General features: G+C 34.3%; 1 pseudogene; it reads left to right on the top strand.

The window, feature by feature from the left end:
* Positions 1-65,752: 65,752 nt before the first annotated feature.
* On the top strand, positions 65,753-142,650 carry LOC129085257 (tigger transposable element-derived protein 1-like; annotated as a pseudogene).
* The last annotated feature ends 1,529 nt before the right edge of the window (positions 142,651-144,179 follow it).

Here is a 144,179-nt window from a genome sequence, read left to right as displayed (position 1 = left end):
AGGCAACTGATCTTTGACAAAGGAGCAAAAACAATACAATGGAGAAAAGACAGCCAGCTTCAACAAATAGTGCTGGAACAATGGGACATTTACAGGTAAAAAAAGTTAATCTAGACACAGAACATACATCTTTCCTAAAAATCAACTCAAAATGAATTGTAGATTTAAATATAAAACTCAAAATTATAAAACTCCTAAGACATAACATAGGAGAAAACCTAGATGACCTTGGGTATACATTTTTGATATAACACCAAAGATTCATCCATGAAAGACAGAAATGATCAGCTGGAATTCACTAAAATTAAAGCAAACAACTGCTTTGTGAAAGACAATGTCAAGAGAATTCAAAGACAAGCCACAAACTGGGAGATGTTTTCAAAAGACAGATCTGATAAAGGACTGTATCTAAAATATATAAATCACTCTTAAAATTCAACAATAAGAATATAAAAAACTCAGTTAAAAAAATGGGCCAAATACCTTAATGGACACCTCATTAAAGGAGATATACAGATGACAAATATACACAAGGAAAAGCTGCTTCACATCATTTGTCATCAGGGAATTGCAAATTCAAATAACAATAAGATGCCACTGCATACCTATTGGAATGATCGAAAACTGAAAACAGCAAAATATGGTAAAGATATAGGGCCACAAGATCTCTTTTTCATTGCTGGTTGGAATGCAAAATGGTACAGCCACTTTGAAAGACGGTTTGGTAGTTCCTTACAAAATTAAACATATTTTACCATATGATCCAGCTATCACACTTCTTGATATTTACCCAAAAGAGTTGAAAACTTGTCCACACATTTAAAAAAAAAAACATATAGATGTTTATAGCAGCTTTATTCATTATTGCCAAAGCTTTAAAGAAACCAAGATGCGCTTTAGTAGATGAATAAATAAATAAATTATGGTACATCCTGACATTGGAATAGTATTCAGCACTAAAAGGAAATGAGCTCTAAAGCCATGAAAACATATAGAGGAACTGTAAATTCATATTGCTAAGTGAAAGAAGCCAATCTGGAAAGGCCACATGCTGTATGATTCCCACTACATGAAATTCTAGAAAAGACAAGACTGTGGAGAAAATAAAAAGATCAGTAGTCTCCAGGTGTTTCAAGAGAGGAATGGATGAATAGGCAGAGCACAAAGGATTGTTAGAACAGTAAAAATACTCTATATTATATTTTAATGCTGGATACATGCCACTCACTATTTATTTGACCAAACTCATGGAATGTACACCAACAGTGAACGCTAAGGTGAACTGTGGGCTGTTGGTGATTATGTAGACTCTTTTTGGTAACTTATGTAGCACACTGGTGGGGTATTTGATAATGTGAGAAGGTATTCATTTGCAGGGGCATGGGATATATGGGAAATCTCTGTATTTTCTGCTTAATATTGCTGTGAGCTTAAAACAGCTCTAAAATAATGTTTTTGAAGCAAAAGCAACATGTGAAATGAGAGAAAATATTTACACTCATATATCTGATAAGAGATTAATATTTGAGCCCTGACTACTGTGACTCAGTTGGGCGTTGCCCTGCAAAGCAAAAGGTTGCCAGTTGACTTCCTGTCAGGGCATGTACCTAGATTGTGACCAGGTCCCCAGTTGGGGCGCATGCGAGAGGCAGCAGATTGATGCTTCTCTCACACATCGATGTTTCTCTTCCTTCATTCCTCCCTCCCTGTCCCTGTCTCAATGAATAAATAAATAAATACGATCTTTTAAAAAGGGGATTAATATTTGGAACATAAAAATTACTCCTATGGCTTAACAACAACAAATCCAATTAAAAATGGGTAAAGAATTTGAATAGACGTTTACACACACACACACACACACAAAAGATATACAAATGACAAGCACATTAAAAGGTGCTCAACATCACTAATCATTAGGGAAACACACATCAAAACTCATGAGATACTACCTCACGCCCAAGAGGATGGCTATTATTAAAATTCAGAGACTAACTGGTGTTGGGAAGGATGTGGAGCAACTGGAATACCATAGTTGGTAGAAATGTAAGATGGCGTAATTGCTATGGAGAAGAGTATAGCAGTCCCTAAAAAAGTAAAAAATAGAATTACCATATAATCCACCAATTCAACTCTGGGTATACACCCAAAATAACTGAAAGCAGAGCCTTGAAGAGGCCCATGTTCATAGCACTATTTACAACAGACAAAAGGTGAAAGCAAGCCAAGCATCTACTGATGAGTGAACGGATTAAAAAAATCTGTTATATATTCATATACACATAATATTATATTATTCAGTCTTAAAATGGAAGGAAATTGTGATGCACGCTACAATATGAGTGCGTGTTGAGTAGAAATGGAAAGTAGAATGGGGATTTCCAGAGGCTGAGGGGAGGGGAATTTATGAGTTGTTATTAAATGGGTACATAGTTTCAGTTTTTACTAGACAAAAAGAATTCTGGCGATTGCTTGCACAACAATGAGAATGTACTTAACACTATATAATTATACACTTAGAATAGTTAAATTTCATGTTATTTATATATTACCACATTTAAAATTAATCTTAAAAGATACTATTTACTTTTAAATAATTTATATGGGAAAATATTTGTCATAGTAAAAAAGATCCAGTCCTGAAGCTAGGAACCTGGGTATATTCTTATATTGATCTTTGGACCCAGATTTACACTAGGGCAATCCCATATTCTAAACATTAATCTAGTAATCGGAATTCTTAAAGAATAACCCAATATCTCCAAAATTCTTTGAGTTTGTGGGAGAAATTTGGTCAAAGGGAAATAACATATCAAAATTTCTTTTATAGAATATCCACATTGGCCTGAAAGAGGACTCCTAACAATCAATATCTAAAAGAGAATGTATGTCTAAATATACATTTAAATGCGCTACTTGAAAGACAAGAAGAAAAAAAGATGAAGCAGCACTGAAACTTGGTTTTCTAGTTTCCAATCCTTAGTTTCAAGTCATAGTCTGAGCATTCTCTCAGAAACAAGTGTGTTGAATGATACAATGTTCCTCTTTAGCCATTGCTTGACTGAGAGTCAAAATATGAGCTTAATCTTCTTAGAGTTCTTCCCTTCTCATCTGCTGTTCACAAGAAAAGAGACTGACTTACAATAGTTCCTTCCAAAAGCAGATGTTCGTGTTCAATCCACTCATTTTTTTCCCCAAGCCCCATTCAAATGAATAAGGCTTTTGCATGCCAAGGGAGACAAATTTATTAATATTTGACGACTGAAGTATTTTAATAGCCCGGTTGGCTACCAAATAAAAGTTACTTCTGGTTTATCTTACATTTTAACTTCATACTAAATGTCATAATTAATATACCTTTCTGCTCTCCATTTCAAGGGCAAGATAATCTCTATAGTATTCTTCAAAAACTACTCAAGACAGAAAATATCTTCTCTTTTTCCTTTCTCTTCTTAAGAAGAGATTAACAAAATAAAATTTTAGAATATATTTCTACTTTACAAAAAGTAAACCAAAAGTGCCTCTGTTCCCCTAAGACCCTATAGTAACCTTTTAACTGACTAGAGTAATAGAAATAAACCAACCGAAGATCTAAATCTTCACAACTATTCTGAATTCTATGATGTACACATTTGTAATTTACTTAAACAGTTATAATCCATTTGTTTCCTATCTTTCATGATATACACAAGCCTAAATAATCTAGCTCACATCTGTAATATTGCTTTACCTTTTTATATTTTACTATAGATGGAGGCATAGGGTTGTGAACTTCTCTATCAGATACACTTGTGAAATAATTTCTATTAGTTTATTTTCCTCATTAGATTCCTCTTATCTGTGAGATCATAAGGTATTTGTCTTTCACCTACCGGCTTATTTCACTCAGCATGATAGTCTCCCATTCCATCCACATTGCTGCAAAAGGTAAAAGAAGCAAAGTAGAACCAGAGGCCTAGAATCATAGAATAGACCGACAATGATAAGAGGAGAGGAGGAATGGGGGCTATTTGAAAGAAAGTGAAGGGATTAGTCAAGGAACATGTATGAAGGGCCCAAGGACAATGGGATGTGGATTGAACATGCAAGTGAGGGGCGGGCTGGGTGGAGGGGAGCAAGGAGGAAATAAGTGGAACAAATATAAAACATAAAAATAAAAAAAATAAAAAATGAGAATACTTTCCTAAAACATAAAATTTTCAACCCAGTGAAAAATCTGTATATAATACTTTAATATACAATATACCTGATAGTGCTGAAAGTGTTTAGACTAGAATTTAGATTATGCTTACTTGCATGTGATACACACACTATCTCATTCAATTTAAATATCTCAATAAAACATTTGAAGAATTATCTATCAGAGCTTGTGTTATGCTCATTGCCCAAAGTTGTAAGAAAACCTGGAACTAAAACCAAGTTTATTATTCCAAGGTCTGCACTTTTTGAATTGAATTAAATGTTGCCACTTAGAGTTAACAATTAAATTAATATTTCAGAAATGCATTATGATTTGGAAGTAATGGGTAAGGTTTTGCTTTTCTCACAGTAAATTACTAATGAAAATATGAAAATTCAACCGAATTAAATATTATGTTTAAATATAAAAGAATCATCATGATTGCTACACTGTAATCAGTTACTGTATTTATAAACTTAGCTCCAATGCCTATTAGCTAATTCATACATTTATCAGAAGAAAATTAGCTCTTTTAATTTGATTTGCATTATTACAAAAAAAAGAAAACTGAATTCCGGGTTGAAAGAAAAAAATATGGATGAAGAAAGAAGTGAAGGAAGGAACAAAGGAAGGGAGGGAGAGAGGGAAAGAAAAGAAAAAGAAAAGAAAAGAAAGAAAAGAAACCTCCCAGACTGGTATCTCAATATTATCTCAAAACATTCCACAAAGAATAATGTGAAAAACTAGTTCAATGTCATGGCAATTTTATTGCCACGAGTTTTTATATGTCATAAAACCTTCTGCTGTAGAATTTTTAGATATAATTTTCATTCTTAGCTAAGAACTGAAACATGAATTTCTTTCAAACAACAGCTCAGCTCTGTTCTTCTTGGGAATGATTTGAAATGGCCTAGGACCTTCCATAATACAGATGTTAATGATTGCCTATTTTTAAATGATTGCTCTTCCTATCATATGAGACATTATAGTATTCTTAGTTTGTGATTTTAGTGTATGACCTTTGACTGCACCATGGTGTATGCTCTTAAGAGAAGCAATGTTCTTTTATATTCTAAATAAAGACTGTTAAGTATCCCTATTTTAAAGTAATTCTTGTTTTATTTTAGCTCTTAAGTGATACCGTTACTGAATATAAATATAGCCAGTGAGCACTTAGGAACCCTGCTCTCTAGAGGCTGCACATTTTCTGCAAATCCTGTAAGCGAAACTCTCTATTAAGGAGCTTCACTGCGCCAAAGATAAAGAAACTATAAAAATATTTTATAAGGAAAAGTAAAAAAAGAAAAAAATATATAGGTCAAGTTCAGAGATACATGCAAACTCTGGTTATTTTCTCTTATACGTGTATTTCAACAAAAGGATAGATTAAATATAATACATATTTTGATCACCCACCTCCTGGTTTTATTTCTAGCATAGCAATTTTTTTGAAATTTATTCATTAAATCACAATTTACCATTGCATTGTTTATAATAAAGTACTGAGTCCAAATAAATAATTAAAAGACTATGACAATTTATGAATTTTAAAAGTTTTTATATTATTTTATTTTTCACCTTTAAAAATATGTGTTTTATGACTTCCATCCTTTCTGTTATTTGTATAATTCTAGAAGTGTAGTTTACAAAGACTGCTCTAAGAGAAATTCTTATTGCTGTGCAACATTTAAAATTAAATTTCCAAAGTACCAGCACTTATGGAGCAAAAATTAGGATCACAAATGACACAGAACTGCAGTTATCTCCTTTCTACATGATAAAATAACAAAAAAAGAAGTATTTACAGCATAGACAAAATTAGGGATATATTTATAGTTTTGCTTCCAGCAGAAAAAATCATCTTCACTGAATAACTTCAATGAGATTTTTAAGGTATTGATTTTGCCCAGTTTGAAACACATATTTTTAAAATGTGTAGCAGATACTGTAATAGGAGTAACAGCAGTAACAGCAGCAATGGTTAAGATCAGGTGCTTCTGCAGAATTTTGTCTTCTTCTTTGCCACTGTGCTATGAATCCCCCACCCCACCCATTTTTGGAGGAAAGATAGAGAGCATCCTTTTAACAAGTCTAGAAAGACAGCATTAAAAAAACACTCAATTTTTTTTATTCATTCTCTGAACTAATTAGACTTATGCCTATGATATTTGGATTGGCCTATAACACCAGACTTTGAAGGAGTTAAAAAATGCCTGAGTTTTTTTTCATACTGTTAAAAGAGAGAAAAAAGCAGACTGAAGTTGAGTTGAGTCTTGTCTAATAGAACTACTTAGCATGGTAAGAGAACATCGGTAGAAAGGGTCTACAGGTTATCCAGTGACTGCAAAAGAAGACTAAGTGGACCATCCAGAATAGAAATGTATCTGCCTGGATCAAGAAAATAAAGAGATGTGGGTCCAGGAGAGAACTCCTAGATCCCATGAAAGCGTACATGATTCACCTTTATGTACCTGTTACCCCACAGGGCTTAAAGTCAACTTATTATCCAGTTCAGGTAAGAATTGTGAAGTCCATCCTCATGAAGTCCAAAATCACAGCTAGAAGGTAGGTGCGAAAGGGAGAGAGAGAGAAAAATCCCCTCAAATTAAAAAAAAAAAAAGAGAGAGAGAGAGAGAGATCAACCACATTGTGTCCCCTTTCACACTGTAGGTGTAAACTGGAGGAAGGAAGGAAAACAAATGCAACAGAGTGACTTTTGCAGTTTGAGGGTTATAATTGGGACTGGGATATTTAAATTTCTTTCTTGAGACTTCTTTTAGGATCAAGTGATGATAGCATAGGATTGTGTCCATTTTTTAAAGTTGGGCGGAAAAGTCATGAGCCTGCTTGAGTTTTTAAACCAAGAGCAAGGATATATTGCACCTGATAAACTTTTACAAGGATGGTAAACATAAAACTCATACATGTGCTTAGTCGCCACATTAGTCAAATGGACATCTTAGTTTATCTATTATCCAGTAAAAATAGGCATTACTCCATAGAGACATGGGTTTATTTCTGGGCTCTCTAGTGTGTTCCATTGACCTATGTGGCTGTTCTTATGCTAGTACTAGGCTGTCTTGATTAAAGTGGCCTTGCAGTATAGTTTAATATCAAGTAGTGTGATCTCTCCAACTTTGTTCTTCTTTTTCAGGATTGTAAGGCTATTTGGGGCTTTTCTTGGTTCCATATATATATTTTTGGGATATGTGTTATAGGTCTGTGAAATATGTCATTGATATTTTGATACAGATTGCATTGAATCTGTAGATTGCTTTGGGTAGTACAGACATTCTAATGATATTAATTATCCCAATCCATGAACATGACATATGTCTCCATTTATTTGCACCTTGCTCAGTTTCTTTTTTCAGTGTTCTATAGTTTTCCAAGTACAGGTCTTTTACATCCTTGGTTAAATTTATTCCTAGGTACTTTATTTTTCTTGTTACCATAATAAAAGAAATTTTATCTCAGATATCTTTGTGATAATTCATTGTTGGTGTATAAGATTGCCATCAATTTCTGAATATTGACTTTGTATCTTCTTTTTTGCCAAATTCGCTTGTTAGGTCAAGTAGCTTTTTGCTGGAGGCTGTAGGGTTTTCTGTGTACACTATCATGTTATCTGCAAATAAAGAGAGTTTTACTTCCTCCTTTCCAATTTGGATGCCTTTTATTTCTTTTTCTGTCTACTTCTTGTGGGTCGAACTTCCAGTACTATGTTGAATAAGACTGGTGTTGGCAGTAGGTTTCTTGTAGAAGACCTTTACTATGTTGAATTATGCTCTCTCTACCCCCACTTTGTTGAGTTTTTATCATAAATGGGTGCTAGATTTTATCAAATGCTTTTTCAGTATCTATTGATACAATCATGTGATTTTTGTCTTTAATTTTGTTTATGTGATGTATTATGTTTTTTGATTTGTGAATGTTATACCATCCTTGCATCCCTGGGATGAATGCCACTTGACTGTGGTGTAAATATGATCCATTTAATGTATTGCTGGACCTGGAGTGCCAATGTTTTGTTGAGGATTTTAACATCTATGTTCATCAGAGATACTGGCCTGTAGTTTTCTTTCTTTGTTGTGTCTTTACCTGGTTTTGGAATAGGATAATACTGACCTTGTGAAAAGAATTTGAGAGTCTTTCCTCTTCTTAAATTTTTTGGAATAGTTTGAGAAGGATAGGTGTTCTTTCTTTGAATATTTGGCAAAATTTGCCTGTGAAGCCATCTGGTCCAGGGTTTTTGGATTTTTTTTTAAATTACTGCTTCAGTATCACTAGCTGTTATTGGTCTGTTCAAGCTTTCTGCTTCTTTTTAATTAAGTGTTGGAAGATTGTATGTTTCCAGAAATTTCTCCATTTCAGCTAGGTTGTCCAATTTCTTGGCATATAGATGTTCATAGTAATTTCTTACAATCCTTTGACTTTCTGTGGTATTGTTTTTTACTTCTCCTCTTTCATTTCTGATATTATTTATTTGGGTCCTCTCTCTTTTTTTTCTTGATGAGTTTGGTTACAAATTTGTCAATTTTGTTTTTCTTTTCAAAGAATCAGCTCTTGGATTCATTGATTCTTTGGATTGATTCTATACCATTTAACTCTGCCCTTACTTGCTGCACAGCTATTTGCCAATGATACATTGGACAAGGGTGTAATCTCCAAAATATATAAAGAACTCATACAACTCAACACCAGGAAGACAAACGATCTAATTAAAAAATGAGCAAAGGTCCTGAATAGACACTTCTCCAAGGAAGACATACGGAGGGCCTACACACATATGAAAAAATGCTCAACATCACTAGCCATCAGAGAGATGCAAATTAAAACCACAATGAGATATCACCTCACACCTGTCAAGAATAGGTAACATTAATAAATCAACAAGCAATAAATGCTGGTGAGCATGTAGAGAGGTAACCCTCGTATACTGTTTGTGGGAATGCAAACTGGTGTAGCCAATGTGGAAAACAGTATGGCATTTCTTCAGAAAAATTAAAAATGGAACTGCCTTATGACCCAGTGATTCCACTTCTGGGAATATATCCTAAGAATCCTGAAACACCAATTCAAAAGAATTTATGCACCCCTATGTTCATGCCAGCTCTATATACAATAGACAAGTGTAGCAAACAGCCCAAGTGCCTAACAGTAGATCTAGTGGCTTAAAAAACTGTGGTACCCATGCGAGCCCAGGCAGGCGGGGGACCCTGCCGCGCTGGGAACGCGCTCAAGGAGCTCTCGTGAGAGCGCAGAGAGATCCCAAAAAATAGCCCAGCCCTGACCGAAGGGGTCACAGAGCTGCTCCAAGCAGGAGTCAGACACAGACATTAGACTCCTGAAAGGCTCAAACAAACAACCCAAGGCCCTATAGGGTCAACAACTGACATCATTAGAGGCAAGCCCAGAAAGAAAAGTAAAGGACAAAAATACTTAACAGACTCTCACAAAAATGGGAAGAAAAAGAAGTTCCCCCCAAATGAGTGGAAAAGGGGACTCCCCACAGAGAGAGCTCAATGAAATAGAGGCAAGGGAATTATCAGATATGGAATTTAAAACAATGGTTCTAAGGAAGCTCAATGAGCTCAGCCAGCTCAAAGAGAACTATGAGAAACTGCAGAGAAACTATCAGGATCTTACAGCAAACTATATCAGCCTGGAAAAGGACATAGAAACTATCAAGAAGACACAAGAGGATATGAAGAATACCATTTCTGAATTGAAGAACACAGTAGAAGGAATCCAAAGCAGGCTGGATGAAACTGAGGATCGAATCAGTGAGATGGAAGACAAGGTAGAAAAAAGCTCCCAGAAAGAACAAGAAATGGAAAAACGATGCAAAAAGAATGAAGAAGCATTTAGGGAAATGCAGGACAACCTGAAACGCAATAATATCCGTATAATAGGGATCCCAGAAGGAGAAGAAGAGGAGCAAGGAATAGAGAACCTCCTCAAAAAAGTAATGATGGAAAATTTCCCTAATTTGAGGAGAGAAAGGCTCTCATGGATCCAGGAGGCACAGAGGACCCCACTCAAGAAGGACCCAAGGAGGTCCACTCCAAGACACACCATCATTAAAATGGCAAATGTCAAAGACAAAGAGAGAATCCTCAAGGCAGCAAGGGAGAAGGAGAAAGTAACATACAAGGGGGCCCCGATACGCCTAGGAGCTGACTTCTCAACAGAAACACTACAAGCCAGAAGAGAATGGCAACAAATATTCCAAGCCATGAAAAGCAAGGGCCTATAGCCAAGGCTGCTCTACCCAGCTAGGCTCTCCATTAAAATGGAAGGAGAAATACGGAGTTTCCCAGACAAAAGAAAGCTAAAAGAATACATCTCTACCAAACCAGCACTCCAAGATATGCTAAGGGGACTGGTTTAAGCAGATGAAGGAAAAGAATGAGACAGAGAGGAACACAAGTACAAAGAGAAAAGATGAGTAAGTTTCTATCAGTAATATCTCTCAATGTGAATGGACTAAATGCCCCAATCAAAAGACACAGGGTAGCTGAATGGATAAGAAAACATGACCCACACATATGCTGCCTACAAGAGACCCACCTCAGAGCAAAAGACCTACACAGATTGAAAGTAAAGGGATGGAAAACAATATTACAAGCAAATGGACATGAGAAAAAGGCTGGCGTTGCCATACTTGTATCAGACAAAGTAGATTTCAAAGCAAAGGCCATAAAGAGAGAACCTGAGGGGCACTTTATCATACTGAAAGGAAGAATCTATCAAGAAGACATCAACATTATAAACATATATGCTCCCAATATAGGAACCCCCAAGTTTATAAGGAAATTGTTGGATGACTTCAAAAAAGATATAGACAGCAACACACTGATAGTAGGGGATTTCAACACCCCACTGTCAAAAATGGACAGATCTTCCAAACAAAACATTAATAAACATATCATGGCGCTGAATGACACACTGAATCAAAGAGACTTAACTGACATATATAGAACCTTACATCCCAAAGAAGAAAAATACACATTCTTTTCAAATGCTCATGGCAGTTTTTCAAAGATAGACCACATGATAGGACACAAAGCAAGCCTTGGTAAATTCAGGAAAATTTAAATAATACCAAACTTTTTCTCAGACCACAAGGCCTTAAAACTCGAAATCAACCTCAAAGAGAAACTTCAAAAACTTGCAAACTCATGGAGACTGAACAGTACACTATTAAACAATGAATGGGTCAATAATGAGATAAGAGAAGAAATCAAAAAATTTCTGGAAACAAATGAAAATGAACAGACAACTGTCCAAAATCTATGGGACACAGCAAAGGCGGTCCTGAGAGGGAAGTTCATAGCAATACAGGCTTACCTTAAAAAGATAGAAACATTTCAAATAAAAGACCTAACACTACAACTTGAAGAACTGGAGAAACAACAACAAATAAATCCCAGAGCAAGTAGAAGGAAGGAAATAGTCAAGATTAGAGCAGAACTGAATGACATAGAGACAAAAAGAACAATTCAGAGGATCAACCAATCCAGAAGCTGGTTCTTTGAAAAGATTCATAAAGTTGACAAGCCTTTAAGCAGACTCATCAAGAAAAAAGGGAGAGGACCCAAATTAATAATATCAGAAATGAAAGAGGAGAAATAACAACTGATACCACAGAAATACAAATGATTATCAGAAACTATTATGAACAATTATATGCACAGAAATTTGAAAACCTTGATGAAATGGACAAATTTTTAGAAAAGTATAATCTTCCAACACTGAAGGAGGAAGAAACAGAAAGCTTGAACAGACCGATGACAGCTGGGGAAATTGAAGCAGTAATCAAGAAACTCCCAGCACACAAAAGCCCAGGGCCGGACAGTTTCCCAGGAGAATTTTACAAAACATTTAAGGAAGAGCTAACCCCTGTCCTTCTCAGACTATTCCAAAAAATCCAAGAGGAGGGAAGACTCCCAGACTCCTTCTATGAGGCCAGCATCACCCTGATCCCAAAACCAGATAAAGACCCTACAAAGAAAGAAAACTACAGGCCAATTTCGCTGATGAACATAGATGCTAAAATCCTCAACAAAATATTGGCAAACCGCATCCAGCAATACATTCAAAAGATTATCCACCACGATCAAGTGGGATTCATCCCAGGGATGCAGGGATGGTTCAATATACGCAAATCAGTAAACGTGATACACCACATAAATCAAAGAAAAGACAAAAACCACATGATCATCTCAATAGATGCAGAAAAAGCATTTGACAAGGTACAGCACCCATTTATGTCAAAACACTCAGCAAAATGGGAATAAATGGGGCATTCCTCAACGTAATAAAGGCCATATATGAAAAACCTACAGCCAATATCATACACAACGGGCAAAAACTGAAAGCTTTCCCACTAAGATCGGGAACACGACAAGGATGTCCGCTCTCACCGCTTCTTTTCAACATCGTATTGGAAGTCCTAGCCACAGCGGTCAGACAAGAGAAAGATATAAAAGGCATCCAAATAGGAAAGGAGGAAGTAAAACTATCATTGTTTGCAGATGACATGATAGTGTACATAGAGAACCCTGTAGACTCTACCAAAAAACTCCTCAACCTAATAAGTGAATTTGGCAAAACAGCAGGATACAAAGTCAACACTCAGAAATCAAAGGCGTTTCTGTACACCAGCAATGCAATAGAAGAAGAAGAAATCAGGAAAAATATACCATTCAATATAGCACGAAAAAAGATAAAGTACCTAGGGATAAATTTAACCAAAGACACAAAAGACCTGTATGCAGAAAACTATACAACATTGAAAAAAGAAATTAAGGAAGACACAAATAAATGGAAGCATATACCGTGCACATGGATTGGAAGAATTAATATCCTTAAAATGTCCATACTACCAAAAGCAATTTATAGATTCAACGCAATCCCTATTAAGATACCAATGACGTATTTCACAGAAATAGAACAGACATTTCAAAAATTTATATGGAACCATAAACGACCTCGAATAGCCGCAGCAATTTTGAGAAAGAAACACAAAGTAGGAGGGATCACAATACCGGACATCAAACTCTACTACAAAGCCACTATACTCAAAACAATCTGGTACTGGCACAAGAACAGACCCATAGACCAGTGGAACAGAATAGAAAGCCCAGAAATAAGCCCAGGTCTCTATGGACATCTAATATTTGACAAAGGGGGCAGAAGCATAAAATGGAGCAATATAAGCCTCTTCAACAAATGGTGTTGGGAGAGCTGGATGGCTACATGCAAAAAATTGAAATTGGATCATCAGCTGACAGCATACACAAAAATAAACTCAAGATGGATAAAAGACTTAAATATAAGTCGCAACACCATCAAAGTCCTAGAGGAGAACATTGGCAGGAAACTCTCAGATATCCCACGCAGCAATTTTTTCACTGATATGTCTCCTAAAGCAAGGGACATAAAGGAAAGAATAAACAAGTGGGACCTTATCAAAATAAGAAGCTTCTGCATGGCTAAATAAAACATCAGCAAAATGAAAAGGGAGCCAACCATTTGGGAAAATATATTTGCTAATGATACATCAGATAGAGGTTTGATCTCCAAGATATACAAAGAACTCACTCAACTTTATTCCAAGAAGACAAACGATCCAATCAAAAAATGGGCAAAGGACCTGGGCAGATGCTTTTCTAAGGAGGAGATACAGAGGGCCCAGAGGCATTTGAAAGGATGCTCTGCATCACTAGCTATCAGAGAAATGGAGATCAAAACCACCATGAGGTACCACCTCACACCGGTCAGAATGGCCATCATAAGTAGATCCACAAACAACAGGTGCTGGCGAGGTTGTGGAGAAAAGGGAATGCTAGTTCACTGTTGGTGGGAATGCAGACTGGTGCAGCCACTATGGAAAGCAGTGTGGAATTTCCTCAGAAAGCTGAAAATGGAACTGCCTTTTGATCCAGCGATTCCCCTGCTGGGACTATACCTTGAGAACACCAAAACGCCAATACAAAAGAACCTATGCACCTCAATGTTCATAGCAGCACAATTTACAATAGCCAAGTGTTGGAAGCAACCTAAATGCCCATCAGTAGATGACTGGATCAAAAAATTATGGTACATATACACAATGGAATACTACGCAGCAGAAAGAAAAAAAGAAGTACTAAACTTTGCGACAGCATGGAAGGAACTGGAGAGCATCATGCTAAGCGAAATAAGCCAGGGGGCGAAAGACAGATAACATATGATCTCACCTATAAGCGGAACCTAACCAACAATGCAAAGAAGCAAGGAAAATATGACCAGCAACACTGAAAGGAAAAGAAATCAACAGAGACAAGAGGGAAGGGGGGGGGCAGGGAAAGGGAAGGGAAGGGGAAAGTCAAGGAACATATAGCAAGGACTCATGGACAAAACCAAAGGGGAAGAGCTGAGGGAGGGAAGGTGGGAGGGGGCAAGGGAAAGAGGTGGGGGGAAGGCAGAGACAAATGTATTTAAAAAGTAAATAAATTAATTAAAAAAAAACAAAACTGTGGTACCTTTACACAATGGAATACTACTCATCAGAAGGGAAAAAGGAACTCCTACCTTTTCTGACAGCATGTATAGAACTGGGAACTATTATGCTAAGTGAAATAAACTAGGGGGTGAAACATAAATACTACTTGACCTCATTTATAACTGGATCCGATGAACAAAATAAACTAAGGAGAAAAATAGGACCAGATACATGGAAACATGGAACAGACTGATAGTTGTAGGAGGGAAGGAGATGGGGGACATGGTGGAAAGAAGGGGAAGGGATTAGCCAAAGAACATGTTTGAGTGACTCATGGACACAGACAAAGGAAAGGGGATTAATTGACTGTGGGTGAGAGAGGTGGTCTGGGTAGAGGGGGGCAAAAGAGAAAAAAATTGGGACAACTGTAAGAATAAACAATAAAAAATAAAGTAGAAAAAACTAAAAAATAGGCATTATTCTTTAATATCTTAGAAAATTTTGGGGATTATGTCTGATAGGCCCTTCTGAGTCATTTGGTCATTTCCAAATCAATCGATATGGGCAAGAGATTATGGTACTCAGACAATACATAAATTATTTCCTCATTTACAGAAAAGAAAGCTCTGTTGTCATAAGAAAATATGGAGGAAGTGAAATATAGACCAAAATTTCAAATGTCCTCTAGAATATATATCATCATAATATCCTCAGTGTTTTGGTGACTAGATGCTCAGAAGTTCTACAGTTAGCATTTGAAAGAAGGATGTTATTACACCTTGCTTCTATGGCATTTCTTCTACACAGCAAAGGCCTAAGGAAATGTTTGCAGTAATTTATAAAGAGTGCATTTAATAAAAGTGCTTATAATGTCCATGTTTTTATATATTATAATTAAAGGTTTCTTTACTATCAATGGGTCTCTAAAAATATAGGTGATCATAAGTATAATTCAGATTATATCATGTTAGAATTTATATTTAAACTAATCTCATGTATACCTGAAATTAATTTCACAACCAAATATTTTCCTCTGTCTCTAAGTGGGTTTATATTAAAGATCATAAATAATTTATTCCCATCTTGATTTATCATCACTGAAAAATGTACATGCAAAACATTTATATGTATTGTTGATATAATCATCCAGAACATTTCCTTCAATTAAAAATAATAATATCCTTATGAGATTCATGTTAAAATGTTAGCTAGCAAGGAGGTCTTAATTTTTCTTCTCCAATTTTTTCACAGAAAGATATTAAAAGCTAAAAAGGAAAACAAAGCCACTAAAGCAGTGAAAATCAGGATAAATAGTCAAGCATCTGCTTGACTCCAGAGGGATTTTCTAATAACTAAAGATTAGATGCAGTCATTAAGCAGAATCATTTAGAGTAAGGTAATAAATTATGTCCATCAAATCTTACTACATATTCTTACCTCACAGACATGGTACCATCACTGAGTAAAGCAAATAAGTCATGGTTTTAATGAGAAGGAATAGTTTTTTATGCAACTCAAAGCCATTTTCCATTGCCTTTCATTCTCCAACTGGGGCTGCAAATCCAATAATCAACAGATCCCATGACAAAATAGGACTAGAAATAACAAATCACATTTCAGAAAGAAGTCAGAAATAGAGGGATATGAACACAAGGATAACCATAGGAAGAGTGCACACTCTGGTCTACAGTTTTCATGACTGCTTCAAATTATCTCCAAATCAATTCCTATCTGCACCATGACATATTTAACCAGACAATGAAAGCAGGAGTCCAACATGGTTCATTAGATTGATAATTGAACAGCAAAGAACATTTTAATTTTAGATTCTGCAGTAAGATTTTAACAGCAACCAGTAGTAGTGAGGTAGACGAAGAAGGAAGAATGTATTTGATGATTGGCGAGTATGACTCTTTTCATTAAATGGTGAACACAAAAACAATAACATGCCAATCAAGATATAAAAGAAGAGAGTCCTGGTTGATGTGGCTCAATGGATTGTGTACCAGATTGTGAACCAAAGGGTCGCTGGTTTGATTCCCAGTCAGGGCACATGCCTGGGTTGTGAGCCAGGTCTTCAGCATGGGGTGCTCGAGAAGCAACCACACATTGATGCCTCTCTCCCTCTCTTTCTGCCTGCCTTCCCCTCTCTCTAAAAATAAATAAATAAAATCATTTTTTAAAAGATGCAGAAGAGGGAATAAATGTACCTGAGTTGCAAGAATAAAAATATTTTCTCTGAACAACATGAACTATAGTAAATAAAAGTAAATTTTAGAAACAGATCAGTAAAATATTTTTACATTTCTAAGATAATATTATCTATAAATTTATACTAATGCATTTTAAAACTTAAATTAAATAAAATATTTTCTGGGGAAAATCAATTGTTAGAAAAAATTTTTAAAATCATAAAGGATTTTTAAAAAATTATTATAGAATTTCTGCCTTTAAAAAGCTCTTAGCTCAGAAGAATCTTAACCATATATGTTTTGAATCTTTCAAATTACAGATAAAGTACAAACTTGGTAAAAAGCTTATTCATCTAGTGTTATCTATTACATGCTGATAAGTTGTTATGCACTAAATAAAACGACTGGCAAGAAAACCATGGTCCCTGTCTTCATGGAGCTTATAATCTCGTGTATAGAGAGACCACATATCCGGAGCACAGAAAAAGATAGGAAACTTCAAATACTTTCAGTGGTATAACCATGACATACATGGACTTTATTATGTTGAGGTATGTAACATAATAAAAATGTTATTTTTGACATTTACTGAGAGTTTTGATCATAAATTTGTGCTCAATTTTATCAAAAGGTTTTTCTGTATCTATTGATATGACTATGTGAAGTGCCAGAGGAATATATCAGCAGCCAGTGGTTCCCTCTGAGAAGTGTCGGGTCTAAACCCCAAGCTTGACACCCCAGCATACAATACCAGAGCGAAAAAGGAATCCAGGTAACATCCAGCTGTGAAAAGCAGCATGGTCTCTGTCTGACAGGTAGATATGCCTGGAGATGCAGAGAGTCTCTTAAAAGGCTAAAGCACAAACTTTCATTTGCAGTCACTTACCCTGGGCACTAGCAAATGGAGGGCAGAGTGGACTAGAGGTGCTGGAGGAGTAGTCTAGGGTTGGTGGCGCTGGGAAGAAAACTGAAGGAAGAGCCACCAGGATCCCTGTGCTGAGTCATTCCCCATACTGCAGGAGCCATTACTCTCAGGCAGAGCACTCCTCTCCGAATGGCATCAGACTGAGATTAAGCAATAGCCTCATTTCGAAGAAGTACCTTGCCCCATTACATGGTGCTTAAGCCAGGCTGCTGATTACCGCATGATTAGATTAACAACTGATCAATTTAAAGTCAGATTAGTTTAACAACTAAGGCAGAAAATACACAGAAGCTGCCAAAAGGGGAAGACAAAGAAACGTCCCAGATGAAGAACAAGTGAATTTTCCAGAAGAACTAGATGAAATATAGGCAAGCAATTTATCAGATAGAGTTTAGAGTAATGATTATAAGGATATTCAACAGTATGTAAAAATACATAGAAACCATAAAAGAGGACCAGTCAGAAATAAAGAACGCAATATTTGAAATAAATAATACACTGGAAAGAATGAACAGTACGTTAGCTGAAGCGGAGTATAGAATCAGTGGTTTGGAAGACAAGGTAGAAAAATACACTCAGGAAGAGCAGCAAGAGAAAAAGAATTTTAAAAAAATGAAGAGAGCTTAAGAAATATTTAGGACAACACGAAGCATAACGATACCCACATTGTGGGAATAACAGAAGGAGAAGAGAGAGAGCAAGGAATCAAGAACCTATGTGAAGAAATAATGAATGAAAATTTCCCTAATCTGGTGAAGGAAAAAGTCATACAAATGCAGGAAGCTCAGAGAGTCCCTAACAAGTTGGACCCAAAGAGGCCTACACTGAGACACATCATATTTAAAATGACAAGGCTTAAAGATAAGAAGAGAATACTAAAAGCAACAAGAAAAAAGCAGGTAGTTACCTACAAGGGAGCACCAATTAGACTGGCATCTGATTACTCAACAAAAATATTTCAGGCCAAAAGGGAGTGGTGTGAAATATTCAAGGTGATGAAAAGCAAGGACCTACAAACAAGGCTACTTTACCCAGCAAAGCTATTATTTAAAATCAAATAATAAATAAAGAGCTTCCCAGACAAGAAAAATCTAAAGGCGTTTGTTAACACCCAACCAGCACTGCAACAAACGTTAAAGGGCTTGCTTTAAGAAAAAGAAGAAAAAGAGGGGGGAAAAAGCAGAGTAAAATAGTTTAACGACAAAATGAAACTACATATATATCTATCAATAATCACCTTAAATGTAAATGGCTTAAATGCTCCCACCAAAAGACATAGGGTAGCTGAATGGATAAGAAAACAAGAGCTATGTATATGCTGCCTTCCAGAGACTCATTTCCAATTCAAAGATAAGCACAGACTAAAATAAAGCACTGGAAAGAGATATTTCATACAAGTGGAAAAGAAGAAAATGCTGAGGTAGGCCGTACTTATATCTACCAAAATAGACTTTAAAACCAAGTCTATTGTAAGAGACAAAGAAGGACAATATGTAATGATAAAGGGAACAACCCAACAAGAGCATATAACCCTAGTAAACATATACACACCCAACATAGGGGTACCTAAGTATGTAAAGCAAATCTTGATGGACATAAAGGGAGGGATAGACAGAAATATAGTCATAGTTGGAACACCCCATTGACTTCAATGGGTAGCTCTTCCAGAGAGAAAATCAACAAACAGTGACTTTAAACGACACACTAGATCAAATGGATTTAATTGGTATGAGTATTTTATCCCAAAGCAGCAGAAAGTACGTACTTTCCAAGTGTGCATGAAACATTTTCTAGGATAGACCACATGTTAGGACACAAAACAAGTCTCAATATATTTAAGAACACTGAAATTATATCAAGTATCTTCTCTGACCACAGTATTATGAAACTACAAATCAATCTTAAGAATACTAACAAAAACACAAAGACATGGAAGCTAAATAACCTATTATTATAGAATGAATGGATCAACAACCATATCAAAGAAGAAATGAAAAGAAACTATGAAACAAATGAAAATGAGCACACAACAATCTAAAAATCTGTGAGACACAGGGAAAACAATCCTATGGGGGAAATTCATAGCATTAAAGAACTATCTCAAAAATAAGAAATTGTTCAAATAAATAATTAAATTTCACACTTAAAGGCACTTGAAAAAGGATAGCAAACAAAGCCCAAAGTGAGTAGAAGGAAGGAAATAATAAAAATCAGAACAGAAATAGAGCCTAAATGAAATAGAGCCTAAAAATATGATGCAAAGGATCACTGAATCCAAGAGCTAATTCTCTGAAAAGGTAAACAAGATGAACAAACCTTTAACCAGACTCATCAAGAAAAAAACAGAGAGGACCAAAAAAAAAAAAATCCAAAATGAAAGAGGAGACATAACAACTGACATCAAAGAAATACAAAGGATTGTAAGAAAATATTATGAATAACTTTATGCCAACAAAATGGACAACCTGGATGAAATGAATAAATTCCTAAAAATATACAATCTTCCAAAAATAAATCAGGAAGAATCAGAGAATCTGAATGGACAGATTATACCTAATGAAACTGAAATAGTAACCCAAACACTCCCAAGAAACAAAAGCCCTGGACAAGATGACTTCACAGGTAAATTTTACAAACATTCTGAAAAGAAATAACTCTCCTCAAACTATTTCATAAAATTTAAGAGGGAAGGCTCCCAAATTAATTTTATCAATCTGGCACTATCCTGATTCCAAAACCAGATAAAGACATTACAAAGAAAGAAAATATAGGCCAATATCCCTGATGAACATAAATGCTAAAATCCTCAACAAAATATTAGCAAACCAAATAGAGCAATGCATCAAAAAGATCATACACCAAGACCGAGAGGGAATTATTCCAGGAATGCAAGGCTGGTATAATATTCGCAAGTCAATAAATGTGATTTACCACATAAACAAAGTTATGGGTATTTTTAACAGAAGATGACATTAAAATGAGACCTTTTGGAAACCATTGAGAAATATGAAGGTACCTTAAAAAGTCATAGTGATTAAAATACCCATTCAATGTTTTCTTTTTGGAAAAATTCCCTGTTATTATCTATATTCTTTTAGTGATATGAAAAAGAAAAATCTTATGTAATGTCACCTCAAATAGCAAGGAATGAGACCAATACTTTGTTTTTTATTTTCTCTTCTTACTAAGGTTATGAATTTAATAACTCTATATTCACAGGCAAAATAGCAATAGAACCATGGTTAATTTTGAGAAATAACATGATTTTCCACTGTTTAGCAGAAGAAGGCTTTGGAGTCATACTTTTAAGTTTCCTTTTCATTGTTTGTAACATACTCTTGGAGACTAGGAAATAATTTTTATTTTAGTATAGCCTTTGTCTCTTTTTGTTTGACATTATTGATTTGTTCATACTCCATTTATTTCTGAGCATAGACTGCATGAGAACTGATCACTTAATTTGTTGTTTCTCAAAAACATCACAAGTGGTGATATATGTATGGTTCAGGGAATAGCATTTGCTAATTAAGGTTCAACTATGTGTCACCACTAAATTTTCTTTTAAAAAAAGACTTTAGATTTGTTCAACAACACAGGTTAATTATCAGGGAATTATTGTTCGGTAAAAGCTTGACAAGTTTGTGTCAATTCGTGTTTGCCCTGTGAAGACATTAGTATGAAATAACTGAAAGGTAAAAATGATTTTGTTTGCAGGAAAAGAAGCATACCACTGTAAATGTATGAAGCTTCAAAACATTATAAATACCATTAATCCTATCAAATTTCCTCAGATTAAAAAAGTTTAAGTACTCTTATTTTAATACATTCGCTTATTAAATGAATTATTTCATGTTCACATTGTAACTGAAAGTGAGGGATAGAAATATTATTTAGATAAAATGTGCACGCATTTTAACTTAAATATATTTACATTTAACTTAACTAAAATATGTTTGTAAATTAAAATATATATATCTATATATAAACAATATTACTCCTTTTAGAATGTAAGTTTCATGAAGGCAAGGATTTTGCCCAGTTTGCTTAAAGCAATATCCCCATTACCTTGCACTAAATAAGTGCACAAGTGAACAGGTATTATTATCTTCATTTCATGAATAAGAAAATTAAAGTACATATTCATTCATTGTTTAATGATTATAATTTAATTTTCTGTTTTGTGATTTCATAAGGAAAACTCTAGGTCTCAGATTGGAAATGATTTAATCTGGTGGCCAATTTCAAGTTTAGGAATTAGAACCACTGACATCTCCGTAACGCGTAAAGAAGACTAGCATTTCGCAGGAATTGAAAGGGTACTTTTCTGGAAGATTTATTTGCAGTGCAAACTTTTTTTTTAACCTTATTTATATGTTAAAGTTATATGGCTTTAGCAGGTTTGATGGAGACAATGAAGCTATGCCATATTGGTAGTAATAACAAGATACACAAAATGTTTCTTTCCTTTCTCTGAGCCACGTAAACCCCTTTAAGTGTTGGAGAAAGTTATACACTAGTAAGTCAGCCTAGGAAAAGAGAAATGTGACTTATATACCAGGTAGTATTAAGAAAGAGTGCCATAAATTGTGAAAATCTCTGTTAGATCATGATGATGCCACATCATAGTTTATAAGAATGGTGATTAGATAGGTCACTGTTATTGTTCAGCTTCATCTAATTAAAATTGCTAGCATGTAATCTTTAGTATAAAAATCCAGACATGCCTCAAAGCCCAGATATATAACCCTAAGGAACTGTAGCAGAATATATTTTCCAAAGACCATCCAATATGCTCTTCAACAATGTGACTTTGTTGTTCCTCCATCAAGGTTTAGAGTCTAGTTCCCTTGCCCTTGAACCTGGGCTGGTTTTGTGACTTGCCTTACTGACAGAGTGTGGCTGAGAGATATTTTGGGACTTCCAAAGCTAGGTCATAAGAAGCCTAAAGCTTTTGGGTCTCTCAGAATGCTTCTTTGTGTGATGTTCCCTCTGGGAACCCATTTGGTAAACTTTGAGAAGCCAGCATCAACTTCTGTGCATGAGAGTGGTCCTTCGTAGATATCCATATCCATCATGCTTTCAGGTAATGCAACTCCAGCTCACATTTTATTACAACTCAGTGGGAAACCCCAATTGAGAACTACCCAAATGAACCCAGTCAACCCACCGAATCATAAGACAAAAAATTTGTTTTAAGCCATAACATTGGGTATTTTGATAAAAAGCAATAAATAAAACATGTAGGAACAAAGTACTTTTAACCATTAGGAATGTAAAATACTCCAGGGTATGAGAAACCTTTGAATAAATGGGTTCTTTCAGGGTACCAGTTCATTTAGAGAACAGCTCATCCAAAAATTTTAATATCATCCAAATCGTGACCTGAGTATAAATATATGATTACAGGATGCCCTGTGTTTCTCAATATAATCCTGTTTTCGTGTTAATCATATGGTTTGTATTCATGATAAAGAGATTTTTTTGCTAGAATCATGTTGGGGACTCATGCTGTGGTGGTTGTTTTACTATGTATTTTATATTCTCATTTGTTGTTAGGTAAGTGGAACAGCAGCAATGGCAATACTAGGAAGCCTTTTGTTATTACGAGTTGTCACTTGACATATATCAACAGAGTGATGTTAGATATAAGGGGGTTTCCATGCATACAAGACACACAGACCATAGCTTAGTGATTTATTACTAAGTTACTTACAAAAATCAATTCAAAAGTGACATGTATATTGACATAGGACCTAACTAGGAAACTATCTGTTCTTACTTTATTTCTTCCCCTGATCACAGATGCTCCTCACCTGCCCTAAAAATACACATATCCCTTCCATTGAGTATGAAAGAAGAAGTACTGAAGAATGCCTAAAAAGCTGTTTTTGCACAAAGGACAGCATCATTTCACTCCTATCTCTGTTCACATAGTGGTCAATGGATGGGATAAGGGAAAAAACGAAAGTGTGTGTGAATGCATGCACGCACAGAAACTTACATGTGTATTTGATGCCCATAGCATTTGATGATCTCAAAATTCAAATGGAAAACCCTCTCACTTTGCCCAAGAGGAAATATAGAGAAACAATATCCAGGCACAACTTCAAAATTCTATCTAGAAGCTTTGACATTATGATAACATGCCAAATTTTACAAAGTTATCCAATCTTAAATATGAGCAGGCTTACTCATTTGCAATACATATGAAAGGATAACACAGGGAGATAGTAGTAGGTAATTAGGAACATAAAAAGGCAAGAGAAATTTCATATTTATTATAGGGCATAGATCAGGACAACTTGCTCCTGGCTAAAAAAGAAAACAAAATAAAATCCAACAAAAACAAAACTACTATGCAGCAGAAAGAAAGAAAGAGCTACTACCCTTTGTGCAGCATGGATGGAACTGGAGAGCATTATGCTGAGTGAAATAAGCCAGAGGGTGAAAGATAAATATCATATGATCTTGCCTATAAGTGGAACCTAATCAACAAAATGGACAAGCAAGGAAAATATAACTTGCAACACTGAAAGAAAAAAGAAACTGACAAAGGTGTGAAGGAAGGAGGGAGGAGGGTAACGGGGAAAGGAAAGGAAAGGGTCAAATCAAAGGACATGTATAAAGGACCCACGGACAAAGCCACAGTGGGAAAGGATTGAGGGAGAGAGGTGGGGGTGTGTGGGGCAGGGGAAAGTGGTGGGGGGAAAATGGCAACAAATGCATTTGAACAATAAAAAAATAAAATAAAATAAAAAATAAAATGTAAAAACAAACAAAAAATAAAATAAAAAACAAACACATACATTAAACAAAACAAAAACCCCCTACTTAACAATTAGGTTCAGATAAATATTTTTTTAAAGAATTTATTCTTTGTTTACTATTATCCTCATTAATGTACAAGCTAAAAACTATTCACCCTAAAGCCATCAATTAATTAAAAATCTTTGTTAGGTAACATCTATGCATACACATTATAAAAGATGCTGTAAAAGATTTAAAATAATAAAAGTAGGACATATTTTCTGATCTAAGATTGTAGAGCAAATTAAAAGACATAGCTAAGTTAAACTAAATAAATATTAAAGACACACATATCCAAAGTTATAGTGTCTGCCCAAACACTATCCTTTAGATAGAACTTAAGGGAGGTCTAAGCCGTAGGCTTCAGAATGCTGGGGGAGACGATCCATCATGGGCCCTTAGGACTCCTCATAGAGAAAGAATACAAGGCCCTGGTCACTCTTTACCTGGTCCATTTTATAGGATTTTTATTGTCTTCAGTGAGCAACTGAGAAATAAAATAACATATCTTCACTTCTTTCCACAATATAGACTTGCTTCTACTCACTGTAAACAAACAGTGAATCTCTGAGGTTCCAGTTCTCTCTCCTGTCACATAGGCGACTGTATGTACAGGCATCAAGCACTGGCTCTGCACAGACTCCATGAATAAATAGTTCAGGATGTCCAGCCTTGGCCAGTGTGACTCAGTTCATTGGAGCATCGTCTTGTAGATTGAGGGGTCGCAGGTTCGATTCCCAGTCAGGGTACATACCCAGATTGTGGGTTCAGTATGCATTTTGGGCACCTATGAGAGATCGATGTTTCTCTCTCCCTCTCTCAAAGCAATGAAAAAATGTCCTTGGATGAGGATAAAAAAAAAAGTCCAGTTAAATTTGAACTTTGGATAAACAAAGGACATTTTTCATATGTGCCTCAAATATTGCATGCGATATATGTACAAGGAAAAAATATTTAACTAAAATTCAAACTTAACTGCAAATCCTGTGTTTTTCATTTGATAATTTTGGCAAGCCTGTTTTTATGATATATAGGGATCATGGGAACCAACAAAAACAAACGTGAAGCTCTGGCTATTGGTTTTGCTTTTGCTGTGAGTAATAAAGCCCTTTGTCACTGACCCAGGAGCCTCATATCTTTTCCTGGCATCCATGATGTGGTAACAAGTTAACATGTTACCCTGGAAATATGGAAAAATCTGATATTCTGCACAGTTCCTGACACACAAAAAAGGAGCTTTGTTTGGATCATTTCAGTAATTTGTAGATAAGCAGAGGGAAGTCAGGGGTTTTTCTAGAAAGGCGAACTGAGCCAAGTGGAACATTTTTTAAAGAATAAAAAGAAAATAAATTTGCATATTCAGAACAAATAAGGTTACGCAAAGTCTTAAAATTGTTGAGACACAATTTTCTGTGAATTCTTATGTTTCCTGCAAGCAGAGACACTGATTGTTTTTGTTTAACTTTACAAGGATGTTTATAAAGTAACCAGCCTTGAAAGATATAGTATAGCCTTCCAGAGAGAAAGACAAGTTGTTTACCTTACGGTATAATAAAGATAATTTCTCTTTCTTATGCAAAGTTCAAGCAGGCTTACTACACCTTATAAAATATTCAAATTTCCTAAGTTGGATATTCCTCTCCTGTAATGCAGCACTGCATTAGCAGGCATCACCTGGCTTCCTTTATGCCGCCTAAAGGAATTGGGTCTTGGGGAAAAGATGCAAATGCTGCTACTCTTGCTACTGCTATTGCTGCAAATAGTAAAAGGTCTATGTCCCAGAGCCAGGTGTCTCCTGTCTTCTGCCAGCATCCACGTGTGGCAGGCTAACTTCTTAGCTTTCAAGTAGAATAAAATAACAAACTCTCCACAGTTCTTAAGATTATGAAGGGTTTCAAAATTTTGAAGAATTCACACATAAGGTGATAGTCACTAGAGGACTACTGCAAGTTTTGTCTTGAGAGCTGATAGGAAGATGATGTTTAGACATGATTCCCATGCTCTTTCCTACTTCCAGAACTTTCCCATATACAATTTCTCTGGCTGGAACAATGGTACCCCATCCTCTTCTTAATATACAAAATGCACCCCCCCTCCTCCAATACAGATGCATAACTTCCTGGCTACATACTTTTCCTTCAGGAGCTATGAGCCAATCAAAGAAGTCCTTATGACCCCTTCAAGTTCTGTTCTTTTGTCCTTTCTAAGTACTCATAAAGTACTTTTTACATTATTGTAAGTACTCATAAAGTACTTTTTACATTATTGTAATTTCCTGTTCAGATGCCATTCCACTCACTATATTTTAAGTTCCTTAAAGTCAGGTTTTGAAGTTGTACGTTCAATGCTTAGGATGATAATCATTGTATTAAAAAGTCTTAATGAGTATTTGTTGAAAAAAAAAGTTTTAGAAGTTATAGGAATATTCCCTTCTTTGTGGTGTGTTTGGTTGAATTTTTCAAAAACATATTTTTGAGTACTACTTTATAATTATGCAATGCTAGGAAAATTTAATAAGTGAGAATGGAAAAGGCCCCAATATTTACGTTTCTCACTTTATTTCCAAAAAGATTCTCTCTGTTTAGTTGGCTCATTGTAGGACTTGAAAGATATCCTTTCTATTTGCAGGAATTACAGTGGCTAACTTAAGTATAGATCATTTTTTCATTGAAGGTAGAATTTAAAATATGGTTATTAGAGTAATTATGGGGAAGTGGGGGGAGAAATCCATTCTAGATGGGTAAAGATGATGAAATATACCTCTTGTGGACTGAGTTGTTTCCTCCTTAATATCATATTTTGAAGCCATTTGGAGATAGGGTCTTTAGGGGGCAATCAAGGTTATAGGAAGTCATCAGGGTGGAGCCCTAACTTGGTAAGACTTGTGTCTTCCTAAGGGAAAGAGAAGGAGATGACTACATTTACCGCCATGTGCAGGCATGAAGGAAAGGCAGTGTAAGGACATAGGGATAAGGTGGCCATCTGCAAATCCTGAATAAAGCTCTCACCAGAATCTGAATTGTGTGAAACCTTGATCTTATACTTCTAGCCTCTAAAAGTATGAGAAAATAGATTTCTGTTCTTTAAGTCATGCAGTCTGTGATATTTTGTTATCAAAGCTCAAGCAAACTAATACAACAGCACCTTAGAAAAAGCAGCTTGACATCTTTTCATACTGAACTTGGCTACAATAAACAGCGAATAAGGCTATAATAACCAGTGTCTTTTCGAATTTAAGTAACATGATTCCAACCAAGAATTTATGTAATTGCAGTATTTAGAGGTGAATGAATGTAAGCTATTCCCCAAAATCTGTTCTCCCTTTCTTCTTGGGCACAAGGCTGTGCCTGCATTTTGCAGTGACTCTTGTGGATAAATATATTCTACACGTGTATATGTTCTCTCTGTGATAAAATATAAATGGCACAATGTGCACAAGAAGGAATCTCTGGCTCTGATTTCTGCTCCCCTTCCATCAGACTGGAACAAAAATGACCGCGCCTGTGACCCTTTGTGACTTCATGGAGCAAGCCTGCCAGTAGCCTGGAACATTAACTTTTAAGCTTCTTGCAGACATTTTCTAGATACCATTTTCCAAAACCTGTCCCACAGACATTACTGATCTTGGGTGAAATGGTGATTTTATAATACTTTGAATGTGGTTTCTTATTATCTACATTTATATTCTTAAAGTTTCCTGACAACATAGCCATAACAGCTGAGGAACATGCATCTTTCTTTACTCATGGGAGCTGAGGTTAAACATATGAGCAAAGTGTCAATTCCAAATGGAAAATTTATTTAAAATCTCATGTATGTTCTTCTCCACTCTATAATACATTTACCTTTGGCTTAATTAAAATAAATGTTTTTATTTACTACCAGAAAAATTAGTATAAACTTTCATTTTCCTTGAGTAATATTGACCTAGATATGCCATAATGATCCTGGACCAATATAGCTTCATTATTAAATTACTTGTAGTTCCCAACAACATGACACACTCTCTCACACCTTATACTTTCTTTTTCTATCTGAAACACACTCTCTTAATCAGTATCACAAACTCCTATTTATTCTTCAAGACTCAGAAACTATCATTTCCTTTGTGGAGTATTCCAAACTCTCCTGTTCTCACCTAAACAGAATTGGTGCCTTCCAAACCTGGGCACACATCACCCCTTTGTATATACTATGTCAAAATGCATGCCAGCGAATAGTCTAGACATGACTGTCTCCATTTCAACTCTGACTTTCTCCAGGGCCAGATCTGTCTTATTCATTTGGGATTTGAAATTTCCCCTAAAATGCTAATGTATATGGAGAATCTCAACATTTCCAAATATATTTAGTTTTAATTAAAAGATATTGGCTTCCTTCTCCACTTCTTTTTTCTCTTCCACATTCTCTTCTTACTTTTCTCCTTTATCCTCCTCTTTCTTCTTTTCCTTTTTCATTTTATTTTACCTCATATATTTAAATTCATCAGACTTATAAAGTTTAAAAAGATACAGGTATCTGTAAAATTGAAGAGCCCATATTCGGGAAATTTAGGAACATATAAAGGCATCCACTACTCAGTCAAAACATACAAGGGATGAAGTCAATATTCTAAAGGTTAAAGTTTCATCGTCTTGAAATTCATTGCATAACCTTGTTCCAACATGAAATTCTAAACATATAGAAAATATTTATTTTAGTAAGACATCTGGTGTATTAAAATGTTTTAAAAATGAAATTAGAAAGTTATTTTTCTATGCTAACCCATTTATTTAAACTATGATATTTAGCCAACTTAAGCTAAATTAAAAAGATATTGATCTGAGATGTGCATTTCTGAAACTTTAAGAAAGAATACAGAACATACTCTAAAATACCTTGAAGGATTTTCTTCTACACACATACTGACACATTTTGTATTTATCCAAATACTTAAAAGATAGCTTACCTCTCTCTTTTTATGTGCCATAATAAAATATTTAAAAACAGACTTATTTATATGTACAGCAATTTTGTTTTCTACATAGTATGTGGTAAAGCAGAGAAACACTGTGCTTTGAGAACTTTGTATTAACAGATATTGCTTTGATTTTAGCAAGATTATCAGTAAGAACATGATGAGGTTCAATTAGACATTTTAAAATCCTTTAAAGCTGGAAGACAAATTGCATGCACGAGTTATTTTCCACCAACCATTTTAACAACTCAGAAATAAAGCTGTGACAGAGTGAGTAACATAAACTACATATCTAGGCTTTTGCATACATTATTAGGAAATATTACCAGAACTAAATCTAACATTTACAGAAAGAAATCAAATATAGATTCAATTTGTGTTTCATGTTTTTCAATGACAATACTTTAATATTTTACTAAACCTTTTGTGTCAGGCACTGTGCGTAGCACTTCACATGCATTACTATAGTTCACCAATTCTAAGTTTATTTTTTACATTTCAATATTTCTGAGATATGTACTTGTCACTGTTAGACAAACATATATCAGAATTTAGTTATTACTGTCTGTGCATAGATGAACTTGGCTGTTGTGTCTTAGTGTTGTGACTAGATAATTGAAATCCCTCAGTCAACAAATCGTCTAATGGCCATAGTTAGACTGGTAGTATATTTTTGTTCTTAGTACATAGAATAATAGTGCATTTTACAAACTCTAATTCATGGCCAAATTTTTCTCTAGATTAATTTTGTGTTGAAAAATAGAAACTGTAGCCCTGAGTAGTGTGGCTCAGTTTGTTGGTGTCTTTCTGCAAGGCTAAAGTTTACCGGTTTCATTCCCAGCTGGGGCACACGCCAGCGTTGTAGGTTTGGTTCTCAGTTGGGGTGCTTATTAGAGGTGGCTGATTGATGTTTCTCTCCCAGATGGATGATACTATCCTTTTCCCTTCCTTCCTCCTCGCTACAAAATAAATACTTAAGATATGTTTTTAAAAAGAAAGAAAAACAGAAACTGGATTGCACCATGATAGGCAGCGATCTTAATTGCTCATCATTTCTTAAAGGAAAAGTTTCATATCAAGCTTTCTAAAGCAAAATCCTTGGAAATATTTTGTCTCTGACTAGATATTTATATCACTTAATATCTCTTTTGTTGTTATGTTATCTGATTTTTATTTCCCACATTTATGTATACATTTGAATTTGGTATGTTAACCATTTTAAATGCAGTTGTTAACGTGGAAAATAATAATACTATAATTAATAAATAATAATAGTGAAATAAGCCAGGCAGTGAAAGACAAACACCATATGATCTCACCTATAAGTGAAACCTAATCAACAAACCAAACAAGTGAGCAAAACTGAACCAGAGACATGGAAATAAAGAACAAGCTGACTGATTAGAGGAGAGAGGAGATAACGGGGGAAAGAAAGGGAAGGGTCAAGTCAAGGAACAGGTATAAAAGTCACATGGACAAAAACAACAGGGCAGGAGAGGATTGAATGTGGGGGGAGGGGTGGGCAAGGCAAGGGATAGTAATGGGGGGGATGGGGACAACTGTAATTAAACAACAGTAAAAATAATTTAAAAGAATAAACTCTGTGTTTTGTGTACTCATAACTGGAGACCTACTTTTGCTCTACCCTGTATGTATAGCTCAGAGTGCAAAGAGTTAAAAATGAGTTTAGAATAGTAATAATAACAAGAAGAAGCCTTGAAAAGCCACAAATAATCTGTGCTATAAAAAAGCCAAATAATGGTTTTAGATTATGAATTTTATACAAGAAAGCAAACTACTTTATGAAGGCAGCATTAGTAATAATTCTGAGAAAAGGGCACATAAATCACTCACAATAATGCAAAAAAAAGTGTTTCTGCTTGTTTATTTACCATTTTTGTTACTTGAATATATTCGTAATACTGGTAAATGTTGAGAAAATAATGGGTAGGGAAAAACTCTACATGCTATAGAAAGTTCAACAGAGTGGTGCGAAGTCCTTGAGAAGCAAAACAAGATAAAGAGTAAAAAAGAGTGATTTTGTTCCAAAATTTACCTGGTTGTGAATGTTGTACATACACTTTGAGAATATCAATGCCAGAAAAAAATAATCCAAGAATGATTTAAGCTGACACAATGAATTCACGAGCACAGTAATTTGTACCAAGTCGGTATTCCATAAATATTGGTTGAATGAATGTCTGAAACAGTGGGAGGATTGCAAGGAAAGGTAATCTTGAAAATTATACAGATACGTTTGGCTAAAAAATAAAAAAAAATCATCTGTAAGATCTGAGAACAGCAACAACATTTTGAAATGTGACATGAATAATGGAATAAAAGGAATTAGGACAGTCAAATAAGCAAGATAGGAATAATCAGTAACATGGTCAAATCAAAAGAAAACTTCTTAATTAGAATTTGTGAAGGTATAGCAACTTTGGAAAGCTCTATATAAAACTGATATGCCTATCATCCATAGATAATATCAAACTGTTAATCAGACAATGAATCAATCTTCCCTGACATTAATTAAGTTGTGAAATAAATTAATAATCATCTACATATTAAGCACCAGCTGTTAGTCTATAATCCATATAAATATGCGAACATTTTCCAGACAAAACTAATTCAATCTATCAATGCAAAATAATGATGGAGTTGAATTAATTGAATGATTTCAAAAACACAAAATGATGCAGTATGATATGCCAATTTTGCTGCGGAACTACAGAATAATTCTTAGAATCACCAAAAATAGAAAAGGCCGAGGACTCTATTTGAATAGCGTTCCTTATCTCTTAGAATTATTATTAATGCTGAAAAAAATAATTGTGGCTATTTTACTAAACAGCAGTCTGTCTCAAGAGAATATCTGAAGCAACTTCAGCTATTGTCTTACAACTTCCATTATGATCAAGAGCTATTAGCTACAATTCAGTAAGGACAAAGGCAGTTTAATATTTTTTAAACCTCATAAATTACCATAAGATATGTTGAAAACTTACACAACATTTTTTTCTCCAAAGTTATATTCATCTAATTTTTATTATTAATTGTAGAAAATGGCTTACCTAATGTCTCATTATTTATGTATACATTTAAATCACAATTACATCTTGTTCATGCATTTTATCAGAATATCAATCTGAAATTCAGATTGGATGTAAATACAAGGCAATTGTCCTTCAGCAAAAATAAATACTAGTTTTCCCCATAAAATGAATGAATAAAAGCAATAATGTCAAAATAATTGAGTATATTGTCAAAATATTACAGTTATGAGAGAATGTGCTACTAAAGGAGGTTTTATCCAAAGATAGTTAATCATTTTGTCTTATTAATCTTAAAAGCTGTTACAAAATAAAATAAAACATAACATTATAAAATTGATACAAAATAACTCATTGTCTCTAGAGATAATAGACTGCATTATCAGTATGAAAACTAAATGTGAAACATTTATAAAATTGACTATACAAAAAAAATAAATGCAGAATGTGATTAAATGTTTACTGGTTTTATCAGGCAAGAGGCAAAGATTCTTTGAACTACATTTTAAATACATTTTAAAAATATAAAAACTATGCTGAAAATGGCAACATAGTATAGCCGCATGTATTTATGTATCTATCATTCCTAAAGATGAAACAATACTTTCCCTTTTTTAATTGATTTTCTATTACAGTGGAAAAAATATCTTATTAAATCTGACCAGTCAAAAATAGAGAAAAATATTACAGAGTCACTATTTTAATATGATTATCTCCTTGACAGAGAAGGCAAGATATTATTCAATATCAGATTTAGAACAAAGAAATGGGCTTAGAAATATTCAAGTGTCATAACTTGTTTAAATTTCCATCAACACAGTGAGGAATATTCCACAAAGATATTCAGACTCATTTACAAAATGACCTGGGCAATATTTCTGAGACCTAATAACAAACCTAATGTTAAGTTTAACTTTCAGCATTAAAAAAAAACTGTTTATGAAATCAAAAAGTTAGATAATTATAAAATATTTTCTAATTTTTACATCTCTAAAATGATAAATATTTTAAAGATATCTACAGTTTTTAGATAATATTAGGTTGGTTCAAAGTAAAATACTTATATTTGAGACATAATTTTAAATTCTAAAAACTCTTTCCCTTGATTGAATATTGAAGAAACCTAAAGCAAAAAGTTTCTGTAGAAAGTTAAGGCTCGCAGAACCACCATATAAAATGAACAAAGGCCGAGAATGTCACCTGGTCTAGGAGAATGTTTTTGCTAGATTGTGCTAGCTTGGTTGAGTTGTCAGAATAAGATAAATGGAGCTGAGCTGTACCATTAACCTGTGACATTTCTGACAGTGCAAGGCTATGTGCTATGAGAAAAGTAGACTATTTTTTTCTCTTCGCTATTCCTCAATTTATAATAGAAATAAGAAAAGATCGATGAAATGTTTTAATGTAAGACAGAAACATATCAGAAGAAGCCTACCTTGAATAATAAATGCTTTCCATTATATGTAAAAGCACAACCCAAATCAGACTATATTAGTAAATATAAAGCATTTTTGTCTGTATTTAAAGAAGATAAACATTAAAATAGTGCATACTTTCATCTAGTGATTTAAGTGATTTAAAAACAATAAAATCCATCTTTCCTATTGACACCTTGACCTTTATTCCTATCCAAAAAGATTAATTAAAAACTGTGACCACTTTTACGACAATAAACCCCATTTCATTGTTAAAAATCACTATTAAACTTATAATATGCAAGTGGTAATAGCATTTCTTTTAGATTTACTAAAATTTCACAGAAACTAATATACTTATATATATTTTTTTAATTTCTGAGTTTCCCATTGTTTTGGGAAAAATAAAATGGATGATGGCTATATTTTGGAAAGTTGAATTAGCAAGACACAATAATGACTAAATAAAAGTTAATGTTCATATAAAGTAAAAAGTTAATAAAATCATAAATTCATATTGATATTTGCTTGTAATTTGTGGATGAAATCTAATTACCTTGTATACCTTATTTACATGTGTCAAAATGACATTTTTATGATCCTGAGTCCTTGCTCTGAAATGCAAGGTACACATAAACAGTTCAGTTTTCTTTTTCTAAAGTATATTTTATTGATTATGCTGTTACAGTTGTCCTAATTTTTTTTCCCTTTGCCCCTCTCCACCCTGTATACTGCTTCCCTCCAGCAATTTCCCCCCTTAGTTCATGTCTGTGGGTCATGTATGTAAATTCTTTGACTTCTCCATTTCCTATATTATTCTTAACAACCCCCTGTCTATTTTGTTCCTACCAATTATGCCTCTAGATCCCTACACTATTTCTCCCTTCCTCCCCCTTCCCTTTCCCAGTTGATAACCCTCCAAATGATCCTTATACCTATGAGTCTGTTTCTGTTCTAGTTGTTTGCTTAGTTTTTGTTTTTTTAGGTTCAGTTGTTGATAGTTGTGAGTTTGTTGTCATTTTAATGTTCATAGTTTTGATCTTCTTTTTCTTAAAAAGTCCATTTAACATTTCATTGATAATGGCTTGGTGATGATGAATTCCTTTACCTTGAATAGCTTTACCTTGCCTAGGAAGCACTTTATTTGTCCTTCCATTCTAAATTATAGCTTTGCTGGGTAAAGTATCTGGTTGTAGGTCCTGGCTTTTCATCACTTTGAATATTTCATGTCAGCCCTTTCTTGCCTTCAAAGTTTTTCTTCAGAAATCATCTGATAGTCTTATGGGAACTCCTTTTTAGGTAATTCTCTGCTTTTCTCTTGCTGTTTGTAAGATTCTCTCTTTATCTTTAACCCTTAGCATTTTAATCATGATGATGTATCTTGATGTGGTCGTCTTTGGGTCCAACTTGATTGGGACTCTCTGTGCTTGCAAGACTTGCATGTCTATTTCCTTCTCCAAATTAAAGAAGTTATCTTCCACTATTTTTTCAAATAGATTTCTAATTTCTTGCTCTTTCTCTTCTCCTTCTGGCACTCCTATGAGGAGAATGCTGGATCACTTGAAGCTGTCCCAGAGGCCGCTTATACTAGCCTCATTTTTTTTCTTCTTGTTGTTCTGTTTGGTGGTTATTTGGTTTGTTATGTTCCAAATCATTGATTTGATTCTCAGCTTCATCTACTCTACTGTTGTTTCCCTGTAAATTGTTCTTTATTTTAATTAATGAATCCTTTGTTTCTGACCGGATGTTTTTTATGCTTCTGCGGTCCTCACTAAACTCCTTAAGCATCCTTATAAACAGTATTTTGAACTCTGCATCTGAGAGATTGTTTATCTCCATTTCATTTAGCTCTTTTTTTCTGGAGTTTTAATTTGGGTCATGTTCTTTCATTTGGGCCATGTTTCTTTGTCTCCTCATTTTGGGAGCCTCCCTGTGTTTATTTCTTTATACTAGGTAGAGGTGCTTTGACTCCCTGTCTTGGTTGTGTGGCCTAGCATAGCAGGTGTCCTATAGGGTCCAATGGCACAGGCTCCCGTATCACCCAAACTGGGTATTCAAGGTGTGCCCTTTTTATGGGCTGACTATACCCTCCTTTTGTAGTTGTGTCTTAATTGCTCAACTTGGTTGCTTGGTTGGCAGATCACTGGAAGTGATTTACATAGGCCGATCAGTTGCAAGGATTGGCTGTGACCACTTACCATGAACCTCCGCTTTCTGTGAAGGATCAACTATGCAGAGGCAGGGTGCCAGTGTTCTGAAGTGGTGTGTAGCTGCCCACTGGGTCTGCTCATCCTAGGGTTTCCCAGGTGATGTAGGCCAAGGTCAGTCCCCACCTGTGTTTTGCCCAGGGCTGCCCTTCCTCAGCAGGGATCTCCAGGGTGGGGCAAACAGTGTTTGCCAGGTTAATAGAGTCTCAGATATGGCACCTGTCTGCTGGCTCCATGGTTCTGTCAGAGGAAGACTCAGAAAAGGGACAACTGCCTATGCTCTCCCAGATGTCACACACTATAGCCTCTCCCAGTATGCCACTGGTGCCCTTCAAGCTGCTATCCCAGCCCTGGAGCTCAGAGGGAATGAATCTGAATAGGTGAGTCTGTGTGTGGGTTTTTTAAGAGGAACTGCTTGGAGCTCCAGGAGTTTCTTTCATTGACTCAATCCCCGCTGGTTTTTGCAGCCAGGAGTTTTGGGGACTTATCTTTCTGGCACTAGAACCCTGGGCTGGGGGACCTGGTATGGAGCTGGGACTCCTTACATCTGAGATATCCCTCCTGAATTTTTATCTACCACACATGGGTGAGAGATCAGCCCTTTCCGCATATGCGCCCCTCCTACCAATCTGGATGGATGTGATTTCTTTAATTGCATAGTTGTCAGACTTCTATTCAACTCTATTTCTGACAATTCTGAGTGATGGTTGTTCCATATTTTAGTTTTAATTTTGATGTGGTTGTGCGAAGAGGTGAGCCATGTTTGTCTATGCCGCCATCTTGACCAAAAATTCAGTTTTCAAGTACAAAAATATTTTATATTTATTGACTCATAACAACCAATATCTTTCATAAAGTCATATCATAATTAATATGAGCCAACAATAAATGCTGTACTAGTCATTTTACTAAAGATGCAGAGCATGTACTCAATGTGTCCAAATCTAGGAAGAAACGTGGAAATAGAAAACATGCCTGTTGCAGTAATATTGTGTTAAAATGCTGGAATGCTCAGAAGGAACTATCAATATGCATTAAACAACAATTTAATTGGATGTGTATTATATGCCAGACACTCTTCTAATCATACTTAAAAAGGAATTGATAGATAGTTGGCTAGATAAGTAGATAGAAGTATTTCTTTCACATATTTATGGAAATATTAACAACATTACAATTATGTGTGTGCACACGCACACACACAATGTCCAGAAAATATCAAACCATGTCATAAGAAAAACAGAGACATTTACTGATGAAGATACAAGACACAAGAAACATTGTACATAGGACAATGATGCCTCAGTCCCCTTCAAAGTAGGCATCTTGGGACCTCACACAGTTCTCCCAATCACTGTTAGCTGCCCCGGCGCTTTTTCTTGAATCCCATTGACCGTCTAAAATCTCTTCCCTTTCAAAAGTGATTTTAGTTTGGGGAAAAGCTAGAAGTTGCAGGGCACCAAATCTGGGTTGTAGAGGGGCTGAGTCACCTGGGTGATTTGATGTTTCCCCAAAAACCCTGGCACAAGGCATGATGCAGGAGCGGGTGCATAGTCATGATGAAGCTGGCAATCACCAGTCTTCCATAGCGGCAGCCTTCTGAATCATCCCAATAGTTTCTGTGGAGGAATGTTCAAGCTTGATGCAAAATTTGATGTAGATTCATTGCTTTACTCACTCAGTCATTTTGAATGTGACAGCCACATAGTATACATACTCTACTAGTACACTGACTAGTTGTCACTGTTCACATATACGATTTCCAGTCCACTCTCCTTGGCTGCCAGGTTACATTGATGTTGCACAAACCATTCTTGTTATATTAACAGTGGCTGGGCTTTTTCTGGGCAGACTGTGTACATATAATTATATACAAACAATTTTTAAATCACGTTGCATATATATGGATTTGTTAAGTGAAGTGAGGATTTTTTTTAACAAGTACAGCTTTTATTGTATACCTCTCTATTACTAAGTAATCTTTGTGAACTCCCAGTTCTAGAACCAAATGCTATATGTTTTTTACCGTAACCTTGAAATTTCATTTAGAATGTGAAGTGGCAAATTCACTTCCTTAAAATCCTTATGTTATGAATTATTCAATGATCTCATCCTTTTGTCTTTCAAGGTTTGTGTTACTATCACTTTTTTATGTTTACCTGGTCAACCCATCAAGAATTATAATTGAAATTTCAATGCATGATTTTAAGAATAATCATTAGTGTTTAAAAATAAAGATTGCTTATACTCCAACATAGCTATTTAACTTTTCATTTTGTATCTCAGAAAAGTCATTCAGCTTTTTCTCTATAGGTTCTTAACAACACAAAATTATGTTTGTTTCTTAAAATGTTCTCATTTTTTTCTTCATCACTTCTCGGCTTTATTGAGTTATAATTAAGAAATAAAAATTGTACATATTTAATGTGTATAATGTAATGATTTGATAAACATGTCCATTGTGGAATGATTAACACAATGTGTTAATCCATCACCTCACATTTTAACTTTGTGTATGTTTATTACATTTTCATTATCCATTCTTTTATTGAAAGAGATTTAGGTTATTTTTTTTGCCATATCTCAAATATCATAAATGATGCTGCAATGAACATAGGTATGCAGATATCTTTTCCAGATCCTAATTTCATTTCCTTTGGATAAACACCCAGAATAGAGATTGTTGAATCATGTGGTGGTTCTATTTTTATTGTTACATAGTGACTATACCATTTTGCATTCCCACCAATAGTGTACAAGCGATCACTTTTCTCCACACTCTTGCCAGCACTAGTTACCTCTTATTTTTTAATAGAAGCCAATTTACAGGTATCAGGTGATATCTCATTATGGTTTTGATTTTCATTTCCCTGATGATTAGTGATGTTGAGGATCTTTTCATATGTCTATTGGCAATTTGTATGTCTTTGGGAAAATGTCTATTTGTTGTGTAGGAGATTTTAGTGTGATGTGGTCCTACTTAATTATTTTTGCTTGTGTTGCCTGTGATTTTGGGGTCATATCCAAAAGTTCATTGCTAAGACCAATGTCAAGGAGTTTTTTTTCCCCCCTTATGCTTTCTTTTAGGAGTTTTATGCGTTCAGGCCTTACATTTAAGTCTTTAGTTCATCTTGAGTTAATTATTGTTTATGGTATAACATAAAGGTCCAACTTCATTGTTTTGTATTTAAATACTGAGTTTTTCTAGCACTGTGTATTGGAAGAGACTGCCATTTCCTTATTTTGTATTCTTGGCCTCCTTGTTAGAGATTAATTGACCTATGTTGGGGTTTATTTATGGGCTGTCAATACTGTTCCATTGGTCTGCATATTTATTTTTATGCCAGTACTACACTTTTAAAATAAATATAGCTTTGTAGTTTATTTTGAATTCTAGTAGTGTGATACCTGTGGCTTTGCTTTTCTTTCTCAAGGTCACTTTGGCTCCTTGCGGTCTCTGTGGTCCCAGATGAATTTTAGGATAATTTTCTATATTTCTTGGAAAAATGGCATTGGGATTTGGATAGGGATTGCATTGAATGTGTAGATCACTTTGGGTAGTATGGCCATTTTAGCATTATTGATTCTTCTGATTCATGAATATGGGATATCTTTCCATTTACTTGTGTTTTCTTTTGTTTATTTTATCAAATGTCTAACAGTTTCCAGTGTACAGATATTTCACCTCCTTAGTTAAAGGTGTTACAAAGTGTTGTAGTCTCTTGATGCTAGTGCAAATGGGATAGTTTTCCCAATTTCTTTTTTCAGAGAGTTTGTTATCAGTATATAAAAACATAACTGATTTTTACATGTTGATATTGTATACCGCAACTTTACTGAATTCATTGATTAATTCTAACTGTGTACTTGTCATTATGGCCTTTTTTGTTTTGAGGAACATTCCTTCAATCTCTGATTTGTTACATTTTTATCATGAAAGTGTGTTGCATTTTTTCAACTGCTTTTTATGCATCTATCAAGATGATCATATGTAAATTAAATAACAGAGAGGGTAAAAGTTGGGCAGAAACATAACCAAAAAACTAGTTTAAAAAAAAAATTAAGGGTAAATATCAGATTAAGTAGCATGCAATGCAGCAAACACTGAGAGACAAAGGACCTCAGTTTGTAAAAGAGGTGCTTTAAAATTAAGATATCACATACATGTTAAACCTACATCTATATAAACCTACATCTTAAATACAGTAAATACTGGTATCTTTCCCTCTAAAATTGGGGAAAAGACAAAAATGTTACCCCTTGCCATTTTTGTTTAATATTGTATTGGAGGTGATAGCTATGGCAATAACAGAAGAAAAAGGAAACAAAAGGAATAATGTAGTTGAAGCAAGAAGTAATAATTCTCTTTTAGCAAACTTCATTATTATAATGTATAAAAATCTAAGAAATATACAAGGTGACTGCTAGAACTTATAAGTTAATTTAGCAAGATTGCAAGATTCAAAATTGACATACACAGGCAATACTTCTGTATATATCTGAAAAGAAATAAAAATAAAATAATTACACTTATAATTGGTATTAATCATATAAATCAATCTTTTAGAATTCATGATACATCACAGCACAAGTGTTTGTACACACACACTTATATGAGTAGGCATATATGTCATTATCAGTTCTATTTTTATGTTCCTAATGCATATTTGGAACAGAACATCTTGGAACTTATATAAAGGGAAGACACAGGAACACAATTTTAACGAATTTTCTAAATCATTATAACTTTTACTATTATTAATTTAACCATATCATAGGCAATGACAGCAGAGCAATTATATTAAAAAAATTTTAATTAAAACTTACTTCTTTCTACTTTCATATCCAAATAAAGAAAATAAAAAGTTTTAAACATACACGCAAATATCATATAGTACTATAATAACAAAGGAAATTCAATGAAATCTCCTAAACAATTCTTATTTTCTTCCTAATAAGCAATGTTTATTAAAGGAAGAAATAATGTTTATCAAAATGTTTCCCTTTAAATCTTTACTTATAATCCACTTTCATAAGTATGTAAGACTAATATGATGTAGGATGTAGTTATAGGCACAGTCTTTATGAACAAAGCATTGTTATATTCATAAATCAATACCTGTTCTTCCTTTTCCTTGATTTTATGTGATATTTAACTTATTTATACTCTGATCAATAAGCCATAACCCTATTTTCTCTCCAAATTATTTTTTTGGCTATAATGTTAACTGACAGTGACTTGCCTGTGACTTTTACTGCTCAACATAGATTCATAGATATTATTACTGCTTACTGGCAGAATAGTTTTACAGAAATGTAACTCAGTATAAAAATATATTAATTCCTGATCATTTATATATTTAATATCTAGGATTTACTATAAAAATGCTTATGAAAAATATATTAATATCTTTAAATCACATATTTATGATAAAAACAATATATTCAATATTTAGGAAATATAGTATTTTTGAAACATAGCATTTGGCAAAAAATGTAACATTAATATACTTTTGATATTTTAATATTTTGACATATGATAATATTTATCTGTAAATAGCATTTATAGCAAAATGCATAGAAATATGTTATATACATTTCTCAGTTTCAAAGAAGTAGAAAATATTTTATGGCCACATTAATATTAAAACATTTTCTAGAAAATTAAAGCAATATATAACTGGTTTTCATGAAGATCACTGTAAAATTTGAAGTGGTTTACAAAAATTATTTTACTTGGGATCAGTTATGAACAAGAAATGTGGATAACCTGAATTGTCTATTTCTGAATTGCTGAACTTAAAAACAAAAATATCACACAATAGATAAAATATAAGAAAATTCATGTTATATATGTATCTTTCTCTTTTTTTAAGATTTTATTTATTTATTTTTTAGAAAGAAAGGAAAGGAGGGAGAAAAAAGAGGGAGAGAAACATCATGTGCGAGAGATACATTGATCAGTTGCCTCTCACACGCCTGGAACCAGGGACCTGAATTGCAACCCAGGCATGTGCCCTGACTGTGAATCGAGCCAGTGACCTCTCAGTTCACAGGGTGGTGCTCAATCCACTGAGCCACACCAGCCAGGGCTGTACCTTTCTTATTATGATATACAATAAATTTTAGGTCACACTGGAATATATTAATTGAAATTTTAGATAACATAAAATGACCAAAAGAAGGACAAAGAAAATTAAACCTCAGAGATTAATTACAAAATAAATTTAAAAGGGTTAAAGAACATCATAACTTTTCAGAACCAAGGCAATACTTATCCACTTTGAAAAAATTCCTGGACCAGTGTACTTAAGAATATTAGATGAATGATTGAATCAATCAAATCACGTATTACATCTTTTTCATTGGAATTGATAAAAATCACTCTTAATTCATCCATTATCCAACAGGTACTTACTGAAGCCTGTTTTTTTAAGTTTTCTTCAGAAAAATGCAACCTTATGGGGCTTATAGTCTGGTTGAAATTTTTATGATACAATTTTAAAAAGAGAATGTTGGTTAATTTGAATATATAACCCAAATTTAGATAAAACTAAAATTGTCATAATTCCCTACTCAGTTTATTTAAATTATTAATAAAGAATTTCTGTGCTTCTGCTCTCATATTTCATGGAATAGTTTCATTAAAACTCTTTACATGTATTTTAGACATTAACAGCTTTCTCATTGTATAGCCATAGTTTCAGTTGCATAGTTTCCTGGAGCATATTATCTTCACTTCCATCTAAATAATTAAAAATACAGCAATTTTTTTATAACAATTTTGATACTTTTATGGCAAATTTTATCCTAACCCATATGCAGTTATCTGTACATTACAGTACAGTAGTAGTGTTTTCTTCATCTACTCTGTACTTATGTATGAGTAATCTCTACAATATAACCATTTAACTGTTTATTTCTTTAAACCACTTTAAATGGCTTGTTTGCAACAACATTAAATATACAGTTGTAAGGTCATATATCCAAATATATTTATTAAGTTAATATAGAACTTATTCACCTCCTTTTTGTGAAACTCTTTTAGTTGACTTCCATAGCATACATATCTAGCTGTGATTAAAGTTGTATTAAATTAATGCATTTTTTTACAAATGGGGATATCTTGCAAGAGTGTTTTGTATTGCAAGAGAACTTGAGATAATTCCCTCTATTCCAAAGATAATTTTGGTAAAATTTACCTTATTTTCAGCTGTATTTACTTTTCTAGCAATACTTGTAGGCTGAAAACTGGGCCTCACAAATTGTGAATCTCTACAAAATGAGAGATATTGAATTTACCTCAAAACATTGTAAGGAATATCTTTTAAAAAGTGTTTTTCAATCTTTCCAATCTCAAGGATTTTAAAATCTGAATATCTAGACTTAAACTTGTATACCAAAGTTTATGTCCTGCCCTCTTGCAATTTAAGAGAATGAAATTGAAGAGGATGTGATGTTTATTTGATGGGAACTTTGATCTTTTGATTTTCAAAAATCTTTGAAATAAAAATAATTTTAGTGAAATCTTTCATTTCAATACAGAATGTATATACATTATTTAAGAAAAGTACCCAACTCATATTTCTTTTGACAGTAAAATGAGAAAATGTTTTTAAAGTATCTAGAATGCACAAGGCATCAGAATACATTAGTTCCTTTTCCTTCCAAAAAAATAAAAACAAAACACAAATTGTCACAAGAACACAGGGAGAAAATAAGCATTCTATCTGTCCTGCATCACTGCTTTTAACAAAAGAATTACCTTTCGTTAGTCCCCAGCCAAGCAAATAAGCACCGTAAAAGGAACAAATAAACATTCTACAAATGGATTATTTTCTCTGACAAACTGTCTGGACGTTGTGCCAGGAAGAAAGTGTATTATTTGATCCATAACTTGTTGATACGTCCTTATCTTTTAATACCAAAAAAAAAAGAATAAGAAAGAAAGCAAACATCACATAACTCTCTAACCACTTTTGAAAACTTCTGGATTAAATGTGACGCTTAGGAGGTTGGGAACCCTGGACATAATATGATTTATTTTTCATTTAAGCACATTTCACTTGGAAGGAGTGCAATGATGTTCCATACTCTCTTATTGGAAGAGCCACCAAAGTGATTTACCAGAGCACAATTAATAAAATCGGTAATATTTACATGTATTTTATTTTTTTAAGTATTATAGCTCCTAAATTCTCCTTATTTTTGAACCTTTAGTCAAGATATATCAATTTACTTTGCTTTTCTTCTCTCAAGCACAGATTTAGAAGTATTTTAGCTTTTTGTCAATGACAACACTAGATTTTGGATGAACTGCTGTCATTTCTTACTCCCTACAATGTCATGTTCAAAATGGAATAAAGTATACAAGCAAATTGCATGCCTCAACGGGGCTGGGAAAGTTACAGAGAATGGCAATGTGCTTTTTTCCATACCCTAAAGGTAGAATTATGTGATTTCTCTGATAACTTAAAAAACTAGCCTTCATCAAATATTATTTAGAGTATAATGAGAATTATAAATAAACTGTTGCCTCTTTGAGCTATCCAGAGGGGCATAAAAGACAGATGGAAAGCTGAATGTGGCCTATTGTTTTATGTAGCTATGGTTTAAAAAAATTCCCACTCACAAAAAAAAAGCCTCTGTTGCATGGCAGCTGTTGAATTGAGTGGGCTGAAATCATCTTGCTAAGAAAACAAAGAAACCAGCAGCACAACAATGTGAACTCAGCTCTATAGTCTTCTCCGCATGAAGGACTTGAAACTTGGGTTTTAAAGATAGAGTTTGTAAAATAACATCAAAAATCCTTTGTATTCTGCTATTGATTTCCAACTATGCCACAGCTATCAAGTTCCAAACACTCTAGCTGTTTAAACTTCATGAGCTGCATCCTAACCTCTGCCATGAGGCATGTGGGCGTGTGAATGTGGCTAGTTGAGTTAGTTTTATGACATAATTAATAGGCATTGTCAGAGACTCTCATTTCTGATCATGGGGGGTTGGCAACCTTTAGTTGCTTCTATTCCAGGCTTTAAGAAATTGGCCAGATGGTCCTACCCACAAACTGCAATGTGGAAGCCATCCTTTTTAGGACACTTTCAAAACCTGTTCTGGCCAACTTCATGACTCCAGCAGAAGTTCAATTAGTTACAGTTTTACTTAATTTTCTGTAGCTACTCAGATTGTTTCTGGACTCCCTCTAAAATTTCATTGAGGTAAAAATGATTACTGTAAATAATTGAATTTTTTTTCATAGTGAGGCTTAATAGAGAAGGCAACATAATATATTGGAAAACAGTGTTTCTGCTGTACATAAATCCCATTCCAGCACTGCCATAAGTAGACTTCTCGAGCTCAGGGATCTAGGTCTCAGATGTTTCATCTTTGTAATGAGGCACTGGGCTGAAGCATCTGATTCTGTCTCACTGGAAACGTCCATGGTTCTGTGGGTCTTTCCACATGTAATCAATCACAAACTTGATGCTACTTCAAGTAGACCCTTGCTTGGCTTTCACAAGTTAGAATGTGTGGTTCTGTAGATTTGTGAGAGTCCTTGAAGTCTATGACAAGTAACAATTTTTAATTTTGCTGAGGAACAAATTTTATTTGCACACACTGCAAGGCTATATGCAGGAAGGAGTGAGATTTATTATAACAAAATCTAGCCCTCCACCTATCATTTGTATCTCAATGAAGTCTCATGTTACCTTCTTGTTATCATTCTCAGTAAAAACCTGAAGGGATGACTTAATAATTTTTTTACATATCTTGTTTCATTTTATGAAGACATTTCATATTCTAATATGTTCTATTAATTTGAAAAATAAATCTTTTATATAAAACTTGAATTATACATCAAAATTAACTAAACATAGCTCTATAATGAAAACTAGAAGCATAAGAACTTATGAGAAAGTGGCAGATGCCTCTATACTTTCAATTCATATCAGTGTTTCCTAATTTATCTGGCTTAAATACTCATAGATTTGAACAGCTTTGATGGTTTAGGTAATTCAATGTATGCATATGCTATCTAAAATTTTATCTAAAATAGAGAATTTTTATTCTCTAAATTGACAAAATTTTCTATTATAAAATTGCTTAAGTGACAAATTATAGTGCAAATTACCCTAATAATTTCAAAATCATTTGTTGATTGTTAAAAATCTTGATTGAGTCTTGTATTTGATATGACTATCATTAAGCAATGCCTCTACCTAATCCATAATTTGACAGAGAACTACATCCCATTTTTAAACAATTTCTTGTATTTAATTAATAATCATTAGGTGTATCAATAAGTAGAGAATTTCTCATTATATCAACACTGATCATAGTGCTGACTCCTCCCTTAGTTTCCATTAAATTAACAGCAAATGCATTTAAATATTTTCCAGCCCATTTCTGAGATTCCCTATAGATTCAATTTTCTATTATCAATTGAAATATGACAACAATAAATCTGAATCTCATTTTAATAGAATTAAACTAATCTTTCAGGTCAGGTGAGAGACCGTATAAAATGGTGATTGAGAACATGGGCCTACTGCCAGGCCACGCTAGTCAAAATCCAGGCTCTGCCTGTCATTTACATTTTAAATAAGCTTTCAATGCCTCAATTTCCTTGCCTACTGAGTGAGGAACACTCAAGTGTGTTGGAATGGTGTCTGGCCTTTGATTTATTATTATTGATGTTATTAATGCCTATGACTAGCAGTCATACAGTGAATTAGAGGTGATATTTAACTGAGAAGATTGAAAACAAGAATTTGCACTACTGGCATCTCCTGGCCCCATATCACACCCACAGGCTTCTTTCACCTTCTGCTTCTTCCTCCTTTGCAAAAATCCCCACTCTGCCAGAAGAGTTAGCAGCCTTTGCCTGAGGCTGTCAAAATTACTCAGTATCTATCAGCTGCTTTCACAGAGTCCTGGTGAGGCTACAATCTACAAAAGGCCTACATAATAATGACTGAGATTGGAACAGTGATATGTGGCCACAACCTCATGTGGGCAGATGGACACCTTTCCTTCTCAGAGATGTGAGCCTTTCCTCTGGGTATTGCTCTGAGTAGAGGGTAACAGGAGTAGGTAGGCCTGTTCAAAAGCTGCAGTGAATGCAGTGAGCCATGTGGAGGTCCAGCAGATTGATTGGGACCAGTGGGGCTCTTGTACCTCCCATGAGGTCCCTGAAGCATGGGACATAGGATGGAGCAATAGACATTTACTGGATAAATGACTGGATAGGACACGAGATATTATAGGTGATGTTATAACTTTTAATGGGGATTTATGGGATTTAATGGGATTAAAAAATGGGATTTTTAATTTACATATTGTAATGAGGAAAGTAAAGCATAAAAAAAGGCTTAAAATTGCTAGAATGCTCTCTATCATGTCGTACAAATACGTTGCTTTGTCAGTCTTTTACTGATACAATTATAGGTTAATAGTTTTAAAAAACAACAGATATTTCTTATCATTCCATTTTAACACTACTCTCTAACTTATGAAAAAAATTAAAATTTGATGAGACTATAAACAAAATCAAGCACGTCATTTTCTATATAGAGTGCATCTTTGGCATCAGCCTTCATTGTCTCTGATCGCTGAATGTTCTACTTGGGATATGAAAAAATTAAGAGGAAAATATACTGCAACTTGATAGTACATATTCTTGCATAAAAACTGCTACAGTTTCACACTGACCCACAAGATATTTATATTAGAATGTTTGATATTTTGCAATATGAAACACAAGCTTTTAAACCTTTTAAATTTATATCTTTTAACCAAAAATTATAGAATAATTTCCCTATCTCATTCTCAGCTCTGTGCATTGGAAAGACAATCAGAAATAAAATTAAATCTATACCTTAAAGTATAGTAAAAGACTTATGGAGAGATAATGTATATAGACGTAAAATAATAAAATATAACAGTAGAAATTATTCCATCATTGAAACTTAAATGAATGATATAGACAATAAATGAAATTTCATAAGAACATGAGCATATTAAAAACCAAGAAAATTATCAAGGATGAGGTCAGCCATAACTAATTAGATTATTCAACAACTCATTTTACTGATGTTACTAAGGTTTTCCTTAAACCAAGATGGAGTAAAATGATCACTACTTTCTATGACTGGGTGCTAAGAGAAAACTTTCTGTCTAAAGGTAATACTATGATACCTAACACATATTTAGTAGAAGACCAAACTTTTTCACAGTATGTAAATATGTAAATATGTAAACTGGTGGCTATAAATATACATATATATAACCACATTCAGATTCACTCCTAAGTGCAGGTTTTGCCTGAGGTACTAGGGGACCACACAGCCCCACAAAATGGGAAACGAAAGGACAGTTGGTTTGATGATCTAATTTAGTTACTTAACATAGCCAAATGCAAGTTGTGATTTCAAATAACATAATGTCTGAATAATATTGGGAAAAATAATTACTGATATAGAAATAAAAGTAAATTTGAATCTCCTCCTTTCTAATCTGGTACTAAAATTCTAAATGAAAAGTTAAAAACAAAACACAAAAGAAAATAAAAAATATTAAGAGTACTAAAAGGGTTTTTTTTGGTGTTTGTTTTTTGTATTTTCTTTTTTTTTTTACATTTTAGAATAAAGTTAGAAAAAAAAGTAAATGTGGCTCTAAAACTAAAAATTATAAACAATTTTGGATACATTTTACCTGACAAAAATGCAAAATCTCTCTCTGAAAAAAACTATATAAACCCCCCAAACTAAAAAACTGTCTGTAAACCATGTAGCTGATAAATGATTATATTATTGATAATTTAAATCTTGTAGTAATTAAGGAGAAATGGAACAACTCTCGCTTGAGAATGGTGTTCAATGTCCCCAAGGTGATCCTAAGAAAAGAATTCACATATGAAAGTTTATAGGGAAAGTGCTGGAATCAGTGGCAGGAGAGAGGATAAGATGAAGAAGGGAAACAGTTAATAAAGGGAGCATTATTATAGTTTAATCCTACATGAAACTCGGGGAAATGGTGTAGAACACAGTCCTCAGTTACAGTTGCAAGGGTCGGGGAGGTGGGTTGTTTACCATCAATTCCTGCCAGCCATTGATGCAAAGTTGCCTAAAAGAGCATTAATTTTCTGACACCTCTGGTCCACTATGTGACCTCTGTGACTTTGGCGAACACCCTCAAAGAAACAGATGCAGATACTGGCCAGTGGAAGTTGGCTGGCACTTGTTAGAATAGTCTTCAGAGAAATGGCAGAGTTTCTATAGGCTCTGCTACAAGAAGCATATGGTACTAATTCTAATGGCAAAATGAACTGGTAATTTACATTAACAATACACAAATGTTTGGTAGTCATGAAAAACAGAAGTCAATTTCATTAGTAATCAAGTAATACAAATTTTGGGATATTGGGTTTTGCATATTTAAAATTATGTTTATATAAGTCAAGTCATCATACTGTACATCTTAAAATTATAACATGCTGTATGTCAGTTATGTCTCTAAAAACTGGAAAATATTTTAAAAATAAAATAATATTTTAAAAGATTTTTTAATGTGAGAAAAATACTGTCATATGTTGGTGAAAATGTAATTATGTTTCACAGTGTCTGATGTACATTGGCCCAAAAGTTCCACTTTCATATCATCCTATTCACAATTGCAAATCTCTTTTTGACATTTCAGTGAGAGTACATATCAACATTTTTTAATGTTATTTATTTTTATTGTTTTTACCTTCATTAGACTATGTGTCACATGAAGGTAGAGACTTTTGTCTACTTTATTCATTGTCACCTAGACTCAATTAGAGTGGCTAGATCTCTTTAGTAGAATAGTCAATAAAATTTGTTGAATAAATTATTTTCCATGAAGATATAATTAGACAACAATAGAAAGATTGATCACAGATCTATTTAAATAAAGCTTACTTAGATGATATTTATAATGAAAGAACATAAATAACAATTATCAAAAAAGGTGCTGTTTATATAATATACACAAATATTACAAAGATTAAAAAATAATATGGATGTATGTTTTTGACAAGGGAAACTGGAAATAATATATAATTAAGTCAATAAGGGTGTTTACCAAAAAGCATATTCAGTATGACAATTATGGATAAAATAAGTTTAGTACAACTCTAAATTTGGAAAACTATGCAGAGAAATATTAACTGGTTATCTCAGAATTCAAAAGTTGATTCGCTATTCACAGGTGATTTTCAGTATTTTCTACTCTAAATTTCATATAGTATATGCTTTATTGTTGTAATGAATTATAAAGTTTTTCTATTGTGAAAATATGTTGAATCTAATATAGAAAGACTATTATGGTTAAAAAATTGCATCTTTAATTTTAACAATGTGGTTAATTGACCAAGCATCAAAGAAACATTTGAAAATAATGAAAACATTTGTATACATTATGATACTAACTTATAAATTCTTCATGTAATCTAGATTTGTACATTATAGTTGCAGGACTGTTGCTATGAGAAGTAAACTAGTTTTAATAGCTCTCTAACAGGATATATTTATGTGTGTTTTGTGGAAAAAAATCACTAAAATTAAGGTTGTTCTCTTTTACCTTTATAGGGATCTGATGAAACAGTTAAACCAAAACAACTCTTTACATAGGTTAATGTATTGATTCATATTAATGTCAACTTCTTATATTAACATTTTGGATGCAATAGAGAAAATGAAATCCCAAGAGAGGGATACATATAAATTTTTGGTTTATTTATTAAGATAAAAAATGCATAAAACCAACAATATTTTAATAATTCCTAGACTACCAAAAAAGAGATTTTAGGTATTCACTTGCAATATCTGGCAGAATTATTTGTTTTATTTTTACTGCAGTTTTAATAGCATATCCATCACTGATGTTGATGCAGTATTGCAAACTAGTTTTTTAAAAGAGCAGAAATTATCCTCTTCATGTCAATGTAGTCTCCTAATCCCCTGTCAGATTTTAGCAGAAAAAGTTTAAAAAACAACATTTTTAAGACCAAGTAATGGTGTGAAGCTAGAACTTAATTTAGGGTACACCTTTTTCTTTAGTTATTAAGTAATATTGTGATTTCATATATAACGTGAATCATTTGGTGGCAATCACAGCAGCTATATAGATGTATATCTTAAAATATATTATTACAAGGTCACCTGTCTTTAGGTGGTGGTTGCATTAACCATGTGTTACAAATCCTCAGGATTTACCACAAAACCAGCAAGAAGGGCCTCTGCATGCTGCCCAGGCTTAGAGGACCTGCAAAGCACAAACCCATAAAAATAAATGGGTTAAAGAATCATGGGGTCCTGGTCATTGATGGAATGCTCAGCACTGGTACTAATTACCTATAACATTACAAATCCTCTTTTAAGACTAACACCGCTTACCCCAAGGGAACATTTTACATCTGTTTCCCTTTGTCCTCTAAAATAAAGAAAGACTCCGTCCAAAGGCTATGAGGTTTATAGCATGTGGTCCTATTACCATTGAACACAAATGTATTTAAGAGAGGAGACAATGAGTAGTGAGAGTACTTAAGTAAGAGAGGAGACAAATTAGCTGTTGGATACTTTCTCTCAGAACAAATGCAGTAGTCTTTTTTTTTCAGTTTTATTGAGGTATAATTGACACATTTTTTATATTTATGATATAAAACTGATGTTTTGATCTGCATATACATTGTGAGATGATCACAATCACGCTAATTAACATATCTATCACTTCACATAGTTACCATTTTGTTTTTGTGTATGTGGTGAGAATGTTTAGGATTTACCCTCTTAGCAGGTTTCAAGTTTACAATGCAGTTATTTTTAGCAATAGTCACCATGGTGTACGTTAGATCTACAGACCTACTTATCTTGTGTATCTGAAACTTTGCATCCTTTGACCAACATCTCTCCACTTGCCTTACTTCCTAACCCATGTAAATCACTATTTTATTCTATGCTTCTATGGGTTTGACTATTTTACTTTCCACATATAAATAAGATCATGCAGTATTTGTCTTTCTGTGCCCAGTTTATTTCACTTAGCATAACGACCTCCAGATTGATCCATGTTGTCACAAATGGCAGGAATTTCTTCATTAAGGCTGAATTACACACACACACACACACACTGCATTTTCCTTATTCATTCATCCCTTGATTGCTATTTAAGTAGTTTCCATATCTTAGCTATTGTAAATAATGCTGCAACAAATCTAGAAGTTCACATATCTCTTTGAGATACTGACTTCATTTCTTTTGGATACATGAGTATGACCAGAAGTGAAATTGCTAGATCATATAGTAGTTATATTTTTAATTTTTTGAGGAATTTCCATACTATTTTCCAAAATTGCAGTGCCAGTTTACATTCAACAGTGTAGAAGAGTTCCCTTTTCCCATCTATGCTTGTTATCTGTTGTCTTTTAGATACTAGCCATTCTAACAGGCATGAGATACTCCTATCGTGGTTTTTATTTGTATTTCCTGATGATTAGTGATAATGAGCATTTTTTCATATATCCGTTAACTCTATTTATGTCTTCTTTTGAGAAATGTATAGTTAGGTCTTTCGCCCATTTTTTAATTGGGTTGTTTGAGTTGTAGAAGGTGAGACGAATAAATCTGGAAGCATCACATTTCCTTATTTCAAAATATATTAGTGTCACAGTAATGAAAACACAATAGTATTCACATAAAAGCAGACACATAAACCAATGCAACAGATTGGAGAACCCACAAGTAAACCCATGCATTTACAGTCCACTTTTACCAAGGTGCAAAGACTACAAATATAATTGAGTTTTACATAACAAGATATTTCCAGTAGCACAGAGCATCCCTTTTTTTCTTTTCTCTATATGTACCACAAACTGGCATGGTCTTTGCAATAGCTGAGGATTACATGGTAGTCCAGGAACATTTAGAGTATTAACAACTCATATATAAGTTCATAGGTGATATAACATGTACATAGGTGATATCACATGCACACAGCATGAAATTATTTCTTTATATTGGCCACTAGGCAGACATTGAATGCTAAAATTGTATACAGTTTCATTTTTATGAAAATATTTAATAATATGTAATTAGATCTTCAGATTATTAAATAAAAATTCTAGTTCTATATACAGAGTGGGCAAAAGTAGGTTTACAGTTGTATGGAAAATAATATAATAATTAATAAATAATAGTATAAGAATAAACTCCGTGTACTCACAAACTATTTTTGTCCCACTCTGTTTTATATTTAAGTTTTTTGATATTTACTAGTTATGTTGTATATGTCTTTTAATTGTAATAATTAAAATTTTAAAAGGAAAACAACTAATTTTTAATTATTTTAATAATTTAAAATCTTCATAAAAATATGTTTAAAAACAAGAAAAATAATTTCAATCACCAGGCACTTACTCTTTTTATTTTTTTAAAAATTTTAATTATACTTTATTGATCATGCTATAACAGTTGTCTTTACTTTCCCCCTTTGCCCACTCCACACCATTGAGAGACAATCCCCCCACCATCACTCATGTCCAAGGGTCATGCGAATAAGTTCCTTGGCTACTCCATTCCCTATAATGTACTTTACATCCCCATGGCTGTTCTATAACTACCTATTTGTACATCTTAAATCCCTCACCTCTTCACCCGGCCCCCACTCTACCCTCCCATCTGGCAACCATCATAATGCTCTCCATATCCACAATTTTGTCTCTGTTCTTCTTGTTTGCTTAGTTTGATTTTCAGATTCAATTGTTGATAATTATGAATTTATTGCCATTTTATTGTTCATAGTTTTGATCTTTTTCTTGAATAAGTCCTTTTAACATGTCTTAGAACAATGGTTTGGTGATGATGAACTCCTTTAGTTTTCTCTTGTCTGGGAAGCTCTTTATTTGCTCTTTGATTCTAAATCATATCTTTATGATTTAGAAGAGCAAGTCTTGGCTGTAGGTCCCTGATTTCCATGACTTTGAATATTTCTTGCCAATCTTCCTCTAGCCTGCAAAGTTCCTTTTGAGGGATCAACTGACAGTCTAATGGGAACTCCCCTGTAGGTAACTAACTTCTTTTCTCTTGCTGGATTGAAGAGTCTCTCTTTATCTTTAACATTTGGCATGTTAATTATGATGTATCTTGGAAGTGGGCTTCTTTGCATCCATCTTGTTTGGGATTCTTTGTGCTTCCTGGATTTGCATGTTTACTTCATTTGCCAAATTAAGCAAGTTCTCTTTCAGTACTCTTTCAAATAGATTTCCAATTTTTTTGCTCTTTCTCTCTTCCTCCTGGCACCCCGATGAGGAGGATGTTGGATCGCTTGAAGTTGTCCCCGAGGCTGCTTATACTAGCCTTATTTTTTTTTATTCTTTTTTCTTCTTGTTCTGATTGATTGTTTTTTGCCTCCTTATGTTTCAAGTCATTGATTTGGTTCTCAGCTTCGTGTACTCTCCTGTGATTTCCCTGTAAATTGTTCTTTATTCCAATTAGTGCATTTTTCATTTTTGACTGAATTTTTTTTTACTCTGCTGAGGTCCTCACTAAGTTCCTTGAACACTCTTATAACCAGTGTTTTGAACTCTGCATCTGAGAGATTGTTTATCTCCATTTCCTTTAGCTCTTTTTCTGGAGTTTTAATCTGTTCTTTCATTTGGGCCATGTTTCCTTGTCTCCTTGTTTTGGCGGCCTCCCTGTGTTTGTTTCTATGTATTAGGCAGAGCTGCTTTGGCTCCATGTCTTGGTAGCGTAGCCTAGTGTAGTAGGTGTCATGTAGGATCTAGTGGCACAGCCTCCCCTACCACCAAACTGGGTACTCAAAGTGTACCCTTCGTGTGGGCCAAGTACACCCTCCCCTTGTAGTTGAGCCTTGATTGCTGTTGTCAGATCAATGGGAGGGATTTACCCAGGCCAGTCAGCTGCAAGGACTGGCTGTGACCACTGACCACTACCCTCTGCCCACTGTGGAAGATTAACTCTACAAGGGCAGGGTGGTGGTGAACTGACGTGGTCTGTAGCTGCCCAGTGGGTGCCCAGGCTCTGAGTTTTCCTGGGTGGTGCAAGGCAAAGTCAGCCCCTACCTGTAATTTGCCCTGGACCACCCTGCCTGAGCTATAAGCAATCTGAGATGGCTGCTCCTTGCGCTGGGCTTGGAGATTCCCAGGTGAAACCAAGCTGTGAATCTAGACTGGCTGCTACTAGTGCCAGACCTGGGGCTCACTAAGGCCAGCTGTTGCTTGAGAGGATTTAGTAAGTTGTGAAGCATGAACCAAAAGCAGCCAGCAATATAGAAAAGCAGATTGGGCGGTCCTATAAGTTGGGTGAGATGGAGTCTCAGAGGATCTCCAGGGTGGGGCAAACAGTGTTAGCCAGGTTGATGGAGTCTCAGATATGGCACCAGCTTGCCAGCTCTGTGGGGGGAGGGTTTAGAAAAGGGACAATGGCCTCTGCTCACCTTGATGCCAGACACTGCAACCTCTACTAGTATGCCACTGGTGCCCTTCAAGCTGCCATCCCAGCGCTGGAGCTCAGAGAGAATGAGTCTGTGTAGGTGCCTTCATGCCTGGGTTCTTTAAAAGGAACTGCTTGGTGTTCCAGCAGTCTCCTCCACCAACTCAGTACCTGCTGTTTTTTGCAGCCAATAGCTATGGGGACTTATCTTCCTGGTGCTTGAACCCTGGGCAGGGGGCTTGGAGTGGGGTTAGGACACCTCGCTCCTGAGATATCCCTCCTGAATTTTTATCCACCAAACATGGATGTGAGACTAGCCCATTCCATGTTTTTGGACCTCCTACCAGGCTGGATGGATGTGGTTTCTTTAATTCTGCAGTTGTCAGACTTCCATTCAGCTTGATTTCTTACAGTTCTGAATGTGATGATTTTTCTATATTTTTGCTGTAATTTTGATGTGGTTGTGGGAGGAGATGAGCCATGTCTGCCTATGTTACCATCTTAACCAAGAGTCCTCACTTGACACATAATTTAAAATTTTGGTGATACATAATGATATTTGATATATATTTTCATGCAATATTCATTTATTTTATTGTTCTAATTTAAATCAATATTGTCAATAACAACACAGTGGTTTTACTGAAGTAAAAACAAAAAAATTAAATTTACTTAACAATGTAATAATTTTGAATTATGCATGTCTTTATTCTTCATGTAAACTCTGGTGGCCAATCATCAGTTTACTCAGATAGGCATAGTAATTAAATTCAGTCATCTTTGATATTGGCAAACACCAAAATATAAAAACCTTTACTCATACTTTCCTTAATTTTGCAGTTAGAGCATCTTAAATTTAAGATCCAAAACTTGGGATGGGCCTGCAGAAATGAAAACAAATCCTAAAATTCATATGGAACCACAAAAGATTCTGAATAGACAAAGCAATCTTGAACAAAAAGAATAAATCTAGAAGCATCACATTTCCTGATTTTAAAATATATTACAAAGCCACAGTAAACAAAACAGTGCAGTTCCACCCAGTAAACTACTGCAATTCTCATTCTGCATTAGCTCAAGATTCAACCTATTTCTAATCCCCAACAAACAGGTCACTATATTGGTTTAGTTGCAGATTTTAGCTTTACCACATTGTTTAGTATAAACTCACTCAAGTATTATCTCAGCCAATCTATATTACAGTCACACATTTTCATAATATATCATGAAAGCTGTTATATCTAAAAATTGTCAACTAGGTCAACTTATAAGACGAGTGTTATTTAAAGACACAACAATAAAAGTGAACTAACTAAAATAATGAAAACCCCACCTATGAACATCAATTAGTTTTCAGTTTGTGTTTGTGTAGCATACCAAGGAGGCATAATGTAAACTGCTACATATTGTGGGAGAAATGTGGCCAAAACTGTTTTTTTCTTCAGAAGCTGGAACTTGCACGAAATGATGAGATTCTACAGTAAGGACATACATGATTTTTTTCCTTTCCAAGATGAGTAATTCCATGCTGCTGGGTTATTGTAATATTCACATCTTATCACATTTTATAGACATCCTTTTCAACAATTAGAATGCCCAATATTTTGAGATGATGAGCAACAGAAACTATTGACTATAATGTTCTTTAATTGTTTTTTCAGTACTGAATATAATATATACCTGCTATATTTAAACTTGGGATTTTATTTCTAGGGAAAGGTGGACAATAAATTTCACCCATTATCTTCAAATATATGAATTATTAATAACTTTACAACACTAGTGCCCATAATTGTGTTGAAAACTACTGTGAAAGCACGATTGGGCAGAATCATTCATGATTGTGCCAATATGCAGGAAAAAAATAATGTCATCTGTTAGTAAGAAACATCATGGCCAGGTAAGCTGCAGGGAAATGGTGCAAGTACCTGGAAATAGACCCCTGAACCACCAGTGGGAGTACTAAGGAAATACAGGGAGGGGCAGAAGTAGGTTTATGCTTGTGAGTACCTGAAACACAGAGTTATTCTTGTATTATTATTCATTAATTATTGTATTATTTTCCATATGAATAACTGTAAACTGAATTTTGCCTCACACTGTATATTCAAACATCCACAAATAAATATGTAATACCACAGGAATAACATTTTTAAAACATAAACACTAGAGCTTCTCTCCTAATTATTTTCCTTGCCCTATATGCTCCTCTCCAACTAATTTGACCAGTCATTCTGTGTTCCTTGAGGGAGGAATGACCCAGCAGAAAAACAATGAATTAATAAGTACTGAAATAAATTATCTGTTTTAATTTCTGCAGTAAAGTTTGGTAGGTATAACCCACACGAAGAAATCCTCGTTGACTTTTAAGAATGTAAAGTGGTTATGCGATCAAAATGTTTGAGAATCACCAGCTAGGAACCAAGCTGTTTTCAAATCTCCAGGTAGGTGGAACTGAAGAAGGCCTGTTAGAGAACTCCCTTCAATAAATATAAATTCATTAATCACTCATATGTGTATAACAAACAAAGTAATTTCAGCACACGTGACATTTAAATTGTTATTTAGTTTGGATTGAACATATTCAGACTCAGGAGTAACTAGAGTAAATCATTTAAAGATAAACTTACAGCTTTATCAGGGTCTTACTATTTCATTTGCAAAAGTAGACTTTAGATCCCTATAGACATGGAGAAGGATCTACTCATAAAAGAAGTAAAGTTGTCTTTTATGAAATGACTCTCACATGCCATGCCAGTTACTCCTTTACACTCTCAAGCTTTATGTCAGTTCATCAAACTTGCTAGAAAGTGTGGGAGTGGATGACCTTTTTATTTTTGAAATAGCTACTATTTGATGTAAAGTTTTAGCAGCACAATGAGGAGAGAAAAAATAAAGTACTTTAGCATACTACATATACCTTACAGATTTTAATGCCAGTTCAGTGATATAATAATGACTATTTTTGACTTCTGAACAATATTTCTAGGGTACTGGAAATGACCCCATTTTGTTACTTAATATATAGTAAGTAGGAGGGAAAAGTTGTCAAAGCTTAGCTGACCTAGTGAACATACATTTGAAAGAATTGGAAAAGTAAATTCTTGTACATGAGTACATGTTCTGTCAACTTGAGATGGAAGACATCTGTCATATCCCAACAATAATTCATCATAATATGGTTCCTTTCAGCCTTTGAACGGTAATTTGGACATGATCTTCCTAAGGGAGCAGAGCATTTGTACATGAGATTTCATATTATATTGATGGATCTGTTAAATTAAGCTTTACCTTGTAGCTATTGAGCAACTGAGCTGCTGAGATTCCCAGCTCCATCACAACAGGAGCCAAGAGCTTCAGTGAACCTCATCACATTACAACTACCAGGCTTAGAACACTGCAACAATCCTATCACAAAGAAAGAAGAATGTGACACATGCTACCAGGGACTTTTTAAATACCTCCAAGCATGGAGGAAAAAGGGTGTTATTTATTCATACTTCCTTTTATGAAATATACCTACTGTTTAAGGGCGACATCCCCAGATCTGGGAATATTGCTCTACCTGTTAAATCTGCAGACAGGAGAAATAAGGGCTAGTTAAAAGATTTACCAAGCACTTGCTCTGGGTCAGAGATGGTGCCAAGTGTTTTACACATATTTTGTCTTGTGTTCCCAAAATAACCTTAAGGGAGAGGAACTGTTATCATCCCAATTCTATCTGTTAGGAAATTGAGATTCTAAAAGGTTAAATAATTTCCCTAAGTCACAAGTTAGTAGATGGAAGAAGCTAGGTTGTTCATTTTTTTCAATCTCATAAATTAGGCAATGTACATATTAATTAATTATCTATATTTTGACTACTGAGATTTGTTTTGATTAGATGTTCACATTTCTGATAAGAACCAAGAAATATACTTGGTCAACCTACTTAGAATAAAGCCATACACATTTGGATGGAAAGATTATTCTATGAAACTGATATTTATAAAATATTTCTATAAAAGCAAAAATGACAAATGACAATCTATTGTTAAAATGGTGAGAGAAATCTTATATGAAGTCATATAGTGAGCACAAATATAGCAATGACTCCGTGGTTAATATGGATTTATTCATGATAGTTTAGGAAAACAATTTATAATAATAGAGGAAATTTAGTGTCATGAAAACAAAACAAAATGAGCACATATTCTTTCAACTAGATACACCTGGCTTTGCTGATAATGAGCTGTGTAAATCTGGGCAAATTATTGTACTTAGCCTCCCTGAGTAAGTTTCCTCATTAATAAAATGAGGATCTTAGGAACTGGATGGCGTGGCCATTGTTAGAATTAGTAATTGTATACTAAGGCCACTGTGACATGGTGAGTCTTCCACAATCCATACCTATCATAAAATTCCCTAGAATAAGTTATATTAAAATAATGTGTTTGTGTCTGGGGTTGAGAATTTGCATACAAAGGAAAAAAGTGCCGGGATTTCACTACATTTGGAAACACTGAAGTAGAAGGCACAGAGTATCTGCTACCAGTGTTCTTTAAAATAGAAGTGAAAGGGCTGAAGTCTAAGTTTTTTGTACTTCTTAGAATATTAATACCTAAAATAAAAATGTTATCCACAACATGTACTTTTCATGAAAAATTATATTAATGAGGGGGAAAAGACCATAAATAATAAAGGAGAAAAAAGGAACCTCAAGGAACTTCTCAGTTCTGGGCTTATGCTCCAGGTGTTACTTTTTCCAATTCTGTACTACTTTTTCTAGGCCTCATTTAGGTGTTGGAAGCATTGATCTTGAGTAGTGGATTAAGAAACCTTGAATTCAAGGTTGGACAAGGAGGTTCCAGAGCTATATAGCGCTGAAATCCTAGATAAATCAATGGGTTCTGAAGTAATTCTTCTGTAAAATGAGTGTTTGGAGTATTTGCACTAGTGCTCTAGTCTCTACCAGCTATGAAACTCATTAATTACACACTATTAATGTTAATAACTGTCACCAAATAGGTATCAGTAGGAGATAAGTGAAAGGTGACCACGAAAGCATTTGAAGGCAATTCCAAAATACTATGCCCCAAAGATAGTACATTATTTGGTGTATAGAAATTAAACCCAATTTTCTTCATAACAATTTTAGGTAGTTTTAAAATAAAATAAACTATACTAAATTAAAAATAAAATATGACAAAATTATGTAGTATTACAGTGCCTATGCAAGTATAAACCAATGAAATTGGAATTTGAATTTATATTATAGCTTGTAGAATGAGCATTGTCAATTTATTAATTATATAAATTATGATAAGTACTACAAAGAAAAATTAAAGCTGCAATATGAAAATTACCGTAAAGTATGATATAGATTGTGGATTTAGAAAGATCTTTTCTATGAAGAGAACTTTATATTTAGGCTGAGAACTACGAATGAGAAGTCACCAAAAACCAAACAGATAACCAAAAATAAAAGAAGGAATGTGAAAAGGCTACTTACAGTATGATTCCAACCATTTGACATTCTGGAAAAATCAAAATTCTAGAGACAATAAAAGATAAGTGGTTGATAGGAGTTGGGGAGGAGAGTGAAAGGGAGGGATAAATAGGGAGAGAATCGAAGATTTTTAGGGCAGTGAAAATACTCCATATGACACCATCCTGATAAATACACGTCATTATACATTTGTCCAAAGCCATAGAATATACAACACCAAGAGTGAACTCTAATGTGAACTATGGACTCAGGATGTTAGCGGTATGTCAATGTGAGCTCACCAATTATACAAATGCACCACACTGGTGGTAGATGTTGATAATAAGGAGGGTTATGTATGTGTAGAGGCAAAAAAATCTATGGAAAATATCTGAACTTTCTGATGAATTTTGCTGTGAACCAAAAACTGTTCCAAAAAATAAAGTCTATTAAAAAGTATAAGAAAGAAGATTTAAGATTTAAGATGTGCAGTATTGATCATCATGTTTCTTCCAATTTCTACTACATTTTCACCTTTGATCATTATCCTATCATCTTAGTTGTTACTTCTCTCTTCAGCCTTCCACTAATACATAGTAATATAATATTTAATAATATTTTAGTTATAATAAATATATTTTACAAATACTTTAATAATTTTATAAATTCTTAAATTTCCCAGGTGACCTTATAGCTTCTCCTCATTCTTATTCCAATGGACTTGATGAGACTTGCATTCTAAGGCTGAACTCTCATCTCTCTTTTCTTTATCTTATTTTCATTCATTCTTAGAACACCAACTACTGCCTTTGTGCCACAATTCTCTCTGTTTCTCTGCAAAATGATTTATAGCAATTAATGCTCTTAATTTGTGTTTGTGTGTGTGTGTGTATATATATATATATATACATACACACACACACATGCACGTACACATATATACACACACACACACATAAAGGACAGGGCAAAAGGAGGTTTATAGTTGGGAGTATATAGAACAATTTATTCTTATAATATCATTTATTAATTTTTGCATTATTTTCCAGAACAACTGTAAACCTAATTTTACCTCATCCTGTATGTATATTCTAATATATGTAATATGTAATAATATAAGAAAAAGAAAAGAGAATATTTTCCCCATCTAAAACTGGTAATTTAACAGTATTCTAAATTTGCTCAGCAAAGCACTGCAACAGTATAAAACACATGTATGGGGGGAAATATAAAACATCATCCCCAGTTCCGTGAAGTTCTGAACTTATAATTCTGGAAGAAAATTATGATTTTCCTTTTATCCTTCTGTTAGTTGCTAATAACAGGACAAATGAAGCTGCAGACCAAGAAGCCTACATCCCTGTTTCTCAAGCTATCTGTGGTTAAAGAGCCATGTTTTAAAGTTTCCAGTCCATACTGCAGACCAAGTCTTACAAAGTAACAGTAAAATGAATTAATAGGAAAATGATCATGCCCTTGGATTTCAAGGCAATGTCAAATTTTAATGATTCTAAGTAATCGCTCTCAACTTCTGTTCCCATCTAGTAATGGACTGGTAACCAAAGGGTTTGCACTCCAGCATGGGTCCTCACACCACTCTTTGAAGAACAGTGTTCTGTACAGTCTTTTTTATAAGTAATTCTCTAACTTTTGAACATTTCCTAGAAAACAGACCTTAATACTTGGTTTCCATAATTCCACAGCCTAGTTTTATTAGAAAATACCCAGTTAAAAAATGAAGGAAATAATTAGCCAAGAATAAAGAATGTATACTATATTCAAATTTCTAAATATAAGTTGTGAAGGTAATAAATCAGAGGAGGAAGTAAATTAAGTAATGAAGAATAAAAAAGTAGATTTTAAAATATCAAAACAGAGAAAGTGAGTGAAAATCAACTTATAAAACAAACAATAATTAGAACAAACTGATTAAATGATGATATTGTATGTAATAGATTTTCTTCATTTTCATTTTATAAAATATTTGCTCTGAGGAAAATAATTTCTCTGACCTACTTTAATGGCAATTAATAACTTTGAGTTCATACATTTATTTTAGAGCACTATGAAAAATAAATACAAACAAATATATAACATTTCACATTTAATTTCACAGATTCCTAAACATTTACATTTTATTAAGAATCTCTGATAAAGTAACAAATAAAAATATTCTTGTACAAGTTCAAATATGATTTAACTTTCGATTAGTAAATTATTACATTGTTTTTAGTGGAATTGTTTTAGATTTTAAAATACTGGAAGAACTAATATGCAGATCTTCAAGAAAGTGACCTTATTATAGCTTACCAGCATTTCATGTGGTCACTGTTCAGAGTACATTCATATAAATTAGGTCATTGTATATCACCAAATAAGATCATAAATGGGTCTATCTTGTAGTAATATTGAGAGGATAAACTAATATAAAGTAGGTGAAGTTCTTAGCCTAATGCCTACGAATATTTAATACTTAGTATATGTTATTCATTATTATCATCACCTTTATTGTTACTATGTGCTTGTGATAGAAACAAAATAAATTCAGGTTTTAAAATCTGAGATAGTATGCCAAAAAAGATTTGAAAGTTAACAGAAGTACAGCAAACTTTAAAAACCCAATAATTACAAATATCAATGAACTAATTTAAAATACTATAGCTTAACTTATTCAATCAATATATGTATCTTAAAATTTTATGATGGTATAGAAAACAATGGTATCACAATTTTAAATATTCTGTTTTTCTAATAGAAAAAGTAAAATTTGCATAGAACAACTTCCTTCTCCAACCAATATAAAACATTTTATACCTAAATCAAAAATTCCAGAAATAAGTATATATTGAAAATCTTAAAATGTTTTAATGTTAATATTGAAAGTAATCACCATTGAAAAATACACATCCCTGTCAATGCCAAAGACCCTATTGTTGGCTCTTTTCTGGAAGCTATTCATTATATGAGAGGAATTAGTCTCCTTATCCACAGACATGCTGATTCCTGCACTGCATCACTTGATCAATTCCAAAAAGCATGTAAAAGAGACAAAACTGAAACAGTAAAAAAAAAACACCTTGAAATAGTGAATTTGTACTTTTAAAATTTACCACTAGTTCCATAGTTAAACAGTCAAAATAACCATACTATTACTTAGTTTAAAATACCGATAACATAATGACTCCTTCAAACAAAGTGTCCTGATATCATCATTAAAACAATATACCATAAATTAAATAAACTTATTTATACGTGTGAGTATATTTGATGTTAAAACAAGTAAATATACAAATGGTGTAGCATATTCAGATGGAAAAAGGGGAAATCATAGTAATTTTTATTACTATATATATAATTTGTTAAACACAACTTTCTAGCAATCATTTTCCAACTCTTTTTATCCTTTATCACACTTAATCTTCCTATAAATTCTAAAATGTAGCTACATCTACAGTTATTATTCCTATATCATAAGTGAGAAACCTGCATGCAGAAAACTTTATTGTTTAAAGTACTTAGCTAAGCAGTGAAGAAATAGAATTTAAGCTTAAAGTCTGTCTAATTCTAAAGCTTATGCTTTTAACCACTAATTATCCTGCTTTACACAATTAATTAATTACAATTTTATTAATGACAATATGTATCTGGCACTTCATATATTTTCTCTTTTTGCTGATGAAGAAATTCACAGAAGTTAAGTTACTTATAAGTGTTAAAGTTCCAGAATTCTTTCTCTATTTCATAGTGTTTCTCAAAGCACTATCTGTGGACCACTTATACCAAAGTCACCATATACTATCTTAACAGTTAGATTCTTGAGCTTTAATTTCATTCCAGAAATGTAAATTTGATATATCTGGGGCAAGGCACCTTTAACATGTTGCTCTCTGAGGGGTTCCAGAGAGGGAGCAAGGGACAGAGAGAGAGAGTGTGTGTCTGCTGAAAAGCTCTCTAGTTTTTCATTTCAGTATCTCCTATGGGAGAAAACAACACTCATAGACTGGTAAAAAAGTGAAATTTAGTCTCCACAACATACAATGTTAACATGTAACCCTTTTATTGATTTATGTTCAGCACAAAGAATAGATAATTAAATAATACTTTCTAGAGAAACGCCTTCTAAGTTTTCTGATGTTAAAGTGTCACGAAGCAATATTTATAGAAATGAGAAAAATAAAATACCTAAATATTCCTTGGTTTTTGGTTTATGAAACTCAGAGATCTAGAGTTTTAGATATAAACCTGTTCCATAGAAAATCCACCCTCAATATGTTGTTTACAAAATCAGAAAAGAAATAAAGGCACTTTAGGAATATATAATAGTTGGCATTTTCCATGTACTTTCTACAGGCCAGGCATTATGAATGCCTTAGGAATTAGGTAAATTATTATCTCTGTTTTATAAAAAGAGAAAATTCAGGTGTAGAAAAGTTAACCAACCTGACCAAGATGATAAAGATAATATGAAAACTGGGATTCAAACTTGGATTATTTGGTCCCAAAGCCTGAATTATGCCAGTTCTATTCCATTCCCACCATCACAACTACCAGCTCCAACGTCATCATATCCCTCACCGTTGCCGCCATGGTTATCGCCACGGCCTTCATTGCCGCCGCCACCACCCCCAGCACCATGACCACCACCACCGCATCCTTTGCCTTAACCTGTGTTTCTGGAGAAGTCAGTTTCCAGAGCACCACTGGAGTGGTGATAGTGGTGGTAAGGAGAGAGGTAAAGTGCAAATATATACCCCAAAGCTACTCCATCAGAATATTACATAATGAAAACTAGAAATACATATTTTAATACACTCCCAGGCAATTCTTACACAGAATAAAATGAAAGGACCTCTATAATATGCAGTAGTGATTCAATTTATATGAGGGTATTTCAATTATCAAAATATTTTAACAAATATTTTAAGGCTAGAGAAGTAAAATAGAAGGGTAAATGTAATAGTATTTTTTAGGTATAGATGTAGTTGTTTATCCTTTTGTATTTTGTTGCATTTGGAATAGTATGACCTATTGTAATTCAAACAAGTATATTATAAGACTTCAGTGAAAAAACATTAGGTCTGTAAGCAATAAATGAATGACAAAATACAGATTTAGTTACATAATTTTGGACAAAGAAAACAATGTAATATAAATTAACTTTCAAATTCTGTATTTGTTCCCACAAATAGGTAAAATGGAAGCACATTTTGACATGGCATAGAAAAAACTTAGGTTAATAATTTTTTTTAAACCTTCCATTCTTTACATTTATTTGCATCTTATAACTACATGCCAAACCAAGCATAACATGGGCATTTTGACACTATCATACTTCATACAAGGGCATTTCAAGTGAAGAAAATTTGGAAAGTGATAGCAGGTGTCTACATTTCACCATGCTCTCATTACTCTCCACAGGTCCCCAGACTAGCCATTTGAGACTAATTCATTAATTACTTAATGAATTGTGCACATATGCTCAAAGATACAACTGCAAGATTACTCTCTATAGCATTTTTTTAATGCAAAGAGGATAAAAGCAAAAACAGTCCATTGGTCCCTCACTGAGAGCATGGAAAAAGGTAGTGTATTCATATCACAGGATGTTATCGGCAATTAAAAATAATAACATCCATCTGTTTTAATATGAAAAAAATCTCAAAAATAATTGAATCAAAAGACCCAGCTACAAAATTAATACATAGTATGAATCAATTATGTAAAAAATTAAATATATAAAAGAGTAATATGTAATGGCTACTTGGTGACTGAATTCAATAATAAGGACAAGGATATCAGAAGGAAAAACTGGATAGACATTCAGAGCCACAGTCAGAACAAAGTAAAGGAAGAGTGACACAGAGGTATATGCCATATTCTGGGGGTAGGCGACAGTGCTCCAAAAGAAATTACCAGGAAAGGAGGCTCAAAGATAGATAGTGGCCAGACTGTGAACCATTCTGATGGCTAAACTAAGGAATTTGGACTAGACTATGTTGGAGATGGAGAGCCAGAGGGTGAAATGATCGGATCTATGATTCAGGAAGATAGTTGTGACTATCCCATGGAAAGGTTGGTAACAGAGTTAGGAGCCTGCTGCAGTAATCCAGGTAAAGGATTATAATTAGTGACTCTCTCTGAGAATAGAAAGAATGACATGAATTTAAGAGCAGTTGTGAAGATGAAATTTACAAACTTAAAAATTCACAGAATTGAAAAAATGAAAAAGGAAGAAAGAAGACTGAAGATAATATCAAGATTTCTACTTTGAAATAGCGGGTGGGATTTGATGGGGGAAGCGGAGTTTACATTATCAGCAGGACTTTCAGCAGTAGATCTCAGTAGAAGACTATGGGCATGTTGCCAATCCTTATTAAAAAAAGGATTTATAAAGAATTTGATTAAGTGGTATAAAATTCAGAGTAAACTTATGGCACCTGAGAAGAAAATAGGACAGGAAAGAACTCTGGCAAACATCTGGGGACTGACATAGGCAAAGAAAGAGGAGACATCATGATTCAAGAGGTGAAAGAAAACCAAGAGGAAGTCTCTTTTCAGAAACAAAGAAAAGAAAATGTGTATTTGGCAAATAAAGAAGAGACTAGCTAAATGTATATTCAGGACCTTTCCAGACATTTTGGTCACTCTCTAAGTAGAGTTGTAGTTAAGGAAATACTTCACAAACTCTGACCTAACTTGTCAACAAAAAAATATACTCTCATATATTCTGGTTCATGAATTGTTAACAGTCGCCAGGATGATACAGGTTATTGTCTCATGTGTAATTCATTAAAAGTAAGGTATACATCTGAAGGAGTTGCCTAATAATACTTTTATTAAAGACATAATCTTGCAGAATCAGACCTAAGAGTATAGATTGAAGAATAATAAGGAAACCACAAATATATTTTTATGTAGTTTTGGCTTGTATCATCACTAATGTTTTTTTAATTTTCATTGTAATTTTCTTTGGAAGCTTAACTCATTACAATGCTAATGAGGTTATAAATATTAAAAGAGTTATAGTAAAGCAACTCTACATGTGCAATAGCCAAATGTAATATATAAAAAAATGGATTTTTCTCAATGTTTGCAGGGCATCTCATAGACAATTGTTATAAAAAAGTATATTTTTACTATTGCTATATTATTAAAAACTTAAGAGGAGAAAATATATCCTTTATAACATTTAAAAAACCAAACTCTATCCAAGACAAACAAACTTTACTAAATTGTTAACATTTTTTGATGAGTAATGAAGTTTTGATCTTAAGGATTCATTTTTAAAAAATTTAAACATGTATGTATTATACCAGTACATATGTTTCAATTCCATGATTTCTCACAGTGATTTTCCCAATAAAACCCCAGAAGGACAATATTGATTAGCTAATAAATAATTATAAAATAAGCCTAAATATATAATTAAAATTAAATATATTTTCCCACAGTTCTTGAAAGACTCAATAATTTTCAAACAATTCTTAAAAAGGAATTAAAAGTGGTTAGTCATATTTGCACATTCAGTTATTTTGCTCAAGGACTTAAATAACTCATTCAAATGATATATATCATGTAGTATTTCTTGAAAAAGAACTTTGCAACTCTTAATTAAATAGTGCTAGAAAGAAGCATATAAGTAAAACAATGGCTTTAGACTACAAAGCATTCTTCTGCAGCAGGTTGAGAGCTCACATTATGCTATTTTCTCTTACTCTGATAAATTTATTCTTGACCTTGCCTATTATTACATAAGAAACCACCGCTGAGATCTGCAGTTAACATAGCTATGAAACTTTAATATCATCTTCCCTGTTACAAGTGGTGTGATTTTCCGTCATTACCAATGAAGATAGCTTAGATTGAGATATGAAAGCAGATGCACTGACACATTAGATAACCATATACTGCTTAAAGGACATAGGAGTAGTTTCAAAGAAGGGAAAGAAGCTTCACAACAGGTCCCGTGTCATGTCATCAATTATAGACCTGTCATACTAATGACTAAGGAAATGCAGGGAGCAGTGACAATGGGAACATTCATCTTGTTCTTCTCTGGAAACGGTGCACCTGTATCCCACTGCACTCTGTCTTCTGCAGCCTCCTGCCTCCCTGACTTTTGTTCCCCATGACAGCAAATGTGATCATGAGAATGCAGCCTATCTATCATCCTTTCTTCCTGAAAGGCACCTTGACTGCAGTTAATGACTGTAATAAGACCAAACAACAGATACCATATCAAAAGTCCTTATATTCAGCTTATTTGAAAATGGGCTCAATTGAGACAAAAAAAAAAAGGTTCAAAAGCTTGCAATGAAAAGGCAAATGTTTTTATACCATCTCACTGAATTTGCTCCTATAGTTCATGTCATATATGTCTACCAATATTAAGATAGTAAATCTGATTAAAAAGTAATGGGACTGAATTTCTTGTGTGAATTATATATCAAAAGCAATATACAGTAAGTATACATTCTACAGTGATAAGTTGACATAAGTGGAGTCATTTTGAAATAGAGTCAAAGTAGCCATTCCAGAGGAACTGTTTGCACATCTTGCTCCCAAAACCTTTGAAATGTTTAAACTGAACAAAATAACCTTTGGATAGAAGCAAATCAACATTGTCTTACAAACAACTGTTTTCAAAGACAATGGGAAACATAGATATCCACCACTAGGACTGATGGCTATGGACTCTTTCTGAAGATAGAATCAATAATTGACCAGACATGTATAGCTGAAGAGTAACTCCTAACACCAATAAAAATTCCTATTTTTATTCATGTAGTTATTTCTCCTCCTTTAAAAAAAAACCTGGCCTTTACTCTGTAACTGGGACACATTTTTGTTTCTCCCTGAATCTGTGCTTTGAATTGCAGTTCCGTAATTTCAAATAAATGCTTCTTGCCTCTCACCTTGTCTTTTTATTTTTAAGTTAACACTACATGCTTACAAATTTAGATACCCAGATATTCATAACACTTTGTATACTACTCTCACTACTACTATTACTATCATCACTACCACTTCTGTTGCTACTGCTGCTGCTACAGCTACATGCCAAGCACTGTAAGCACTTTCTGTTATTTTAATTGCCACAAAAAAATAGAGCAGTAAGTTGTCTCCATTTTACAGAATATGAAACTGAGTCTCAAAGAAGTTAAATTATTTGCACAGCTAGTAATTCCTAAGTCTTTATTTACAGTAGTATTAGAAATGTTAGAAGGGTGTAAAAATTAATATAGGCATACCTCATTTTATTGTACTTTGCAGATATTGCATCAATTGATTATACTTAATCAATAAACATTGTTTGTGTTCTAACAACTCCCTTGACCAACTGTTCCCCCATTTTTCTCCCTCTCTTCTGGCCCCTCTATTCCCTGAGACACAATAATATTGAAGTTAGGCCAATTAATAACCCTACAATGCCTTGAAGTGTTCCAGTGAAGGAAAAAGTCAAGCATCTCTCACTTTAAATCAAAAGTTATACATGTTTAAGTTTAGTAAAGAAGGTATGATGAAAGCCAAGAAAGGTCAAAAGCTAGGCCTCATGCACATGTTAGCCATGTTGTGACTACTAAAAAAAGTTTCTTGAAGGAAAGAAGATAATTAAGGTGGCTACACTAAACAACAGATTTTTAAGGTAGATGGAACAACCTTATACTGGAAGGGGATGCAATCTAGAACTTTCAGTGCCTGGCTTCAAAGCCTCAAAGGACAGGCTGACTCTCTTGTTAGGGGATAATGCTGTTGGTGTCTTTAAATTGGAGCCAATGTTCATTTACCATTCCAAAAATCCATAAGAATTATGCTAAATTGATACAGCTTGTGCTCTATAAATAGAACTGGATGATGGCACATCTACTTACAATTGGCTTACAGAATTTTTTAAGTTTGCTGTTGAGACTACTGCTCAGAAAAAATTCTTGTCAAAATATTTACTGCTCATTTACAATGCACCTAATCAAACAAGAACCCTGTGGAGATATACAAGATTAATGTCATTTTTATGCCTGCTAACATAGCTACCATGCTTCAGCCAATGGATCAAGGGGTAATTTTGGCTATGAAGCCTTATGATTTAAACAATACAGTTTGCAGTGCTATAACTGCCGTAGATAGTGATTCTGATGGATGTGGGCAAAATAAACTGAAAATCTTCTGGAAAGGATTCACCATTCTAGATGTCATCAGGGACATTGGTTATTGATGGGAAAAAGTTGAAATATCAACAATAACAGAAATTTGAAAGAAGTGGATACTAAACCTGATGGATAACTTTGAAGGGGTAAAGACTTCCCTGGAATAAGTAACTACAGAAGTGATGGAAATGCCAAGAGAAAACTAGAATTAGAAGTGGAGCTTGAAGATGTGATTGAATTCCTGCAATCTCTTTATTTATTTACTTATTTGTTTATTTAAATATTTTATTGATTGTACTGTTACAGTTGTCCCAATTTTCCCTCCTTTGTCCCCCCACTCAGTACCCCCCACTTCCCTCAGGCAATCCTCCAACTTTTGTTCATGTCCAAAGATTATGCATATAAATTCTTAGGCTACTCTATTTCCTATGTTGTACTTTACATCCCCATGGCTATTCTGTGACTACCAATTCATACCTCTTAATCCCCTCACCTTTTCACCCATTCTTCCAAATGCCCCTCCCATCTGGAACCATCAAAACACTCTCCGTATCCATGACTCTGTCTCTGTTCTTCTTGTCTGATTTGTTTGATTTTTAGATTCAATTGTTCATAGGTATGTGTTTATTGCCATTTTATTATTCATAGTTTTGATCTTCATTTTCTTAAATAAATCCCTTTAATATTTCATATAATAATGGTTTGGTTATGATGAACTCCTTTAGCTTTTTCTTGTCTGGGAAGCTCTTTATCTACCCTTTGATTCTAAATGATAACTTTGCTGGATAGAGCAGTCTTGGCTGTAAGTCTCCACTTTTCAAGACTTCAAATATTTCATACCAGTCCCTTCTAGCCGACAAAGCATCTTTTGAGAAATCAGCTAACAGACTTATGGGAAGTCCCCTTAGATAACTAACTTCTTTTCTCTTGCTACTTTTAAAATTATCTCTTTATCTTTAAACTTTGGCATTTTAATTACGATGTGTCTTAGTGTGGACCTGTTTACATCCGTCTTGCTTGAGACTTGACAGATGAGAAGTTACTTCTTATGGGTAAGCAAAGAAAGTGATTTCTTGAGATGGACTCTATTCCTGGTGAAGATGCTGTGAAGACTGTTTAAATGAAAACAAATGACTTTTTAGAAAATTACAATTTAGTCGATAAAGCAGTAGCAGAGTTTGAGAGGACTGACTCCGCTTTTAAAGAAAGTTTGACTGTGGGTAAAATGCCATTAAACAGCATCACATACCAGCCCTGGCCAGTGTGGTTCAGTTGGTTGGAGAAATGTCCTATACACCAAAAGGTCACAGGTTTGATTCCCAGTCAGGCCACATGCAGGAGGCAACCCATCAATGTTTCTCTCTCACAGTGATGTTTCTCTGTCTGCCTTCCCCTCTTTGTCAAATGAAATAAAAAATAAACCTTAAAAAACAGCAGCACATTTCACAGAGAAATTGTTCATAAAAGGAAAAGTTAATGCAACAAACTCCACTGTTGTCTTATTTTAAGAAATTGTCACAACCACCCCATTTATCAGCAAACACCACCCTTGTCAGTCAACAGCCATCAACACTGAGGCAAGACCCTCCACCAGCAAAAAGATTGTGACTCTCTGAAGGCTCAGATAATGGTTAGAATTTTTAGTAAGAAAGTATTTTTTCTTTAAAGTATTTTAGACATAAAGCTATCATACATTTAATATACCACAGTGTAAACATAACTTTTATATGTACTAAAAAAACAAAAAATTTTTGTGACTTGCTTTATGGATGCCTGTTTTATTGTGGTGGTCTGTAACCAAACTTGCAAGGTCTTTGAGGTACTCTTGCACACCGTATTTCTAACAAGTTACAATATAGTAAGAGGAGTAAGCAATATAAAAAAATGTCTACAAATAGCTATGATATAAGGTAATAATGTAATAAAAGTTTGAAGAGAGATATAAAGATAACAGTCAAAGGAAAAAAATTTTAGGGGTGGATCTCAGGAAAAAATAACTGAGTTTATCTGAAGGAGGTCAGTATGCATTTGAACCACCTGGAGCAAGGAGAGAGTTATCTTCTCTTGTCACAGGAAGACGTGTGATAATGGTGTGTAAGACACTGAAAAACTGTGAAACTCATGTTCGTGTCCACTGGTGGAGGTGGGGGAGGCAGTTTGTTATTGGGTTCTAATGTGCTGGTGTTTATGTGAAGGCAACTGCTACCTTTTTAACTTCTCCAGTTACCTCTATATTTGCATCAGTTTTAGAAGATGAACCTGACCAAAAATCTATACTTTGTACAATATGTCTTAATGTCTGATAAAAACTCACACTTGTGATGTGTTTCAGGATTGAGTAGACTACAGTCACAAAGTTTATTGTATCAATAAGTAAGCCTAGGGAAAAAACCCTGAAACATTCTATCTAATAAGAAAACTCAAACCACTTATACAGGAAAATTAACAGGAAAAAATGCAATTGCACATTTGATATTACAAACATGGTAGGTAAAATCTGTTTCAGTGAATTTTAGAATTTACAACTTTAGAAGGCAGGTATTTCACAACAAACATTTTAACATGTGATCTTCTATAATGAATATTTATAGTTTCACAGTCACAAGTCAACAGCCTTTAGGTCTTTAAAAATAAATGATTCAATACTGCTGGAAAGATCTTTGACCTTTGTAGCCAATAGATTTAAAGAACAATGCAACTTTATGACAACTATATAAAAAATAAACATGTATTTAACTTAACTATTTTTGTAACGATGTGCAAATATTCACTAATATTTTCTTTGTCTAAACTTATGTAATGGCTTGCTCAGGGCTTGTCTTAAAGTACTCAGAATTGCCCATTCTTCCAAGAGTCTTCATAATACTGTCAACTGAGGCTTGTAGCCTCTGGCCTCAGTTTTTGTTTTCTTTTTAACCAGGATTAAATGAAAGAATATGAGGATTTTTATTGGTTTTCTTTCCACATTGACAGGGCCTCATAACTAAGTAGTATTAAAAAATTAAAGTGCAGAGACACATGTGATGTTTCTATCACATCCTATGTCTTTACTTTAGTGTATAAAGCATTCCTGGCATTTTGCAATATATATACACATATTTTAAAGTCTATTTTTTGTAATTGGTTTCTATCATCTAAATGAAATTTTTCATTCTGTGTTTTAGATTTAAATTTACTTGAAAAGATTTAGTTCATCATAAATTTAAAACATCAAGTGGATTATCACAAATTAATTTAAAATGTCCATAAGGACACAACATTGGCCCAATTTATACATATTATAATGTATTCTGATAAAAATCTTTTAAGTCTAAAATAGATATTCTTCCCTGAAGTTTCTGTTAATTGACTTAGCCACACGCTGGTGACCTCTTCTTTCTTTGATCTTTTCCGATGCTTATCGTTCATACCATTTTGTTTTATGTTAACCCATCTTTTGCTAAGATAGGCTCTGTCCTTTTAATCAGACCAGAAGTTGAGGGCAAGAGTGACTTACTTGTTCAGATTCTCAGCTATGAAAAGTAACAGGTCATTTATAACAGAGGTTTATGAAATTTTTTAAAGATTTAATAGTAATGAAAAAGAAGAAGAAAGAGCAGGAAGAAAGGGGCAGAAGCACAAAACTAGAAAATACATTATTATAGGAATACTGAAAATTCAAAATGTGGTTCATTAAATTCAGAACATAGGAAAGTAGGACCTTAGCTCATTATTTTGGAGAAGTGGTATAATATAGCAGTAAATTGGTCAAAACAGTCCAGACTGCTAAAGCAATAGTCATATTTCACTTGGATATATCTATTTCACATATACAAGGTCTGTCACGAAAAAGCCCAGCCATTGTTAACAAAACAAGAACAGTTTGCATGACATCAATATAACCTCGTAGCCAGGGAGGGTAGACTGGAATGTGTATGTGTGAACAATGATGACATCACCATACTAGTCAGTGGATGTCATTGAGTGAGCATGTGAACGATGTGGGTGTAGCATTCAAAATGCCTGAGTGAGAAGAGCAACGAATCTGCATCAAATTTTTTGCATTAAGCTTGAACATTCCTCCACAGAAACTATTTGGATGATTCAGAAGGCCTCAGCTATGGGCAACTGTGATTGGCAGCTTTATCACAATGCACCTGCTCATGCATCAACATCTTGTACAGAGTTTTTGGCAAAACATCAAATTACCTAGGTGACTCAGCAACCCTACAGCCAAGATTTGGCACCCTGCGATTTCTGACTTTTCCCAAAACTAAAATCACCTTTGAAAGGGAAGAGATTACAGACCATGGATAAGACTCAGGAAAATACAACTAGGCAGTTGATGTTGATTGGGAGAACTGAGTGAGACCCCACGATGCTGCTTACTTTGAAGGGGACTGAGGTGTCATTGTCCTATGTACAATGTTTCTTTTATGTTTTCAATAAATGTCTCTATTTTTTATATTACATGACTGGATACCTTCTGGACAAACATACTTTTCTAGAGTTCTGACTTTCACACTTTAAACAGAAAGGCATAAAAGGATGGAAGAGTTTATAGGGAGAATAAATAGTGATGGGAAAATATTAAATTAACAAAGATAGTCATTTAACATAAAAAAGAAAGTTCCTAAGATACCCAAAACACTAATTTGAAATAACATATGCACCCCTATGTTCATTGCAGCATTACTTACAATAACCAAGATTTGGAAGCAGCCCAAGTGTCCATCTGTATATGAGTGTCCATGAGTGGATATTTACACAATGGAATACTACACTGCAGTAAAAAAGAAAAGAAAATTTTACCCTTTGCAACAACAGGGGTGAAACTGGAGAATAGTATGCTAAGTGAAATAAGCTAGTCAGAGAAAGAAAAATACCAAATGATTTCACTCATATGTGGAATCTAATGAGCAAACTGAACTAATAGGCAAAATAGAGACAGACTCATAGAAAGAGAGCAGCTGACAGCTTTGGGTGGGGGAGTTGGAGGGTGGCAGGATCGAGCAAAAAATAAAAATAACTCATGGGCATGAATAACAGTGTGGGATTGGTGGGCAGGGGGCTGGGTGTAGCTAGAGGTAGAGGAGGGTATAAGTGTGGGTAAATGGTAATGGAACAAAATACAATAAAAATAAACTATAAGAAAGAAAGGGAAGAAGGATGAGAGGAAAGGAGGAAGGAAGGAAGGAAGGAAAGAAGGAAGGAAGGAAGAAAAGAAAGGACAGTGCTGAATGGTGTGCAGTCAACTCCATAAACATGTCTCGAGCCCTAGAATGAATTGACACTCAAGTTTCCCTAACTTCAAATGATCAATTCTGTCCTTTTAACACAGACTACCTTCAACTACAAAATCTTATGTTGCTATTAATGACATTATTGTCAGTTTTGAAGAAATTAACCAAAGCAAGTATTCATTCATACTCTATTGAAAACATTTTATTTTTCCAATAATTGTGACCTAAATCTTAAAATTAAGATGTTATATACAATATTCATATATTAACAATGATAATATATTTAAAGGAAACAAGTGCAATGAGAACGTTGGATTAGAGTGAAGAAATCTTTAGTTTTACCCTCCGCACTGCCCTGACTAACCATTATGACCTAAGGTAGAGTCATTCAACTTCTTGACCTCAATCGTCCCAACTATATATTGGTAGTATTGAAGTGTTCATTCTCCAAGGTTTCTATGAAGTCTGTTTCTGTGATTTTTGAATTCACTATATTTACAAACCTGAGAGAAACTTGTTGAAAATTCAGGGCCTGCCACATTGATGAAAGCTCTGGAGTGCCACTAAACTGATGCAGTCAAAGGAAGGTAAAAAGCAAGTAAAAAAGTTCTGTCCTCCTTAACATTAAGAAAGAGATTCATAACCCGTCAGGCCTCTGTGGCCTTTAGAGCAGCATGTCCCACATTTGGATGTGCTGCCCTACGCTGACGTGAAGTGCTATCTCCTGAGTACACGAGGAATAAGAGGAGGCTCTCCAGTTGAAACCACAACGGTATTTCCTCCTTTGCCCTGTTTTGTCTCGATGCATCAATATGTTTGTTTAAGCCTGTGTATGTAAAGCCAGTTTCCTTCTAAACACCCCTTATGGCTCACCTTCTTTGCATTGTAGAGGCCACAAACTAAAGACATCATTGATCAGACTTCTTTACAGTAGGGGTTCTAGGTATATTGAATCCCTGCAATTAAATGCACATATGTCTGATGGTAGGAACTTTGAAGTGGAGGCTGTTATCTTGTGCTTAGCTTTGCTGACAGGCAGAGCTGATATATGGAGTTTCCTGCTGTAATATGCCAAGGTCCACTCAGTCGCTTTATGCCTGTCAAGCAGCAGTTATGGAGTTGGTACAGCCCCTGGTCAATGTACCAGACGCTAGTTGTTAATTTCATGGGTGTGAAGAGAAATGTGTGCAGCAGCCCCTTCTTCCTGTGGGACTGTACCATGGTTTTCTTCAAATTATTTCCAGTAGTCCACCTTAGAGTTCCCTCCATCAATTTTTTCAACAATCATATAAACCTTTTATTCCTGGTATTAAATTATTTTTTGCCAAAATAAATTTATTTCCTTTTTTACATCTGAACCTGATATAATACATAAATATTTTAATGCTGATACTAGTAAAATATGGAAAGCAGAAGAAAGAAGCAGGAGGGTAGGAAGGCAGGAAGGCAGGAAGGCAGGTAGGCAGGAAGGCAGGAAGGAAGGAAGGGAGGGAGGGAGGGAGGGAGGGAAGGAGGAAGGGAGGGAGAAAATCAAAATCAATAAAACTTCAGCTCTGGTTTCAGCACTACCACTAAATCATTAATGTGATTTTGCCAAGTCACTTAAACTTTCCAGACTTTAGTGTCTCAACATAAAATGACAGCATTGAAGGGTATATTCTCAAAGGTTTCCACATGTTCTCAAAATCTATGTCTTGAAAAATTAAAGTTAAATCATTAACTGTACTGCCACAAGGTTTTTAATCTATGGCAAATAACTTGTTTTCTTTACAATCAGAACAGACAAAAACCTGCATTTTTAAATTTTCTGATGACTTATCTCATAGTCTAGTAGTTTTATTAGAAAGGAAAAACAAGCAGTGCTACCTTGAACAGAGACTGTTAATTACTATTATGAACAACTTTATGAGTAAGATAGCTTTTTCAATTTAAATCTATAACATTAGATTAGTAGTTTTGTAGTTTTTTTCAAAACTGAAAGCATGAGATAAAAAAAAAAGTTTTCTTGAAAGTCAATTACAGAAACATTTGAGTCAATATGAATATTGTCCTAACTCGATACCGCAATACCTCTAACAAGCACTATTTGTTCATAAGTCATAAAATGCTCTTTGCAATGAAAGATTGTTACCTACTTAGTAAAAATGCTTTCAAATAATTCCTAAATGGTTTGATGTACTGAATAGTTGAGCCTATGACATGGCATTTACTCTTTTTTTTTAATAACTCTACCATTTTCTTAGTGGATGATGCAGAACTGATTATAGCGATTATAACAATTTAATCATGAAAAACAAATGATTACTAAGTTGTAATCTGACCAATTTTATGTGGTTTACAAAACCAGACTTAATAATTGTCTTTAACACTTTTGAGTGTGTACCTGTATTCTTCAAAAGATAGTGTTGCAGAGATTGCTGATTGGTTTTAATATCTCAATTTTTAATTGGGCCTCATATTTGAATATGGCCATGTATCTGTACCTACTGGCTATAAACATATAAAGAGAATTGTTATCCAATTACAAAAGTAAATTTTTTGTGGCAAATTTTGGGGATATTTACTTCAAAAGGAGAGGTTATACCCTTCCTTTTCCTCCCCTCTGGAGCTCAGAAGTAGGATGAAACTTCTGGAAGATTACTCTTAAACCAGGAGGATGAAGACCACATAACCCAGGTTGCTAAGTAGTAAGTTGGTTGAAGTTGATGTTCTTGGTGACTTCACAGAGCCTCTACATGAGCTCTAAACTGCCTACCTCTTTTACATGAGAAAGGAAGACATTTCTATAGTTATTTTGAGTTCTCTTTTGTATGCAACTGAGCCTACTCTTAACATAAGCATTTTTTAATATTAGGAGGTTGTTTTAGTTCTCATTAAACGTATGTATAAAATTTTTTTTAAATCTCACGAAAAATAAATGTATACAGGGTCTGGCAGAAGTAAGGCTTGCTTGAGTGTGTTTGGTAGGGTAATAATCTAGGTGTAATAATTTATAGTTTTAATTTGAATATTTCCCGTAAAATGTCACATGGTATGCTTGCATGTGATATTATAATGTTACAGAATTACATGCTAATAGTTTTATAATAAAAAGTTTTACAATAAAGAGTGGCGTTATTTGTGCCAGACCCTGAATATACCGATAGATATTGTCTTTTGGGGGGAAAACTATATAATTGTTTCTTTACATTTTTTTGTGGATATGATTTATGTGTGAATATACTGAGAGCAAAAACTAGCAAATGGAAATGCTAGGGATTATAGGAAATATATACTTCAAAAAAAACACCCAGTTCATTTTAATTATACATATTTCACACATAATTTAGAACTCATACTTAGAGTGATTTACTTTCTTTTTCAGTTTTCTAATTGGAACCCCTCTGAAATCATGCCAGTGATGAACATAGAACTAATTAATAACTGTACACTAAGTTAAAGATTCCTCTACTAACATAGAAAAGAAACTAAAAAAAGACCCACTTAAGAGAAAGTCCACACGCAAACATTTTGAAATGATGTATATTTAAGTACAACAGAATTCAAATTAAATATTTACTAATAGATTAGTTTATACATATAAGAGTATCTTTTAAAAGTGGTGCTTACTAATGATTTTTTAAAAAGTATAAACGATATAACTAGCACTTACTCTGTGCCAGGCAGCATACATAATTTTTTCATAACCCTAAAATATCCTGTCCAACAGATCTTATAATAATGCCATTTTAAAGATGAGGAATATGGGTCCCAGTTCTTCTCTGAATGAGTGAAGTGGGGAGCAAGTGGAAGAGCTAGTAGAGCTCTTATGCCTTTTATCAGAAAAGGTGAACTCCTAATCATAGGCTATGCTATCTACAAAGACAATAATAACAAGATATAATATATATAGTTTTCTCTTCACATCTTCCCCACCTCTAAGATCATCTTTAATAGATAAATAGTAATTATAATCACAACTATAATAGGAATTTGGTTTTAATGAATTTACTATATAAAATTTCAATTAATGTAAGAATTCTTAAAAATCTAATATTTGTGAGTTTGCTTAAGTATGTATTTACATAACCCTTTGTTAGATGTTGGCATCTGCATTTCAGTTTAAACTGGTTATTTTCTATTTGCCTCTGCATTTGCAGTAACACAGTAACTATTACCACTGCATTTCCTGGAGAAATACAGACTCAAAGAGAAACCCATTAGTGCTGATGGAAGTAAAAAGGAAGTGAAAAGGTCTAAGAAAATTATCATTCTTAGGTAAAAAGTATGTTAGGTAATGTTTAGAATGTTGAATTGAGCAGAGGCTCTGACCTCTGACTGAATAGGTTCATTTTATGTTCTATATAGAAACAAGAAAAGGAAATTTATTAAAATGTTTCAGGAAGTGTTCTAGCCAGTGCAAAAAATAACTTGTATGAGGGAAATTATATGTTATGGTGGGAATCAGTGAAGCTTATTTTATAACCATTTTATCAGGTCAGAATATATTAAATTTTTTTTTCTTAAATTAAGTGTGACTGGGGTCATAAGGTTCCATGGATATTCCATAAATTGAGATTCTAAGTTTTTAAATTTAGTTTTTAAAAATTAAAGGATTTAATTTTTAAAGTCTCTATTTTTCTGGAAATGATAGCATACATCCTTTCTGCATGTTTCTAGTGATTTGGAACTTCCTGTACAAGCAATTCAGTACTTAATAAAATGCATGACTATTTTTTTAAGCTAAATCAGAAGGCAAATCTTTACTAGTTATCATCTTCATTTGAGAAAATCTACCTCTGTGTTGAAACAGACGTATCAGAATTGTTTATAGATTTCTAGGTGTGGCAGAGTTGTTCTAATATTATTTTAATGCATTAGTTCTGTTTACACCCCTGCTTAATTCCTTTTGTGATATAACAATTCAATAACATAATGATCTGCAGCACCATTAGCAATTTAGCATTTGTAGATAGTGTTGGTTGTATTGATATTATCAACGTTCTAACTTGACTCAAGCCACCAGCTGAGTCTAGAGTCATTTGAATCAAATGCTATTGTTCTAAATGACTGCTAATGATAATATACTTGTTCATACAATGTGATAAAAAATGTTCAGGATCAAATCCCCAATATCTTTAGAATGTAGATATTTGTCTACTCTATGGGTTTTTTTTCCCCCTATAGGTTACTGTTAAACCCAGAAATTTCATTTTACCATGTTACCACATTTCACAAATTATACAGGTCATAATAAGCTCTCCACCAGACATCCAAAAAAGCTGTAACTTCAAAAAATGTGTCATTTATAAAAGAATATGGCCAAGCGTGTCAAGATTACAACATCAAAAAGTGAATGATTAATCCACCTCTACCATAACCACAAATTGACAGATGGAAAATATCTTAAGAATACTTTATTCATGAGGAACTATCAAACCATATTTAGCTTTTATGTTTTTAAAATCTGAATTGAATAAATTGAGCATTGGTAAAATTCTTACATTATTTGATTATCTGTAGATGCTCTGATGGTATTTAGAGGCATTTTTTTATACTATGAAAACTTAGAATGTTCTCTAAGGTAGTCCTTTCTCCTTATTGAGATTATATCCGAGTTTCTGTTACTTTCTTTTTCTTCTAAATTTTAGATTTCTAATGCAAACTTCCATAAAACCTAAATATATTACAAAGACAACCATGTAATATTTTCAGCTTCATGTAACTATGTGGAATATTACTAAATTAATTCTCCAATACTGATACACTTTACATAAGCACACAGAAGAATTCCACAAATGATAATCAATTCTCAGTTTTTTGACCCAGATATCACTCTTTTACTTCTTTATTTTTAATAGGGCCAATGTTTTTAATAGTAAAAACTAACATTTACTATATAGTCGATACGATTCTAAAGTACTTTAAGCATATTCACTCAGTGAACTAAATTAGCAGAGTTTGATAACTAAGTCAGAGAATCTTACAACAAACACAAAGAAAGCATTGTTATTTATCATATGGGTAAACAGAAGCAGAGAAGCATTAAATAACTTTATGAAAATCATATAGGTTCATGCAGTGAAACTCAGATTTGAATACTGGAATCATAGTGTGAGTCCTTGGCGCTGATACTTTTAATTTTACAATAAGAAAATAAAAACTCAATTATAAAAAGAGACAACTGACAGTGGATGAGAGTAGTGGGGACCACAGCAACTGGAGAAAACGTATTTCATTGAAAGGGGCAGCTGCTAAGTAGCTCCAGCCGACCGTTGTCATATAGAAATGTACTAGGTCAGGATTTCATTTTACCCTATTTACAAGCTAATAAGCTAGTCAGTTACTATTTCATGATTCTGGCAAACACAATGAGATTTCTGGGTCAAAGACAAAGAATTTCATTACTCAAGGCACAGCAAGCAGCATAATTATGAGCATATTTTGTCAGTTCCCCTTCCTTGTCTCATTAGGATGTGTCCTGGCCCAGATTTAACATGTGTGGTTTCTAAATGATGCATGCATAACTACTTATACAAAAGAAAGCTATTCAGTCATTAAACATCTCTACTTTATACACCTATAATTGCATAGATTAAGTGACATTTTCCAGAGAGTCATGCCTTATAAATCAATAAATTTCAGACTTATTTATGATTAGCAACCTTGACAGACCAGGTACCTCCTGCTATAACAGCATGGCATAGCTAAGGACTCTGTCACTGGAAAATACCACCAGAGTGATTGCTGGGATGTTTATTATTAACATGTTTGTAAAGAGATTTCACTAGAAGAAAAATCATATATTCATGTTAATAGAGGCAGAAAAACACTTGACAAAATCCAATATCCATTTATAATAAAACTCGCAGTGTGCTAGAAATAAACAGGAAATTTCTCAACTTGATAAAGAACATGTACAAAAATACCTGCAAATAACTTCTTACTTAATGGCAAGAAACTAGAAGATTTTTCCCTTAATATTAGTAACAAAAGATGAATGTTCTTGCTCACCAATCTTATTTGATATTATACTTAAAGTCATAGTTAATGTAATAAAAAAATGAAAAATAAGTAAAGGAATACTGTTCAAAATGAAAGATATAAAACTATCTTTGTCAGAACATAATTTTTTACCTATGTAAAAATCCCAAAAGAATCAACACAAAAATTCTTCTGAAATTAATGTGATTATATAGCAAGGTTGCAAAATACTAAATTTAAAAAGTCAATTGTTTTCTTATATATTAGTGAAGGATAGAATTAAAAATTAAAAACACAACACTATTTACAAGTACCCCCTGAAGTCAACTACTTAGTTATAAATGTAATAAATATATACAAGATCCATACAAAGAAAACTGCAAAATTCCTTTTTCAAAAATTTCATTGTTTTTCAATTATAGTTGTCCCTGCTCTTCCCCCATTATTCTCCTCTTCCCTGCCCACTCCCCTCCCACCTCCCACATTCAATCCTCTCACCCATTATCCTTGTCCATGGATCCTTTATACATGTTCCTTGACCCCTTTCCCTCTCCCCATCCCTTCTGGTCACTGTCAGTTTGTTCTTTATTTCCATTTCTCTGGTTCTATTTTGCTTGCTTGCTGTTTTTATTATGTTCCACTTATAGGTGAGATCATATGGTATTTGTCTTCCACTGCCTGGCTTATTTCACTTAGCATAATGCTCTCCAGCCCCATCCATGGTGTCATGAAGGGTAGTAGCTCTTTCTTTCTGCTGTGTATTATTCCATGGTGTAAATGTATCACAGTTTTTGACCCACTCATTTACTGATGGACACTTAGGCTGTTTCCAGCACTTAGCTACCATAAATTGTGCAGCTATGAGCATTGGGGTGCATAGGTTCTTTTGAATCAGCGTTTCAGGATTCTTAGGTTATAATCCCAGCAGTGGAATTTCTGGGTCAAAAGGCAGTTGCATTTTTAGTTTTTTGAGGACATTTCAAACTGTTTTCTACAGTGGCTACACCCATCTGCATTCCCACCAACAGTGTACTAGGGTTCCCTTTTCTTCACAACCTCACCAGCACTTGTTGTTTTTTGATTTATTTATGGAATACTACACAGCAGAAAGAAAGAAAGGAAGAAAGGAAGAAGGAAAGGAAGGAAGGAAGGGAGGGAGGGAGGGAGGGAGGGAGAGAGAGAGAGAGAAAGAGAGAAAGAGAGAAAGAAAGAAAGAAAAGAAAGAAAGAAAGAAAGAAAGAAAGAAAGAAAGAAAGAAAGAAAGAAAGAAAGAAAGAAAGAAAGAAAAAGAAAGAAGAAAGAAGGAAGGAAGAGAGAGGAAAGGAAAGGAAAGGAAAGGAAAGGAAAGGAAAGGAAAGGAAAGGAAAGGAAAGGAAAGGAAAGGAAAGGAAAGGAAAGGAAAGGAAAGGAAAGGAAAGGAAAGGAAACTCCTATGCCTTTGCAACAGCATAGATGGAACTGGAGAGCATTATGCTAAGTGAAATAAGCCAGAGAGTAAAAGACAAATACCACCATATGATCTCACCTAAAAGTGAAACCTAATCAACAAAACAAACAAATGAGCAAAACAGAACCAGAGACTTGGAAATAAAGAACAAACTCATGGTGACCAGAAGGAAGGGAGGATGGGGTGGGTAATGGGGGAAAGAAAGGAAAAGGGCAAGCAAAGGAACACAAATAGAGGACTCATGGGTATGGAAAACGGGGGAGGGATTGACTGTGCGGGGGGTGGGGTTGGGGTGAGTAATGGGCAAAAGGCAGGACAACTGTAACTGAACAATAAATAAAAAATAAAAATATTAATATTGTCATTGTATCAAAAAAAAAGACTAACTGTAATGCTTGCAATTAAGGCAATGTGCCCTTGGCAAAATAATAGATCAATGGAACAGAACACAAAGCCCCAAAATTGCCTCACACAAGTACAAACTACTGATATTTGGCAAAGGAGCAAATGCAATTCAATGGAGAAAGGATAGTCTTACCAACAAATCAGGCTGGAACAAGGTAGACATCCACATGAAAGAACAAAGGAGACCATATACCTTTTATAAAAACGAACTTGAAATGAATCATAGGCCTTAATGTAAAAAAAAAACAACAAGAAATTATACAACTTCTAAAAAAGATAATTTTGGAGGAAAATCTAGTTGATCATGTATTTGTCAATAATTTTAGATCTGATACCAACAGGACAATCCATGAGAAAACAAAATATTAGTCTGTACTTATAGCACAATTTTCCATTAAAGCTAAACTTGCTCTAAGGAAATAAAATCCATTTTCTAAAAAAAGGCAAGGAGAACAGTCTAGCTGATAGCTATACACAATGAAGAATAGGATTAGGTCAAACCATATGAAATTGCCAATATTTAACCACTGTTGACCTATAACATTCATAATTTAATATGGTTCAACTTGAATTGTTTATGAGGTCAGAGACAGGATTGTTTGGGGAAAAAATGGAAGAAAAATCATGTTATTTATTTCAGGTAACAGTCCTCACAGGTGATCCTGACAAAATAAAACTCCACTGAGTTCTCTGATGTCATGGATATACTATCTTGTCTGAAAATAATTAATGTTAGATTATTTAAGGTTTTCGTCTCCTTGCCAGATCAGTGTTTCCTCAAAGATGCTCTTTTCCTCTTCTTTCTCCCTCCGTCCCTCCCTTCCTTCCTTCCTTCCTTCCTTCCTTCCTGCCTTCCTTCTTCTTTTTTGCCTTTATTATATCAAAGGCATTACACTCAAATGTTGTTGATCTTTCTTCCCACTCACATTTTGACCCACTCAGAACACTAAAAGTTGATTAGAAGTTCTCTGGGTATAGCTGGAGCTTGTCAACCTGTAAACTTTTGACCAGCATGATGTGATTCAACCATTTCCTTAGCAAAATCTTGCTGTACGTACTTTTCAGTTGCTTTTGTTTTTGCTGTTTGTTTAGTATTAATCTATTATTCAGAAAAGACTCTTCCTATATCCTGCCTAAAAGTTAGAAACCTGGATGCCAACCTTCTAGAAGTGTGCTGTGATAAGAAGGCTGGTAGCCTCAGATGCAGTGCATATTTATTCCCTTACCCTCCTCCTCTCCTTTTTTGTACATGACTCCTCCTCTTTTATTTTGATGCTAAATTCATTGGTTGGCAAATATTTTTATTTCATTGATTATTTTTAAATCACGATAGTAAATCATTTTACAGCTAGCTATGGTTGATTTTTCCCCCATTAGTTAAAATATGTCAGAGCGGTAAATACATTGCATTTAGTTTTATAAATTGATATTCACTTTTTTTCTGAAATTATTTTTTTATGACTAATATTCCAAAGGAAAATTTTTATTTTTGTCTCACATCACACATTTAACATTTTAATATGCTTTCTAATTCAAGTTAGAAAAAGAATAAAAATGAAAGTATATGCACATAATCTTATGATTCTCAACCTTTTCCTTCCACCTGTGTATGTGGAGTGGGAGAAGGATTTTGGGATGAGTCTGCCTCTTAAAATTAGTAGTGACAAAGTCAGGACTAATAAGGGATCTTTTGAATATTATAACATGCATATCACAAGTAAAAAAAAAGAATTTGATATAATTCTGTACTTGATATATATCTGTATTTTTTATCCCTTAATTCAGTTATGAACACCTAGATATTAACCTACTCATGGATTTTTCAGAATACCAAGCTTAATTCTCTGTGTGCTATATTTGTTTGATAAAAGAATTATATTAGGGAGCATGTTAAAGATAGTCCAAAATTTTATGATCCAAAAGCAATCTTTATATAGTATATACATGCCACTAAGTTGTTCAAGTTAGTACTCTATTATTATACTTCTGGGTTTAACTTGTAACCTTTATTGAAATATTAGGTTATAATTTCATCAAACATTATTTTAACACCCAAATGAAGAAAATCTTTTATAAATTTCTAAAAGTTAGCTTAGCCAAAATATCAAAATAAAACACTTTGGAAATCCGCTTGTTCATCTGCTATAGGTAGCAAGTTATGTAGTAGATTATATAAAATGTAATACGAATTATAAATATTCATTAAAGATCTGAAAAATAATTAAGTTCAATTAGGGCATGGGCACATTAAAAATAATGCAAGACAGAAAAATGCTAGATTTCTAATAAAATAAAACAATTTAGAATTTCTTGAAAATTATAATGATGTCAAAGTTTTTTCATAAGAAAAAGTTTTATTTATAAAACAGGTATCAGATTATTTAAGAATGAAGGCGGTATATGTCTCTAATATTTCAGTAGTTAAATGACTGAATATATATAAGTGAAGATAGTAATATTCTTATAGAATAATGAAGAAAATTAGGATTTAATATTACAGAATAAACTGACATCACATTTAGTAGTTCAAAAAATAATTATGAACCATTTTACTGCAGAAAATGTAACCTATGATGTTTCACTCCGGACAGTGATCAGAAACATGTGTAAACATATTATATTTAAGGATTGATAAAAAATAAATCATCAATCTTATTAATTCATCTATTTCTACTACAGAAGTAAAAACTAATTTGAAAGCTTGGCTGCTTATTTATGCAGCACTGAGCTCTATACTTTCCTCTCAAAAAAAGCTAAATAAACAGCTTTTACACACAGCTGAATGTGGTATCTGATATTGGTTTTACTTTTCTAGTCAAGCTTTTGGGTACCACAAAGAAAGTAATGTAAGATTTAGAGCAAAACATCTGAGCATTTAAAATAAATGACATGAAATCTTTGTACTTATAAAAAGCCATATTCCCATCTTCCTTTTTGTCATCAAGAGACAAATATTTAATAAAATATAAAGCAGTATGTATCACACATAGAAAAATGTCCTATTTAACATTTTTGTTTGTATATGAAAAGTACATTTAGGAGATTTAGTATTCTCTCTCCTCCTCTCTCTAAAGTGTAAATGTTTATTATTGCAAGGAGAAAATGTTGCAGTAATTGATAATGGTTACAATACTTGCTGTTTTATATATAAAAACAATTAGTAATTTTCAAATAGGAAAATAGATAGATGACTTACATGAATGTTAAATGGTGCATTTGCTAGAAAAGTTTAGGAAGGCATTTACTTTTTTGGGACAAAATTAAAATATAACCATAGTACAGGGCACAATAACAGACATTAAATGATAGTAAAATTTAGTTGTAGAAGCACTTAGAACACTAGCATTTACAATATTAAGCAAAATAACTTTTAGGAATTATATTTCATTTTTAATCATTTAATCCATTTATGACACAAGTCTCTCAAGAAGAGCCTTGAGAATTCTTCAGTTTTCCCAAAAATAAGTTACAAAGAGAATTCAGATTGTCAACTTCGACACCTTAAAATTTCATATGGGTAGAAAACTCAAAAACCATGTATATCTTCACTCTCCATAATTGTATTTATTTTGCATAAAATAATATCCATATGGTATTTTTCATTTGTCTTATAATTGGAAATATTTTCTAAGATCCTCACTAATATTTTAGGGCTTGGGAGGGCTTAAAACTAATTTTACACTTTAAAAATATATAAATCAAGATAGCAGTCACTGAAGCAACAGTACTTTTTCTAGGCCAGCACTTTTAAAATATAGTTTCCAATAATTAGGAATATAAAAATAACACCACTTTTACAAGGTGAATATCATCACCTTTTCCCCACTACATTAGAATAATTGATTTTCTTTTTATATTTTACTGACAGCAGCTACTCAGAATATATTTTATACTCATGATAATTAGGTTTGAGCTACCATATCAGAGTCAATTATGAAAAATTGATGTTTTTCAGGATATAAAATGGACTATCTTGCAAAATTTTAAAAGATTTGTTACAGGAAAAAGTGAGAAGGTGGCCTACTCTAATCCTTAGTGCAAAAATATGAATCCATTTGGGCAAGACAGGACTAATCTAAGGCCACCAAGAGTAATCAATAGATAGTCCTATTTACATAAAAAATAAAGGCCATTTTTGATGTGTAACGATTATACAAACTGATAGCAGTGGTCTTCTCCAAGGTCTAACACTTTTAACCAATGTGGAAGAAAACAACAATGGAATAATTCTCTCCATAAAATATCCAGTGAGCAGAGAGCTCACTCTGAAGGAAGAGAGTATGGGGTACCATAGCTTTTTTAAAAAGCACTTGTGGTATTTGTTTATGTATGTGACTATTAATTTATATGATACTATTAATAGTTCTTTCTTCCAGCTTCCTCTTGAGCTAAAAATTTAAGTTGTTAAGAGAAAAAGAAAAAGAAAAATCAAGGCAAACAACATGACTTGGGACTCTAGAAAATTGTGAATGAAAGGATATATCTTTTGTTGCCAGATCTTCTCTTCTTCAAGAGTAGAACTATTGAGCATGAACATAAGTAGGTCAGTATCAATTGCATCAGGAATGACTAGGTCAACATCAATGACAGAATCAATGAAGATGAAACATTACTGCACTAAGTGCCAATATCCAGTCAGAATGTATTCACACCATTAAGTGTAACAGAAAGGACACACTGAATATTGAAAGAAGTTATCCTTGGAGCCCAGTGGTATCAGGAGAAAGAGAGGATCAGAGAATGTGCATTTTGGCATTTGACGTTAAATAACTTTTTTGATTGTCAAGGAGAACAAACTCTGACTTTCTTGGATAAGAAAATAATTGATAATTCTAATGATTTTACTGCTGAGATTTCCAAGTAAAGCCTATTTTCCTTATTACCTTTAGTTTTACTGATTCTCCTCTAATGATTCTAATATACAAACTTCAACTTATAAACTAGGAGCTATGGTCTGGTAAACCAAAGTTTGTATTTTAGAAAAAGATGGAAAAGAAAATATAAATTATTATGATAACCAGAGATAAGAATTTGGTCATTGTTTATAAAATATTCTTTCTTTGATTACAAACACGGTTATTTATCAAAAAGTGTATGTTGAAATACTGCTTTGAACAAATAATGAAACTTCTAAATTGTAATCAGAACAGAGTGAAAAAACCACGTAATTTTCATTTGGGTAAGATTTTTCATGCATTTACAGCTCAAACTTAAATTACATCTTAGGTGAAAACACTTTTTGGTCATAAAGACAGCAATGGCTTAGATATGTTTTCAGCATATTGAAACATATATATATATATTTTTTGGTCTTTTTTAAATTTAATTTTTTTTAATTTATAAATCCTGTTTATTCTATTACAGTTGTCTCAGTTTTTAACCCTTTTACACCTCTCCACCCACCCCACCTCTACCCCCCACTCCCACAGTCAATTCCCACTCTGTTGTCCATATTCATGGGTCATTCATACATGTTTTTTGTCTAGTCCCTTCCCCTTCTTTCCACCATTATCTTCTTTCCCTATCCCCTCTGGTCACTTGCAGTCTGCTCCATGTCTCCGTGCCTGTGGTTTATTTCGTTCATTAGTTTATTTTGTTGAATAGAGTCCACTTAGAGGTGAGATCATATGGTATTTGTTTTTAATCAACTGGTTTATTTCACTTAGCTTAATATTCTCCAATTCCATCCATGTTGTCATGAAAGGTAGGAGTTCCCTCTCTCTCTCTTTCTTTCTTAAATGCAGATTAATTTTACTTATTTTTTAAATGTCAAAGTTAATTATAAAATATTAAAAAATTTAAAACCATTATGAAGTCTCAGCAATTAAACGAACATAACATCAGCACAGAAATAACCAAGTAGATCAATGAAATATAATGAGCATTCTAGAGAAAAATGTATATATCTGTCTAACAATGTAATATATGATTAAGTTGATATTTCAAATCAATAGGTAAAATAAGGCTTATTCAACAAATAAGCTGCATGGACCATGAGTACTTGAAATAAAACAAATATAGAACCCTATTTTACACATTATACAAGAAATATTCAGATGTGTTAAAAATCAATATGTAGAATCTAAGGAGTTTTAGAAAAAAATAAAACTAATACTTTTCATGACCTGAAGTAAAATATTCAACCCTAGAAGTTATAAATATTGACAATATGACTATATTAAACATTTAACTATAGAGTAATATACATATAAAAAAACTAAAAGACAAGGAATAGAATAGAAAAATATTTGCAACACATCTAAAACATGGTTAATAGGTTTTTTCTTTTTTGTTTGTTTGTTTGTTTTTCTTTCTAGGGAAAAAAATTCTACAAACCTTTAATCAATAAATGGATACAGAATACTAAAAAGACATTTAAAGCTTTTTTTAAAAAAAATAATAGAAATAGTCAAGAAATATACTAAAACAGGTTTAGTTTCAACAAATAGTAAAGGAACAATTAAAATAACGTCATTGTCACAATCAGATTAATGAGTATTAAAAATATTGGTAATATCAAGTATTGACAACTCTGAAAGGAACTGGGTATTCATAGAAACTTTTTCTTCATCTTAAGGCAGTCCCTTTAGCATATTTTGCAGTGCTGGTTTGGTGGAGGTATATTCTTTTAACCTTCTTTTGTCTGGGAAACTCTTTATTTCGCCTTCCATTTTAATTGAGAGCCTTGCTGGGTAGAGCAGTCTTGGTTGCAGGCCTTTGTTTTTCATTACTTGGAATATTTCTTGCCATTCCCTTCTGGCTTGCAGGGTTTCGGTTGAGAAGTCCGATGCTAGCTCTATTGGGGCTCCCTTATATGTTACTCCCTCCTTCTCCCATGCTGCTTTTAGGATTCTCTGTTCATCTTTGATATTTGCCATTTTAAAGATGATATGTCTTGGAGTGGGCCTCATTGGGTTCCTCTTGAATGGGACCCTCTGTGCTTCCTGGACTTGTGTGACTCTCTCCTCCAATTAGGGAAGTTTTCCATCATTACTTTTCCAAACAGGTTCTCTATCCCTGCCTCCTCTTCTTCTCCTTCTGGTATCCCTATTATACAGATATTATTATGTTTCAGGTTGTCCTGCATTTCCCTCAATGCCTCTTCATTCTTTTTGAGTGTTTTTTTATTTTTTTGCTCTTTCTAGGAGCTTTTTTCTACCTTGTCCTCCAGCTTGATGATTCGGTCCTCAACTTCATCTAGCCTGCTTTTGATTCCTTCTGCTGTGTTCTTTTTCAGAAACTGTATTCTTCATTTCCTCGTGTGTCTTATTGATAGTTTCTGTCTCCTTTCTTATGCTGATACAGTTTGCAGTAAGTTCCTCATAGTTTCCCCACAGTTTTTGGTAATTCTCTCTGAGCTTACTGAGCTCATTGAGCTCCCTTAGAACCATTGTTTGGAACTCAATATCTGATAGTTTACTTGCCTCTCATTTAGTTCTCTTTGTGAGGATTCCTCCTTTCCCTTCGAGTGGAGCATATTTCTTTGTCTTCCCATTATTTGTGAGACTCTTCTCTTTGCTTCTGATTCTTAAGTTGATCTGTCTTGATTTCTGACTTTGTGGTGTGAACTTCTGTGGTTGGAGACCACTGTTTTTACTTTCTGGATCTGCCTCTGATGATGTCAGATGTCATCCCTGTCTGACCTTAGGCAGTCTGTTTGAGACTTCCAGTAATCTATTCTTTGTGGCTTTCTCCTTCAGCTGTTAACCTCTCTCTCTCTCTCTCTCTCTCTCTCTCTCTCTCTATATATATATATATATTTCTATGTAATTCATTAAAATAATATTATTTTAAATTAAAAATAGATTAAATAGATATGAACCTGGCCCCTTTCCTTTATCCCTATTTTTGATATTGTTATATTCAAGTTATCACCCAATGTCATTGCAAAAGTTATATATTTCACCTGTCTTTTAGACCAGAGTATCCCATTGTCTATGTAAGATGTCACATGTAACTATTCCAGTTTAAAACATAGGTTCTGTGTTAAATCAAACATACATATATAGCAGTGGTCCCCAACCTTTTTGACACCAGGAACTGGTTTCATGGAAAACAATTTTTCTACAGACTGGTGGGTGGGAAAGTTTGGGGATAATTCAAATGCATTATATTTATTGTGCACCTAATTTCTATTACTATCACATTATAATATATAATGAAATAATTACACAACTCACTATAATACAGAATCTGTGGGAGCCAGAGACTTTGTTTTTTTTTTTTTTCCCATTTTGGCTAGGGTTAGCATGTGGACTTGCCAGAACTGTGGCTGAGGCAAGTGTGCAGTGTGGGAAAGAGGCGCGGATGGAAGTGCTAAATAAAATAACTGGCGGGCCACACGCGGACTAAAATAAGGTTAGATTCTAAGTTAAAGCCTGCCACCAGATGCAGCTAATTGTCATTTGCCACTCACTGATAGGGTTTTGATATGAGTCTGCAAGCAACTGATTTATTATAGTCTCTGGGCAGTCAAACCTCTCTGCTAATGACAATCTGTGTTTGTAACCCCCACTCAGGACTAGCATCACGGTCTCAGCTCCACTTCAAGTCATCAGGCACTAGATTCTCTTAAAGAGCACACAACCTAGATCCCTCCCATGCACAGTTCACAATATAGTTCATACTTCTATGAGAATCTAATGCCACTGCTGATCTGACAGGAGGTGGAGCTCAGGTGGTAATGCAAGCTATAGGGAGCAGCTGTAAATAAAGATAAAGCTTCTCCAGCTCACCATTCACTTCTGGCTGTGCAGCCCAGTTCCTCACAGGCCAGAGACTGGTACCTGTCCATGGTCCAGGGGATGAGGACCCATGATATATAGGAAAGCATTGGCTGGCTGAAAGCCTGAAGAGGTTTTAGTTATGACGATTAGCATGGGCAGAGCTTAGTTTTGTTTTCTTTTTCTTGATAAAACATCCTCATGTAAAGTAGAAATTGTCATTCTTTTCTCTTCCTCTGAATTATTAGTAGATAAAGTTATTCTTTTGGTAAAAAGATTCTTAAACTTTATTTGTGGGGAGTGGTTACAGTACCCTTTGAGTATATTATGAAAAGTATCAACAGAAAAACACACAAATGTATGAGCAAACAAACGGTATTTGCTTCTTTTAAGGGGTTTATAAACACCATGGAAATGATTCACATTGTATAATCATTAAGGCAATCTTTCTAGGTTGAAACTAGTCCTTAATTTCCAGAGATTCATCTCTATTTCAGTATAATAACTAGTAACACAAGTAACCTGGGATCCTCCTGGCACACCATAGAACAGATCATCCTTCTGACAGGCATCTCAAGACCTAATACAATGGGCTGAAAACAGGATTTGCAGGACACGCCTTAACAGTCTTCCAAAACTTAGTAAGTAAGGAAGTTCAGAGGAATATCAAAAGCTCTGTAAGCAGAAAAGAAGGGGGAAAATTAAAGTGAGATGGTAGTCCGTGGAGAGTCAAAGACCTTTTTGTGGAATGGCAAATGACAGGTAGCTTTTAAGCATTCACTTTGGGATTTTAAGTAATGTGCCATGACCTTTACAATTGAAGCGCAAAACTGATTTCTACAAGAAAAGTTTAATCACATTTCCAAAGGATATGAAATACTCTCTCACAAACTTTAAAACTGAGATATAAAATTGAGTTTTTAAAGCGGAAGTTTATGGCACATTTTTAAATAAATATATTTTATAGCTACAACCGAGTATCTACCTACAGTTAAGAAGAGAAAACAAGAACTCTGCATATTGTTTAATATACTTTGTGATCTAATATTGTCTACATGTCTTATGTCATACCATTCACTGTATATTTTAACAATACTGACTTAATAAAAGTTTGCCAAGGATATTTTATATTACAGTGTCTCTTTGAGTTTGCATATATTGTTCCTTTAACTTAGAACATGCTCCCTGAGCTTGTCCAAAAAGAAAACAATACCCTCTCAAGATATGTATACATCAGAAAATGGATATTCAGCTCTTTAATTCCTAAATATTCATTCATATGTGCTGTAAAGAGGTAGTTGCTCAACTGCATTTGGAGATATGAATAAGGTTTAAACAAGCAGAAAGGTGGTTCGATAGATAGCATTCTGGACACTAAACATGGTAAGAGCCAAGGTACGAAGATAGAATTTGCATGGAAAAATTGGAAGTAGTAAACAGATTGGTTGACTATAACAGGGACCTAATCCTAAATAAAAATTTTGTACTAGAGTCAATGAGCTTCAAATTGTTTTCTAAATTGTCCCAAAATTCCACAGAAGTGCCTAGGCGATGACAGGTAGTAAAGCCCAATTAGAGGGTGGAATTATTTGCAGTTAAAACAGCTCTAGATTTACTGTTTTATTTTTGTGGGTCTTATGTAAGATTTTATTTAAATAAAGTTGTCTAGTAATTTTAAAAATACATTTTGAAAACCAGTCTCATAATCAGTGCAGAATTCTTGAAAGTTTTAGACTTAAAGAGACTCATGAAGACAGAGATAGTTTAAAAAACAAACTTTAGCAGAAATGTAAAGGATAAGATGACTTGAACATAGTGTATTTTTACTAGCATTGACAAAAGAAAGGAAGAACAATGCAGAATATCTTTCTAAGATACGCAACAAATATGTGGTATATTTAGTTATTGGAAGAAGATAAAAATGAATAGTAGTTATGAAAAAGGTAATATGGTGACAGAAATTAGGAAACATGGAGGGGTCATACCATTGGAGAGAAATATCATACATTCCTACAAGCAATGTTTGAAAGGTTGGCAGGATATCCAAATGCAAATGTCCAGAGGACAATTCTAGATATGTAATAAGCTCATGAGAAATATGGTCTGGAGAAAAAACATGGAGTTATACATGCAGACGAAATAGTTGAGGTTTCTCTAAAAGTAAGTGCATGGAGAGAGACAACTAAATAGTTGAGGACTGGAACTTGGGGGTTGCATACAGAGAGGGAGAAGTAAAAGAAGGCAATAGTTTAGTAAATAGAATCTCGCTAGTACAACACCATGAAGAGAAAATAGAAGTTATTTTATCTCCATTTACATGTTTACCAATATTTATTGTCTATCACATGCTAGGCCTTGTATTTCAAGAGTGTTAAAGGTGTACTATATCAAACACTTCAAGAGGAGACTTACAAGGAAGTCACATGAGTTTTCTCATGTGTGGCCCTTTGTTATACTTTGTATTATTTTGCGTCATGACCATTCTAATAATCCAGTCCTGTTTAAGTTGTATTCTTTTCAGGTTGTTTTATTGTCTCTATCCTGAGAATTTTTGTACATATTGTTTTCCTGAGTAATGTAATGGTATCTCTAATCTGATTTTCCTAATCAGAGCTATTGAAAGGTAACTGTTTTCAATAAATTGTGAGTTTGTTCAAAAAAATACAAAAACTAAAATATGAGTGGGGAATTATACCAGTTTTACTTCAGTATCCAAAGAAGAACACAAATTATAGTCAAGAACTGGGTGCATAATCCCACAGTCAATTTGTTGAAAATTGCAACTTTAATCATACACATTTATAAAGGTTAATACAACAGATAAGGCTATTATCCAAATACTATTGTAATGGTAAGTTTCATTTTCAATTAAGAAGAAATATATTCTATCCCCCACCTTTACTACCATGCTACAGCAACTAATAAATATTTACATTCATGATTATGGTTTTAACTCATTAAAAAAGAAAATATTCACATGTACTGGATTCCCTTTTATTAAAATTCCTTTAAGAAGCTTTAAGTGAAGCAAAATATGACTCGTGCTGTATTTTAACACTTAGCATGCTTTAAGCAACAAGGCATTAAGAAAAGATTTAATGCTCTTATTTTTAAAATATATTTCCAATTACATATGCTACTGTTTATATGATACAGGTCAAAGATTTACATTGTTTCATCAGCTCCGATTCACTGCTGGATTATGCAGAAACAATCTTCTATTTATTTACCAAAATGCCATATTTTAATCACTGGTCATGGAAGAAGAAAACTTCTCATTCCAAATCAAACACTTATGAAAAGTCTGCTTGAATCATGGCTACTATATAATGGAAAATTCAAGAGCAGGTAATTCTTATAATTACATATTTTCCAGCCCTATGCCAACTCACTCTCTGTGAAATGTCAACCAATGCTACAGGGCAAAACTAGGAGAGAACAGGAACAATGAGTAATTTAAAATAAAATTCATTTTGGTACATTAGAAAGGACTCAAAAATAACTATTTCTATGAATAAAACTGCAAAGTTTTAGATTAAAATATGGCTGTTTTCAAAATGAGCTGAAATTTATAAATCATGTAGTCAATTTTGCTTATGAATACTCAGTCCTTTTTTATGCGAAGGTAACAGAAAAGTATTGAAAAGTAAATATCCCATATGTGAGCATATCTTTAGAAATTAAAAGGGATCTATGAAATTGTTCATTAAAATGGACTGCGTGGCTTTAAAATATCATTTAGAGAGTTTAGATTTTTATGGAACATATTTTCTCTCACTTATTTTATTCTTCAGCTCTGCAAATAATGTAATAGCAAAGACAAAAGATTAGTACACAAAGAAGTATTATCATCAATGGCAAGGCTATATTTAGGTTTAATGTTTTTCTCATGCTTCTAAGACTTGATTTGATTAAATGGCGCTTCAGATTATGACCACAGAACTGCACAGGCTATTAAACTGAGTGTATATTTGATGAGAAAAAAACAGAATCCCACCAATGCATACATTTTTAACTAAAATTTACATGTATGGTTTACCATCCTGTTAATTTCTCTGTTCAAAAACAACATAGGTATTACATGTTTTAAGAAATAATATCCTAAATACTTAAGGATGATATCGAAACTATTATGGAGTATCTAGAAGTTATTGCCAACACAGTTCCTAAGCAATGGACTATTATAATGCACCCCAAACTGAGTAGACTAAGAAGTCCATCTATTGGAGTCTACCTAAATCATCCACTTGTTAAAACATGTGTTCCTAGCATTGATTAAGCAGTAGGGCTCTCACTCTTATGACATAAAAATACAAAATCACATGAATTTGGCTTGACTGAAATACATTTCAGACAGCAATGTATGTTTATCTGTGTAACTTTAAGTACATATATCAAGATGTGCCTCCATAAGCCCTATCAAATAAAGTCCTTGAACTGCTCCTATAAAAATGTTTTCACTCTCTGATAAAAGAAGTACATTGAAAAAATTTGAATGACTTTCACCAGTCTTGTAAATGTAGATTTAACATGCTTTCTGTATGAATAAGAGGAACAACTGGAAGGATGATCACCTTTCATCTAATACTACTTTCAGTAGATAGTACATAATAAATATGTATAACACATGAGTTATTTTCATTGATGAATGAACCAAATTATCAAATAATCAATAAAGTACAAAATTGTCTCCAAGGTAAATAAAACACCTTACAATTGGCCTGATGTAGTAGCAGCAAATTTTTCTTTCATAACTGAATTTTAGGATTTATATTCCACTGTTCGTATTTTAAGATTTGGAGCCAGTATGCCAAGAAAATTATCTAAGCAAAAAAGTAGGCCTCTTAGATAACCATCATTATTTTAACACTTAATTAGGGCTAAATTGGTAAGATAGTCCCTCTCAAGACTGGCTCTTACTTCTGTAACTATTATTATATCTAAAAATCAGAATCATGCTATATGTCTTTGTAAAATATATGTCATAGAGCAAGTTAGAGTTCTTTAAATATAAATATCAATTGTATTTTCAAAACAACTAAAACATTTTATTAATATTAATCAAACTAAATTCTTTAAGAAAGCTATATAGTAAATAAACTATGATTTAAAGCAAAACTTTATTTAAATGGCTAATTTTTACCACTTTAATTGTGACTATTTGCAATTTTCACAACTTGCTGAAAATGGTTAGGCTCCTAAAAGTGTTTCTATTTGAAGTTTTCTTTGACCAGGTTTGCTACAATAAAGCTGGATCATAGAGTTTAGAGTTTTCTAACCGAAGAGTTTACATGATTTATATAGTGTTGTCAACTAAACAAAGGTTAATGCTTTCATTTGTGACTTAAATGAATAAATCCTGCATCTTAAAACAAAAATATTTTATAGATTAAATGAATGATAGAATGCGTTTTCATACTTTGATGCACAAATGTTTTATTTACATTCACCAGATTAAACCAAAAACTATTAGGTTAACCATTAAGTATTTCAGAAAGCTTCTTGTTCATTTTCAATAACGTACAAAGATTTAAGTAAAAATAAGATTGTTTTCTTTAACAATGTTCTCTGTTCACTCTGTTCCTGTGATCACATAATGTAAAATATCCTTAACCTTCTTCCCTCGCCTTCGTGAAATAATAACAGGCTACCATGAGAACTCATCCAGACCTTCTCTTGTTTATATTAATAATATGTGTTTCCAAATAGTTAAGAATTTCCTCATCTAGCTGAATACCCATGACTCTCAAGGTTTCTTCACAGCTCTTCTATGGCTTTGGATGTGTTTCTACACTGGCCTCTGGCTGAACTTGTTCTATGGCTTGGAATACCAAGACTAAAAAACAAAAAAGATCATATTTAGCACTATATATATTTTTTAGTATTTTTTCTCTAAGTATAGTTCAAGGATCACAGGCATCGGAATGACCGAGATTAATGTTAGAATGCAGATTCCTTGGATGCATATCAAAAAAATAAATCACATTCTCTGAAAATGAAATCAAGGAAACAATTTTTAACAAAACCCATTGCTTTAGACCTCTCAAATACAACAACTTAGTATGTGGCTATTCTCGAATACTATATTTTAACATTAAATAATCTCTTGCTCAAATAATCTCAAGAAGTAGTAATCCATAGAATATGTCTTCTTAAATTATGGATGAGACGATCATTTCCTTTATAATATATCTGAATCTCTTGTGTCTCTGTGCCTGCCTATGGTAAATCCTCAGTCAATCCTGTTGAGCTAAACTAAACCAAACCAAGAAAAGAAGAGTCAATTTAGGACTCCAATAGAATCTACTCCTGTGACTAATCTTTTCATCCATTCTCTTCTCATTATACTTTATTTTTCAGTAATTGTTTATGGAACAATGAATACTTTGAATTCATATTTCTATTTACAATATGAAAATGATTTTTAGATAATATGTCACAAAAATGTTTATAAGTAAGGTTAAAACAGTTGGTGCCTGAGAGGAAAGAGGTTAGCAGAAGACTGCATTATTAGGTTAGAAGAGACTTACTTTTGAGTGCCCATCCTTTGATGTATGAATAATGTCACGGACATAGCACACTATTTCAATTTGGGGACAAATGTGCAAAACTTCTTTTATGATCATGGTAGTTGCAATCCTTTGAAGTATGAGTATATTATCATCTTTATCTCATTTTAGTCTATTATTTTCCAAAATAAACCTTAAACCTAAGTTCAGGTCCATACTTTCTAGCCATCTAACCTTCGTAAATCCTCTAAACTTTGTTAAGTTTTAGCTTTCTCTTTTATAAAAGGTATTAAAATGGCCCAGAAAAATTAAGCAACTTCCATAAAGTCACTAGGGAGTAAGGACCAAATTTTTCAACCACTTTTAATCCTTATAACATCCCTGACAGGAAAGAAGAAAAAATAAAATTTAAATTTTATAGGGAAATGAGCTAATACTTGAGCCATGACTGGCTCTGTGGTTTTAACAACTCTTTACTATTTCACAGTGCCTTTTAAATTTTCTTTAGGTGTCTCTAGCACTTTCCAAAAACATCAAATTTGCCAAACAAGTATGATGTTAATTAAATTAAAATGTTATGCTTTTACCTGGAGGTGACATTTCTCTAACAGGTCAACTAGGTCCAAGAGATGGAATAAACTGAGGTTTATATGATCAATTTAGGAGATTTTGTTCCTGGATTATTAATTCATCAGCATACCAAAAGTGAACGTAATTTTGGTTTTACTTTTAAATGTATAAGCACATGAATATTTAAGAAAACAAACATGTCACAATCCAAAAAATCAAGTTGTCTTCAAATCTCCATGTTTACATACTGCTAGTTGTCAAAACCGCTACACACTACTGTTTTCTAAACCTGTTATAAACAGCATCATTTTAAAAATACAGGGTTAAATGTCATTCCCCTAGAAACCAAACAGCTTTGATGCCCATCTTTTAGTGAAGACTGCCTCTCTGTGGTAGAAGGCAGTGTGTCACGTGCTATGAGGGACAGTTTTCTCAATCACTGTTTTTTTAACTAGTAGGAAAGATCTGTATAATGTTCAAAAATACCTAGATTTAAATACAGTGTTTTTTTACCCCTTCTTTCAGGATGCTTTTGGCTTCATGTTTGGAAAGGTCTTTGGAAGAGGAGAAACTGTCTCACCCAGGCAAATATGTGTAACAACAGATGAAAGTAGTGTTTATGCAAGTAACAGATTCAAGTAAAATAGAATTGCTCAAATAGAATAATCATGCTTGCTGTCTTTTTTGAAAGCAGAAGTCATTATTCACTTTACACTGAGTGACCTCTGCTGGTCAAAAAAACACATTTATCCACAGACATCATACCTACCAGAAAGCAGCTGTTTTCTTAATTTCCTGAAGGAATTACTGAAAAATGCTGAGTATACCATAAGATGATGCCTCCTATTCACTTAAAGAACAATGATACAGGTGTGTATCCTCTCTGAAACACTGAAAGGCAAAAAAGCAAATACCAAATAGACATCTTTTATAAACATTGAGTTAATTGTTCTTTATTAATTGCCATTGTCAGTGGAAATGAAAGTATCTCAAAAAGCCTTTTTAATATATGACATATTTGGGAAAGACATATGTTCTATAATAATTTTTGGAGATTTGGTGCTTTTAAGCATATGATAATTGAAATATTATCATTTGTATATTTTTAACTGAAAAGAACAAAATCTCTCCCCATCTAAGCATGTGATTTTTATATCCTCCAAAATAAGGGATTTATTTAATTAAGCAATATAGTCACAAAAATGACCTTTACCTTCTCTAAAACAGAACATGCTACCTTATCAAAGACAGTAAAAACTAATTAAGAAAAGATACCTAGAGGGTAATAGCAAACATTTCAGTAACCAATTCGAGCTCCTTTGTTGTTTTGTCTTGTTTGAACCATAGGTATACCAAAAAGCATCACTGAGCAAAGTGTGCATTTTTAATTACTTTAATAGAGCACAAAAAGTATACCAATAAAAACACCAAGGAAAATTATTATATATCCTGGTTGCTAATTATTGTAGTATCCCCCTCCTTTCTCCTTCCCCCTCCCCCTCTGCTTTCTCCTCCTCTCTCTTCCTCCTCCCCTTCTTCCTTTTTCTCCTTCTCCTCCTCCTCCTCCTTCTTCTTCTCTTTCCTCTTCTTCTTCTTCCTTTTTTCCTGTTTAACAATGTCCGGGGGCCAGGGGGGCAGGGAAGGAAGAAAGAAACATATTGGCTCTCTGCTTCAGCAAATACTGAAATCTATTTATATGCAAATAAGCTATCCATTATTAGTATGAGAAGAGACTTGTGCATAAAAGGAGAAATAAATTATCACTAGAAACCATTAATGAAACCTATTTCAAAACATAACATTTTATAAGAATCCTCATTCATGTAATATTTGTTTAAGCCTGGAGGGGAAATGGTGAGTTCTACACATTGACAAAACCTGATACTACATTATTTCCCATGCCAGTTTGTTTTATAAAACACATTCATCCTTTCCTTTAAAATGACTTGATAATTGTAACTCCAATGAGTCTTTTTAGAGAACATTATCATTTAAAGTCAGAGTCCTACGTGTTTGTTGCATAATTGCCAGACTTTCTAGGGGAGTTACTGTAATTGTTATTATCTGAGATTTTAAAACATTAAAATGCATTTTTATATTCTAATAGTATTAACATAAAAATAGATGAGTTTTAAGAAGTAGGAACATGAGTCTTTCTGGAATAAGTTAAATTTCTATGGAAAAGAATAAAGTAAGCAATAGTCAATAGAGATTATAAAATACTTTCATATACTTTGTCCATTTTCTCTTTGGGTTTCTTGTTTTGTTCTTCTTGACTTTATAAATTCCTGGTTTGGACCAGATTTGTTTCTCTGACAGTTTTTAATATGCAGATATCTTCTTCTTTCTGTCACCTACTTAACTTTGTCTAGGATGCCCAATGTTGACCTGAGATCCTTAGTTTCGATATAATCAAACTCATACAAATTTTTTGCCTATGGCTTTTACTTTTGAAGTTTTACTAAGAAGTATTTCTCTACTCTTTAGGTTGCAGTGGTATTCTCCAGCATTTTCTCCTATTAACATTGTAGTTTTAACTTTTGTTTTTTTAGGTCTTTAATCCATCTGGATTCCATCATTGTATGTGGCATTTTATTAAGATCTAACCTTATTTTTCTTTAGTTAGTGTGTTCATTTTCCCAGTATGTGCTACTAAATTTTTCTTTTACCCATTGATTTGCAGTGACAACTTTATTATAAATTGTCTTCATATATGCATGGATGTGTCTCTAAGCTGTTTTCTTTGTTTCATTATTCATTTATCTTATTTTTGTGCCAAAACCCACAATGTTTTTATTATAGTTCTGCAATATGTCTTAATAAATGGTATGGGAAATTCTCATTCCTTTCCTTTTATTTCAGTTTTTGTAGAACTTTACTTGTACATAAATTTTACTGTGTTCATCAGTTTCTTCAAAAAATCTAACTAGGATCCTAAGTAGGATTACATTTATAGATTAAAATAGGGAAAATTGATATCTTTATTATATAAAGTCATCCCATTCAAGAGCCTTGAATTACCGTACTTTGTTGTTTATAATGTGCACTTTCTGCTCAAATTTTTAGGGGAAAACTAAGTATATGCATTAAACATGGGTATAATGATTACATGTAATCCTCATGGATATAATAATGGGCATAATAATCTCTGTATGATGCACAAAAAGCGTGGGTGTGCATTATGCATGGCAAAATACAATAGCTCCTCATTTATTCATACCATTATTAGAATTTACAAATTTACTTCACAAAAAATTTTTGTCTTCGTACTTAATTCTTGAAACTTTATTCCTTTTGGAATTTGTACTTACTTTTATTTCTCTTTTATACATGATCACTCAGCATTATGTATGTCATTCTTATATCTACCAAGTGTGCTGAATTTCTTTTTAGCTCTAGTAGTAGCTTTGCATTTTAAAATATTATTTTGCTATATTATTCTGTAATCTAAAATATATAATGTAAAATTTATATGTAATATAAAGTATTACAATGTGCTGAAATTAAAAGGAGTTTTATCTCTTTACTATCAATCCTTCCATTTCTTCTGTGTTCCTAGGTACTCTATTCTTAGGTATTGGTTTTTAACACCTACTTTGTTAAAAGCAAATATGGTAACAGTGGATATCTTTGTCTTCCTTCCTTTAGACATAGTGTTTAGTGCAAATTTTTGCTTTATAATCTCTATCAAGATAAGTAACTTATATGATAGTTCTTTGAGTTTTCTTAAACTAACTTTTTTTAAAGCATTTTATTTATTTATTTTTAGAGAGGGTAAGAGTGGGAGAAAAAGAAAGAGAGAAACATCAGTGGGTGATTGCCTCTTGTGCACACCCTACTGGGGACCTTGTTTGCAACCCAGGAATGTTCCCTAGACTGGGGATGGAACTGGCGACTCTTTGGTCCGCAGGCTGGCATTCCAGCCAAGGCTGAGTTTTTCTTTTTAAGCACAAATAGGTAAATTTAATTAACCTATTGTTTTTGTGGCTCTTTAGTACTTTTTAAAACAACACAATACAAAAAAGTAAAAACAGTTTAAAATGCACTGCTACCAAAACTCTTCTTCTCTCTCTTTCTGTTCATTCATCTTTGTTCTTTGATGACTAAGCATTTTAAGATTCAGTGTTCTTCTGCCTGTTACCCTTACTATCCTTCCTGTTAGCTCTTAAGAGAAGAAAAAAAAAGACATGGAAGTGAGGATGAAGCATTATAGTGGGAAGGAAATCATGTGCTTTATTTACTTATTTACTTATTCATCCTAAACCAAAACCCATTATTCAACATATCCCTGCCTTTGCCAAATAAGACAGAGTTGCAAATCAGAATTGCTGTTAAAAAAGAATAATACCACTTATATCAGTGTGCCCAAAGAGCACCCAAATACTTAGTCCTTTTTAAAACATAAATGAATACCAAATATCACTTGGCATTCAAGAAGACCTAGCAGAATGAAGCACCAAGACCATAATACATTTTAAAAACTGACACTAGCAGGAAAAGATTGATTAGGGAAAAATTAGACTTTAAAAAATCAAATAAATGATATGGTAAAATTCATTTATAGTATTTTCTCTATAAAAGAAGAGCAATCAGAGAACAAGAAGGTGTTCTAAGAGCAAATAGCTGTTGATATAGAAAATTAAATGAGACAAGAAAAATAGCCAAAGCAAAAAAAAATACCTCAAAGAATATAGAGCAAAAGAACTAAAAATATATATAAATAAAGAGATAATATGATAGAAAGATAAAGAGACATTTTTTTCAGCCACCTGGTCATTCAAAAATCCAGAGTTTCCAGTGGGGCTGGGTGGAGGTGGGGAAAGAGAAAAAGCAGGAACAACTGTTACACATAAATAATAAAAATTAAAAAATAAACAAAATGCTGACAGGATATTATGAAATAAATTCTCAATGTCCAGAAAAAGACAGAATTCCTCACATGTAAAAGCACTCTAAGAATGTTAAGGTCCTGAGTACAGAAATTGATAAAAAATACTCAGCCATAGATATATCATTGTAAAGTTGTAGAATGTTAAGCATAAAAAGAAAATTTTAAGTGTTTCCATAGAAAGGAAAACAAGAGTCCCTTACAAAGGAAGAAATTTAGAACATGTCATCAGACCATATTTGCATCACCCATACTGGGCATTAGAAGACAATGAAGCAAAATAAAACAACGTAGGAGAAAAATGAAGACCCTGAGACATAGAGTGCTGCCACCACTTCAATAAAATGAAAACCCAGGACCAATGTACATCAGTCCTAGAGGAAAACTAATGCAAACAAAATGAGAGCAATGAAGCTCCCAGAAAGGGTTTTCCAAGTTAAAAAAATTGTGATTTACACTGTCAATAAAATAACCACTCAAGAAAAAAGGAAATGTGTATGATTCCACTTAAATTTAGGTACTAACAATAGTCAAGTTCATAGAGAAAGAAAATAAAACGGTGTTTGCCAAAGGCTGCGGGGTTATTGTTTAATAGGTAGATTTCAAGCTTTGCAAGATGAAAAGAGTTCTGTGGATGGTGGTGGTGATGGAGCACAACAATGGAAATGTACTTGATATCACTGAACTGTACACTTAAAAATGGGTAATATGGTAAAGTTTTTGTTATGTATATTTTTAAAAAGGTAATTTAAACTTCCAGATAACTATATTAGAAGTTATAGTCTAATATAAAGCTAATTGAAATATGGCAAAATTTAAGCAACCAATGGAATGTAGAAGAGATAATCCAAGTGATTTTTGTAACAAGAATATTCTATTTTGAGAAGGCTACAGATCATATCGCAGAAACCACAGAAAGAAAATTTACCCTTGCATTCCATTTGCTTCATCACCAAGTAATTTAAAAAGTTCGTCTCTGGTAACATGAATGAGTGAGGCAATTGTCTATTGCTTTTCTCTAAGCATTTCGGTTTGCTGTCATGTACATGTATTACACACGCACACACACACACACACACTCCTCTGTGGCTTGTTTTTAAAGGTGTGCATTCTGCAGAGATAGAAACAAAATTTTGAAAAGAAGGGAATTATGCTTTAGGCTGAAATATGAGTCTTTATGTTGGGTTTTATATATATATATGTATATAAAGTTTTTTTTGTTTTTTGCAGGTAAGATGGCTGTAATAGCACTTGTCTTTAGTTTCATTTGAAATAATTTCGTTAGATTGTATTGTTACAGCTGTCATATCACTGTTCATTTTTTAAAAAGTTATCAAAATTGATGAATTTTTGTGTAGCTATTTTAATATAGAAGATGGAAGAAAAGCGACATTTTTTGGTATATTATGGTTTATTATTTCAAGAAAAGTAAAAATACAACTAAACTGCAAAAATTAAAAAAAGATTTGGGCAGTGTATGGAGAAGGTCTATGACTTATGGAACATGTCAAAAGTGGTTTGATGCTAGAGATTTCTCATTGGACGATGCTGTACAGTTGGGTAGACCAGTTGAAGTTAATAGTGATCAAATCAAGACAATAATTGAGAACAATCAGTGTTCTACCACATCGGAGATAGCTGACATACTCAAAATATCCAAACCAATATAGTTATTGGTGAAAATGAAAATGTATTTTCTATTTTACGAAAACTAAGTGAAATTTTTGGCCAACCCAATATTTTAAATTCATGAAGTTATCATAAGGCATAGGTAAAAATTAAATACATAATTATCTATAAATTGGTTCCTATAATAAAATATCATTGATAAAGTAAACTTGTATAAATAAGAATATTAGGCTTATGCTGTGCATTCAGATACATTTCCATATTAATGATGTATCTATTTTATGGTTCCATATCAGCTTTACATATATTCTTTTAAATACTTATATTCTTCAACAAATTATTGAGAAATTTAAACAAAATGTCTTTTATATGAATGTGATTTTCTATAACTAATTTTCCAGCATAGGTTTTGTTGTGTTTCAGTGAAAGAGCGGTACATTTGCCAAATGAAAAGGCTAAAGTCAAGCAAAGATGAAAATGCCTATTTTATCCTTTAACAAACTTGCAAAACACTGAAACCTTTGCTTTTCTAAGCATTGAAGCAATATCCCACCCCTCCCCAGGTTTTTTCTGCCAAATTAATGTTTCACAGAATGTTAACTAATGCCACACATATAAAATGTTCTCTGGTCAAATGAATTTGGGGAAAGTTGGATTAAACAAGGTCAAATCAGGGTTCTTTATTGCATGTCATGGCAGTGCTTGTGGTACTCTAATTCACACATAACAAAGAATTATCTCACCTATAAGCGGAACCTAACCAACAATGCAAAGATGCAAGGAAAATATGACCAGCAACACTGAAAGGAAAAGAAATCAACAGAGACAACAGGGAAGGGGGAGGCAGGGAAAGGGAAGGGAAGGAGAAAGTCAAGGAACATATAGCAAGGACTCATGGACAAAACCAAAGGGGAAGAGCTGAGGGAGGGAAGGTGGGATGGGGCAAGGGAAAGAGGTGGGGGGGAGGCAGAGACAAATGTATTTAAAAAGTAAATAAATTAAAAAAAAAAGAATTAATACAATGTGTGCATTCCATGCCGCACATATTCGATCATGAACTCCCCTTTCCCCCACAATCTTCTCATTAAGGTAATGCGTGTGAGACATAATCTGACAAGTTTTAATTTCTAGGCCAGCCTCCTTAGTTCCCCAATTTCTAGTGTCATTTTCAATGTACTAATTCTGAGACTATAATTTAAATGTTAGCTATGGCGTTGGTTAAAAAACACAAACAAAAGCAGAGATAAAAGATAAAAGTACAGTAAAGATTTTTCTACTATTACTAAAATATTCAAAGTAAATTATATTTAAATAGTTCACATTCAAAAGCCACTCATATCTTCTTCGATTTGGATGTTAAAGTGCTCCTCAGTTTACATAATCAGTCAGCTGTAGCAATGCGTATTATTATCTATTCAGAGACTGGCTTTGTCAGTGTCAACATGTAGTATCTTCAGGTAACTATAAAATATGAACCAAAGATTTACATCAATAGTGAATAATAGTCTCTATAATTGATGACAGCTGAAAGCAATGTATTCATTTATATTCTCTTCAAACTCTCAATCCTCTAATCTAGAAACAAAACAAAAAGAAGCAGCACAGTGGCTACAGTCTGCCTGGAAACATCTTGAGGGGGACTGAAACTAGCTTACAGATGGAAGATTCAAAAGCAGGCTGCCTGCAACATCGTGAACCCTCCTCAGGAGCATGGCTAGAAGTAATTCAAGTAAAAGTCCACAGGAAAATTACTAGAGAAAAAAAGATACAGCCTATAAAACTTACCACAAAGATCTAGAAACACAACCTTCATAAAACCAATTCATTTTAAAGTGGCATGGATTGAAAGAGAGATAATAAAGAAAGCTATCCAATTTTTGTCTAAAATTTTCTTTGTTTCATTTCTTTTTAAGGTATGGATGCAAGTACCAAAAGCTAAAAACTACAATTTGGTTGTACTATGAGCAATAGTCATTTTTTAGATTGATGTTGCCCAAAAGGTTAGTTTATTATTCTCCATTCCTAGTATTGTACATTTGCGCAGAGTGATCGTTTCTCATGTTGTCAAAGCAAACAAAGGGATAAAATCAGATTAAATATACTCAGTTCCAAGCTTTAGAGAAATGTTTACATCTTGAACATAGTCTCATTGATATAGATTTCCTCTTATTTACATAATCAAACAAATCTAAATTTCAAATCATTATTCTTGAAGACTATGATAAACTACAGGTATGATCATTTCCAAATTACAGCTTGAATCACCTATTAATAGTTTATCTTTCATCTTACATTCTGGAGAACTAATCTGTAGAAATTTAAGTTAAAGAAGATTCTCTATCTTTTATCTTCTGCTCTAAAGATGCTAATGCACTTAGCATCTTGCTGTTACAGGGTATACAAAGAGGAAAAATAATCAAGTTCTACCTCAATGAAATTCCAGTAGAGTGGAAAGGGAAATAAGACAAAGGCATATACGCCTATACGTTAAAATAGAACAAGATTAGTACCATTTGTTCTAAGGGGCTCTAACAGAAGGAGAGATTTCATTTGGTTGGCAGAATCAGAAAAGTCTTTACAAAAGAAGACATTTGAGATATATCTAGAAAATTAGTAGAATTTTGTTAAATAGGCACGAGGTATTCCTAGGTGGAAGAAACAACATAAACAAAAACTTTACATGCCCTGGCTAGTGTGGCTCAGTGGATTGAGTACCAGCCTGTGAAGCAAAGGGTCACTGGTTCAATTCCCAGTGAGGGCACATACCTGTGTTACAGGCCAGGTCCCCAATAGGGGGCACACATGAGGCACCCACACATTGACGTTTCCCTCTCTCCTTCCTTTCCCCTCTCTCTAAAAATAAATGAATAAAATATTTGTAAAAAAAAAGCCTTTACAAAGCAAAACATAAGGCATAGTTTGGGAACTGAATGGTGTAATTTCATTAGATGATCGATTAGATAGATGAACAGAATATAGGAAGGGATGAAAAATATAGGAGATAGGACTAGAATGGAAAGTTAGGGACCACAATACATAAGTTGAAGACTTTGCATTTATATAGTAGTTAATAGCAAGCTATGAAATGTTGGTGAGCTTGGGAATAATATGACCAGGGTTGTGTTTAGGAGACTCTTGAAATTATATATATATAATTTCACATAAGTTATATATATCTTATGACATCACCATGATCTCTGCCTTGTCTTCACATGGCACTCTCCTCATGTACACGGCTGTACCCAAATATTCCCTTTCTGTAAGATCATCAGCCATACTAGATTAGGGCTCCCCCTACTCTAATACAACCTCATCTTAACTAATTACATCTACAATAGCCCTATTTCCAAATAAGGTCACATTTTGTTGTATGGGACGTTAGGGTTTCAACATAAGAGTTTGGAGGATAAATAACACAACAAGAATTAAAATAATTTGGTCAAATGATATATATACTCAATCATACAAGACAAACTCAGGCAGAAAAAAATCAAATTAAAGCAGAACTCTACATACTAACGTTGTATATATCTATTTCATTTCAATAATTCATTTATCCATGCATTCAAGAAACTTTACTAAATAATATGAATGATGTATAGATATAATCAGGGATAAAGGAGCTCACGTGCCATTAAGGACAACCTGACACATGTTTTGTACCCTACACAGACTAATAATTTTTAAAATATTTGTTCAACATTTATTTACTGGCAGTGGAAAGAAACTGATATTCTATAAATAATATACCCTTTATTTCAAAATCATGCATTAAAGTTAACATTTAATGTTTTCCAATTTTTAAAATTAAATTTATTTTAATGTACATTGGTTTTTTGAGGCTCTGAACATGAGTCATGTTTATTTTCATAGTTGATTTATCTAGTTATATCATAATTGACAAACATTTCAAGGTGCTCAGAAGTTTATTGTTCTCCCTTTGGGCAGCTACATTTCAGAGATAGGGACAGACTGGAGTGAGCCACTCCAATTCATCTTTTTTTAAAATTTAATTTATTAGGGTGACATTGATTAATACAATTATATAGGTTTCAGGTGTACAATTCTATAATACATCAGCTGTATATTGTATTGTGTGTTCACCACCCAAAGTCATTCCCTTCCATCACCATTTATCCCCCTTTTACCTTCTACCTCCTCCACTCCCTTTCCCTCTGGTAATCTCCACACTGTCAGTCTGTGTCTATGAGGTTTTTTTTGTTTGTTTGTTTAACCCCTTCATCTGTTTCACCCAGCCCCCAACACCCTCCCCTCTGACAGCTGTCAGTCTGTTCCCTGTATCTATGAGCTTGTTTCTATATTGTTTGTTAAGTTTATTTTGTTCATTAGATTCCACATGTGAGTGAAATCATATGGTATTTGTCCTTCTCTGACTGACTTATTTCACTTAGCACAATACTCTCCAGGTATATCCATACTGTTGCAAAAGGTAAGATTTCCTTTTTTTTTTTTTTTACAGACAAATAGTATTCCATTGTATAAATACACCACAGCTCTTTTAATACACTCATCTACTGATGTACACTTGGACTGCTTCCAAATCTTGGCTATTGTAGATAACACTGTGATGGACATAGGGTGTATATAGTCTTTCAAATTAGTATTTTGGATTTCTTCTAATAGCTTTCTAGAAGTTGAATCACTGGGTTCTGAGGTATTTCCATTTTTAATTTTCTTTTTCTTTTTTTTTTTGGTAACTCTATACTGCTTTCCACAGTGGCTGCCCCAATCTGCTTTCCCACCAATGGATAGCCATTCTGACAAGTGTGAGATGGTTTTAATTTGCATTTCTCTGATAATTAGTGACATTAAGCATCTTTTCATATATCTATTGGCCATCTGTATATCCTCTTTGGAGAAGTGCCTATTCAGGTCCTTTGCCCATTTTTTAATTGGATTGTTTGTTTTTTGTGTGTCTTAAGTTGTATAAGTTCTTTATAAACTGTTGTATAAGTTCTTTATAAACTTTGGATATTAACCCCTTATCACATGTATCATTGGCAAATATGTTGTCTTTTCCTTTTGTTGGTTTCCTTTGCTGTGCAAAACCTTTTTAGTTTGATGTAGTCCCATTTGTTTATTATATCTTTAATTTCCCTTGCCCAAGGAGATAGCGGAAAAAAATATTGCTGTAAGAAGTGTCTGAGATATTTACTGCCTATATTTTTTTCTAGGATTTTTATGGTTCTGAATCTAACACTTTAGTCTTTAATCCATTTTTGAGTTTATTCTTGTATATAGTGTAAGAAGGTGCTATAGTTTCATTTTTTTAAATATATCTGTCCAATATTCTCAATACTACTTATTGAATAGATTATATTTACCTTATTGTTAAGTTCTTGCTCCTTTTGTGAAATATTGACCATTAAGGTATGGGTTTATTTCTAGGTTCTCTATTTTGTTCCATTGATTTATGTGTCTGTTTTTATGCAAGTACAATGTTGTTTTGATTCTTATGGCCTTGTATAGTTTTATGGTAGCGTGGTTCCTCCAACTGTGTCCTTCTTTCTTAAGATTGCTGTGGCTATTCAGGGTCTTTTGTGGTTCCATATACATTTTTAGAATCTTTGTTCTAGTTCTGTGAAATATGGCATTGGTGTCTTAATAGGAATTTCACTGAACCTATAGGTTGCTTTGTGTAGTATGGACATTTTAACGATGTTAATTCTTACTATCCATGAATACAGTATATGCTTCCACTTATTTTATTTTCTCCAATTTCTTTCTTCAGTGTTTCATAATGTTCTGAGTACAGGTTTTTTATATCCGTGGTAAATTTATTCCTAGGTATTTTTTTAAGCAATTGTGAATAGGATTGTTTTCTTAGTTTCCCTTTCTGTTGTTCATTGTTAGTGTATAGAAATACAACTGATTTCTAGATATTTATTTTGTATCCTGCTACTTTACTGAAATCACTTATTAGTTATAGTATTTCTTTTGGTGGAATTATTAGAGTTCTTTATATGTAGTGTAAATTGTCAAGTTTACTCTATAGGAAACAGTGTTATAGAAAAGTAAAAAGAAGAATCACATCTTCCCAGAAACTATTTTTCCTGTGTTAAATAATTGGCTTTAATTACGGTCTTGTAATCCACCTTGATCCTTAATGAGTATAAGTTATTTACATTACTTAATTATAAAGGACAAAAAAAAGTGAACAGGAAGAATTTCCCAAATAAAGGTAAATGTACAGGATTAGCTGCAGTGTGTGCCTACAGCTCAGGGAAAATGCTTCTGCCTTTCCAGTTCTCAGGGCTGCAGATAACATGCTCTGTTCCCCACTGCTAGCTCTGGGAGGGTGAGGGGAAACAGCCAGGCTCCATGGCTTGTTTTCTGCCTGGTAATGGCTCCCTCAGACAGCCACCGCTACTCTGTGCTCCATCTCTGCCCCATCACTGGGCTCAGCCTCAGGGCATACTAACCACTCTGGCAGGATCAAGAACCTGTCTGTATTTCCCTGCTCCTCCGGGCTGTAGAGAGTGTGAGTGGCAGCCTGCTATTTACTCACTTGCAGATGTTTCAATGCACAAATCTCTGAGCTGTGTCTGTGTGTCAATAAGGAATCCTTTGTTAAATTATATATATTGAACTTGTTGCAAATTCAAGAAGAGAGACCAGGAAAACCTCTCACAGCCATTCTTCTGATGGGCTTAAATTCGTGGACTAAAGTGAGTGATTGCATTTTCTTAGATCCAGAAGCTCTAATTCAAACACTTGTTTCTTCAATAAGGATAAAAGTAATTCTTTATCATGAGTCTTAATTCAATCTTGGCCCAAGATTTCATTGGTTCTTCATTCCTCTTGATGCTCTCCATGTTTTTCCTATCAACTACTTTTGTTTGCGGATTCCACTTCTCTCTCTCTCTCTCTCTCTCTCTGCTTTGCTTTATGCTTTAGATTAAGACTGATAATTCTACTGGACGTCTTTGCTATGATAGTGACTTACTAGATTTGTTAGTCACTTGGCTTTCCTCCTCCTTAAAAGACCTTTGTTCTACCTTAAATCTTTTAGCTTGTTTTGTTGGGCTAACAGCATAGTAAGTAAAAATAAAAATCTTAGGTTGTTCATCAGTGTCATTTTAATCCTGTAATAATGTTTTTGAATATCTGGAATAAGTGTCCAAAACAAAGTCACCAATGATGTCACAAGGGATATAAGTATGTGTAATTCTATCCGTTTCTACGCTGATCCTCTAAAAATATTAAATGTGTATTTGGGACCAAATATTATAGCCTAGTTGGCACAGAACATTCCCTGTATAGACTTCCATAGAGTTCCTTTCTTTTTGCCTTGCATCCATTATTAAGATTAAAGCACACTTATGAAAGCGAGCCTAACCATTACTGGATAGCACATGAATATTATTCAATTTACTGGAGTGTATGACAGGCCTAGATTCAAACACTTCATGTGTACACTGATAATATAGCAGGAATATGGATGCTCGGTTTTGTTTCCTGCATCCTGAAAGATGAAATTCTTATATTCTTTAACTTTTAGAACAGATTAAGTTCCTGGTTCTCTTTAAAACAAAAATCAGTGAGAGCATATGTTGTATAGTTCAAAAGCATTTTTTTATTACAATAAAGATGGTATGCATTCATTTCCTACATGAAAGAGAAGAGAAATCATAATTGATAAAATGTAAGATTATTACATTTCTTTGCTTTACTGTGTGTTTATACTAAGAAGACATATACTTATGTGAATAACCTATAGTTTTTCTTAAATTTATCTCATTCTACATCAACTCCCCTCTTTTTCTCATTCTGAAACATGGTATTGAAAATTCAAGTCATTTTTAGTTGAATCTCTGAAAATGTACTATTTTTCAGCAATAAAACACTCACCAAATGCTTTTTAATCGAAGATTTCAGGTGACTGTACTACATTATCAATGTATGACATTACCAATAGGATTTAAAGTGCTTAAATCCTATGATTACAACTCATTTGAATTTGAACGTGAATAATCTCTAAGATGTTAATTCAGTGTTGTGACTCTTGTAAGGAGAAATTTCAAACAGAAAGGAGTCATTTGTTCTTTTCCCTTGGGAATGAGCTAAGGAAAGATTTCTCAGAGACTACAGAACATATATTATTGATGAAACAATTAACTGTGTAAATTTAATGTTTCTTCTTTTATCATAGTTGTATTAAATGTGTATTGTAAACCTTAATGTATTTTTAATTTTTCTCTAACTTTGCTTTTGAATAAATCACAATGCTAATTTATTACTTTACCACAATAACTAGAACAAGCACGCTCTGTTTCCTAATAGGATTAACATTCTTCCTCTGTAATAAAGTTATGTGTAAGTCACAATTTTACATTTCAAAAAATCTTAATGCAGTGGTTCTTCATGTTTTGGGATATGACTGTCTGATAAAAGCTATGAAACTTCTCTCTGATAAGATGTATATGTGTGCATATGTTTAACGTTTTTCCTGTTTCGGGAACTCATGGACCCTCTGGAGTTCATCCTAAGCTTAGTGATTTGGTGGGGAAAGAACAGAGTAGATTGTTTGATACTTATTCTGCCTGTATTTAAATCTAGAAAGACTCAGCCAACTAACAATGTTATTCATCTGGCAAAATCTGGTCAATGAGGAAAAGGAAAAAACAATAGTTGCCTAATAAAATTATGCTTCCTTTTCCTGCAAGTTAATTTTAAAAAGGATTTTACTTTTAGTATGTAAAAATCTAGTGTCGAAAAGGATCTTAGAAGGAAAGAACAGATTATTCTATTTTACTTTTATTTTAAGTAAGTTCTTGAACACGAATGAGTCTTTGTTTTAAATTTTTATATATTCTGAAGTTTTATAATAGCGAAAGATGGCTGGTTTTCAGGCTGCAGGCTTCTCCAAGGAAAAGTCTTGTCCTGAAAGCATTTCTAGCGAAAAAGCCCTGGCACCAGTTTGGAATTATGAACAGCCTTATTCTTGCTCAAACTGTTTCCCTCCAAAGTCACTTCTACCTAGTCCTCACCAAATTTTTGTTCTACCCTAAGCCCTCCTGCCTCCAAGAATTCAACTCCAGTCAAATCTGCCTCCGTCTCCTCTCCCAGCTAATCTGGGTCTATGCACTGGGGCAGGGGACGGATGCAGAGGCTGTTTTGCACTCAGGCAAGATTTTCCCTTTGGACTGCCAGCCCGAGTCAGGCCCTGGCAGGTGGTGATTCAAGTTGACACAAACATTGACACAGCTTTTGGTTTTGATCTGTGGGAAAAAAAGAAAAATCTTTGTACTGTGTGCTGGGGAAATGCAATTCAAAAAAAAAAATAATAACATGCAGGGCATTGTTATATGAGTCAGATTGCTTTCTGGTCCCCTGGCTGGGCTGTTAAAAATGCTGTAGTACAAGGGGGAAAACATAAAGTGCAGGAATATCACAACCAAGGTTTTGTATAAAACACCCTTTTAAAGGGGATCGGAGTTTAAATACTCCTTTGAAAGGACTTTGAGGCCTATCCTTTGGCTTCTCAAGAAGTCAGCATACTTGCTGCTGCTGCTTTTGTCTTTTCCCAAATCATGAAAGTATTGGAAGGAGGTGAATCACACAGCCAAGAATTTTCCCATTCCTGTGTTCATCATCCAGCATGAAACTATGTTATTACATAATATACTTTAAAATTTATCTACAAAAGGAGATCTCTTGAATTCTAAGATAGATTTATATTTTAGGTAAATTTTTACTTAGTACAACATGGACCTAAATTGACATAAGTTCACTTATTTCTCCTTTCCCTTCAATCAACCAATTTTCCACCTATGAAATGAGGTGGATAGTTATAAAACAGTCAATTAACTATCAAAAATATCTTAAAACATGAGTTGTTAAAACGACAGCTTCAGTTCTCCATTTATTAAAGTATTGCAGACATATAATTTATCACCCAATTATATTCACTCCAATTTTTATTTCTCTGGTTAATTATTTTTATTATTATTATTATTTTATTATTTTATCTAATGCTCAGAGGTCTTGGGAATATACATAATAACAACCTTCTTGAATTAAACTAAAATCAATTATAATATGTGTCTAAAAATAAAAAAGTTATCATTAATAAGCAAAAGCAATACTTCAGTTAGAACCTTGGTGGTGGGTATATGGAAATTCCCTGTAGAATTCTTTCAGCTTTCCTGAATATATGAAACCACAAATAACAAGGAGTTGTAAAAGAAACAGATTAGATTTACCTTGTCTGTCCAATATAATACCTGGGAAAATAAACAAACGGACAAAAACTGAAAACTAAGGGGGTAAAAAAAGACTGGAAAACTGAAATAAAGTTCCACTATTCTATCACTGAGGATAAGCTAAAGGACACATTTTGGGAATATATGCGCTATGAATTCTAAACTCACCTCAACTGCCCATCCAGAGTGAGGAGCACTCTTGGACTAAAACTACACAAGAGACTCATTGAGCTGTTGTAAGCTGGTCGGAGTTCCGCAGCCGCTCCGCTTACATGCACCCAGCCCACAACTCTGTTCTTTTCTTTCCGTATCTATTCAGACTTAATACTCCTGCCACAATACTGGTAGATAGTGATATGTTTCAGTATAAAATGATTTTGGTGAAAGAAATATAGTCAAGAGAAAAGAAAGGAAGAGTCCTATGAACAGTGCCAGTATGGGTTACATTTTCACAAATGTCACCAGTGAGCTAGAGATGGCAGCCAACTCTTTATCACAGCTAGAGAGCTCACACTCTAGGTGGAAAAGCACCCATTAGCCATGCCACCTCCCTTAGGGCAAAGTATTGATGACCATGACTTAGGTATCAAAGCCAAGTTTTTATGCTGAGTTGGTCTAAACCGACATGTTGACACATTTCAGCGTCCTTCAATTTTTCTGGAAATTTTTGTTTCTATTTGTTATTCTTTCCCTTAGGTCTGAAACCTTTTGCTAGTATTTCTTTTTTAAAAAATTCTCACTCAAAGATATGTTTGTTTGTTTTTTCTTAATTGATTTTAGGGAGAGAGAGAGAGAAAAACATCAATGTGATAGAGAAACATCAGTTGCCTCCAGTACATGCCCCAAATGGGGATTGAACCTGCAACATAGTTATGTGCCCCAACAAGGAATTGAATGTGCAACCTTTTGGTGCATGGGACGATGATCCAACCAGCTGAGCCACCCAACCAGGACTTTTCGTTAGTATTTCTTGCAGTTACAGTTTGTTGGCAATGAATTCTCTCAGTCTTACCCTGTTTGAAAATGTCTTTACCTTACCTTCATTTTTGAAAGATATTTTCACTAGATATAGAAAGTTAGCTTGACCGGTTTCATCCCCTTTCAGGACTTTAAAGGTGTGTTCTAGTGTTTTCTGATCATTATTTCTGGAAGAATTCAACTATCTTCTTCTTCTTATTCCTCTGAAAATAGTGATTCCCCTCCACCTTCTGGATGCTCTTCAGATGTGCTCTTTTTCTTTGGTTTTTAGTAGTTTGACTCTGATGTGTGTAGGAGCAGATTTTTGTGTGTGTATCTTGCTTGAAGTCCAATCAGATTCTTGAACCTGTGGGTTAATATCAGTAATCAATTGAAAAACTTTCTCAACTATTATTTCTTGAAATTTTCCTTATGTGTCACTTTTTCTGCTCCTCTTCTAGGATTCCAATTACAGGTACAATGTTAGGCCATTATTGTTATTGTCCCAAAGAATTCAGATTCTCTGTCAATTTTTAACCACCTTTCTTTCCTTCTTTTAGTTTTATTTGACTAATTTTAATTGACTTATCTACAAGCTCGCTGATGTTTTTCCTCTGCTGTGTCCAGTCTGCTAAATCAATGGAATGATTCTCATATATTTTAGGTTTTTATTTCTAATATTTCTATTTGTTTCTTTTTTATATCAGTGCTCTGTGGATATTGTCCATCTGTTCATGCAGTGTCAATCTTTTACTTACTGCATCTTTTAACATGTTTATTTTATTTTAAAGTCCTTGTCTGACAAGCCCAACTTCTGGGCCTCAGTTTATTTTTATTGATCATTTACTTTTCAATAATAATTCACATTTTCTTGCTTCTTTGAATGTGTCAAAATTCTTTTTTTTATTGTTCAAATACATTTGTCTCCACTTTCCCGCCACCACTTTCCCCTGCCCCACCCACCCCCACCCGCCCCCACCTCCCACCCTCAACCCATCCCCACTGTGGCTTTGTCCATGGGTCTGTTATGCATGTTTCTTGATTTAACCCTTCCCCTTCTTTCCCCATTACCCCTCTCCCCGCTTCCCTCTCATCACTATCTATTTGATTCTTAATATTAGATCAGACATTGTGCATAAAAGAACAATGGAGAGGGAAACGAATAATATTTACTTCCAGAAAAGTGCATTCTGGTTTTTCTTTTGGGAACCTTAGTCTCCCAATACCAAAGGTGGCAAGGATGTGACCTTGAAAGAAGTCCCCTGTAGAATGGATGAGTGCTTCAGTTGGCACAATGGCATTTGGGGGATGGTGGAATGTTATATGATAATGCTCAAGGTAGGCCCATTCTATGACTCAGGTAACAATAAACTTATTTGGCATTTATCGGCAACAATAAATTTTTTGCTGAAAAATTTTAAAAGTTTGTGTCTTAAAAAAATGGAATGAAGAAGAAAAAAATCATTTAAATGGTTACAAGGAGTCGTTATTGCATCATTTAGAGACAGACAAAAATTGAAATGTTAAAGAACCGGGGAGTTGAAGCAAATCAGTTTCATCCAGTGACATTCTTGCCACTCTTGTTCTGTGCTGAATTTTTGTAAGTTCATAGTGACTCCTAAAATAACTGTCTCTCTGTTTTTTCCTAGAAGTTGAGGATACCAGAACAGAGTAGTTTTGGTTTTTTTTTTTCGCAACTGGAGCCTCACTTACTGTGAAGGAAGTGCGTGATTCACATCTACTCATTCAGTTTTTTATGCCTTTGAAAATATCAGCAGAAAGGAATAACAGTGTAACTTTTCATTGTATTTGTAGAAGTTAGAAGGTGCATATTGTTAATTCCGGCCCTCTACACTGCTGCAGGGATACTCCATTTCTGTTTCTGTCCTTCATAGTCATAAAGACAACCTATAACTTTGTCGCTATATATTTTAAAAATCCCTGACTTTAAAAGCACTAACAGTTCATTGTGAAAATTTTAACTCCTGAAAATAAACAAAAATAAAACTAAAATTACATCCTACATATAGATGCACAAAAGCCTTTAGCAGAATGACTTCCTATAGCTGCACAAGTGTGGCTTCACATTCTCAGAAAGAAAAGAAGATCTGTATGTTCTGTATGAAAACAATTACACTGAGTATTCAAGTAAGAGGAAGTTAAGGATCTAAAAACTCCTTCCAAGGGAGAATGAATAGCTAAGAAAGCTAATGAAGGAAATAAACATATGCGTTCAGGTAATGTCATTGCTGATTTGGTACAAGCTGTGTTCAAATGTTTAAAAAATCATCCTGAAGAAAAGCACATTAAATCACAGTAATATGGTTAAATTAAAGTAATGGGGTAAAATTGGGCAAGAACTAAATTATTTATTTTTTTAATGGCTAATTTGAAAAATCCTTGTTGGATGATTGATTATAGCTTGAAAATGACATTTTAGGAAATGAATGATTTTCCCAAAGATTTTTGTATGATTGATCCTTTTTGGTTTAGAAAATGACAGTGAGTTAAAATGTCTTTGCTCTGCTAAAGAATTTCCGCCCCTTTTCTGCAGCCTGCAGGCCCACTTCACCAGGTCAGCATCTCTAGTTCTCCTCTGTACTCCTGCGGTTAAGACAGGCAAAACAAATCAAGAGAAATCAAAGTAGCTCAGTTGATGCAGCATCATCCCATGCACCAAAAGTTTGCAGGTTCGATCTCTGGTCAGGGCACGTACCTAGGTTTGGGTTTGATCCCTGGTTGGGGCACGTATAGGAAGTAACCAATTGACATTTCTTTCTCTCATTCACTCTTCCCCTTGTAACTGAAGGCAGGTCCAGCTGCCTGCCACTGCAAAACCAATACCCCAGAGGCAGGTACTGACATAAAGGAATGTGCTTTGTTCAGACGTTGGCCATCTGAAAGATGGGAGACTCATGTCACAAAACCTATCTCCTAGGAAGATGGAGGACTCATGTTCCAAAGCCATCTTCCCATCTCAGTGGAGGCAGAGGTTTTTATAAGAAGGGAGAGGGAAACAGAACAAGGAGACCGAGTGAGGGAGCCACAAAGTTCTCTACATTCAGACAAGTACAGTGTGCATCATCCAGCCTTAGTCGCTCTGGCTTCATGTCATCCTGGCCTCACGCATGATGTGCAGCAAATCTCCCAGAACTGGAACACCTGAAGGTCAGAGTCTGCATCTTTTGAAGTTTGTTTCTAGGATTTTTATAAAAACCTAGAAACACATAAAACCACACATTAAAGTCAGTACTTATAGACAATGTCAAAAGAGTGGTTGAGTGGGTTACAATTTCCCCCGGTTACATTCTCTCTCGAATATCAATAAAAACGTATCCTCAGGTAAGGATTTAAAAGAGAGAGGGAGAGAGAGAACTCAAAGGAAAGGACCATAAGGTAAGTTTTACATCTTTGTGTCCTATAGCATGCAGAATTCTAGATTAAAAGATGAGAGATCTGGATAACAGACATGGCATGATTTAGAGCAAGACACTCAAACTTTATAGATCTGGGGTTTTTTTCATCTGTAAGCTAAGAAAACCGCAAAAATGACAAAACTGAAGCTGTGCTACTTGGGGCACATCATGAGAAGACAGAGTTCTTTGGAAAAGACAGTAATGGCCGGGAAAAAGAGAAGGCTGCAGGAAGAGAGGAAAATCAAATATGGGATGGATTGACTCCATAAAAGAAGCTGTTGGCATGAGTGTGCAGGAGCTGAGCTGGGCCGTTAAGGACAGGACTCTGGGAACGTCACTCATTCAAAGGATTGCCAGGAGTCGGAGCTGACTCAACAGCATGTAACATACACACAAACCAGAGATAAAAATCACTTACCTTGATTACATCATTGGGTTGTTAAAAGGATTAGATAATGTGTTGTGAAAATACAAAGTAAATTATAGGATCATTATTGCTGCACTCTGTAGCAACTTTGTGTGCTCATTCTACCTGACTTTCCCAGCATCCTTTGACCCTGGCCCAGCTCTGACCTTGTAGTTGGACTTCCAGTCCCTATCATGGAGCCAGTGAAAGAATGGCAGCCACAGTGGCCTAGTCAATAGGAGATGAAGAAGCTGAATAGCAGTACCAACAGCTCATTTGTTCCAGGTTACCCACTACACCTTCTGAGAGATTCATAGCTGGGAAGAATATTTCTGACAATTATTGTACATAACAAAAATGTTTCTGGACAGTTTTTTTCTATCTCTGAGTTACCTCATTCTGATTTCTAAGATTAAGATTTAGAGTGGGTATGAAGGAGGGTTCTTACCCTGAGACAACCACCTCTACTGGAAAGAGCTTCATCCACATTGTTGAGTTATGTTCAAAATGAGTTAGTTAAGTACAGTGGAATTTCATGTACCAAGTATTACTTGAGATAAGGAGGGCTGTACAGGTTTCAAAGTGGTAACATTTTAAAAATATACATCTTTTAATGAGGTAAGAAGAATGTGTAGTGACAGGGTTTTCTAGGCTCCTCTGGGGCTGAACACAAACTTTGTATTTCTCTTACAGGTATATGATTTATATAGGCATGAACATATAATCACTTTAGGATGAAAATTTCCCATTGTTTGTGAGAGTTCACAGGATCACAGGTGAATACTTTAAAGTTAAGAAATGTTAATATGTGCATAGGCATCAACAAATTTGGAAACCAAGACTAACCAGAATAAATTGCCTTACTGTCAGTTTTTCAACAACAGTGCTATTGGCATTTTGAGCTGGATACTTCTTTATTATAGGAGACTGCTCTGTGCACTCTATGCTATTCAGCAGCTCCTATGGTATCTACTCCTTAGATACCGGTAGCACTCTCCCATTTGTGACAACCAAAAATGTCTCCAGACTTTGCCAAATGTCTCCTGGGAACAAAAAAATCACAGTTGAAAATCACTGCACTAAAATCATTCATTTAATTTGTAGCACAAAACTATTATTTCTGTTTCTAGAAATTTGATCTTATGAAGAAAATACTTTTTAAATAATCAACAAATTTCTGTCCTCACTAATTTTATTAACAATTATTTTGTTGCTTTGCAATTTACAAAACACTTTTATATACTATACTATGTAAGTGAAAGGAAGAAAGGTGTTAATATTTATTATTCACTATATGCCACCTTCTAATGAATTTACTTCAAATGCATTCTTCATCTTAAGTCTTGACATATCTTTATTTGTGAGTTAGTTTCCTCTATTTTATAGATGAGGAAACAAACAGAGATATTAAGTAGCTTTCCCAAGAAATGTAGATGATCTTCTTACTTTAAGCTTTACCTCTCTGTCCCACATGACAGTTGTCAGTGAGACATTGTTTATGCTTAAAGATGAAAATAGCCATGATAGTCTATGTGTCAGAATTAAGCTATCTCACATGGGGCCCAGGTCAGATTTTTATAGTTTTCCATTTTACAGTTTAAGATACCAAGTTGCAGGCATGTACCATCATTAAAAGAAAATTCAGTCAATGTTCTGCAACAAGCCAGTTAACATATCCAAACCAATCCATATTCTCTCTGGGTTATTAAGTTACATTACCATTCCATCTGGCTGATTTGTAATATATGGCAGGTGGGCAGCAAGATAGCTAGAATAGCAGGTGTTACTGAGTATTTGGAGCAATGGAGCACGTTTTCATTGCAGCACATAAAAAATTTGAAATTAAATAAATATTAGGTACCTCTTTTCTTAAGGTCCTTCTACAACTTTCCAGCCATCTTTTCTCCAGATGTAAGACATAATCATACATCTTAAGCAGTATGATTGCTCCAGCCTGCAGTCATACAGCTTACTCATCCTCTCCCTCAGGTATCCCTCCTTAGTTGCCAATTCTCTAGATCCCTTCCCTGCATTTACAGGGCAGAGCAATTAGCTCTCCACTCCCTCTTTAGGTCGGGGTTCACATCTACATCTTCAAAAATACATTTGTCACTTTGCTAAACAAAAATATCTCTTCAGGAGCTCATCCCTGTGCAACACTGAAGAGCGGACAGGCTTTGCAATTTGTTTTTCTTCAGTCCCCACCCCACCCACGTTTTCCTCCTCCCAAGCTCTGTAAGTGGAAGAGTTCAACATAGACATTTATTTTCCCACTGATAAAAATTATCTAGCCACACCCTCATACACATCTTAAAAGGAAACAATGGTTAGTCAGTTTTTTAAATTTTTTTAGCACTTCGTATTGAAATATAAAGTACAGACTGAGAAGTGCAAATTCATAAGGGTACATCTCTACAAATTTTTATAAAGTGAACACACCTGTGTAACCAGTATCCGGAACAAGAAAGAACATTACAAGCATTCCAGAAGCCTCTTTGTTTCTTCCACCAATCGGTGTAATATTGTCTAATGACAAAGAGTTTGTAGAGGCAAACTAATGTTCTCTAACCAAGAGCAATGCAGTTAGTAACTTGTTTTTATTACCATGCTGCATTCAATCACAAGGCACAATTGCTTATATGATTTGTACACATATCACTGAAAATGTGGTTGAGGGGTTTGAGAGGGAAACCTCCCACATCCTGTCCCTAGGACTCATCAGTCTTTTCTAGGTGGGGTTCTCTCCTAGTCACCCAAGAGTCCCAATTTCCTTTGGGTTCCATGGGTATGAACTATTCTAAGTGATCACAGCTCTCCCAACAGAGCTCACACTAACTGCATGTGAAACTCTGGCCCTGAGAATCACCAACAAGGCCATTTTACACTGTAACTATCTCAATACACATGAGACCCTGAAGTGGTAGAATTCTCTATCCCAGTAGATCTTATCCCTAACAGCATGTCGTAACCATCTGAAAATTACAACAGGAAAAAAAAATCTTATGCCCACCCTAAACCAATGGCCTCAGAATCTCTTGAGGAGTATCCAGTATTGATGGTTTTAAAGTTTCAGTTATCTCTAAAGGATTGGAGAGCATTATGATGTCCAACCTTTTCTGGGAGCTCCCTTCCGTTTCAATTTTAAGCATATCAGTGACTCTAATTACATTCTTGAGGTGACTGAAAATTTAGCCCAAACTTGATTGCCCCACTACCTTTCAAACATAATGTAGGGCATATTTTTTTTCCCCAATGAAGGGACTATCCTTAAGTTGTCACAAACTGGTAAAACACCTCCATCATCTCCCAATTTCCTTCCATTGAGCACTGGGTGGGGAGGGTGAGATCACCTGAGATCCCTGTGATGAAGATGTAACCACTAGAGTCCACTTCCAATGGAAGCCAAGCCTTCGTCAGCACTAACGTGTGCCTTCGCCTGGTTGCATTTATTTTAAGACAATGCTGGTTACCTAAACAGAGCCATATAAACAAGCACTCTCTTGTCTCTGAAGACAGTTTTACTGCCGACAATCATCAGCCACTCACCAGCTATGTTTTGGTAGCTTGTGAGGAGCAGTGGTGATGAGAGCAGGGCAGTGAGGTGAGAAGCCTGGGGCTGCTCAAGGTGCCTGGTAGGCGGCGGATGTCCCAGAAGTCAGCTTCGGAATGAGTCTAGAGAGTAATGTAGGTGTTGGCAGGTCTGTGGAGGACTTCTTACGATAAAAATCAGTCCATTTCTTTCCACGTCATCATCTTCTTGTTTCCTCTGGATTTCTCTACCATCAGAAGGTGGTGTGTTTCAAGAGATCATCCTTGGAACCACATCCTGCCTTTGGCACCTGAATGATGCAGCACCTTGAGGATGGGCAGTAACTGAAGAGTCACCACAGAGGTGACATGTCACCTGGCCTGAGACTCATACACAGATATGAAATTAGCCCCAAATATATCTGACCCCTATAACACCTTTTGCACACGTTTCAAAAAAATTTGAAAATGCCACCTTTTCCTTCTTCTCCTTTTGTTCATGCTAATCACCCTTTTGCCCACCACCCCATCTTTTTAGTTGTTCTTCAAGTTCCTTTTAACCTAATAATTTCCTGTCTTAAAAACTAGAAGAATGGATGTGATACTAAGTATTTACTCCAAATCACCAGACTTCCAAGAGATGTCTTTGTTGGAAGAAAAAGTAATCCCCCAGCAAACTTCTCAAGCCCCAGTTTGAAATTGAGCCCAAGGTAAATTGTTCTCAAGGCATCCTTCGATAGTAAAATCCCTGGGGAACACCAACATTGAGGGCAGACCTGACCGATGAGACTGGCTGAGTTAATAATAGTAGCCTTCATCATTGAAGATCTGCTGTTCACCAGGCACTGTATGTGTATTCATCACATTATGTAATATAATCAACCTTTAAATGCAGGTTTAACTTATCTCATTTTACAAATGAAGCAGTCGAGGCTCAGGAACGCAAATGGCTTGCCAAGGCTCACAAGGACAATAAGTGACTAAATGAAGCCTTGAAACTAGGTCTGTCTGATTAGACCCTGCTGCCTTTCATAAACAACGTTTTTCTTGCATGTCTTTTAGTCTAAGGCAAGGGGTTAATGCTTCTCAGGTGCCCACTGCTCCTAGGTGCCATGGCCAATGCTGGATTCCCAGGGTCTCCCTAGTTACAACCCAGTTCAGGCAGTTCTTCTTCAAAATCTCACATGAAGAAAGATACTTATTGCTCTCTACCTAGGGCCCTGTTTTCTTTTAAGTGATAGCTACCCAAAGGATGTGATGAGTTTGTCTTTGGCTCTTTATGGATACTACCTTTACTTTATGAGAGATGTCCAAAAGCAATGCCTTACCCAAGATTGATGCTGATGGTTGGGATTATAGATGCCTTGAAGAGAGAGGGAGAGACATGGGGTGGTTTTAGAGGTTTCCTGAATGGCTCAACCAGGAGTCTTCACTGGCAAGTAAGGGAAACTCAAACTCAGCCTGGCTTCAGGGAAAAGAAAGTATACTAGCAAATTATGGGAAACATCAGAGAAAGAATAATGAATCCAACTTCCATAAAGGTAGACTGTAGCACTTTAAATGAACTACAACTATATCTCACAATATAAATCTTCAAAACATAACACTGAATGAAAATATCAAGTTGCAGAAGTATCTGTGTAATTTTATAAAATTGTATAGTTTAAAAATCTATAAAAGAAGTTTAAGGATACATAAATAAGTAGTAAAAAATATAATGTCACGTATGAGCATGTTAAACACTGAATTATGACGGTAATTATCTCTGGTGTAAGAGGAGATATCGGGCAGGAGCACACAGAGTGTCTCAAATCTGTCTTTAATGCTTAATGCTTTATATTTAAATCATCTAAAGTATGATACTTAACATATTCGATAAAACTGGGTGTTCATCATATTATTCTCTACTCTGATCTGTATGTTTAAAATATTACATAGTTTTCTTTCAAAAGGGAATTTACTGGCTCATGGAACATAAAACTCTGAAAGTAACTGGCTCTATTCAGGAGATCAATTTGTCAGGCGCTCGCTCTACATCTTGACTTGACTTCTCTCTGGGTTCTGTTCTTGTTCAGGTTCTTTATTTATGATAGCTAGAGGGCTGCCCACAGCTCCACGCCCATGTCCTAAACTCTCAGCATCTCTTATAAAATGCACTTTTCTTCACAGTTTTAGTAAGGGTCCTATAATTTCATCACATTGAATTATGTGCCCATTCATAAATTAAACCATTTTAACCAAGGGAGTGAGCTAGTTAGATAGGCTATGATTATAAGACACGTCCTGGAATTGGTGTGACAAGGTATCAGTTTTTCCCGAATGACATTAAAAAAGGTGTTTCTCAAAGAAATTAGGAAAGTGCTAAGAAGAGGAAATAGATTTAGGGAAACTAGAAACAACAGAGATCTACCACAATGAGCACTTCCACAAAAATATAGCTGGTACGCTGCACCTGTGATTATCTTAGAATAATACTCACTGTGCTCCTCTCTTAGGAAAAGTGACTTAGAGGAAAATACAAATCAGTCTCATTTAGCAATATATTAATATGTGCAAATTCATGAATGAATTGCCAGAAAATATAATTGAATACTATATAAAGGAATGTTATCAAAATCAATCAAGATCTATCTTAGCATAGAATAATATAACAAAATGTTAATATAATATGATGTTTAAAAAGTTATGAGAAATAATCAATAGGTGAAACTATAGATAATCCCATTAAAATTAGGAATTAGAAAAAATGGTGCTTATTATTATCATTATTATTTAATTTTTTCTTAAAATGTTAGTTAATGCATTAAGGTGTAAAATAGGTATTACACTGGGGGAGGGGGACAGGGGAAGGTGGTGGCAGGAAGGTGGAGACAAATGTATTTGAACAATAAAAAAAATTTAATGAAAAAACAGATATTACAAGTATCATAAAGAGAAAGTGGGAGAATTGTTCTACCAATAACAGACCAAAACTAGCAAAAGTGGACAAAGAGAGCATGATGTAAAGGATGAGAACAGATTTGCTTGGGAACAAGGACAGTGAGAATGTTATAGTTCCAGATTGTTCTAAGAATAATCTCAGAACTAGAGAAAAGGAAGAGGAAGACCCAGCCCGCAGGAAAAAGGACTGGTAGGGATGAAGCTGGAAGCTGGAAGTGCTCCAGGGAGAAGAGAAGTTGGTAGTGACCCAGACTTGCTATGTTGTGTGTTATTTGTCACCACCTGTTGGTACTGGAACGTAAGGACACTTAGGTAACAGCAGCAGGTCAAGAGATTTTATGGTGCTGGGCTGCCTGGTCATTGGTTCAGGGGTGGGAGAAGGTAGAAAGCCTATTCCTAAATGGATGCTTCTTTGACAATATGTTGTACCTGGGTTGTGAATGGTAAGGACAAACCCTGACAATTCTCTCCATGTATGCCAAGGATTGTGAATTGCATATCATAAAATAAATCATTATGTTTTAAATATATTAATGAAAGACATTCTGTTGAAGTTTGAGCTTTTGACATGGTAGATTATTCTTCATTACTCAATATATCTAGCTCTGCGACTAAACTAAAGGGCCAGAAAATCCAAAACTTGGAAGCTGCTTGTCAAAGGGTCCAGTTTCAGGTAAGATGAAACAAATATACTCCATTCTTTCTCTCCCATCAAATGAATCTATAAAACCTGGAAAGAATGCATGGAATAGCTATTTGAAGATACTGAAAAGTAAATAGTAGCATATGGCTTGGGAAAGAGGGCCAGAATTTGAAATACCACAAAACTCACAGTGAGTTTATTTTTCCTCCTCTTATGTCTCCTGGCCTCAGCTCAATGCACTGGAAGTGAGCAATGGAGCACAAAAAGATCGAGCTCTAGAAGTCATCTGGTGGTGACTTGAGAATTGTAAAGTGTAACTTCTGAGCTCAAAGGGAGTGTGGAAATTTAGACCCCTCTTTTTCTTTTCTTTGTTCGTTTCTGCCCTAGTCTCCAAACAATTCTGTGGCAGGGAAAGCAGCCACTGGCAATAATAGCAGCCAAAACTCGGGGAGAAAAACACTCTTTTCAAGTTAGTGGAGGTAGGAAGATATCAGAGCCAGCTGGCATTGCTGTTTCCTCTCCCTCAATTCTCCCACAATTTGACCACAGACATGTGTCAATTATAAAAGAACACAGCACCCTGGTTAGCATGGGTCAGTGGATTGAGCGCTCGCCTGCAAACTAAAAGGACTCTGGGTTGATTCCTAATCAGGGTACATGCCAGGGTTGCAGGCCAGGTCCCCAGTTGGGGACAGGCAACGCGCAACCGATTGATGTTTCCCTCTCACATCAATATTTCTCTTCCTGTCTTTCTTCCTTCCTTTCCCTACCTCTAATCATCAATAAAAATAAAATCTTTAAAAAAATGTGCACAGCATACCAGAGTAACTAGACTTGTATCTTCTGGCTGGATGACTGAGAAGGAGATCTATAGGGAATTAGAAAGTATTAGGTGGACTACCAAAAGGGAAGAGCTGAGAGAAATGACACTGTACATCTGTTTGAAAATTCCTCAGCTAACCTGCAAGCCCATATCATTGGTCTTGATCCAATTCAGGAAACCAAAACTGTTTGAGAAATGAACAAAGAGATACATCACTGCCCATGTACCAGATTGACCATTGGGTAGTACATACACTAGGTAGGTCTAAATGACTCTGCAAAGGCTCTGACAACTGGACAGGTATTAGAACCACAGTTGACAGAAAGTGAGTTGAAACTTTTTTTCTCAGCCTAGTCAGGTAGGCTCCTTGCTAAAACAAAATATCAACATTCTTTATAGGTTTTAAATAAGACTCAAAGTCTCATAATACATTATTAAATACATCCAGAATATAATCCAAAATTGTTCAGTTTACAAAGAATCAGGAGAATTTCAACTCAGAAAGTCAATGAAAAGATTCCAAAGCTGAGATGACATGGACCTTGAAATTATCTGACAAAGACATTAAAGCAGCTGTTTTAAAATGCTCTACCAAGCAATTACACTCTTGAATGGAAAAACAGACAGTCTTAGAAAAAAAATAATATAAAGAAACAGATAGAAATTCTACAACCAAAAGCACAATAACAGAAATTAAAAAAAAACACCTCTCTCGATGGGATGAATAGCAGAACAGAGGATTAATAGAAATTATCTAACATGAGCAACAAAGGAAAAAAGATAAGAAAAAAACTAAAGCGTAGACTGGGGACAATAGTAAAATTCTAACATTCATTAGAAACTATGGGACAATAGCCTAACATTCATGTCATCAAAGTCTCAAAAGGGCACAAGAAAAAGGAATGCTGAAAAATTATTTGAAGAAAAAATGGCTAAAATTTCTGAAATTTGACAAAAGATGTAAACCTACAGATTTAAGAAAATCAGCAAACCCTTAACAAGATAAACCTAAGGAAGTCCATTCCTAGATATTCAGTAACTAATACACACACACACACACACACACACACACACACACACATACACACGGGGAGATCCAAAAAAAGTCCAGAGTTTATTTATTAAAAAGTGTGTATTTATTCCTACATGTTTAAACTTCAGTCACCTTCAAAGTGCTCTCCATTTGATGTAATACACATACTGAGACATGTTTTCCATGCTCAAAACAATTTTTGAACTCATTGATTTTGATGCCTAAGTACCAAAAGTGTTTCTGTTGTTTTCTTTCACCTCTTCCACATCAGCAAAATGTTTCCCTTTGAGGACTTTTTTCATCCTGGAAAACAAAACAACAAACAAAAAGGTTGCTAGGGGCAAGATTGGATGCATATGGAGGGTGGGGGGTTGAGATCATGATGTTTTAGTAAAAAAACTACTAAACACTCAGTGTGGTGTTGGCCTGTGTGCTTGTAAATCAGCCATCATGAAATAGGCAAAAAGCATTGAAAACGTCTTCAAGAAAAATTCACTGAAGTCTAATGCAGCCTCTCACAACAATGCCAGCTGGTACACTGATACAGATGGGTTCCTAAAACGCTCACCTAGTGAAGGAAGCCTGTACTACAAGGGACCCACCCTCCAGATGGTAATTCTGGGTTTTGGGGGGGTCCCTCCAAATATTGAAAAAAATCTCGAAAACAGCCATTGCTGTTCATTGCCTATAGAGAGGGAAAATGATTCAAATGGCTATGAATTCTTTCATCAGAAACCAGGGAGCCCAGAAAGAAGTAAGTTTTCAAGTGCTTAAAAATAACTGTCAACCAAAAACAATATATCTGGTAAAAATATTCTTCAGAAATAAAAGTGAAATAAATTATAATCTTCAATTAGGAAAACTAAGAGTCCTCATTGCCAGGAGACTTGATGCAAAGGGACTCTAAAAGAAGTTTTTCAGACAGAAGAGAAATGATGCTATATGAATACTTGGAATATCATTAATGAAGGAAGAGCAAAATAAATGATAAATAGATAGATCCAAAATTATTATTTTCCTCTAGAGTTCTTTAAAATATATTTGATGTTTGGCCCTGGCTGGTGTGGTTCAGTGGATTGAGTGCGGCCTGTAAACCAAAAGGTCACTGGTTTGATTCTCAGTCAGGGCACATGCTTGGGTTGCAGGCCAGGTTCCCACTTGAGGGCATGCGAGAAGCAACTGATCTATGTATCTCTCCTGCATCAATATTTCTCTCCCTCTCTTTATCCCTCACTCTCCCAGTATCTAAAAAAAATAAATAAAATATTTTTAAAAAATAAAAGAAAATAAATTTGATGTTTGAAAGCAAAATTTTAACAATGTCTGATGAGGACTTCAATATATGCCTATGTGATATGTAAGATAACTACAATATAAGAGGGAGAGATAACAGGGATTTATATGTTTGTTAGATTTTTTACATTTTCCATTGAAGAGGTAAACTTATTCTAAGTATGCTGTGAAAAATTAAGTATGTATATTCTACCTTTAGAAAAAACATTAAAAAAACTATGCAAAAATACATAGCTTAAAAAATAGGTAAATTAAAATGGAATACTAAAAAATATCCAGTAACCCAAAGCAGGTCTTCAAAGAGGAAACAGAAGATCAATCAATCAATCAATCAATCAAACAGAGAAAATAAGAAAAAACTAATCAATAAAATTGTAGGCCTGAATTCAAACATGTCAATTTCAAACATCTAACTATACCGATTCGAAAACAGAGATTGTCAGAATGGATTAAAAAATCACTTGAACTAACTCTATGCTGTCCACAAAAGAATAAAAACTCATTTTAAATATAATGCTATATACATATAATATAATCATGAAAACATTACTTAGAAGGGAGCTGGAATAGCTATAGTTTATCAGTGTAGGCTTCAGAGGGAAGAAAAACCAGCAGTGAACAAGAAACTATATAACAATAAAAGGGTCAAATCATTCAGAAGACAAAATAATTTTAAGTTAGTATGTATCTGTTAACCTAAATAAAAGGCCCTTCAAAGTGATAGGCAATAGCATTTGTCTGAGATAAAAAAGAATACTTATTCGGGAACCACTGACTCAGGCAGAAGCCCAAATAATGTTCTGATTAGGGGACAAAGGCAGGGGACACTTATGAGAAAAATAAGGGGCCCAATCCTATCTATAGAAGGGAGATCTTTCTATTAGTGCTGAAAACAACATAGTGACACCTATTTTAAACAATTTCTTACATTTTCAGTCTGTGGTCATCAACCCAGTAGTCATAATATCTGTTTTCTTGTTATCTTTGCAATCAGTGTTTTGGGACATAATGTTGCTTTAGGCCCAATCCAAAGGTTATCTTGCCCTTTGGTTTGTTGGTTTTTGTTTTGTTTTGTTTTTTTAATTTATTGTTGACACTTTTACAGGTGTCTCCACTTTCTCCCCCTTTGCCCATCCTCACCAAGCTTCCATCCCCCTTCCCTCAGGCCATCACCACACTGTGCCTATGTTTATGCATATATGTTCTTTGGCTAATCCCTTAACTTTATTTCATTCAGTACCCCCTCACCCCTCCCTCTGACAGCTGTCAGGCTGTTCCATGTATTCACACCTCTGTTTCTTTTTTTTTTCATTAGATTTCACATATAAGTGAGTTCATATGGTATTTACCTTTCTCTGACAGGCTTATTTCACTTAACATAATAATGTCCAGGTCCATCCATGCTCTTGCAAAAGGTAAATGTACCACAGCTTTTTATCCACTCATCCACTGATAGATACTTGGGAGGCTTCCAAATCTTGGATATTGAAAATAACACTGCTATGCAATGTATGGGTGCATATGTTCTTTTGAATTGGCAATTCAGAATTCTTAGAATAAATTCCTAGCAGTGGAATTCCCACATCAAAACGCAGTTCCATTTTTAGCTTTTTGCAGAAATTCCACACTGTTTTCCACAGTGGCTGTATCATCCCGCATTCCCACCAACAGTGCACTAAGGTTCCCTTTTTACCACATCCTCACTAGTACTTGTGGTTTGTTGATTTATTGACGGTAGGCATTCTGGCAGGTGTGAGATATATTCCAAAGCTTTGAGACATAACATGCATAAGGCATTTCCTCTGAATTGGCAGCTCTGGCTCCATTTTAAATTGGCTTTTGGTTTTTTTTTACACATCTAACAGTGAAACTTTAAAATACATGAAGCAACAGCTGATAGAAGTAAAAGGAAAAATAGATCATTATTCCTTTCTGATAGTATACAGAAAGTCATTTTTAATGGCTGGCACATAAAAGACTTAAACAACACTATCAACCAACTGAATCCAATTGACACATTTATAACACTCCACCCCAAACCAGTAGGGTATTCATTCTATTTCAGTTGTACACAAAACATTTAAAAAGAGAGACCACATCATTAGTCATAAAACAAATATCCACACATTTAGAATAGTTGAAATCATAGAAATGGTTCTCCAACCACAATGAAATCAAACTAGAAATCAATAACAAAAAGATAACAGAAAAGTCTCCAAATACTTGGGAATTAAACCACAGACATTTACATAATTTATGGATCAAAGAGCAAGTTTCAAGGGAAGTAAGAAAATGTTTTTAAGTGAAAGAAAACAAGAGTATAGCACATCTAAATTTCTGTGATGCTCCTAAATCAGTGCTTAGTAGGAAATTTCTGGCATTAAATGTTTATATTAGAAGAGAGCGCACAAATCAATATCCTACACTTCTTATGTGAAACAAGAAGAATAAGAACAAAATAAACCTAAAGCAAGCAGGAGGAAGGAAATAATGAAGATACAAAGAGATATCAATGAAAGTGAAAACAGAAACTAGAGAAAAATCAATGAAGCTAAAATCTGTTTCTTTGAAAAATTAATAAATTCAACAAAACTCTAGCAAGAGTGGTAAAGAAAATAAAGTGTGAAGTCACAAATTACAATCTATCAGAGAAAAAAAGAGGAGAAAACACTACATACCCTGGATACATTAAAATAATGATTATGTAAATTTAAGAGGTTAGATTAAATGGAATAATTCCTCAAAAAACACAAACTACTAAAACTGTCCCATGTTGAAATAGGTAAGCTGAATGGTACTATACTTATTTTATATAAGTAACTCTCATTTTTAAAATTTCTAAAATAGAAATATCTAGCCTCAAGTAGTTTTACTGAAAAATTCTACCAGACAAGTAAACAAGTAGAAATAATACCAATTCTACCCACTTTCTAAAGAAGTTAAATCAACAATAAATAACCTTCCAAAATATAAAACACCATACCTAGATGATTTCAATGGCGATTTCTACCAAATATTTAAGGAAGAGTTAGGTTTGAATTGAGTTCAGTTCAATTTTCCACAATCTCTTTGAGAAAATGGAAGAAAGTACACTGTTTAGCCCATTTTATAAGGTCAGCATTACCTTAAAATCAAAACAAAACCAAGACAGTAGTGACGAAGAAAACTATAGACCAATTACTTCTGTAAATGTAGATACAAAAATCCTTAAGAAAATGTTAGCTAATCAAATCCAATAATATATTTTAAAAATAGTATAAGGTCTGTCCAGAAAAAGTTGAGCCACTGTTAATATAATGAGAATGGTTTGAGCAACATCCTTTAACCTGGAAGCCAAGGAGAGTGGACTGGAATGCACATGTATGAACAATGATGACTTCACTGTACTAATCAGTGGGGGTGGTAGGTGCGGTTGAGTGAGAATGTGTACTGTGTGGCCGTCTCATTCAAAGTAATTGAGCAAGTAGAGCAATACATCTACATCAAATTTTGCATTAAGGTTGAACATTCCTCCATGGAAACTATTTGGATGATTCAGGAGGCCATAGATATGGGCAACTGAAGATTAGCAGCTTCATCACAACAGTGCACCCACTCATGCATCACAGCTTATGCTGAGTTTTTTTGGTGAAACATAAAATCACCCAGGTGATTCAGCATCCTCTATAGCCCAGATTTGGCATCCTGAAATTTCTGACTTTTCCCAAAACTAAAATCACCTTTGAAAGGAAAGAGATTTCAGAGTGTTGATGAGATTCAGGAATATATGGCAGGGCAGCTATGGCGATTGGGAGAACTGTGCAATGTCCCAGGGTGCCTGCTTTCAAGGGGATTGAAGCATCATTGTCCTATGTACAATATTTCTTGTATCTTGTATCTTCTTTAATAAATGTCTCTATTTTTCATATTACATGACTGGATACCTTCTAGACAAACTTTGTACACCTAAACTAACTGGAGTTTGTCTGGGAATGTAAAGCTAGTTCAGTGGTAAAAAATCATTCAATGTAATCTACTGTCTTAACAGACTAATGCAGAAAAAACACTTGACAAAATTCAACAACCATTCACAATAAAAACTCAGAAATCTGTGCAGAAGGAAACTTTCTAAACTACTAGGCATAATTTAAAAAAAAATGGGTAAAAATATCCTCAGTGGACAATGGATAAATGCACTACATTGCATCCATACAATGGGAATTCTTTGGGTTATAATGGGAAGTTGTATGGGTTATAATGGGTCTGGTCAAATGAAGAACAACAGCACAATTGCCCTCCTCTTGCCCAAACTACAAAACCTCATCAAGCTCTTGACCCTGACCCCTCTCATCTTAAGGCTGAAAGCCCAGCCCAGGGCCCAAAAGGGTACACCAACTGCCTCCTCCAGGGGTTTTATCTCTCACCAATCTCTCTCAAGTTCCCAGGACTTTATGAAAATAACTAAATAATAAGCCAGGGGGCGAAAGACAAATACCATATGATCTCACCTATAAGCGGAACCTAAACCAACAATGCAAAGATGCAAGGAAAATATGACCAGCAACACTGAAAGGAAAAGAAATCAACAGAGACAAGAGGGAAGGGGGGGGGCGGGCAGGGAAAGGGAAGGGAAGGGGAAAGTCAAGGAACATATAGCAAGGACTCATGGACAAAACCAAAGGGGAAGAGCTGAGGGAGGGAAGGTGGGAGGGGGCAAGGGAAAGAGGTGGGGGGAAGGCAGAGACAAATGTATTTAAAAAGTAAATTAAAAAAAATTAAAAATAAAATAAAAAAATAAAAAAAAATAAAGAATAAAATGGCTGTGAAAAATAAATAAATAAATAAATAAATAAATAAATAAATAAATAAATAAAATGAACTCATCCTTCACTGCAAATCAAAGCTTCTGTTCTTATCAACAGAAGCAAGAAGATACCAGGGAAGGTAAGCATGGTTTTGGAACCTCTTTTGGGGGGTGGGTAGGATGCAGAGAGGAATACCATAAGATTCCTCCCGCCAGTAGCACCTGAACTCCAACCACAAAGGCCTGTTACACTTGAACATAGCAGCCCTGTATTATACAAGCCATGAGTCAGAATGCTCATGTTGGTATCTGCTGAGAGCATGTGAGCTCCACAAGCAGCATTTTTATCCTCCATCATTGATGCTGAGAGGAACAGCAGGAAGACAGAAAAGTCAATGGCTCAAATCGGATCTCTTTTCTCCCCTGTTGTTCCTTTTCTGGGGCTGTTGCTGTGGGGATATTGTGAATAGCACAGACACAGGAGATCTTCCTCATCACACTTCCAAGTGTTTCTTAATTATAATCTCTTCTATACTGGACTGGGTCAGAGGTCATCCCAAACTTCAGGTCTTAAGATTCGTGGCTTAGCTATTCCCTAGTCGGTTGATTATATCTTTTGAATGTGGCAGAAAGAATAAATACTAGAAGAAGGATCCATTATTTTAGAAAAGGCAGTCAGTTATGTCTGAGGCCTAAAAACAGACGGGGGGGTTTTCCCTAAGGATTTAAGAAAAATTGTGTATATGAGAAACAGAGCACCTAGGTCAAATCTTCCTGATTCTTCTGTTTTGGTGTCTTGTTATCTGCCATGAATCTCAGAACCACTGCTCTGAAAGGGTTCTGAAAAATTTCACCTCTAAGGCCCCTCTTCACTCAAAATTGAACATGGTTATAACTTAATCATTTTCCTCTCCATTTCTGTTATTGGTTTCCTTTCTTATCCATGGCAAGGGGGCTTAAGACATTAGGATAATGCTTGCCGTTTTTCTCCCCTTTCCTTCCCCTTGTCCTCCACTGGAGCAGTTATTCCTTATGCCTTTTATAGTCCCTCCATTCTACACCTCCCGCTGCCGCACCACAGTCAGGTCTTCCAATGGCTTCCCATGAGGTCTCCGTGCCTTTACTCCTACCTGTTCCCTACTTGCTCCTTACACATAGCCAGATTTATCCACCTAAAATGTCATTCATTACATATGCGTATATGTAATGATACCCATTTAATACCATCAGATGTCTATGTTTATTCTAAATTCAGTTTTCCTGAAGAGTTGACCCCTTTCTTATACTTGTCTAAACTGTACCCTTCCATCAAGTCCTGTTTCCTTTGTGAAGTCTTTTCTGGTTGTCCTAAACTTCTATGATCAATTACTCTTGTCTGAATTTCTGGATCATTTATTGTCTGTATCATTCATTTAGCACACACACAAAAATACTACTTTACCTCATCTGTGCATGAATGCTCACTTCCTTTCTAGCAGTACCTGGCAATGGTTGTGCATTAAGAGTTATTAAGAGTTTTTATCCTCCTAATGTTCAATATAAAGATTCAAGAGACATCCCAACCTATATAAACAACAATTAAATAAGCAGACTACTGTTCCAAACTCCTGAGACTGACTTAGGATTTTTGTACTAATATTTTTTGAGCAACTACTCTAGTCTAGGCATTGTACTAGATGCTGGGGGCAGCACAATAAACAGGACATCAATTAATTTTGCTTTCAAAAAGGCACATTCTGGTACAGGAACAAACAATTAAAGATACAATTATAATACTGTAGAGTAAATACCACAATAGATGCATAGGATACTATCAGAACACACCAGAGGGACATGTAATGCTGACCTAGGAAGCCAGAGAAGTCATCTCAGAGAAAGGGACCCAAAAGCTGGATCATTAAATCAGTGGGAAGCCTTTTCTACTCCAGATTTGAAGGAGATGAGGCAGTTGCCCAAGCAAAAGTGTGAGTTTGTGCATGGACTGGGTAGGGGGTGGAGGACAGAAGACTTCTAAAGGCAGAAGGAACAGCACAGGCAAAGTCCTAAGGCAGGCAAAATGTGATTCACTGAAAATATGAAAGGAGTTTAATTTGGCTCGAACATGGAGTGCAAGCAAGGCATGGGATCTCAAAAGATGAGGTTGGAAGAATAATTAGATATTAATAATAAAATAAAGACTCGTAAGGGCAGTGAACACCATATGGAAGGTGGGTTGACCCAACCAGGTTTGCATGGCCTTACTATAGCAGTAGTGGCAGAGATGGATAAATTTCAAGGGTGCTTACAGAGTAGATTGTGAGGAGCAATTGTTTGGGTATGGGAAGTGAGGGAGAAGAAGTTAACTGGGTGTTAGTCATTCCTTAAAAAAAATCGGGGGGAAAAGCCTAGTATAGAGGGGAAGATAATGAGTTCAGTGTCAGTCATGTTTCGCTTGGCATTCTCCACCTGCTATACCTATGTGAAGATGCCCTGGCAGTTGCGTATGTTAGCCTAAACCTCAAGGCAGAAATCTCCACCAAAAGCACAACTTTTGGACTCCTCTAAGTATGTGGGATGAGGAAGCCCTGTTGGTCCAAAAAGACAATGTTTGTGCAGAGCAAGAAAAAAGAGCTAAAATACAAAGAAAAAAAGTTTAAAAATGAGCAAGAGGATCTCACAAAAAAACCTGAGAAGTGACCAAGAAGTAGGAGAAAAATCTAACAGGATATATAATGTTGCTGAAGTAGGTCAATGACATTCCATGCAGCAGCAATAAATCCAGGCTTGGTTTTTTAAATTTTTAATTTTTTAATCCTGTTGTGAATAGTACCACACAACTTTTCTCAAATTTTTTGGTTGTACAAATTATTGTATTCCCTTACAAATTATTGAGGACACAAAAAAGCTACTTATGTGGCTATATCTATTAATATTTACTCAAAAATTAAAATAGAAAACTTTAAATATGTATATTAATTCATTTAAAAATAAACCTATTACTAGTTAATTTATGTGTTTATGAAAATAACTTTTAAGACCAAAATTAGTGAGAAGAGTGGTATTATTTTACACTTTTGCAAATGTCTTTAAGGAGTGGCTTATTTGAAATTAGCTGAATTGTCATATCTGGTTCTTCTTTCCATCTGTTTTGCTGTTATGTTTTGTGGAAAATTCTACTGTAACATCAGAGAACAAGAGTGAAAAAAGTATATAACATCCTAAATAATTATTAAAATAGTTTGATCATGGGGACCCCCTGAAATGAGCTTTGGGCACCTGGGCATTACACTTTCAGAATTACTGCTCTAGAGTGGAAGAGCATAATAATTTGAACTTCACGAATGTGCTCTTGATGCTGTATCCTGGATAGACTTGATTGAGTTTTCAAAAACTATTTTATGAGAGGTTGAGGTTGTCTGGTTGACATCACCTTTCAAAGTTAGGGATGGACTCTAGGACATTTATTCAGTTAATTATTTTGACAAATTTTTATTCAGCACATATTATATGCCAGGAACTACTTTAGACACAGAGGTCGTGACAAACTAAACAGATAAAAATCCTTGCTTTCATGAATTTCCCCTTCTCTTTGGGGAAAATTAAACAGTGAACAAATAAAGCAGTACAATATCTACTATATTGGAGGGTGGTAAGTGCTATACAGAAAAATAATGCAAAGAGGTATAGGGAATATTGGAAGGATTTGCAAATTTCAGTAGTATGGACAAGAAGTCCTCATTAAGAAGGCAGTGCTTGGGCAAAAATCCTGAAGCAGTTGAAGGAGCCATTTGGACATCCAGTGAGAGCTTTTCCAGGTATTTAAAAAATTAATTCTTTAATTTATTCTGATTTTTATTAACATGTATTTTTTAAACAAATATCTGCTGTACCTGGCAGTAGCTGCCAAGTATAAGAAGATAAAACCCAAGAACTAATTTTTATTTAGTGTCTGTCATGTTACCAGATATTTTGTAAGAGGTTTTTGTATTTTCAGTAAGATTTACAACTTAGTGAAGGAGCCAAATCATATACACAAATTCTGTAGTTGTGATGTAGCAAGCAATTCTTTATAGGAGTAATAGTTGTTTTCAAGTTGTACCACCAGAGGTTTGTGTGTACCTGCTCTTCCTCAAGTTTACATCTCCTTTCAAGATGAACTGTGAGGTATGAGGAGGATAAGCCACAAAGTGAATAATACCCAATTATACATTTTATAGACCACTAGAACTTACAAAGTCATTTCACAAATTATTTGTTCTTTATAACAATTATAAGAAGCGGGTATTATTGTAAGAGGTATTATTGCAATGGGCTGTGAAAGAGGAAACTCTCTCAGTAGGCTAGGTAATATAAAGTGGCTATACAGTGGAGTTGGGACCTAAATTTAAAGTAATTTGCCTTCAACCACAAAGGTTTTCCTACTGCAATGCAACTGTTGGGAGCAGCTGCTGCTATTTTAAACACTCTCTCAATTCAGCGGTTTTCCAAGTACACGAGGAAGCAGGGTTAGATCAGGATTAGGGAGGAGGAAGAGCCTGCTAAATCAGTGAAATCAGACGGTTTCCCCCATCTGAGCTTGTGCAAGAAAGGAAAGCTGAATGGGACTATAAATTTGCACAGACGCAGAACTAGCTCAAGGTGGAAATGGGCTTCAGCAATCTGTAAACAGTACACTGTACACTGTACAATCTGTACACTGTAAAAGCAGGTGGCTGCAGTGGACCAGTGCGCAGTTAGGCCAGGGCAGCACTTCCAGTAAAGGGTTGAAAGCCAGACCCGGGGGCCTGGGCACGGAGCCGACCAGGATCAGGATGGACAAGGACTTACTGCCCACCCTTAAGATCCTCAGCATGGGCGAGAGGGACGCCGGCAAGTCTAGGGGAGGCGGCTCTGCGGGTCGTCATAGGAGGCGGGCCATGGGGCACTTTCTGCTTCGTGTCGCTGTCGAGAGTTAGTATTTGTGAGATATCACTTGTGTTGTTGAGAAATCACTGCACAACAAAGGATGTCTTAAGCAGTTCAGATCAGTGGGTCATTTTTCCAGTTTACGTCACACTCTTGGAATGTAATGAGCATGTATGTTATCAGCCAGGAGGAGATCATTATGAAACTAGTGCTGCCACTTGGTGTGACCTGTTTGTGGTACTAGAACACTCTAGGCTTTCATTTCTTCATTTGAAAAACAAAGTTGTGGTTGAAATCTCTCAAACTCTATTTAGTGTTAAATATCTCTAAGATCCTTTGATTCTATGGCTAGCCAGAATGAAATAAAGAAGTTATGAAGCGTGTTAGAAACTGGAAGGGATTCTAGAAATTTTCTGTCCTCTAAGTTGCTGTCCCTCCTATGTCCCTTCTATCCCCATTCTTTTTGGCTAATTTATTTGTAAATTAAGAAATGCAGATTAGTTATAATCACACTGTTTAACAAGTTTACTGGACTTTTTTAAACTGGAAAAATGTTTTGACTTCATATTTTAAATAAACATCACTTAAAACATTTTTATTTAAAAAGTATTTCTTCTCATAAGGTCTATTTATTTTCTTTTCCTAATTTTGTGGTAACTAGTTATAATGGATTTGAATAATATCTCTCTAAAATTTGTGCTGCTATTTGGAAACAGTGTCTTTGCAGGTGGAATAAATTAAGAATCTTGAGATAAAATCGTCCTGGAATTTCAGATAGGTCCTATATCTAATGACTGGTGTCTTTATAAAAAGAGAAGTGGACACCCATAGGCAGAAATGGAAGAAAGCCATATAAAGACTGAGGCAGAGATTGGAGTCAATCCGGCACTTGCAAAGGAGAGTTAGGAGCCACCTGAAGCTGGAAGAGGCAAGAGGAATTCTCCCCTAGATGCATTGGAGGGAGGGAGACCCTACAGACATCTTAATTTCAGATTTCAGGTCTCTTGAGAGAGAGAGTAAATTTTTGTTGTTTCCAGTTACCCTGTTTGTGGTAACTTGTGATGGCAGCACTAAGAAAACTAATACACTAGTGAAATAGCAACTGATTTTATTATTTCTACCATATGAGACACATTAAAGTGTTGATCATATCAGCAATGGGGTTCTCTGCAATTATTCCTGGATTATGCACAAGGATAGGTCTGGCTCCTTGGGCATGTGACCTGTGCAGTCACGGGGGCCCCACCCTTGCTTTAATGCCCAGCTATCACTGTTCTGAAATTCTTACTAATTTTGAAGGGGCATTTCTTTGCACTGGGTCCCACCAATTATGTGGCTGATCCTGAACATAGATTAGAAAAAAAGATCTAGCCTCTTTTTTAGTAAGTTGACAAGCATGGGTTAGTAATAGGTTGTTTTAACGGGCATTTTATGAAGATTTTAAAGTTGTATGAAACAAAACATTTCTGTGCATACATAAGGAAGTATCCTGTAATTCATTCTTAAGACTCACATATCCAAAATTCTGTGCTCCTCTTGGAACTCCAACAACCAACTGAAGTGATAAAAATAGTTATTC

The sequence above is a fragment of the Pteronotus mesoamericanus genome, unplaced genomic scaffold (assembly GCF_021234165.1).
Source record: "Pteronotus mesoamericanus isolate MK-2021 breed Mesoamerican mustached bat unplaced genomic scaffold, CSHL_Meso_final scaffold_232, whole genome shotgun sequence".
In the NCBI taxonomy this organism is placed as follows: Eukaryota; Metazoa; Chordata; class Mammalia; order Chiroptera; family Mormoopidae; genus Pteronotus; species Pteronotus mesoamericanus.
The sequence above is the reverse complement of the archived record's forward strand: the minus strand, read 5'-3'. Positions and strand labels throughout refer to the sequence as shown.